The sequence below is a fragment of the Melanostigma gelatinosum genome (assembly GCF_949748355.1).
Source record: "Melanostigma gelatinosum genome assembly, chromosome: 14".
Classification (NCBI taxonomy): Eukaryota; Metazoa; Chordata; class Actinopteri; order Perciformes; family Zoarcidae; genus Melanostigma; species Melanostigma gelatinosum.
In genome coordinates, this window is record NC_136647.1 from 22050332 (window position 1) to 22194510 (window position 144179).

The 144179-nt window shown below is 41.9% G+C and overlaps 7 protein-coding genes across 10 annotated transcripts in view; 6 read left to right on the forward strand and 1 right to left on the reverse strand.

Annotated features, from left to right (window-relative positions):
* Window positions 1-18953: 18953 nt before the first annotated feature.
* Window positions 18954-34945, reverse strand: gdpd5a (glycerophosphodiester phosphodiesterase domain containing 5a; the record flags this gene model as incomplete). Its single annotated transcript, XM_079284219.1, has 15 exons — window positions 34826-34945; window positions 30469-30572; window positions 30213-30306; window positions 30071-30130; window positions 29879-29977; window positions 28874-28967; window positions 27299-27444; window positions 25763-25845; window positions 25299-25449; window positions 24274-24504; window positions 23734-23879; window positions 22042-22189; window positions 21621-21703; window positions 19940-20052; window positions 18954-19045 (listed from the first exon to the last, which is right to left on the reverse strand). Exons 1-15 carry the CDS (start codon window positions 34940-34942, stop codon window positions 18954-18956), a joined length of 1761 nt encoding a protein of 586 aa, XP_079140345.1. The 5' UTR covers window positions 34943-34945.
* A 12528-nt stretch (window positions 34946-47473) lies between these two features.
* LOC306788607 (serpin H1-like) lies at window positions 47474-52121 on the forward strand. Of its 3 annotated transcripts, none has more exons than XM_079284189.1 (5): window positions 47474-47627; window positions 49422-50032; window positions 50114-50212; window positions 50849-51081; window positions 51161-52121. In XM_079284189.1, exons 2-5 carry the CDS (start codon window positions 49435-49437, stop codon window positions 51461-51463), a joined length of 1233 nt encoding a protein of 410 aa, XP_079140315.1. In that variant the 5' UTR covers window positions 47474-47627; window positions 49422-49434; the 3' UTR covers window positions 51464-52121. The 3 variants fall into 3 exon arrangements, with proteins under 3 accessions (XP_079140315.1, XP_079140316.1, XP_079140317.1); XM_079284190.1 differs by having other exon boundaries at window positions 50951-51081; XM_079284191.1 differs by having other exon boundaries at window positions 50965-51081.
* A 2045-nt stretch (window positions 52122-54166) lies between these two features.
* On the forward strand, window positions 54167-63155 carry acer3 (alkaline ceramidase 3; the record flags this gene model as incomplete). Its single annotated transcript, XM_079284075.1, has 11 exons — window positions 54167-54269; window positions 56188-56298; window positions 56475-56527; window positions 56751-56803; window positions 58185-58266; window positions 58375-58410; window positions 60007-60065; window positions 60194-60295; window positions 60655-60759; window positions 61120-61165; window positions 61263-63155. 11 exons carry the CDS (start codon window positions 54167-54169, stop codon window positions 61314-61316), a joined length of 804 nt encoding a protein of 267 aa, XP_079140201.1. The 3' UTR covers window positions 61317-63155.
* Window positions 63156-77602: 14447 nt separating this feature from the next.
* mmp13a (matrix metallopeptidase 13a) lies at window positions 77603-87802 on the forward strand. Its single transcript, XM_079283924.1, has 20 exons — window positions 77603-77704; window positions 77930-78174; window positions 78281-78429; window positions 78638-78766; window positions 78874-79035; window positions 79149-79278; window positions 79877-80010; window positions 80115-80274; window positions 80376-80479; window positions 80571-80677; window positions 83727-83858; window positions 83995-84242; window positions 84349-84497; window positions 85404-85532; window positions 86229-86390; window positions 86542-86671; window positions 86772-86893; window positions 86986-87145; window positions 87228-87331; window positions 87647-87802. Exons 1-20 carry the CDS (start codon window positions 77606-77608, stop codon window positions 87751-87753), a joined length of 2862 nt encoding a protein of 953 aa, XP_079140050.1. The 5' UTR covers window positions 77603-77605; the 3' UTR covers window positions 87754-87802.
* Window positions 87803-89776: 1974 nt separating this feature from the next.
* Window positions 89777-102152, forward strand: mmp30 (matrix metallopeptidase 30; the record flags this gene model as incomplete). Its single annotated transcript, XM_079283925.1, is given in 18 exon segments — window positions 89777-89841; window positions 89843-89882; window positions 98837-99021; window positions 99023-99044; window positions 99048-99079; window positions 99208-99273; window positions 99275-99354; window positions 99425-99550; window positions 99721-99882; window positions 99972-100164; window positions 100338-100456; window positions 100551-100692; window positions 100694-100708; window positions 100798-100817; window positions 100820-100894; window positions 100969-101045; window positions 101048-101066; window positions 102061-102152. Coding segments are annotated over 18 exon segments (1530 nt in total).
* A 1892-nt stretch (window positions 102153-104044) lies between these two features.
* Window positions 104045-115720, forward strand: cfap58 (cilia and flagella associated protein 58; the record flags this gene model as incomplete). Its single annotated transcript, XM_079283550.1, has 17 exons — window positions 104045-104230; window positions 104495-104643; window positions 104721-104871; window positions 105074-105268; window positions 105755-105892; window positions 106876-107035; window positions 107971-108053; window positions 108208-108399; window positions 108539-108700; window positions 109135-109281; window positions 110678-110818; window positions 110917-111140; window positions 111583-111691; window positions 111883-111987; window positions 113243-113362; window positions 114487-114611; window positions 114753-115720. 17 exons carry the CDS (start codon window positions 104045-104047, stop codon window positions 114844-114846), a joined length of 2481 nt encoding a protein of 826 aa, XP_079139676.1. The 3' UTR covers window positions 114847-115720.
* Window positions 115721-142108: 26388 nt separating this feature from the next.
* The window catches only part of fez1 (fasciculation and elongation protein zeta 1 (zygin I)), a gene marked incomplete at its 3' end in the record, with an annotated part of 16805 nt that continues 14734 nt past the window's right edge, over window positions 142109-144179 (forward strand). The window contains exon 1 of one of the 2 annotated variants that reach the window (XM_079283522.1): window positions 142109-142283. The remainder of the gene's footprint in view (window positions 142284-144179) is intronic. The other variant, XM_079283519.1, reaches the window with a different exon arrangement.

Sequence of the window (144179 nt, forward strand, 5' to 3'; positions counted from 1 at the left end):
GTGGTAAGATTGTATGTAGTATATTGTATGTAGTGTATTCTATGTAGTGTATTGTGGTAAGATTGTATGTAGTGTATTCTATGTAGTGTATTGTGGTAAGATTGTATGTAGTGTATTGTATGTAGTGTATTCTATGTAGTGTATTGTGGTAAGATTGTATGTAGTGTATTGTGGTAAGATTGTATGTAGTGTATTGTGGTAAGATTGTATGTAGTATATTGTATGTAGTGTATTGTGGTAAGATTGTATGTAGTGTATTGTATGTAGTGTATTCTATGTAGTGTATTGTGGTAAGATTGTATGTAGTGTATTGTATGTAGTGTATTCTATGTAGTGTATTGTGGTAAGATTGTATGTAGTATATTGTATGTAGTGTATTGTGGTAAGATTGTATGTAGTGTATTGTATGTAGTGTATTGTATGTAGTGTATTGTATGTAGTGTATTGTATGTAGTGTATTGTGGTAACATTGTATGTAGTGTATTGTATGTAGTGTATTCTATGTAGTGTATTGTGGTAAGATTGTATGTGGTGTATTCTATGTAGTGTATTCTATGTAGTGTATTGTGGTAAGATTGTATGTAGTGTATTCTATGTAGTGTATCGTGGTAAGATTGTATGTAGTGTATTGTATGTAGTGTATTGTATGTAGTGTATTGTGGTAAGATTGTATGTAGTGTATTGTGGTAAGATTGTATGTAGTGTATTGTATGTAGTGTATTCTATGTAGTGTATTCTATGTAGTGTATTGTGGTAAGCTTGTATGTAGTGTATTGTATGTAGTGTATTGTATGTAGTGTATTGTGGTAAGATTGTATGTAATGTATTGTATGTAGTGTATTGTATGTAGTGTATTGTGGTAAGAGTGTATGTAGTGTATTGTATGTAGTGTATTGTATGTAGTGTATTGTGGTAAGATTGTATGTAGTGTATTCTATGTAGTGTATTGTGGTAAGATTATATGTAGTGTATTGTGGTAAGATTGTATGTAGTGTATTGTATGTAGTGTATTGTATGTAGTGTATTGTGGTAAGATTGTATGTGGTGTATTCTATGTAGTGTATTCTATGTAGTGTATTGTGGTAAGATTGTATGTAGTGTATTGTATGTAGTGTATTGTATGTAGTGTATTGTGGTAACATTGTATGTAGTGTATTGTATGTAGTGTATTGTATGTAGTGTATTGTATGTAGTGTATTGTGGTAAGATTGTATGTAGTGTATTGTGGTAAGATTGTATGTAGTGTATTGTATGTAGTGTATTGTATGTAGTGTATTGTATGTAGTGTATTGTATGTAGTGTATTGTGGTAACATTGTATGTAGTGTATTGTATGTAGTGTATTGTATGTAGTGTATTGTGGTAAGATTGTATGTAGTGTATTGTATGTAGTGTATTGTATGTAGTGTATTGTGGTAAGATTGTATATAGTGTATTGTGGTAAGATTGTATGTAGTGTATTGTGGTAAGATTGTATGTAGTGTATTGTATGTAGTGTATTCTATGTAGTGTATTGTGGTAAGATTGTATGTGGTGTATTCTATGTAGTGTATTCTATGTAGTGTATTGTGGTAAGATTGTATGTAGTGTATTCTATGTAGTGTATCGTGGTAAGATTGTATGTAGTGTATTGTATGTAGTGTATTGTGGTAAGATTGTATGTAGTATATTGTATGTAGTGTATTGTATGTAGTGTATTGTGGTAAGATTGTATGTAGTGTATTGTATGTAGTGTATTGTGGTAAGATTGTATGTAGTGTATTGTGGTAAGATTGTATGTAGTGTATTGTATGTAGTGTATTGTGGTAAGATTGTATGTAGTGTATTGTATGTAGTGTATTGTGGTAAGATTGTATGTAGTATATTATATGTAGTGTATTCTATGTAGTGTATTGTGGTAAGATTGTATGTAGTGTATTCTATGTAGTGTATTGTGGTAAGATTGTATGTAGTGTATTCTATGTAGTGTATTCTATGTAGTGTATTGTGGTAAGATTGTATGTAGTGTATTGTGGTAAGATTGTATGTAGTGTATTGTGGTAAGATTGTATGTAGTATATTGTATGTAGTGTATTGTGGTAAGATTGTATGTAGTGTATTGTATGTAGTGTATTGTATGTAGTGTATTGTGGTAAGATTGTATGTAGTGTATTGTATGTAGTGTATTCTATGTAGTGTATTGTGGTAAGATTGTATGTAGTATATTGTATGTAGTGTATTGTGGTAAGATTGTATGTAGTGTATTGTATGTAGTGTATTGTATGTAGTGTATTGTATGTAGTGTATTGTATGTAGTGTATTGTGGTAACATTGTATGTAGTGTATTGTATGTAGTGTATTGTATGTAGTGTATTGTGGTAAGATTGTATGTAGTGTATTGTATGTAGTGTATTCTATGTAGTGTATTGTGGTAAGATTGTATGTGGTGTATTCTATGTAGTGTATTCTATGTAGTGTATTGTGGTAAGATTGTATGTAGTGTATTCTATGTAGTGTATCGTGGTAAGATTGTATGTAGTGTATTGTATGTAGTGTATTGTGGTAAGATTGTATGTAGTATATTGTATGTAGTGTATTGTATGTAGTGTATTGTGGTAAGATTGTATGTAGTGTATTCTATGTAGTGTATTGTCGTAAGATTGTATGTAGTGTATTGTGGTAAGATTGTATGTAGTGTATTGTATGTAGTGTATTGTGGTAAGATTGTATGTAGTGTATTGTATGTAGTGTATTGTGGTAAGATTGTATGTAGTATATTGTATGTAGTGTATTCTATGTAGTGTATTGTGGTAAGATTGTATGTAGTGTATTCTATGTAGTGTATTGTGGTAAGATTGTATGTAGTGTATTCTATGTAGTGTATTCTATGTAGTGTATTGTGGTAAGATTGTATGTAGTGTATTGTGGTAAGATTGTATGTAGTGTATTGTGGTAAGATTGTATGTAGTATATTGTATGTAGTGTATTGTGGTAAGATTGTATGTAGTGTATTGTATGTAGTGTATTCTATGTAGTGTATTGTGGTAAGATTGTATGTAGTGTATTGTATGTAGTGTATTGTATGTAGTGTATTGTGGTAAGATTGTATGTAGTATATTGTATGTAGTGTATTGTGGTAAGATTGTATGTAGTGTATTGTATGTAGTGTATTGTATGTAGTGTATTGTATGTAGTGTATTGTGGTAACATTGTATGTAGTGTATTGTATGTAGTGTATTCTATGTAGTGTATTGTGGTAAGATTGTATGTGGTGTATTCTATGTAGTGTATTCTATGTAGTGTATTGTGGTAAGATTGTATGTAGTGTATTCTATGTAGTGTATCGTGGTAAGATTGTATGTAGTGTATTGTATGTAGTGTATTGTGGTAAGATTGTATGTAGTATATTGTATGTAGTGTATTGTATGTAGTGTATTGTGGTAAGATTGTATGTAGTGTATTGTGGTAAGATTGTATGTAGTGTATTGTATGTAGTGTATTGTATGTAGTGTATTGTGGTAAGATTGTATGTGGTGTATTCTATGTAGTGTATTCTATGTAGTGTATTGTGGTAAGATTGTATGTAGTGTATTCTATGTAGTGTATCGTGGTAAGATTGTATGTAGTGTATTGTATGTAGTGTATTGTGGTAAGATTGTATGTAGTATATTGTATGTAGTGTATTGTATGTAGTGTATTGTGGTAAGATTGTATGTAGTGTATTCTATGTAGTGTATTGTGGTAAGATTGTATGTAGTGTATTGTGGTAAGATTGTATGTAGTGTATTGTATGTAGTGTATTGTGGTAAGATTGTATGTAGTGTATTGTATGTAGTGTATTGTGGTAAGATTGTATGTAGTATATTGTATGTAGTGTATTCTATGTAGTGTATTGTGGTAAGATTGTATGTAGTGTATTCTATGTAGTGTATTGTGGTAAGATTGTATGTAGTGTATTCTATGTAGTGTATTCTATGTAGTGTATTGTGGTAAGATTGTATGTAGTGTATTGTGGTAAGATTGTATGTAGTGTATTGTATGTAGTGTATTGTATGTAGTGTATTGTATGTAGTGTATTGTATGTAGTGTATTGTGGTAACATTGTATGTAGTGTATTGTATGTAGTGTATTGTATGTAGTGTATTGTGGTAAGATTGTATGTAGTGTATTGTATGTAGTGTATTGTATGTAGTGTATTGTGGTAAGATTGTATATAGTGTATTGTGGTAAGATTGTATGTAGTGTATTGTGGTAAGATTGTATGTAGTGTATTGTATGTAGTGTATTCTATGTAGTGTATTGTGGTAAGATTGTATGTGGTGTATTCTATGTAGTGTATTCTATGTAGTGTATTGTGGTAAGATTGTATGTAGTGTATTCTATGTAGTGTATCGTGGTAAGATTGTATGTAGTGTATTGTATGTAGTGTATTGTGGTAAGATTGTATGTAGTATATTGTATGTAGTGTATTGTATGTAGTGTATTGTGGTAAGATTGTATGTAGTGTATTGTATGTAGTGTATTGTGGTAAGATTGTATGTAGTGTATTGTGGTAAGATTGTATGTAGTGTATTGTATGTAGTGTATTCTATGTAGTGTATTGTGGTAAGATTGTATGTAGTATATTGTATGTAGTGTATTGTGGTAAGATTGTATGTAGTGTATTGTATGTAGTGTATTGTATGTAGTGTATTGTATGTAGTGTATTGTATGTAGTGTATTGTGGTAACATTGTATGTAGTGTATTGTATGTAGTGTATTGTATGTAGTGTATTGTGGTAAGATTGTATGTAGTGTATTGTATGTAGTGTATTCTATGTAGTGTATTGTGGTAAGATTGTATGTGGTGTATTCTATGTAGTGTATTATATGTAGTGTATTGTGGTAAGATTGTATGTAGTGTATTCTATGTAGTGTATCGTGGTAAGATTGTATGTAGTGTATTGTATGTAGTGTATTGTGGTAAGATTGTATGTAGTATATTGTATGTAGTGTATTGTATGTAGTGTATTGTGGTAAGATTGTATGTAGTGTATTCTATGTAGTGTATTGTCGTAAGATTGTATGTAGTGTATTGTGGTAAGATTGTATGTAGTGTATTGTATGTAGTGTATTGTGGTAAGATTGTATGTAGTGTATTGTATGTAGTGTATTGTGGTAAGATTGTATGTAGTATATTGTATGTAGTGTATTCTATGTAGTGTATTGTGGTAAGATTGTATGTAGTGTATTCTATGTAGTGTATTGTGGTAAGATTGTATGTAGTGTATTCTATGTAGTGTATTCTATGTAGTGTATTGTGGTAAGATTGTATGTAGTGTATTGTGGTAAGATTGTATGTAGTGTATTGTGGTAAGATTGTATGTAGTATATTGTATGTAGTGTATTGTGGTAAGATTGTATGTAGTGTATTGTATGTAGTGTATTCTATGTAGTGTATTGTGGTAAGATTGTATGTAGTGTATTGTATGTAGTGTATTCTATGTAGTGTATTGTGGTAAGATTGTATGTAGTATATTGTATGTAGTGTATTGTGGTAAGATTGTATGTAGTGTATTGTATGTAGTGTATTGTATGTAGTGTATTGTATGTAGTGTATTGTATGTAGTGTATTGTGGTAACATTGTATGTAGTGTATTGTATGTAGTGTATTCTATGTAGTGTATTGTGGTAAGATTGTATGTGGTGTATTCTATGTAGTGTATTCTATGTAGTGTATTGTGGTAAGATTGTATGTAGTGTATTCTATGTAGTGTATCGTGGTAAGATTGTATGTAGTGTATTGTATGTAGTGTATTGTGGTAAGATTGTATGTAGTATATTGTATGTAGTGTATTGTATGTAGTGTATTGTGGTAAGATTGTATGTAGTGTATTGTGGTAAGATTGTATGTAGTGTATTGTATGTAGTGTATTCTATGTAGTGTATTGTGGTAAGATTGTATGTGGTGTATTCTATGTAGTGTATTCTATGTAGTGTATTGTGGTAAGATTGTATGTAGTGTATTCTATGTAGTGTATCGTGGTAAGATTGTATGTAGTGTATTGTATGTAGTGTATTGTGGTAAGATTGTATGTAGTATATTGTATGTAGTGTATTGTATGTAGTGTATTGTGGTAAGATTGTATGTAGTGTATTCTATGTAGTGTATTGTGGTAAGATTGTATGTAGTGTATTGTGGTAAGATTGTATGTAGTGTATTGTATGTAGTGTATTGTGGTAAGATTGTATGTAGTGTATTGTATGTAGTGTATTGTGGTAAGATTGTATGTAGTATATTGTATGTAGTGTATTCTATGTAGTGTATTGTGGTAAGATTGTATGTAGTGTATTCTATGTAGTGTATTGTGGTAAGATTGTATGTAGTGTATTCTATGTAGTGTATTCTATGTAGTGTATTGTGGTAAGATTGTATGTAGTGTATTGTGGTAAGATTGTATGTAGTGTATTGTATGTAGTGTATTGTATGTAGTGTATTGTATGTAGTGTATTGTATGTAGTGTATTGTGGTAACATTGTATGTAGTGTATTGTATGTAGTGTATTGTATGTAGTGTATTGTGGTAAGATTGTATGTAGTGTATTGTATGTAGTGTATTGTATGTAGTGTATTGTGGTAAGATTGTATATAGTGTATTGTGGTAAGATTGTATGTAGTGTATTGTGGTAAGATTGTATGTAGTGTATTGTATGTAGTGTATTCTATGTAGTGTATTGTGGTAAGATTGTATGTGGTGTATTCTATGTAGTGTATTATATGTAGTGTATTGTGGTAAGATTGTATGTAGTGTATTCTATGTAGTGTATCGTGGTAAGATTGTATGTAGTGTATTGTATGTAGTGTATTGTGGTAAGATTGTATGTAGTATATTGTATGTAGTGTATTGTATGTAGTGTATTGTGGTAAGATTGTATGTAGTGTATTCTATGTAGTGTATTGTGGTAAGATTGTATGTAGTGTATTGTGGTAAGATTGTATGTAGTGTATTGTATGTAGTGTATTGTGGTAAGATTGTATGTAGTGTATTGTATGTAGTGTATTGTGGTAAGATTGTATGTAGTATATTGTATGTAGTGTATTCTATGTAGTGTATTGTGGTAAGATTGTATGTAGTGTATTCTATGTAGTGTATTGTGGTAAGATTGTATGTAGTGTATTCTATGTAGTGTATTCTATGTAGTGTATTGTGGTAAGATTGTATGTAGTGTATTGTGGTAAGATTGTATGTAGTGTATTGTGGTAAGATTGTATGTAGTATATTGTATATAGTGTATTGTGGTAAGATTGTATGTAGTATATTGTATGTAGTTTATTCTATGTAGTGTATTGTGGTAAGATTGTATGTAGTGTATTGTATGTAGTGTATTCTATGTAGTGTATTGTGGTAAGATTGTATGTAGTATATTGTATGTAGTGTATTGTGGTAAGATTGTATGTAGTGTATTGTATGTAGTGTATTGTATGTAGTGTATTGTATGTAGTGTATTGTGGTAAGATTGTATGTAGTGTATTGTATGTAGTGTATTGTGGTAAGATTGTATGTAGTGTATTGTATGTAGTGTATTGTATGTAGTGTATTGTGGTAAGATTGTATGTAGTGTATTGTATGTAGTGTATTGTATGTAGTGTATTGTGGTAAGATTGTATGTAGTGTATTTTGGTAAGATTGTATGTAGTGTATTGTGGTAAGATTGTATGTAGTGTATTGTATGTAGTGTATTCTATGTAGTGTATTGTGGTAAGATTGTATGTGGTGTATTCTATGTAGTGTATTCTATGTAGTGTATTGTGGTAAGATTGTATGTAGTGTATTCTATGTAGTGTATCGTGGTAAGATTGTATGTAGTGTATTGTATGTAGTGTATTGTGGTAAGATTGTATGTAGTATATTGTATGTAGTGTATTGTATGTAGTGTATTGTGGTAAGATTGTATGTAGTGTATTGTATGTAGTGTATTGTGGTAAGATTGTATGTAGTGTATTGTGGTAAGATTGTATGTAGTGTATTGTATGTAGTGTATTGTGGTAAGATTGTATGTAGTGTATTGTATGTAGTGTATTGTGGTAAGATTGTATGTAGTATATTGTATGTAGTGTATTGTATGTAGTGTATTGTGGTAAGATTGTATGTAGTGTATTCTATGTAGTGTATTCTATGTAGTGTATTGTGGTAAGATTGTATGTAGTGTATTGTGGTAAGATTGTATGTAGTGTATTGTGGTAAGATTGTATGTAGTATATTGTATGTAGTGTATTGTGGTAAGATTGTATGTAGTGTATTGTATGTAGTGTATTCTATGTAGTGTATTGTGGTAAGATTGTATGTAGTGTATTGTGGTAAGATTGTATGTAGTGTATTGTGGTAAGATTGTATGTAGTATATTGTATGTAGTGTATTGTGGTAAGATTGTATGTAGTGTATTGTATGTAGTGTATTCTATGTAGTGTATTGTGGTAAGATTGTATGTAGTGTATTGTATGTAGTGTATTCTATGTAGTGTATTGTGGTAAGATTGTATGTAGTATATTGTATGTAGTGTATTGTGGTAAGATTGTATGTAGTGTATTGTGGTAAGATTGTATGTAGTATATTGTATGTAGTGTATTGTGGTAAGATTGTATGTAGTGTATTGTATGTAGTGTATTCTATGTAGTGTATTGTGGTAAGATTGTATGTAGTGTATTGTGGTAAGATTGTATGTAGTGTATTGTGGTAAGATTGTATGTAGTATATTGTATGTAGTGTATTGTGGTAAGATTGTATGTAGTGTATTCTATGTAGTGTATTGTGGTAAGATTGTATGTAGTGTATTGTATGTAGTGTATTCTATGTAGTGTATTGTGGTAAGATTGTATGTAGTGTATTCTATGTAGTGTATTGTGGTAAGATTGTATGTAGTATATTGTATGTAGTGTATTGTGGTAAGATTGTATGTAGTGTATGTGTGTAGTGTAGTGTATTTATCTTCTTATTATAATAATTATCACATTATGAGGGAGTTTTGTTCAAGCAGATACATTTTCATTCTCTTTTTAAACATATTAACTCATAATAAAGTCAAGGATTAGTACTTATGCGCGATGAGGCAGAGTTGGAAAGTTGTTACATTGCTGGAAAATGTGTCACGTTGACAGGATTACCATGATATAATAAAGAAACAAATAACAGACATTATATTTACAGTTGTTGGGGCCAGATCGTTCTTGCCCCAAGCTGAATCTATTTGAGGGCGCTGATTGGCTAAATTGTATGTCACTCATTTATATCTTGAATCAGCAATTGGCTAAACTGCTTCATAGCCCCGTCTCTTTTGGGCCAAAACGATTAGGCCCCCCAAGCTGCGCGTTCTCAGAGTGTCTACACACAGACAGAGAGCACGAGCAGAGAGCACACAGGGGGAGAGGACGAGCAGGAAAGGCATATATTTTGCGCAGATATCATATTTTACACACATTACTGGGTACATTCCACAGTTCAAAAACACAAATATTGACAATTAATATAATTTATGATTATTATCATTTTTTTTTTTTTCCTTTTTTTGTTGTGTGGCTCATGGTGGGGCCATGCCCCATGGCCCTCTATTGACCACCCGCCACTGACTAAACTGCATACGTCACCTGCAATTTTCCAAGAAAAGAAAATGCCTAGACGCTCAAGAGAACAACTTACATTTTCTTTTTTGTATGATTGCTTAACGGTACATTTGTTGTACCCTTATGCTGGAAGCAGAGCAACTGAGGAAGACAGGAGCTGTGCAATGAGAAAATAAGCTAATGGGGAAAACAATTATAATACATGTAGTGTATTTATGAAAAATGATTAAATTATAAAATAGCTATAACTTTGTGATTCTGTCTAGGCCAGCAGAGAAGGCCTTGCTGGCCCTGACGGCCCACCACTGATGTAATATAATATAATATGTCAGCTCACTGGCAGTGACTGCTCCATGTGATCAGTGTACATGTGGCTGGTTAAGTAGTCCTCCACAGCGTTGAGGCTCATTTTAGGCAGGTGATACGTGTGCAGTTTAGTCAAGCAAATTATTCCCAGTCCCTATTCGCTTTTGAAGATTCTGCTTGACAATTTCTGAACCCAATCAAATCAGATCATATATTTCATAAGCTGTATGCCTGTGCACTTGAAGTGCAGCCCATCCACAATACCCCACTTCAGAAACCACACATGGATGGTGATGCTGAGGCAAACATGGACCGTCGTGTAAACGTCCCCGTCCAGGACGAGGAAGTTAAAAGCTGAGCGCAGGTAGCTGGGGATTATTCCCGCCACACACTTCCTGTAGGTCTCAGCTATAAGAAGCCAGGCAACCCTTGCAGGATTAAGGTTTTGCTTGCCAGAGGAGCTGCGTGTCCCAGCATAAACCGGGACATTGAGCCGCTCCGTCGCATGAGGAATCAAACACGGCAGCTTTGGGCCCTGACTCAGCTCTCTGGGTGGTTCGCTTTCTCTTTCGTTTGCCTGTAGTGGAAGATAACGGATGGCAGGGAACCCTAACGCATATCAGGCAGGATGAAAAATGTGACTTGTCGTGTTTTATTACTGTGCAGACTGGAAACACACAGAAAGATGGAGCAGAGAAGAGGGGATCTGGTAGGCGACCATTTAGTAAAGGACACGGGCGGTCCAGTAACTCTCTGGAAAGCCTCAACAGTGGACAAAGCTCATCAAGTAAGCACCTTCATGCACACAGCCAAGTGTTCTCTTCACACCACGGCCCGATGAATTATGCAACCTTTGCTTGTTCACTCAGGTGTCCCGTTACTCCCATTTAGATGCACTAATTTGTAGAGCAACACCAACCTCTGACAAATCAAAAAACTAATCTTGCTGACGTGTGGATAGCTCAGTGTGAAAACTAGCTTGTCCTTGACTGTTTGTCTGCTGTTCCCAGGTGGAGTCACCAGTGGGTCAGGCTGCTCCAGTAACAGAGACAGTCTGAGGCTGGAGGACGATCCGTTGTACACAAGACCGCTCTGTGGCAGAGCAAAGGTCCATACAGACTTCGTGCCAAGTCCATATGACACGGAATCCCTCAAACTCGAAGTAAGCAAGTCTGGAAGGTAAATGGAAGTGAAATAAAGTGACTAAGTCCTACAGTTACAGGTTTTAGGATGACAATAAAGGCCAATATCTGTAAGGCAAGTTTATTTGTATAGCACATTTCAACAACAAGGTAATTCAAAGTGCTTCACATAAAACCATTAAAAGCATCAAAACACAAGGCAAAAGAAAAGGAGAGTTCAAAAACAATTAAAAAACAGTGTAAGAAATAAAATACAGCAGTAAAATGCAGAAATGCAGGAAATTGATTAATATATTCATTGAATGTGGTTCAATTAAAGGCAGCAGCAAACAGAAAGGTCTTCAATCTTGATTGAAATGAGCTGAGGGTCTCACCAGACCTGCAACTTTCTGGGACTTTGTTCCAGATATGTGGAGCAGAAAAACTGAACGCTGCTTCTCCATGTTTAGTTCTGACTCTGGGAACAGAAAGTAGACCGGTCCCAGACGACCTGAGGGGTCGGGATGGTTCATAAGGTAGCAGCAGATCAGAGATGTATTTTGGCCCTAAACCATTCAGTGCTTTGTAAACCAACAGCAGGATTTTAAAGTCAATTCTTTGTTGGACAGGAAGCCAGTGCAAAGACATCAGAACTGGAGTGATGTGATCCACCCTCCTGGTCTTAGTGAGGACTCGAGCTGCAGCTTTCTGACGGATTTTTTACAGAGACCAGTAAACACACTGTTACAGTAGTCCAGTCTGCTGAAGATAAATGCGTGGACAAGTTTTTCCAAATCCTGTTGAGACATAAATCCTCTAATCCTTGATATATTCTTCAGGTGATAGTAGGCTGATTTTGTAATTGTCTTGATATGGCTGTTCAGGTTGAGGTCTGAATCCATAACTACACCTAGATTTCTGGCTTGGTTTGTGGGTTTTAACATCAGTGATTGAAGCTGAGCGGTGATTTTCAATTGTTCGTCCTTGGTACCAAAAACAATTACTTCTGTTTTATCTTTGTTTAATTGAAGAAAATTCTGGCACATCCAGTTGTTGATTTGTTCAATGCAGTTACCCCTGGTGACATAGTTATGTAGATTTGTGTGTCTTCTGCATAATTATGATAACACACTTTGTTGTTTTCCATAATCTGAGCTAGTGGAAGCATGTAGATCAGGGGTCTCAAACTCATCTTCACTCCGGGCCACATCAGCACCCTCAAAGGGCCGGTTGTAAATGTAAGACTGTGTAAATGTAACTACTCATAACATATTGGTAAATAACTGTCTCTGCATTTGATTATTGTTGATTCAAGTGTAAAAATATTGTACATGCAGTTATATAAATGTAAAAATATATTTAAGCACATTTCTGTTACAACTTAAATCCTTTTAATTTAGGGTTAAGAAACCCACATTACTCTATCAAAGATCAAACAATTATTGAAAATATCAAAGACAAATATCAAACACAAGTTATTACATGAACTTTGTTCAAAGCTTAAAATCCTTTCAAGGGTGCATTTGCACAATCATGAAGTATTTCATGTGTTTTTAAAGCAACGTTTAAAGTAGTCTTCAATATACTCACAATACATTTCCATGTCAAGTGTCGAGTAACCAGCCAAAGAGCTGCTTCTGTGCCTGTGTTTAAGTATCTCATCATTTTGACTTTCTATCTCAGAATTATGACTTTCTATCATAGTTATGACTTTCTATCTCATAATTTCGACTATGGGGATATTTTTATTATCAAGTCTAACTTTTTGCTGGCGGATTCGCGGGCCGCATAAAATGACGTCGCGGGCCGGATTTGGCCCGCGGGCCGGGAGTTTGAGACCCCTGATGTAAATGTTGAACAGAAGAGGCCCCAGTATTAAACCTTGGGGAACACCACATGCCATTTTAGTCAGCTCTGATGTGTAATCAGCTACAGACACAAAGTATTCTCGGTCCTTCAAGTAGGATTCAAACCAGTTAAGTGCTGTGCCAGAGAGTCCCACCCAGATGTTTAGTCTTTCTAGGAGTATGGCATGGTCGACCATGTCGAATGCAGCACTGAGATCTAGTAACACTAAGACTGAACTTCTGCCATTGTCTATGTTTAAGTGGATGTCGTTGAAAACCTTAACAAGAGCAGTTTCAGTACTGTGGTGCTGTCGAAAACCTGACTGGAAAACATCAAAACAGTTATTTACGGTCAAGAAGTTGGTCAGCTGTTGGAAAACCGCTTTTTCAATTATTTTACTTAAAAATGGGAGGTTTGATATTGGCCTATAATTTGTCATCGTTGCGGAGTCTAAACTAGCCTTCTTTAGGAGCGGTTTAATAACTGCAGTTTTTAGGGCTTGTGGGAAGACACCTGAGAGAAGGGATGTGTTTACAATTTGTAAAAGATCAGTGGTCATGCAGTTTGAAATATTTTTGAAAAAGTGTGTTTGTAGAATATCCAAGCAGCAGGAGGATGACTTCAGATGTTGTATAATGCCTTCTAGGCTTCTACGGTCGATTGAATGAAATTGTGTCATGATATTTGAATGGATGTTATTCAGAGATCGGGACAACACATATCCTGTGGTTGGTGTGGAGGCACTGACTGCTTGTCTAATTTTCTGAATTGTGTCAGTAAAAAAGGAGGCAAATTGATTGCATGCCCAGGTGGATTTCGCCACCTGCGCTCAGCTTTCCGACACTCTCGTTTCTCTATTTTGACCAGCGTAGCATTTCTCCAAGGAGATCTTTGCTTACCCGAGACAACCTTCACTTTAGTGGGTGCAATGGCATCAATAATATTTTTAACTTTAAAATTGAAGCCATCTACAAGCTCATTGACTGAGAGGCAAGAGAGGGCTGGTGTGGAGGAGAACTTCTGAATAAATAGTTCACTGGTGTTTTCAGAGATGTAACGCTTTGTCACAACCTTGGTTTGGACATTTGTGTGCAAGGAGATTGCACTCTCAAAGAAAACACAGAAATGATCAGAGAGTGCAACATCAGTCACAGCAACCTTGGAAATGTTTACACCTTTGGTGATGATTAGGTCCAGAGTGTACCCCCTGTTGTGGGTGGGTCCTGTCACATGCTGAGTCAGATCATAGTTATCAAGGACACCACATAGTTTTATAGACTCTCTGTCCTGGGGATTATCAACATGGATATTAAAATCACCAACAATAACAACACAGTCAAAATCAATACAGATTACAGACAGCAGTTCAGTAAACTCATCAAAGAAGGTTGCACAGTATTTAGGCGGTCTGTAAATGTTTAGGAATAAAGCTTGAGTGGAATTCAGAGCCACATATTCAAAAGAACTAAAATGACCAAAGGACATCTGCTTGCATTGAAGAGAATCATTAAATAAAACAGCAACTCCGGTCTGTAGGATTAGCCATGGCACTGTTGGTCGGTCTGGTTGGGCCATCACTTTAGTCCGGATTTAAATAGACTTAACAGCATGAGATAGATTGGTTAGATATATTTTATACTAAAAAGACTAACTGTGGAGCTTAATTTGTCGAATTAACAGCTGACATCTTCACATTAGCGTCAGATAAACTTTTGGTGATGTTTTGCACGATACGAGCACGATATTTTGTCCCCCATCCCTTACAATGGAAGCATGTTATGAAGGAACACAACTACTTGGTTAAGGTTAGCGAGAAAGATCACGGTTTGTGTTGAAATAATAACGTAATTAAAAGCAAGGTAACAAGTTAGTGTAAATAATTAACAACCACCCTTAGTGGACCTTCTTATGATGCGTTGCGTAACAAGAATAACAGTGTTGCATAACAAGCGGAAAGTCAACGTTTCCTTTGGTTTCTCAAGGGACACCAACATGTACTCCTCCCAACTCTACACACACTGATGCTTGGCGTCTCTTTCTGTCCAACAAACGGTGTTTTTTCATGTGAAGTCAGTAATAATCCAAACAATAATCTAAACAGTAGTTTCCTGTGAAAATGGGAGTTTATTTTGAAAAGGCATGTAACGAGTGGGAATTGAAACACGTTGCTGTCTTTTGAATTAAAACCTATGAAAAAAGGAGTAACCGTTGCATGAGGATACGTTGCATTAAACACGTGGTTAACGTTGAGAATTCAAACCAAAACAGTTGCTTAGGTTTAGGCTTAAAATAACAGTTAGGTTAAAGATAGAGATCATTGTCGGGCTCAAAATAAGAACGTAAAACGTAAATGTAACATAAGTACAGAAAACACGTCTTAAACATCACTAACATAACTTCAGAATGAGTCAACAACACTTCTATGTTATGGATATAATCCACAGTCTTGAACACAGTCTTCTTTGAGGCTGCTAACATAAATATGAAAGCTATGAAGCACTTTGTATTAATTGATTTTTGGCCTTGTATTTGTGTTACTTGTATGAGTAGTAACAGTGTTTGTCTCAGTGAGGGCAGATGGAAAGTAGCTATAGTTCATCTGGAACAAAGCATCTCTTCTCTGTGTGAGATTCATGTGTTCATAACAAGGTCCCAGTCAAATAAATGCAATGACACTAGAACTAAACTTCCATTCAGGTGGGAGATGTGATCGACATAATTGCCAAGCCCTCCATGGGAATATGGACTGGCATGCTGAATGGCAGGACGGGAAACTTCAAGTTCATTTATGTGGACGTGCTAACAGAGAGCCCTCATACGCACATGGAAACACAAACCCGCAGAGTGAGACAGAAATCAACTGTCCAGGAAGGGTTGAAGCGCCTCAGTATGGAGGTACTTTGACTTCAATGCAGCAACAATCATCTTCCATACCAGATTGTGTTCCTTCAGCTTTTGAATGTGGAAGTGTCTTAAAAGCTGCATTCTCTCTAGTGTCCATCAGGGCCCCCCCCCCACATGCTTCCTCAGGAGCATTTCTCCTCTCCACAGCTGAACGGTTACCAAACAGTGGACGACTTGATGAGGCTGAGGGAGCATCACCTGACGGAGCTGAATGTGACTGATCCAGAGCACAGGCGTCGTCTGCTCGCCGCTGTCCACTCCCGGCAGCAACTGCACTGTGAGTAATGGCAAACGCAAGAAAAGGACAGTGTCATCACACACTTTCTGTGACATGATAAAACCGTAAAATGATTCACTGAGACGTTTAGATTCAGAAAGGGAAAGGGACACGTGACACTGCACCTCAAGCAGATAAGACTGGGAGGGTATCCGGGCCACAGCTAGAGAGGTTAAGGACAACAGGATAACCACAATGAGTGTTGCTGAGAATAGAGCGGGACACACAGGAATATTAGCTGAAAAGGATTAATTACTGCTCATCTATTCAACTCTGGGACCGAACATCCAACCAACCGTCTTGTCTGCTTCACAGCTGACAGTCAGTTGGAGAACGAGGGCAATCAGGGGGCCGAGAACGTGAAGGCGGATACGAACAACTGCGCAAGAGACTCCAGCTGCCACATGCCATCTGACAGCCCTGACAACAGCACAGAGGACACAGACCTGCACTTTACCTCTGAGTACCTGCTGCCAGCTGAGACAGCAGCTTCGTGAGAATCATCTCTTTTCTGTTTATTCCTTATGCTGGTTTTAAGACGACTTGTGAATAAAAACCTGTTTTTCTATGACTTGGAACAGCGTAATTTCTCATCCTATACAATAAAACGGCCTCGCTGAGCCTTTAACACTGCTAATCCTCAACTCGCCTGTAAAGATTGAATTGTTTCCTGAAAGTAAAAGATTTATTAATCTTTGTTCTTTTTAGTGTAATTATAATTTACTGCGGTTGATGACAGACTTCAGACAGAAACATGATGAAATGTATAAATGCTGTGTTTGTACTTAACATTAGTTAAGGTGGTCGATTTCACGGACAGCAACAGACCATCCCGTAAAAAGTAGATTATTTTAAGTAGTACAGATTTCTAAGGCTGCAACTAACAGCTACTTTATTATAAATCAATATGCCAATTATGTTCTTGATTTCTTGATTAGTTGTTTGATCTATGCATGTCAGAAAATAATGGGGACAAAAAAATAAAGATTTGCAAGTCACTTCAGTTTTGGCGTTTTTGCTTAAAAAATGACAATTCATTGGCAGCAACTTTGATAATCGATGAATTGTTTCTGTCGACCAATCGTTTCAGATCTACAGCTTTGATCATTTTGATACTAGTGTTTTGATGTAATCTTTTATTGATCCTAATCATTGAAACTGCTTTTACATTCATATGGTTTGAAGCATTTTATGCAATGTACAGTAGAAAGTGTTGAGTAAGACGCCGTATTGAGCAAACATAGCTAATCATAGCAACAAAGTAGTGCATGCCAACTTCCTGTTGTAGCCAGCGCTATACTGTTGTCATTGATAATTATATGAGAATCCCACCACTTTACAGAAAGTAACAAAATAAGATAAAAGTAAAATACAACTGAAGCAGCAGTTGCGTTGTCTCAGTCAGACTAAGAGTCTACAGCCAACAGTGGTGCTTTGAGCTAAATGCTAGTGTCATCATGCTAACATGCTCACGACAATGCTGACCTGCTATTGTGTAGCAGGCATAACATTTACCTTGTTCAGCAACTTAGCGTTGCGTGTTAGCCCGTTAACAGTAGCTAGTCAGCACTGAACTCAACGCTATAGCTGATGGGACTCATTAGCTTCGTAGGTTTGGTCCCACACTAAAGTGATAAGAAGCTAGTAGAAAGCATGGACGAGTAAAGCAGCTCAGCTTTCTGACCCATTGTAGAGGAGTCAAAGACTTTCATCCCAATTTTATATTTCCAGTTTAAAAATATACTTTGCGATTTATTTGTAACAAAAGACAAACCGCACATTTTTCAAAGAATAGATTTGTTGAACAGCCGACATGTCTGCGGCTGCAGAGGTGTCGCTGTAACTACAAATGTGTACCCCTTTTTAACTAAAAGACGACACTAAAACTAAATATTCAACGCTCAACTACAAGTCCATTAATTTAACAAAAAGGCAGTCATGTGAAAGACGTAATAACTAATATGACTATACAGTAAGTCAATCATGGCATGACAAAGAACATTCATCCCCATATACTCACAATACCCCCAAAACCCCCCATCCCATGAAACTGCAAGAAAATACGTTTTTACGTTGTCCCTATTGTCCTTTGCACATAAAAGAGGACATCAGTCCCAATGGTAATACATAACAGAAAATACCAATGTCCAAACCATTGAAAAACAGAATAAAAACATCTCATATTTAAATCAGTTTATAACACAGAACACTACACCTGTTATAAAACAGTGAAATACAACATTACAGCCCGCATTCGCTCAAAGGTCACTCAAGCAAACAGATAGTGGTAGTCGTGGTAGTCAAATGGATTTTGGCCCAATCAACACTCACATCACCAAATGTATCTGGTAATGTTGTTTTAAAATGATTTATTCATGATTGAGAATTGATTAAACATTTTTTTGAGAAACAAATTCCGCGTTTACCTGGTCAACGGATTTAATTCAGGAGGAAATAGCATGTGACTCATCATGAGACATTTGGTCAGCTGACCCCTGAAGTGATGACGACATGGAAACACCAGCCGTGTTGTCCCACTGAAGAATGTTGAACACATTTATAACACTGAAAACAAGAACAGGACTCTTTACAGCCGTGTTAAAGGTAAGTGGTGAACTACTTTCAAAGAAAATGCTGGCAGTCTTAAGGAAAAAAAATACATACAAAATTAAATTACACACATACGTGTGTTACTTAGAACTTGCACATGAACAAGTGAATAATGTGTCATTTTGAAAAACTGATGAATTATAGGCCAGATACTTTAGATACAATTTGGTATCCATGCTGTCATAACTCCTGGTGTAAGTTGGTTAACAGATCGGTTTCCCCATTTGTCCTCCTCCTTCCTTTTGATGACAAAACAACATCCAGTCAGGAGAGGTCTGAAACCAGACGCCCAGCTGTAGCTGTGTGTTTTGTTCAGTGACTGAGCTCTCCATGAGAGTATGTGGCATAACCGTTCTCAGGGTACAGACATAGCTCCTCTGTACTGCTGAGCCCATTGTTGAGTTCTGAAAAAGATGACAGGGAGATGATTGATGATGCCATGGACGTCTCTTTAATGAGCACATTTAACACGTTGATATACTTGATTTAGCTGGGAATATTTAGTTGGATTGCATTAAAAGCTTAAACTGACATTACAGACATCGTATACGGCTCTGGTATCGGCAGCGACCTGTCAATCACAGTAAGCCCGCCCTAAAGCATACTCTCATAACTTACTAAATGAACATCATGTGTATTTTAGAAGACTTGAAACTAGAGATTGAGACCATAAACTCATGTTTCAATGTTTACTGAGGGAATAAATCAAGAGAGAAGTGGAGTCATTCTCTCATAGACTTCTATACAACCAGAGGAGTCGCCCCCTGGTGGACATTAGAGAGAATGCAGCTTTTAAGACACTTGCACATCGGCTTTACTCGGCAGAACGGTAGGTTGCTGCCTGGTTAAACCATTAACGATAACCATTATATCAAAACCATTACTGATATACTGATATCATGTTAATTATAAACATAATGAGATCATATAAATGATCCAGCACCTCCTAAACAGGATTTTGTACAGTTACAGACTCTCTCTCTCCAACCGCCCTACGGACACACTACACATGACTTTCTCTACAAATCTTCCACAGATATCATGATAATATTATCAGTCAGTTATCCTGACGAGTGAAAATCTGATTTCGTGACATCCCAGACAAGTCTGAATGCCCACACAAGTAGCTGAGGCTGCAAGTGTGGGTGGACAGACCTGTCTTTGCACTGCTTAACAATGGCTATATTCAATAAAATATAATGTATGTCTGTTAAGAACCTGAACGTCTCATGGCTGTATTTCAGACAATTTCAACCAGAGGCATTTGTTTCCAGGTGTGAATGTAGTCAAAGCTGCACCTGAGAATATGAGCTTCTCCTTCATGATGTTGACCTCCCGACTGGACCGACGTGCCACAGCGCTCAGCATGATCTGCTCCGGGTTACAGCTCTGCATCCCTCTCATCCTCCACCTGTTACAGCACAACCAGATACTAACTGTCACAGGCATGGAGAGGCAACACGTCCATTAAATCACACAATTCAATAATGATGGTGCCCAGACTGGGCCTTTAAGATACAAATACACAGACACTGAATGGGATGCACATTGATAAACAAGAGGAAGGAAATCGGCCTTGGGGCGTCGGGCAGAAACTGCACAAGTAGGACAGACAAGGAGGCAGAAACAAAGGCCGAGGCAGTCGCAGCAGTTACCTGATCATATGATAGCTGACAGATGGCAGGGGGGCAGCAGAGGAGAGGTTGCATGCAGATCAGGCAGAGCACAGGATGAAGTACAAATGTCAAAGGAGAAAGAGAGGACAGAGAGGAAAAGGTCAGGATAGAGCGTGGAGGAGAAATGTGGAGACAGTCGGAAGACAGAGCACCAATACTGTGTCTGAAGAAAGATTAGAATGAACAGTCAGTGTAGATCACACTCAGAGGCTGTGTTAACACTGTGCGGTCACAGAAAGCCTCTCAACATGTTTCTGATGTGTGGTTGTATGAACTACTTCTCCATAGTCAGTGTAATACTACACTACATGGTGTTTGGAGACACAGACAGGAGAACCAGCACAGGAGCAAAGCATTGTACTGCTGTGGACGTATTTTAGACAGCTACATAAATAATTGTTGGAAGTGTACACTATTTAAAATATTCTATCTATAAATATCTCTGCTCTCTTCAATTCATGAGACTCCGTTGGCAGAAACAATCAGTTTGTGTTATTGTGTTATTGTGGGACTTTGGTAAATCCAAACTCAACCTTTAAAACACCAAAGTAACACTTGAGTAGTGTGTTTCAAACTCATATTGAGTATAGCACACACACTCTGCTACACACACACTACCCTGTCTGTTTCCCCAAACTCCATCTACTGCAGTAAAACGCTGACTATGGAGAAGTACCTCATAGAACCACACTTCCAAACATCAGAACTATCCCTTTCACACAACACTACAGTCAGAGGCGTGCTGCTCCTGTAAACGTTTAGATGATATGTGTTCAGAGAAATACTCAAGTTAAAATAGATAATGAGCTATCGTTTCCTAAAGAAGATCAAAATGTTAAATTATAGTAACAACAATACTCAAGTCATGAAAAAAGAACTAAATGTTTGTCCAGGTTTGGATGTACCCAACACTTCAAACCTGCAGCTCTGAGAACAGGAGCAAACCGTTCAAATGAAAGCAGCCGACTGTGTTCAGTGAACGATTCAGAATGAAAGTGTTTCTAGAAACAACTGGATGTTGAATGTAAAGTTTCAATGGTGCGTGTTCCACAAATGCAATTGCATACGTTGTATTTGGTGAAATCTCAACAAATGAAAGCAAAACTATCTGCATGGGTGTGATACCACTGGAAACATGGTTTGGTTTTCTCTCTTCAATTTCAATTAAGTGCCATAAAGTAAATATCACGTTAGTGCTTTAAACTGAATGCAATGATGCGTGGAAATAAATATGATGTGTTATATTTGACAGAGGGGTGTGTCCGGTAGTACCTCTGTGACCCTCAACGATCGCTGCACTTACTTCTGAAAACTGAAAATCCCGACGACTACGGCGAAGGAGACCAGATCTGAAGTGATCCAGATGAAGTCGTAAGTGTTCCGACTCTGCAAGAGAAAGAAAAACAGAAGAGCAGGTTCCAGTCAACGCCACCGGAGGTCACCGTTAACATGCATAGCATCTGAAGCTGCAAACACAAGGCCCTGAGTGCAGACAGCTGCATTAGAGTTCAGATCTCTGTTCTTGTCTCAGACTCTGTTCCCAGGGTCCTGTTCTCCAACGCCACGCTGAGCTCCCTCATATTCATCTGTGTCCTTGCCCTCGAGTCTTGCTGGGCCCTCGTCAGTCTCTGTCCTCTCTCCTGCTGTCCTCTCTCTGTGTCTCTGTGTGTGTGTGTGTGTGTGTGTGTGTGTGTGTCAGATGAGACACAGGGAGAGCTGTTTACCATGAGCCAGATGGGGTAAGGCACCTTTCGGAGGACTTGGGGGGCATCAGAGGACACAGAAGGCACCCCACTACACCACAGGATGGAGTAGAGCCAGCCCTCATTCACTGGGTAGACAGTCACACTCACATTATTGGCCAGATACTCCCTGGGGAAAGGAAAAAACACATGTCAGCACTGAGAAGAAAAGGTCGTCTCCCTTTCAATCCTCTGATCCTTTCACTGGGTTTTGTGTATCAGAAATTCATGCACCGTGAAACCTACAGTATTTCACCTAAAGACTTTATAAACAGTGTCGAGTCCCTGATGACCCAGAAAACGTATTTGTACCAATCATCTCGTTACCAAAGCTCCATTATCACAGATTGTCGAAGGCACGAATGTTGCGCCGTTACTCGGCGTCACCGTTCAAAGGTTACGTAATCCAGCAGCGGAGATAGTAACAGAGACTGCTGGTGGTCTGTCGCTATGTGGCCCCTATCGAGATGTGCTACTTACTGGTTCTGCACATGCACATAAATCACATTATTTGATGAGGGGCACTGGTCTGTCAAAACACACTACCTGAAACCTTCGGGTTAGGGTAAAGGGGCTGGGGCTATGGTAGCATATTTTTTCTACAAGGCAGCAGAAATAGCCAAAACACCGGCATAGCCGGACGCTGCCTTACACGCCAACGGCAGCACCTGATGATGGCATGAGTATCTAAAATCATACACCGGGGAGCAATTGTCTAGTTCAGTGTAAAAGAGCAAAACCAGCGTAATGGCGGATCTTCTTGACGGCAGTAGAGCAGGATCTCTGTGTAAAACGGGCTTATGAGTAATTCTGCCAAAGTTAGAACAGTGTTGGTTCTTCTCACTATGTTTTCATCATGTGGGCGACTGCGGCTCAGTGGTAGGTTGTCCTTCAATCAGAGGATCGGCGGTTCAATCCCCGCCTCCACTAGGCCATGCCGATGTGTCCTTGAGCAAGACACTTAACCCCAAATTGCTCCCGTAGCTGTGCCTACAGTATATAGGATGTTGTGTGCAGGTAGCACCTTGCATGGTAGCCTGTCATCACGGTATGAATGGATGAATGATGACATGTAGTGTTAAAGAGCTTTGAGTGATCGGACTAGAAAAGACACCATTTTCTCACTTGAGAAAAGGTGATGTTGAACATTTCAATTCACCAATCAGAGTCTGACAATATTTGAATCAAATTCCGTGGATACAGTGTGGGGTCGGGTTTCTTCTTCTATCTTTTTGTGTCTTGTTGGATTCATGACGAACAATTTTGATATTGCCTTTTTTGTTCCACTCATTCTTCTTCCAAACTTAGCACCTGCATTACCCACAATGCAACTTGATCTAATGTCACATCTCTTTTGCTTCGGAGATTTGACTTGAGATTCTTCCCGGACCTTTTCTACATCCACTCAGCCAGCTGCAGCCCAAGTCAACGGGCCACAGCCACGAAAACACATCACTTGTAGAAGGAACAGGCCATTTGATATTAGTCCAGAAATATGACGGAGTTGCATCAGAGTTATTCTTCAATATCAACATTACACTTATGAGGAATAAGTCCAAAGGACAACAACATCCTTTCTTTATCTTTTTTCAGCAACAAACAAAGCTCCCTCTTATCTCCATCATGCTTTATCTGAGCACTTCCTGTTGCCTAGCGGTACAGGCTTGCTCTTACTGAAGGTCTTTGTGGCTGGCCTTGCTGTAGTGGAGGGTCAGGCTCGTTATTCCCCTCTGCCTCATCTCTTCCACTGACAGCTTCTCGTTTGCGGTCTGCGGAAGCCCTCGCACCCTCCCCCTGTCAGTGTCGGGGGTCCACGTCACCTGGCACAAACACAGACCCGGGTCAGACAGAATGCAGTGCGAGATGTTGCACTTTTATGGTATTAAAATAAAGGTGCTACTTGTAGAATTTAAAATATTAACATGGCGAATATTTCTGGCCCCGTTTGGCAGTCAAACTTCAGACTACATCTTATAACCCATTCCTAATCGATGTCTTGGTTGAATAGATGTTTCCTTTGGGCTTTCCATCCTTAAAACAGTTTGCAACCATTTGCAGCTGAAAGAACAGTGCCCTCTGTTTTGTGCCAAAAAGAAATCCTGACAATACCAGCTGCCAATCTCTGTGGCAGTCATTTATGTGCTTAACTCTACAGTACTACAAGCAGCGCCTTTAAGCAATCAAGGGATTTTTATGGCGTGAAAGTGGACCTACAGTCCTCACCCTCTTCTGGGTAATCCCGGCTTTCTGCACAGCCCACAGTGTGTCCATGAACCAGCTCCGGTAGCGCGGGTGCTCTGGCGGGGGCCGGCGGACGTTAAGCAGTGCAGAGCCGTTGGCCCTGGCCGCCAGACGCAGCAGTTCCACCAGACTGCAGACCGTCTGGTTGGCTATTCTGCTGCGGTCCCTCGCTGTGAGGGTTCCTACTGTCCAGTAGGGGTCACTCTGGAAGCAGAGGAAAGCAAATGAGAGGCAGACACAGAGATGCAACATACTTTGCTGTATGGAATATATTCTTCGGTATAGAATTATATAAATTAAGCATGCAGCTTCATTTTATATTTTTATATCTTTTTGAAAAATCATCGGCACCCTTCTCTCCAGTACAAACGTTCGGTCGTGTGTCTGTCCACGGTCAGTCGGACACACTTCAGAACCAATCAGCTTCATATTTGTTGTGCTCATTTATGACTGGATACTCAGGGACCTACAGTGAAAAACTCTTATTTTATACTGTTGTTGACGGCTGACTCCTCCCCCCTCTGAACCGGCCAATAGGGGACGCAAGTAATCAACAACTGCTTCAGTAGCATATCCGGCAATCGGCTGTGCTACCAACAAGCCTGACCTATTCTGTTGCAGGCCACATTCTGGCCTTTGTCCGTAGCACAAAAACTGACAACCATAGAAAAGTTTGGTTTCATTTTGAACCGAAGCATTTGCAGACTGAAAATGTCTGGCTGAAAAGGTTTACAGGGTTCAGTATTGGAGAAGCTTAATCAGTTCTATTAACATCAGCACTTTTAACATCTTTTCATTTTAGAACTGTAGGTTTCATTACATTTTGTAGTCACAGAAATTACTTTATGTTCTTGCATCATATCCTAAATGCAATTTCACCAAAATAGTCCTAAAGGACAGTTCATTGAATATGGTGAATAATGTGGACTCATCGAATTTGATAGATGTGATTGAGTCTGCATGGACAAATCAGTGTGAGCTGAAGTGGATTCCAGTACCTCCAGAAACCACTGGCCTGCATTCAGAGAGCGAATCTCAGTCCAGTTGAAGAAAGAGGCATCATCATACTGCCTGACTGGAAAGACCTTACGGACGTCTGTCGTTCGTTTCAATGTGCGGTCCCGCATAAGGAAGGGAACACCGTCCACACTGGAAGAGACAACATGGTCAGAAAATGTTGTACTATACAACTTCAGTTATGATTTAGAATATACTTTGGTAAAAAGAAATAGAATAATGACATAAGAGCAAAACAGAAGCTCAATAAAAAAAAAACATGAAAAAGCAGAAGTGCAATGTGCTGATAACTAATTCACAAGGCAATATGTATGTGCATCTCCCTCACTACATGTTAATGTTTCTACCAAACAACCTAGATCACAGCTGAGGGAACTATATATGGAACTTCAGTTCATGAAAGATAAATAACCTGGAATTAAAAATGCTATGTGTGGTGAATAACCTGATGGTGACGTCTGCCTCCAGGGAGCTGGTTCCATACTGCAGGGCTCTGTTAAAGGACACCATGGTGTTTTCTGGGGCCAGCTAGAGCAGAGAGGGGAAGTCGGAGAAGGATAAAAGAACATTTCAAAAGGAGCAGTGTGTAGGGTTTACTTTCCTCGAGTAGTGAGGGCGCAGATAGCAAACAACTGAATACCCCTCCGCTCAATCCTCCCCTTCCAACCGTGTCAGCGTCTCACAGACATACAGTGGCCTTTAGGGAATAAAAAGCTGACAGGCCCTCTTTAGAGCCCCTGTGTGGTTTGTCCAGGTTACTGTAGACAGATGGTGGACTCCGTGAAGAAGACTCCCTATGTAGATATGAAGGGCTCATTCGAAGCTCACGAAAACACAACGATTCTTAGTTTCAGGTGATTAGATACAAATGAAAACAGTCATAAATATTACATTACAGCCAATAAATCACCCTACATCCTACACACGGTGTGATTTATTGAAAACATGTATGGATCAAAAGTGAAACCGAAAAGTTACAGTGAGTCATTCTTTACCATGCATATCTAAAATATATGCATTATCAATGGGCTACATTGCTACACCTGCACAGGCAAAATGCAGTAACTATATATAATAACATAGAAATGTAGCCAATAATTTCCATGAAAACAACTAACGTTCAATGTAAGTACAAAACAGAGAGAGAAACAAACTAATATTACTAAAAACAAATAGCTAACTAAAGGAAGAGAGCTACAGCCTACCAAGGGAAAGCTAGCTGATGAGACAGCCATAGCTAGCCTTAGCTTAACTAGTGTATTTGTCATTTAACATGAATAATCCTATCATAATAGAGAAAAATAACTCGCTAAACTCTTGCTAAAGGTAACTAGCTTAGCAGAGTGGCAGTCGCTGACATCTCAGCGACTGAATCCAGAGATTAGGCTACGGTTAAACAAACTTTAAATCACACATTAAGTATGAAATTGTGAATTACTTGATGATATTGACAGTAGAAACAGATACCAGCAAAACAGATTTCATACTGTGAAATGGGAACTGTACAAAATCCAAAGTAGGTTCAGTGTCTTCAACAAACTAAAAGAATCACATGAAACATGCAGCATTTAGCTGAAACTCTGAATAAATCAGATAGAACTGTGTATCCATACAGCTGAGGTACATTGCAGAGCGGTGAGAGCCAGCTGGTTTTGTGTGTACATTCTGTATGTGTGTGTGACAGCTCTGAACGTCTCTGTACATTTGTTTACAGCTCGTCATGTCAAACAGTATTTGCTTGTCCAGCTGTGAAATGACAGTTCAGTGGGGGGTTGCCTCTCATGTACTGTAGCTGGATACCACTCTGCTGTGTGAAATATTAGTGGCATGCACACGTTCAGTCTATGTACTAATGAAGACAAAAACAATATCCAGTGACCCATGAGTAGAATGGTGCATCTATTAAAAAGGCGACACCTGACAGGCGTCTGCAGTGACATGTTCTCTCACAGAACAATGAACTGGCAGAGCACAGACTCACCATCGGAGCTCCCCTTCGACCAATGATGTCTGGTCGCGGTCTGAGGCTGTGCCGGTCCATGATGCAGGGGCAGGTGAACGTGAGCGGAGCCAAATACACAGCCAGCAGGATGACCATGTAGATCAGCAACATCATCACCTGGAAATCTAAGAGGGAGGAGTGAGGGGGTTTGAAACATCGTTCTCGAAAGGGTGAAGGCCTTCCTCAAAAATATTAAATCGTGTAAAAAAAGATCTTCACCAGTGCTCGTAACCTGTATCAGTGTTGTAGTAAAGACCATCTAAACGGAGACCAAGTCATGACCAAGACCAGAGCATATCAAAACCGAGACGAGTGAAGACCAAGACCCGACCAGTGCGAGTCATTACATGACATATAACCATTATTCAGATCAAATGTAGAAAATGCAAACCATATAGGCACTCCTTGTACTTAACTGAAAGATCCATTACCATAAAAACACAGAAAGAAGATTATTCTTTTTCTTTCACTGCCATATATACAGTATAAACATAGCACAAAAATTAAGGCAATGTGTTTGGTAGATTATTTCTTTGTTGTAACAATGCTTCTTGGCAATAGATCTTACACCGTTGGAAAGCCTGTTTATGTCCCTTTTAAAATGGTGCCAAATCTTCTCTGCCAATGCCAACAGAGCGGTTCATCAGAGACGACCTCCAGAATGTGGGAGTGGAGAGGATGGAATGGCCTGCCAGCAGTCCTGACCTCAACCCCATTGAACACTTGTGGGATCAGCTGTCCGTGCCAGAGTGACCAACACAACCACGTTGGCTGACGTGCGACAAATGCTTTTTGAAGAATGGGATGCATCCCACAGCAGTGTGCGAGCAGCCTGGTGACCAGCATGAGGAGGAGCCAGGCTGTTCTGGCTGTGTTTGGTTCTTCCACACACTACTGAGGTTCCTGTTTGTTAAATGAATAAATTGTTAAATTGCCAATATGTCTCGTTTCTTCAGACTTCAATCATCCAATCCACCAAACAACACCATACAAGAGTCAATGGCAGAATAAGCTGTTTGGCATTGGCAGAGAAGATTTGGCAAATTTTTCATTTAAAAAGGGAAATAAACAGGCTTTCTAACGGTATAAGATTTATTGCACAAGAATATATATATAATATATATGACAAAGAAATAATCTACCAAACACAACTTTCCTTACTTTTTGTGCTATGTTTATATGTGTGTATGTATACATGTAGCGTGAGAAATGTCTTGATAAAATGATCAGAAGGCACTGCAGAGGTGGATGTGTGGGGATTGTCTTTTGTTTTCTATAAGCAATCACAGTATTGATGGTAACAAATGAATCAAGCAATGTAGTTGTAATGCAGTTTGGTGATATGCCCCTCAGTTGTGTTCTTGACCCATCTTGAAAAAAATACAGAATCCTCTTTGTCCGAGACCAAGACGAGACAGAGTAAAAATACGGTCCATTCCAAGACAAGACCTTCGAGTACTACAACACTGCCCTCTATAAGCCAAAGAAATCAAAAGCCGGAGTCTGCCTGGCTGATGACATGGACCATTACTTGAAATACAAGTCAACACTTACTGGATCTCTCTCTGCGGACCACATAGCCAGCGACCAACCAGCTGATAGCTGTGACTGTCACCAGGGCTCCAATGTGCAGGAAAGGTGCTGTGGACTGGTAACAAAACACAAATAGAGAACACTGCTGTTAATTGGTGGTCACATATTAGAGAGAGTACAGCAGAGTACAACTTTGAGGACACATATGTCAGAAATAGCTTCTAGTGCGATGAGCAGAGCTCCTTTGTTGTGTTTTGATCATGTATGTTGTTGGTGAGGTTAATTCACTTCCGGTGATTAAATAGCAATTTTCAGGCTGGAAGCGTTATCACAGCAAATACAACACGCAGTAGTCTTTCAGTGTTCAAGAGCCGAAGTTTAGTTTCTGCAAGACGTCCGTTTGGACAGAGAGATTTCGGTAACGTAACAAACTGATCATACATCCGTCTATTAAATAAACTACATGCAGCAGCTGGTTACCTTGGCTTAGTGTAAAAAAGCAGGGGTAAACAGCTAGCCTGGTTCTGAACGAAGGAACAGATGAAAAGTCTGCCAACCAACCCCAGAAATGCTCACTACGCTGTGCTTTACAAGGCGTCATGTGCCAGCACTACTTCTTGGCGGAGAGCAGTCACTTCACTTCTCTATGCTAAGCTAAGCTAACTGGTTTATTCGGTCGGTTTATTATTAATGGACAGACATGAGTGGTATCAAACTTCTCATCTAACTTCTGGCAACAACAAAAATTTTCCCAAAATGTTAAAGTATTCCTTTGAGTTTGTGAGAAAAAACAGAGACAAGTTTGCATAGTAGGTAACAATGAGGAGTAAAACTGTGACGAATGAAACAAAACCGAATAATTACAAGTGCTGACATTTTTACTCTTTTTTTGGTACTATTTTGGAACAAAAATTCCTCCCGTCCCGCTTTAAATCCTTCAAAGGATTCATTGATGTAGAAAGAAGAAGAAAACAACAAAAACAAAACAGTTATTGCACAGTCATGTCCTTCTGATTGTGGACCAACCTGCAGTGAAAGCAGCAGGATGTCCCACTCGTCTCCCCATATGTCATCGACGGAGATGACGCCGGAGACAGTGGTGAGCAACGTAGCCAACACTCCAATCTGTGGAGACGATGATGGGGTCAGATTTAGTTTCATTTCAGAAGACGGTGTGGAGCAAATACATGAAGAAATGTGAGGCGTAAACCACAGCACCTTGTGAAGCCAGTAGAGGTTCAGCTGCTGGCCCAAGGATATATGGAAAAGTGCTAAAATCTGAAAGAGAAGCCGCATTCAGTCAGTTTTATCATAACTGAGCAATAAGCAAGTTTGCTAACATCTCGGGGTGTAACGCTACCAATAGGAATGTGATGTAGCTGAATCCCACGCTGGTGGATGCGAGGATGGGGATCGTCTCGTCCCTCCATTCTCCAGAGCGGTTGTATACCAACCTGTAGTGAACAGGTGAGGTTGGACTGATCAATGCGGATTGTAAAAAGGAATTATTGTCAAAAAGGAGAACTTTGCCTTGACTTTGCCGCCTGGAACCCACTACACAATGGTATTAGTTCTCCTTACAGTTTGCCCTGCTGCCATAAGGTTAACTGACTCACCAGTTAAACTCGTTGAAATCATTCTGAGCCACCAACCAAAAGTAGGCCCAAAAGAGAAGCAGGAGGAAAGAACTGCACAAGATGACGAACCAGGTACACTCCCACTGTGAAGAAAAGCACAAGCTACAGTTATCTCATACATAGACTACGCACCACGCACTCAGCAACAAACAGCCAGCAGACTAACTACAGTTGACATTCAACACTCAGGACAACGCATGGTACAGACCTGTCAATCACTGTGGCCCCGCCCTAAAGCATCCCCTGCTTTATGGTCTGACTCTAAATGGACCATAATGTACTAAATGAACATCATGCTGTGTTGAAGAAGACTTGAAACTAGAGATTGAGACATAAACTCATGTTTACAATGTTTACTGAGCGAATAAATCAAGAGAGAAGTAGAGTCATTTTCTCATAGACTTCTATACAACCAGAGGAGTCGCCCCCTGGTGGACACTAGAGAGAATGCAGCGTTTAGACACTTGGCTTCACTTTTCAGACCTGGATTTTGCCACCAGAGCTTAAGAGGAGAGTGAATATTGGACTTAGTTGTTAACCATAACAACTTAACATGTCAATGTGCTGTTTACAGCTCGTTTCTGTGATACGCCATTTTTTTAGAAGGATGCAGAGTAACTTTTGGATTGGCTGAAAAATTTCCACACAATCAACTTGAATTTTGGACATCATCAATTTTATTCAATTGTTATAATGTCTGTTTCTCAGCCTCTCAAATGAATAAAGGACTACTTTTGCATGTTTTTGGTAAGATCTTAGATGATATGTATGCAATTACATGCGACCATTACTACGGTGTCTTTGCACTGAACTTCCCAGAGATCACGCTTCAATCAGATGTTCTCTTGGATTTTCTCATGTTTGTGGAACTCTGTTCTGTGACTCTTTAGTCATGAGGTCTATATCCTTCCTCGGCCTCAGTGGTGCACCCAGTTCAGTTCTACTATTTTCTCACAGCAATCGTCCAATAATGATTGTAAATCCAGCAAGCCATTAAAAAGAGAAAACCAAAACCAGGTAGCACATAACCTCCGCTAAGGTGTTCGTTTGTCTGCAGGATAATGGAAAAACGACTGGCCTGATTTTCATGACATTTGGTGGAAGTATGAGCAGAGCGAGAAGCCATTGGATTTTGGAGCAGATCCAAATCACTGTGCGGGTACATGCATTTATGGAAACGGCCTTGGTGCAGGTCTGTGCTCTCCGAGTGCCCTTCTAGCTACTTACACATGTTTTCTGTTTACAGGTTTACAGTCTACTGGCATGTCATGTGGAACAAAGGTACAGACGAGAGCTTGTGCAGCACTCAAGGACTTGTGCCTTCAGTAGTTAACAGGATTAGGAGCTAATGCCTTGTGAGGGGAGGTGTAAAGTGTGATAGGCCATCAACAAATCTTGTTGAGCATTGATACCAACAGGTTTTTAACATGCACTAATATCTCAACGCCGACCTGCCCAACGCCACTGGTGTAAAACTCTGAAAAAAACATTTTGACGCAGAGAAGCTAACTTAAGTGTTAAGGTATCGAGCCGTCAAACTCAGCCGAGAACAGCGTCGATGTGGGATTCAGCGCCCCGGTGACTAGGAGTTAACATTATTACGTAGCCACTGGTTTGGCCTGCGTTTTAATAGTAGAGCGGAGTATAAACAAACTACGATGTCCGCCGATGTTAAGACACAAAGTCTACGGCGCACAGCTTGACAACTGTGTTAGTCCTGCCCCCTGGCTCTGATTGGCTCGATTGCTTGTTCAACCAAGAAACTGTTTCGTATCACGAGATGCTGGACGAATCAGTCAAGCCGAACTCGGTGTGTGAATTCGAAGCTCTTGACCGAGACATGGGGGGGACCTACAGAGTAGGCTGAAAAAAACAAGAGGTCTTAAAAGTGACAAAAGCAATATGAATATGAGATACGAGTTTCCAGAAAATTACAATCCCTCCTCAGCATTGTGGAGGTTTATTTATGACGTTTTGCTATTACACCTTCAGTCTATGGTCACATCTATGAGTTACACTCTTTTTGATTCTTCACAGTTCCCTAGCGTTCCGGAGAATAATGCAGCGAACCCACAGAGAGAATAAACGCCTGCGTTCATGCTCGGAGCTCCAGGCTCACCCTACGGCGCCAAGTGCGAGTATAAACTAAGCTTTATTCTCTGAGGGGTTGGTCACTACAAGGACCTCAAATGAAACGGTCATGTGATCAAGTGTTAATACATAAATATAGATTGAGGCAGCTTCAACTGTCATGAAGTAGAAGCAGAGGTTCAGAGTACTGATGAAGTCTAAGAGAACCAAAAGAAGCCCTCACTAATAAAGGACTGTCCTGAATGACTAAATCAGCCACACATCACTGTGTTGCTGTGTAAACAGACAGCTTTTCAGTGCATGAATGCTAACCTCTCTGCTTCAGTGCTAGTACCATGTGTGCGCGACTACATCAATCTCTGTAAATTGAGACAGAGAGGGGAAAGGGGCAGCTGTGCTCTTGGTCAGCACAGTCAGTAAATGGACTAATTTACGGCAGAGCCGCTGGCTCTTTGTGATAAAGACGATATCCAGCAGCAGTGGCTGCCCAGTGGGTGTCCTACACAGCTGGGTGTCTGGCTCTGCTTTACTCACACACACACTGTTTCTGATACTTGCTTCATTGTGAGGTTTGTTTTCCCCAGTTACTAGGGCCTGGTCTGGAAGTCACTTAGGAATTCAGTGAATAAATATATATATATATATATATATATATATATATATAGGGATGACATCAACTTCCAATGGATTAGTCTTGGAAACAACCTTTCATCTCTTATAAGTGTTATCATTTCTAAAATATCTAACGAATTGCTAAAGTGAAGCTCAAATAAAATAAGCTACAAATGCATTAGATACTTTACAAATATGAAAGAAAGATATTTTGACAGATATTTTGACAAATATAATAATGAGTTGACTGTTTAACATTGCCCTACATCTTGTTGTGATCAACACATTTCTAAATCGACAGGCTTTTATTACTTTTAGGGGTACAAAAGGAGCCCCTTACGCCATAATCAAAATGACTGAATGCACATTGGGTTACTGTTTAGTGTTGCCTTTCACAAAGCCTGACTTATTTTCCAGCCTTCAAAACCACAAAATGGAAAACAGCTCATTTATTCCTGAGGTGCGATCAGGTTTCAGCGCAGTGTCAGCAAGATTGTGTGCATTATCTTACTGTACATTATGTACAGTAAGATAATGGCTACACTCAATCTACTTCCCTTACATAAATCTACAAGACCCCTGCATATGTGTAGCATAGGTGGAAATAGAGATAAGGATATCTGTTTTGACATAGACGTATCATAGATGTACAATCTCTGTTACCATGTTTGACCATGTTTCTTGATCTTATTACAACCTAGAGGACTGAAACTTACATTTCCTTCCTGAAGTTGTTCACATTTCTGTTTCAACTCTCCAGAGGTGTGGTGACTGAGATGTAAGCCAGGTCACAACAACAACAGCACTAGCATTTAGCAGATGCACTGTAAACACTGTGGCTTAAGCACCTATGATCATCTTAATAATCACACTTCCATGCCTATAACAGTCCAAGTGTAATAAGCAGTTGAGGGATGACACTGTTTCTTCGTCTAGTTCCTGTATAAAGTCTGAATCACTTTAGGAGTAATCTCTATACACAGATATCTGCATATGACTGCAGAATCTGGAGTCAACGTGTCAAGATCTTGGTATCGGAAGCGTTCCATGGTTTCCGTTTGTAGTCCGAGTGGTATCGACCAACCACGCTGAAGCAAGATTTGGTGGCATGCAGGTAAATAGTCCGCGTGGAGAGCCAAAGAGGCATAAAGCATTGGCCCAAATGCAATCTGGGAACCCATTGGTTATTAGCTTGGCTAATTGGCTACACAAAATACGGACATTGTGTCTCAACCCCAACTCCATTCATGTGTCTCCATTTGCAGATAGGACTGGAAAGAGACCAATAGCTGATGGGTTCTGAGTTAAGGATCAGAATGATCGGGGGCGTGCAATGTGTAACAATTAAGACCTTTGGCTTCTTTTGGTCAATAAAATGGGTTTAGTAGAAAAACACGTTGACCATTCTCAAAGTAAGGTATCGAAATAAGTATTGTATTGGTACTAAAATAGCCTACCCTAACAGTAACCAGCTTTAATCAAAGATCCATGCTTTGATCACCCCTCAGCAGTACAATACAGTGATACAGAAAGGCTGTGACAGTAAAAGAAAGAAATGTATTAGTATACCAAGCAAATCATATTTGAACCTTTATATATCATCATGATACCCATGCGTAATGATCAGTCTTACCCTAGAGCTGTTGTCTTGGGAGCGCTGGTAGCGTTTCCAGCGGCAACCATAGATCCCAGTGACAAAGGACACAAAGACCTGTTTCTCATAGACCTGCAAGGGTTGGTGTTTCACCATGCTCCTTCAGCCTCAACGCACCACCAGTCCGTTAACATCCCACACAGGACCGGGAACCCTGGAGAAGATCAGAGGGTTACTAAACAGAACACGCTTTCAAATCATTAGCTCAGTCTTAGTGCGTACAATGACATCTTCCATCAACAGGCCATGTCACGTCACGTTGCTGTGGCATATTTTCACAAAACACTGTGAACATGTTGACGGTCCTGGCTCTTGTTGGGAGTAACAACACCTGCTGGAGGAAGTCAACACACTTTTCAGTAGCGAGTCATGTCTGGGACTGACATAATAATATGGTATATGGTTTACAGTCACTGAGTCAACCTTTACCATCTTATTTATGACTGGAAATGGGCATCGGTAGGTAGGCAGCATCCATCTATGGGTATGACTTAATCCTTTAACAAGAAGAGTATCAGTAAAAGGGGAAGAGTAAGATGGAGTCATCGTGTTGCCCTCAAACTCAATTCTGCCTCAGAGAAAAGCTTGTTGCCTTGGTGGCAGGTAAAAATGTCTTGGCACAGGTCTTGTTGTTTTCATGGCTCTCTGGAAGACACGGTGCTGTGCCGTGTCTTCTTTTTTTCCGGCAGCCTTATTAGTCTTTTTTTACTTTTCTTTTTTAAGATCATTTCAGAAGCTTATGGAATTGCACAAAAGTAGATCATGTAACCTACAGGACGGGTTATTTGTATCAAGTCTAAAAATAAAGCTGGACACTGGGAACAAGCTGCCAGTCTGAGCAAGCATGTGTGCAATCAGGGCCTTTCTGTTTATAAAGCCTCGGTGACCTGGCTGAGTGACAGTTTCTGAGAAAATGTTGACTTTCAAAGTATCACTGTTTTCTTTCTTTGTTCGATTTTTTTGCAGCATTTTAAACCATTCTGACTTTTCCTCTAGTGCCTACATGACATTGACACATTTGGTTCTAATTTCAATACAGTATCTTGACAACTATTGGATGGAATGCCATGCAATTTCCTACACATACATACCAGCTTCAAGCTAACATTTCAATCTGTCCAAAACTTAGTAAATACCCATCAAAGTTTTGTAAATGCTAGCATGCTAACACGTTTCAGGAGCTTTTTAGCATGACTAAGACTGGTGACTGGAGGTGCAGCTGTTGGTGTACAGGGAACACCAACAGCTGCACCTCCAGTCACCAGTCCGTCAAGCTCCTGAAGTTTGCGGATGACACCACCCTCATTGGACTCATCTCTGGTGGGGATGAGTCCGCCTACAGGTCAGAGACCTGGTGCGGTCTGAACAACCTAGAGCTCAACGCTCTAAAGACAGTGGAGATGGTTGTGGATTTCCAGAAGAACGCAGCCATACCTGCCCCCATCACCCTGGGTGACTTCCCCATCGACGCTGTGGAGTCCTTCCTCAAGTGGGAGCTTAACATCAGCTCCATCACCAAGAAGGCTCAGCAGAGGATGTACTTCCTGAGGCAGCTGAAGAAATTCAACCTGCCAAATACAATGATGGTGCATTTCTACACAGCCATCGTTGAGTCCATCCTCTGCTCCTCCATCACCGTCTGATACGCTGCAGCCACAGCCAAGGACAAGGGCAGACTGCAGCGCATCGTCCGCTCTGCCGAGAGGGTGATGGGTGCAATCTGCCGTCCCTCCATGACTTGTTCGCTTCAAGGACCCTGAAGCGAGCAAGAAAGATTGTAGCCGACCCCTCTCACCCTGGACACAAACAGTTCGAGCCCCTTCCACCTGGCAGGAGGCTGCGGTCCATCAGGACCAAGACCTCACGACACATGAACAGTTTCTTCCCATCCGTAGTCTGGCTCATAAACAGAGCCCAGGTCCCCCACTGACTCTGTCAACCCCAGGACAATTTCCTACTGGCCACTCCCCCGCACATCCCTTCTAGGTTTCTTATTTAAATACACTCAACACTTTTACATTACACTTATCTCTCACTGTTTATAGTCCTGTTATCTGTTCGTTTGTGCACATTATTTCATATTTTACTGTAAATTTGTAATACGTTTCTACTTTTTGCACTGTGTTGATTATTTAATGGTATGCACCACCCGTTATGTCAAATTCCTTGTATGTGCAACATACCTTGGAAATAAACGGTTCTGATTCTGAGCTCAATTAAGATAGTTAACCTGGTAAATATAACCTAGATATCAGTGTGTAAGCATTGCCACAACAAGCATGTTAGCATGCTGTTAGTAGTTGCTAGTAGTTGCAATGGCATGGCACCCAAGTGGTGCCATGCCATTGTTCCGAAGGCCCATTATACCAAAATCCCAATAGTCCAAGAAAAGGTCCCATTGGACTGAAAGTCCACAAACAGTAGCACATGGCTAATTATTAGCAAAATGACATCATCGGACCTTACCCGGCTGCAATATTTTGTTCCTACCATTGCAATAACACGACCCACCCTACTCTGTCTCTGAGTGGTCTTACCGTAAACCTGACTAATCTCACGTCTCATGCCTATAGGCAACAAGTAGGAAAATGCAGAGTGGTGGGTCATGCCTTCACCAGTAGGACAAAAAAAAAACGGTAAGGTCCGATGATGTCATTCTGCATAATAATTAGCCATGTGCTTCTGTTTGAGATTGTTATTTCTGCAATGGGCCTTTGGCACAATGGGCATTTTTGGATAACGGGTTAGTTTGGTAAAGTTTTGAAACATTGAATACATAAAATGACCAAATGACAATATAAATTGAGGCCAACACAAGGGATTAAATTCCTGACAAATCAAGCTACTTCCTTCAATGAATACAAAAATCCTGTAAATCCCATATTGCCCCAACATTGCCCACAACCATATACATAAAGTTGATGAATAATTAGCCATGAGCTTCTCTTGTTGCATTTTCAGAGCAATGGGCCTTTGGAAAAAGGGGCGCTTGTCTGGGAACTGGAAGGTCAATGGTTCGATCCCCGACTGGGACGTGTCGAAGTGTACCTGAGCAATACACTGAACCCCCGGCTCCCCGGGCGCCGATCAATGGCAGCCCACTGCTCCCTATACACAGGGATGGGTCAAATGCAGTAGTCAAATTTCATGTATGTGTAAAATGTATATGACAATAAAAATGGTTTCTTCTTCTTCTTCTTGTTTTGGGGATAACGGGTTGTTGAACAAATAGGCTCCTGGTAACTATTGGGGTATCGGAATAATGGGCCATCGGAACAATGGGTCTTCCTTTCCCAAGTGCAGCCTCACAGAGCTGCTGGCATGGTTGTAGACTTTTAGTCTTGTTAAGTCTTAATTTAGTGAATTATATTTATTGTTGGGTTACATGGCTGACTGACAATATTGCAGAGGAGGCTAAGCAAAGATACTTGATGGTCGTTAAGCCAAATTGCCAGCACATCATGCACATCAGAAAGCCTGCCTAGCCTTGTTACCGAGCGGTGCCATGACCGTCAGCGCCTGGACTCGGTCTGGACACTTTCCAAGCTTCCTAGGCCTCCTCATTCGTTTCAATGAGATCGCTGCTTTGATATAGCACAGGTGACTGCAGAGGGCCCGATGGGGAAATTGATCATCACACTACTTATTAAAACAGAGCCAATTGGTGCAGAGGGTCCCAATGCATTTCACACCATGAGCATGGATAACTGCCCAGACCGGAACATGAGGACAAGGTTTTCTTGACAGAAAACAAATTTGAGGTGAAGACTCAATGTCTAACATTTTATTGTGCATCGTTTTTGATAAAAGGCGGCAATGACCAGCAATGTCCCAGTCAGATAGAGGCAGATAAGGGCGCGTTTCCTGGTCAACAGTCCTGAACAAAACAAACTGCTCCTTTGTCCTTATCGCTGAGCACAGAAATCACTACATGACAAGGGGACCGGGCTGAATCTGGGTCTGGCTGTGTACAGCTAACCCCCTGTTGTCACTTTCCATTTTCAGAGATTCAAAAAGGCAAATAGTGAAACAAACCTGATGCACAAGCAGATTTTTCGGAAAAAAACATCAAGTGCATGAAATATTAGATACAGGTTCCAAGTAGCAAGCTGGGCTTTGTCCTTCATACAGTGCATTCTATTAATGTTCTCAAATTAAATATTTAGTAGCATTACTGTGATACTGTTAGTATTAATGGATTGTTTAAGAACTGAAAATGACTATTCTGACCAATATTTGACCATTATTCTCTCTCCTGTTGGTCGGTGTTGAGGCTTGAGGGCTAGAGTTGGACACTGTGCCAGCAAATCTTAAAGAAAAACATCCAATCGTCTTTAGAGAAAATATAATGTCTTTTTAGAATGGTGTACTTGCACTACTCTCTAAACTGCCTCTTTTTTACTGTCGGACAGAAACTGTTAAAATACAAATAGTGCTTTAAAACATTTCAAAGAATAAGATCTATTCCACCTGGTCCCTCAGTACTATGCACTCCATTAAAACTACAGTACAATTGGGTATTGTGTGTCTCATGCTGTATAGTAGTTGAGCTGTAGTTCTTTTTCAGGTGTTCTCAGGGGATAAATGTGACCTTTTATGTAGGATTCAGTGCCAACCTTCATCTATGCAACGATCTTCAAGGAGGGGGAAACTGTCATCCTTCACTGTTGACTAGTTATTATATGAGAGCTGACGGCCTGAGGGAGCCTTCTCCCAGATTCAGAGGAGTTGGCAGATTCCCAGCATTCACTTCCTGACCCCATCCTCAAAACAAGGGCCAACTGGAGCTGAAATCGTGATCATGAGGTGAACTAGGCCCAGTCGGGGTTGAGACACTTCACTCCTCTATTGCTGGGTGATTTCAAGCTTCTGTACAGAGATAGCTGAACATAACTCCACATAAATGATGTCTGGTACAGGATGCAATTATGAAAAGCTTGGCATCCCATATTCACCTTTCCTTCTCAGTGGTTGAAAACTGGACTAAAGCTGATTTGGTCCCTAATGTGGATTACAGGGAAAGGAAGTACAGCTTGCTGTCTGGCTTCAGGGTTAATGCCATGATAGGTTGATGGTTTTGATTACGGCAGGGGAGTATATTGTGATATGAAACACAACATCTTAGATTGTGTATTTTCCTGGTTTTAAGGGCTGCATTACATTACAGTTATATTATTTGCTTTTACCTACTTTACATTATGTCCACACCACCAATGGTAAACCCCACAATGTCGTCACAGGTATTTGGTCAAACATATTGTGATATCTTATTCTCTCCATATCGCCCCCGCCCTGGTTTCGATGGAGCGAAGCTGTGCAAAGAACAAAGGCAAAGCTCGCTGCAGCGCAAAACATCATAAAGAGATCCAGGACTTCCATGAACACTTGAAAGATATGTGTGCAGCATGAACTAGCTTGCCTTTGAAGGGATGTCTTCCAACATAAGTTCTACTTACAGTGTAAAGAGATATTCATTTTTACTTGTGTTTTCTGTTGTTTCTTTGAGCCTATGTTCTGTGTACAGTATGGCTCTCATTCAGCTGGCTCCAGACCAGGACTTTAGTACTCTCCTCACCTCCCTGTCAAGTGACCCGGTTACTGTCAGCACGCCTCCAAGGCCCCTCGCTGCGCCAAAGCTGTTGGTGGCAGTTCGATTCATGTGCTCATTGAATGATAATGCAATATAATCCGCTAAGTCTCAGCCGACCAATTGGCACAGAGCCTCTGCCATATGAGTCTATTATTAACCTTTTTATCTCGGTCACTGTCGCCTCGTCCCAGGCTTCCATCGTTCACTCACTTCATGAATTGCATATATGAATGCATTAATAGTATCCTTAATATTTCAGTGGATTTTGCCAAAAATAGACTTTCCATTAGTGCAACGCGTTCATTACTCGGGGGGGGGGGGGGGGGGGGGGGGGCAAGGCTGCTGTTGAGTGTATATCAGTACATGCTGGTGAACCTGCATCCATCAAGTCATCATACGACACGGGCCTCAGCTTGTTAAAGCTTGGTCCGTCGGCCGGGCAACACCTGAAGTTCTGACGCGACCTGATTTAAGGTGATATCGGTCTGACACAGGCAGCGAGTGGCGCCGCAGGAAGGCCGGGGGACAGATAGGGAGGGGAATTCAGATACGTCTTCTCCTAATCAGGTTCAGGGAGGACATAAAGGACAGACCAATGGGATTAAAGCTTGATTCATTTGCTTTGCAAAAGATGCTGACATCACCACTTGGTTCTCGAACGACTTTGAGAAACCCACGACAGGTCGATACATTTTTCAGTAAAGAACCTCTACCTCATGAATTCAGTGTTTATTCTCATGATCCAAAAGTTGTATGCATGATGGGGAATGGATGAAGATCAAAATAATCCAGCGCAGTATGTGTTCATGTCACCATTTCTTGTTACAAGGCAAGACAGTAACACCATTTCATCCTGAAGACACCTTTAGAGACAGGAGGTTTGCCAGCTGTCGGTCTGTCTGTGGACAGTTTTTGACACCACGACAGCGTCACAAGCTTTTAAGATGCCCCAAAACTTTACAGGTGTGTAGTTGAGATCAAAATGAAGGTAGAGTTTGGATGGGTGTGGTCCGAGCAACAACGCCGGACACACACACACTTTAGCCCCTGGCCCAGGTTGGAGTCTGGCCTGGTCTCTAGTTTACTGTGTGCTTCCAAACATTGACTTTGCTCGTGTGCTTTGCAGCAGGTCTCACCGAAGCTGCTCAGCAACCAGCAACAGCTTCACAACTATGGACCAACCATTAACACTTTCATATCCATCACACTCACGTGCCATGTCATAACAAATAGAAATAACGTATGAATGCATTCAGTATGTATTTGAAGACAGATCCCTCAGCTGATCACTACAGAGACAAGTGGCAGTAACTCCGATCACAGGAGGATAAAGTGCACAAACACCAACCTTACCTTTCTATCCCGGACAGTGTCGGAAACGTGACCAGCGCTTGGTTAATCGGTTATCTCCGGGGACGTTGACATAATGTCCTCTCTTCACAGTTTACGGATTCACAGAAGTCTGTGGAGTGACTTTGCGCGGCGGCACTCATCAGCCTCCGGTCCAGCCCGACGGAGAACGGTTAACGGGATAACTAGTCACTGTTTGAATGACTCATAGAAGATCGTTTCTTCTGGAGTTAAGGTGTACCTTCAGTGGTCACAGAGGACTTCACAAGGCTGTAATCCCGGCAGACACGTTGTGGGTGGAGCTGTGGCGCACACTGTAAAAAATACTTCAGCCAAGCAAGTTTATAGAGCAGCCACGGGCCACAGCCTGGGTTCTACCGGGACTTCTTACAGCGGGCAGGACGACTCTGTCGCAGGTGAAAGGGCCGGGCACTTAATGACAGTCCATTATACATATACACACCTTTCAGTCTGTATCTTATAATAATTAACAACAGTAAAATGAATACAAGTTGTAACTAATAGCTCATTATTTTTATTAGATGCATCGGGGAAAACTAAAAGCCTGCAAAGCCAGAAAGGACAGACACCAACCCCGATTTCACAATCAACCCAAACTTTATTTATTCCTCTGGGTGATTCATAAAGTATTATTATTTATTAATAATTGACATCTTAAGTTCCAATGCATGCATCTTTTATAAAGGCTACAATCTTTTTTTATAATTTCTTTTTGCTGTTGAAGCTTTTCAATTTAATATTATTGCGTTTCAAATTTCAAAGTTGCAAATGTACTTTTTAACACTTGCTTCAGGAACTCTGTGGAAACAAGAAAGACTTCCTGTCTAACGAGGGGAGTCCTTATATGAAACACTAAATGTGAACGGATCTATTCATTATTATATTTAGTTCAGTATTTACAAAAGATTTTAAGACTCGCTTCCTGGTGAAATGCACAGTTAATGTTTGCAGTCTGAGGAATCATCATTTTAAACATTCGGAGCATCAGACAGTTTGTGTCCTTTCTGCAGACGCTGATAATAATCATCATCATTATTACAGATAATAAAGTTGCAGACGTAGAGGACAGCTGAAACGGAGGAGAAAGATGGAGAGAGGAGGAGGAGGGGAGAAGAGGTTTGTACCTCTTCCTGCCTTTTCTGTTCCATTTTGGACATCACATGCGTCATGTGCTGGAGTTGAGAGGTGTTTTAAGGGTGAAATCAAGTGTGTTGCCAGTTTGAAGTGTGGAGATGTCAGGAGGGAGAGGTCAAAGAGGGATACGAGAGAAATGATGTAATTAAACGTCTCTGCGGGGGTGAAGACGCCATGGAGGGTTGGCATTGTCCCCATCTCTAGGAAATGTTCGTGTTTCCTGGAATGTCCCAGGCAGAGCTACGAGGGCGGAGGTTTGGATGAGTTTTTACTGTGACGGAGAGTTTCCATGGGGGCCGACATGAGGTTAGAAATGTTTTCATTAGCCTATATTCAGACAACGCTCTCAACATACAGGGTTACATACATCTTGAAACCCTAATGGGGCTAGAGCATGACAGTGCTGTACTCCTCTCTTCCGTTTAGTGCCACTAGACCATTTATCTGAGCGGTTGTAGCTGACTGTACAAGAGCCAGTACAACACCTGGCAAAGAGGCAGAGTCGTGTCTTGTAGCCTCAGAGATCTAGTCCAGGCCCAGCAGTCAGAGATTAACCCTTGACCCTGGGATAATTACGTCCCTTTAATCCTAAACAATTAAGCGGTGGCAGTGACGGCCCTTTAACTAGAAGTTCTCTCACAGAAGAGATGCATGCTGGTCCTGTGATGGTGATGGCGTCTCAGTGGAAAAGACACACGTCAGGAGAGGCACGTGATAATAAGTCACTCCAAATAAATGTGTACTTGTTATTGAACTCATCACCATAATGCCATTTGTGTAAATCAAGTATGATGATGATAATCTATTTTATTTTTCATTTGATCTATTATTCAGCCAGGAAGGTCCCATTTAGATACAAGACCTCTTCTTCCAGAGAACACGGGTCAAGACTCGGCAGCTCTAGCTGTTTTTCGCGTTTCTAAAATGAAATTTCAGATGTTAGAACATGAAGGCAACACAAGGGAACATATTAAAAGAAGCTCATGTAAAAAGACAACATCTTTCCTTTGGGGCACTTTGCAGAAGATCTTTAAAATGGCATTGAAAGAAGGGAGTAAGGTATTGATATTTCACAGCTCATTCCCAGCTCTGAGCTCACCCTGGGGGCGTGTAAAAGAATCCAGTGTTGCTGTATGAAAGGAGAAAAGGCTGGAGATTAAAGTAGGTATAGTGTTTCACAATAACAAGAACAGTGTCTTGGTAATAAATAGCAACGTGTGCATTTCTCCTCTGGTCCAGACAGGACCGTCCTAAGGATTCATATAAAATGCAATGGTGAAGACGTGAGCCTGCACCATTTACAAAACTTAATGCAGCATCATTTTATTTCTGGCCTCTTATTCAAATGCATACATTTAAAACATTTTAAACAGAAAAAATACACATTTTGACCTAAGTGTGAAGGTCATATATTCAGTCTTTTTTTAAATGAAGTGTCACTTTTAACAACAGTGATTGAAACAGCTCTGTGGATAATAAAGGTGGTGATGGTGGTGATAGTAACAGTAGCCTAACAGAAGCACGAGTACCAATATTGAGAATGCTGTTTTGTATTCTGCCTTTATTGTTAGCGCTACGCTGCCCTCTAGTGGCCTTACGGAGTACTTCTCCTGCTCAGCTGACAGTGTTTGTCTATTTCAGCCAGCAGAGGACGTCTGTACCCACTGGACTGTTGGTCACTTGTCTCTGTGGCTTCTAAAGTTGAATCACAGACATGATGAGAAATAACTCTGTTAATCTGGGTATTGTGCTTCTTCCATGGGAAGCAATGCACAGATACACAGGACTAAAATAAAGATTTGATTGAATTCAAATGACCTTTTCATTAAAGAGAAAGGGTCTGATGGAAGGCTTAAGTGCAGGCCACATCGGGATGCAGTGAATACATGTGAGAGAATCAATAAGGTGAATAAACACTGCGGGGAAACACTGGACCCTTTGGTCAGTTCATGGAGACATACACCAGAGAGAGGAGCTCATGAGGAAGTATGTGGGCAAAATGATGAATACAAAGTCATAAGGACAAAAACAGCATCTACGTTAAATCAAAGTGTTTAATACCAATCAGAAATCAATACACGCCAAGCTAGGATGTCTCAAACACACATGAAAGCATGCATTCGTCACAGAACACGTTCCTACAGTCGGCAGGTCCGTTCAGTGTTTGAACAATAAAGTACTGTAAACAGATGTACAACATTGTCAGAGACAGTAGGCGGGCTAGAATGGGCATTAAGGACGTAGATTAGTGATTTCAGCCTCTCTAGTGATGATACATGTACTGTAGTTAAAACACAATACAGGATAGGGACATCATATCACTTTAGTGGAATATAAATAGACGAAAAGTGAACAAGAGTAAGAAACAAAATGAAATCTGCAATTAATATCTTTCCCTCTGAACTCTTACATCATATCATATCTGGACGTGCTAACAGCTGCAACAATCTCTAGAGAACAGGGCAGTGTTACAGCGGACATGCATCCGCTCCGACTGTAACTTCCTGCTGCCTCATCCACAGCAACACACGAGGGGGGGGGGGGCACATGACACCAGGAAGAAGAGAAGGAAGCATTCATGGGAAAAAAGTCTTCGGCCGTACTCCCTCCACACATCACATCTATACATGGCCTACTGAACTGACTGGGCTGATTCTTAATGGTTGAATTAAAACACGTTTCTGTCATACTGAATGCATCTGAAACAGTTACTGAACGAGCAGGTTTGCCTTTGGTGCTCTGTTGTTGTTGTTGAGGAGAGCTTGAGTCCAACTATAGGCATAAGAAGACAAGAGGGTTCCTGATAGACCCAGGCCCAAACCCACACCACGTCCTGTCCCACACCACGTCCTGTCCCGCACCACGTCCTGTCCCACACCACGTGATGTCTCACACCACGTCCTGTCTCGCACCACGTCCTGTCTCGCACCACGTCCTGTCCCGCACCACGTCCTGTCCCGCACCACGTCCTGTCTCACACCACGTCCTGTCCCACACCACGTGATGTCTCACACCACGTCCTGTCTGCCTCTCTAGTCTCTCTGCAGGGATTCTCCACTTCCGGGGGCCACTTATGCTAGTTGAGAGAAGGCCAGGGGCCAGTTAATAAACATTATTAGTATTTATCAGATAAAATAAGGCCTTATTTTAAAAATCATTTTCTTTGAAATGAACTGATTTTCTTATTTGGGGCTGAGCCCGGACCCGGATGATTTTTGATGCACCGGGCACCAGTAAGCCGTGTATGAAAGCCTGCTGTTGTCATACTATCAGATACTATGTTGCCACTAAGTTCAATACGTCTGTGTCTGTCGGGTGCTTCATCTGGCAAGACCACTTCTCTGACACCAGCAGCACTGTTTGTTGTGTAACACTGAGGTATCAGACATGTGGCTTGAGGTTTCGTCTCATTCATTTGTGTTGTTGTCAGATGGACTGATGGACTGTATATGTTTATATCCCGCTTGTGATCGAGCTGTGCAGCTATGCGACCTGATTGCCTACACAGATCTTTTGTTTCAATGTCTTCTGTGGCAGCTCACATTTCATCAACAGCAAGTCAAAGAAATGACACAATCAATGGGAAGGGAAGCCACAGCAATGCCAAGAGGCCAAAATACAAATTGAAATAGTTGAAGTTCTTGAGGATTCTGGCTACCTCATGGGCGGATTATGAGAAAATGGGCCCGTGGGCACAGACATGCAAAAGGCCCCACCACCTTTATACACAGGACCATGGCCTCTTTCTGTTTTGTGTCTCTTTGTAGTCGTTATGCATCTCTCTGTGGTGTTTTTTGTTCCTCTTTGTGGTTGTTTTGTGCCCCTTTTCATAGCTGCTTGAGTCTCTTTATGTCTCTTGTGTATCTTTGTAGTCGTTTGATGTGTCTTTGTGGTCATTTTGAGTTTCTCCCTGGTTGGTATGTGTCTCTTTGAGATACATTTAGGCCAAAGGGGGCCCTGGTTTGGGCCCCTGTGCCTTGTAGGCCCGTTCAGTAGGCATCTATGGGCTTAACCCCTGCATTGTCTCAAATCAAGTGGCAGAGTGAGAGAGGGGCAGTTAGAGGGTGGGGGACGGAAAACAAACGGCAGTCAAAGTGGCACAATAAGAATATAGATCATTCATACTGAAAGGTTTAGAAGGAGTAACACTGAGTTTTCTACATTCTTCATAACCTGAAACGTTTGTTGGATGAGTTCAGAAGTGAAGCCAGCATAATGTAAAAGCATGTACACCTTTGTAAGGGTGTAGCTCCATTTAGCATCCAGTACAAATAAGCCCAAACAACAACAGTAATACCATAGTTACTTTGTGTATGACACATATAACTCTCTTGTTCATTTCATTGAAGCAGCTGAGTGAGAGTGAGATCATCAGTAAGCAATGAGGGGACACTTGTTATGGGTCACTGACTGGTAGCCGTCTGAGGGCTCCACCTGGGCAACAGCGTCAGGCTTTAGGACCTGGAGGGGGAGGATTCCTCTGCCCTGAATACTATGGGCGGGACCAGCCCGAGAGGAAGATTTTAATGCTCTGCAAACTGGGCATGGAAACTCCTGCAACTGTCTCACACAACTCTGATTCCAACCATTACATACATTAACTTGACATAGAGCAGATCAGCGCTGGGGGATCTATTTGTAAGCAAGCTTGAGGAGAACGTGCTGAATCATTGAAAAGCTCATAAGGTAAGATAACAAGTACTGGGTGGGAGTAAGAGGGGGGGAAGGGAGACGATGCAGAGCAGTGTTCAACTGGTGGGAAATGCGCAGGCATGCGAGAAGATCTGCAATAAGAGAGGTTTAAGATTCTGTTGCAGATTCAAGCAGAGTGGTTTATCCACGCTGTTCGTTTCTTATTCAAATATAAGAAAACAGTCGAATACAATGTCAAAGTATGTTTCTCAAAGTTAGAAAAGAATGAGTTCAGGATTTAGGGAGTTGTCCGTCTCTTTCAAACTGATTTAATCTGTGTCATTTCTTTTACCTTAGTCTACATATTACACTGAAGTTTTCCAAAAGACATCACTTTGTTGTTGATGACCTTTACATACACAATGTCTCTTGTGCATTGAAACGTCACAAGATAGTTTCTCATCATCCATTTATTAAAGTCTCAAACTGGCATGGATCTACCAAAAGGTTCTGAAGGACGTGAACTAAACTAAATGTACCAATGTCGGTCACAGGGTTATTGCTAGAGTATGATTTCAACAGGCCACATGCAGTGCTGCTTTACTCATGCCATTTAGATCATATCATCAGAATGTGATACATCTATTCATCCTTATTCATCCTGTTCTAACTTGCAACGCAGAGAAGATTCATCTTCAAGTACTGTTTTAAACATACAACTAAAGACAGCATTTTAAGACGAATGTTGACAACGACTCAGTCTTTCAGAAGTCATCTCTTTCATGCACACATCTCAGTCAGACATCTCCCCCATCTTTCTCTGTGAGCCTGTAGAAACATTGGAAGCTGCTGAGAGGAGACTCCTGTGTGTCATTCCTCTCGTTTAAGAGTGCTATCTTTTACGCATTTTATTAAGAGGCTGATACTTGGCCAATCATCTGTCAGGACACAGACTGATTTGTATTGTTCGATAAAACGATAACAATAACTGGCCATTTGCACAAAACCTCCTCTTAAAGCACACATGCTCTCTATATACGTGGACTGGACGAAAAACATTGGTTGAGTGTGCGTCAGCACGTAGTCACTTCTTCCATGCCAAGAGGAACCAATCAGCAGTAAGCACACATATTCCTCTATAGATACTTTTTACAATCTTAAATCTTTAGTGCTGCCAGGACATGAAGGACTCAGCCCAGGCTGGCCGAGATGTTTGTCTGCGTTGCATCCTGCAGCTGCCTGCGTGGCTGTTATGTAAGTCCTGCCTTGAGGTCTACTGGAGGAGATCTTGCTGGAGTGGTACCAGCTAACCCAGCTCCCCTGCTATTATCCGAAAAAACGGCAGAGTTAGCCCTAAATATGTAACAAAATGGGCTCCCCGAGTTTGGAAAAGTGAGGTGAACAAGACATTTCAAATTGAAACAGAACAAACATCACCCCAGACAACAGTCTTCCATCTTCTCAGTAGGCTACGGCAGTATGGCCAACATCGTCTATCACTATATAGATCATTTAATATCGTGATAACGATATTTATCGCATGTTTTATGGTAATTCAGTCAATAGTCTTTATGAAATAACCACATGGTTTGGTAAACTCTTGTGTGAATTATATGCTTGACAAATGAAAATACTGAGTATTTTATCATTTTATCGTTTACTTACTACAATAAATTTGAGCTGGTATGTGCTGATATCTATTTAGACAATTTTCTATCAATTGTTATGTGTGATTTCTTCACGACATTGAAAGAAGATAAATAATCATTTAGAATTATCGCCCAGCCCTACTCCTTAGGTCAGCGCATGACATGAATGGCGGATGTTTGTCTTCATGTCCTCTCACAGGTTTTCTCTCACCATGTGGGTGACTAACCTGGCAGCCCTGGTCCTCCTGGCCTCTTCAGCTACAGCTGCCACCTCGGCCTCACCAGACAAAGTCCTGAGTAACCACGCCACCATCCTGGCTGACAACAGCGCCAAGCTGGCTTTCAGTCTCTACCAAAACATGGCCAAGGAAAAAAGTGTGGAAAACATCATCATATCCCCCGTCGTCGTGGCCTCCTCTCTGGGTCTGGTGGCTCTTGGGGGCAAAGCCTCCACTGCCTCTCAAGTAAAAACCCTTCTGAATGCGGCTAAAGTCAAAGACGAGCAGCTGCACTCCGGTCTGGCAGAGCTCTTGACTGAGGTGAGCGACCCAAAGACCCGCAATCTCACCTGGAAGATTAGCAACCGCCTGTACGGACCCAGCTCCGTCACCTTCATGGAGGATTTTGTCAAGAGCAGCAAAAAGCATTACAACTGTGACCACTCCAAGATAAACTTCAGAGATAAGAAGAGCGCCGTGAGCTCCATCAACGAGTGGGCGGCCAAGTCTACCGACGGCAAACTGCCCCAGGTCACCAAGGATGTAGAGCAGACTGACGGGGCGATGATCGTCAACGCTATGTTTTTCAAACGTGAGTCTACTCCTCTTGTGTATGTGCATGTTACTTCTATAAAAATGCTCTCAGAATGAATACCTTTTATGTTTCTCACAGCTCACTGGGATGAGCAGTTCCATCATCAGATGGTGGACAACCGTGGATTCATGTTGCCCCATAGCTACACTGTTTCAGTGCAGATGATGCACCGCACAGGTAGGTGGAGAAGGTTCAGAAACAACACGTGTGACACTTTATGGAGTAGATCCACATTTTGGGAAAAATGCTGAAGTCTAAAAACAACAATTTGCCTTTTTATGGTGGGTTATAGATACAGTTATGGAGCGCTGGAATGAGTCCTAAAACCAGATGACCTTGTCTCAAAGTCAATGGGTTGTTTGAATGTGTTTTTGGTCAGATGACTGAAAAAAGGTGTAGAGAATTTAACATTTTGTTCTGTCATCTAAAATAGGTCGGTAAATAACCCTCGAGTGAATTTAGAGGCTTTGAAGCTCAATGGTATTTTAATCTAAGACTGTTTTCAGTGGCCTTTAGCAAACATCCTTTCCCTAGAGACCATTGCAGATCCAACATCAGAGATAGACAAATGACTGCCCAAATCCCTACCGTAGAACGAATACACTGCTTTCTGCTAAAAATGCAATCCTGTGCATTTTATATGATAAAATCATAGTTGGGTGACCTCACACCTGTCAGTGATGATGCAGAATGACAATGATTCGCAAGTGTATTAAATCCCATCTTAACCTTCACAATAGTGAATGAGTGAATGTGGGATGATCTACTATAGTCCAACACTGAGCAGATTAGAGATATATTTTGTTTCCTCAGGCCTCTATGGCTTCTACAATGACAAAGCCAACAAGTTAACTCTCCTGAGCATGCCTCTGGCTCATAAGAAGTCCACTATGGTGTTCATCATGCCCCACCAAGTGGAACCTCTGCAGAGAGTGGAGAAGATGCTGACCAAGAAGAAACTGGATACGTGGATGGGCAAGCTGCAGCAGACAGCGGTGGCCGTGTCTCTGCCCAAAGTCAGCATGGAAGTCAGTCACAACCTGCAGGTAGGAGATGCAAAAGAACGGCACCTCGGACTTAATGTCTAGCTTCTTTTACACCATCTGAATATCTGCTCCTGTTCAGAAACACCTTGGGGAGCTGGGCCTGACGGAGGCCGTGAACAAATCCAAAGCCGACTTCTCCAGAATCACCGGGAAGAAGGACCTCTACCTGGCCAGTGTGTTCCACGCCTCTGCCATGGAATGGGACACCGACGGCAACGAAATGGACATGAGCATCGTTGGCACGGACAAGCTGAAAAACCCCAAACTGTTCTACGCCGACCACCCTTTCATCTTCCTGGTGAAGGACCAGAAGACAAACTCCATCCTGTTCATCGGCAGGATGGTCCGGCCGAAGGGCGATAAGATGAGAGATGAGCTGTAACCACATTCACTGTGTGTGTGTGTTTTCTACTGCGGAATGCAGAGAGAAGTGGGAAATGAAAGCGCGTTCCTTCACGTCACATGCCAACAGCATTCCACAATACATGACTGAAGAGATGTGTTTCAACATTTGAACCTGTGTTTTAGTGCACACCCTTCCTTTTTTATCGTGAAGAATATTTGATGTCTTTTCTGTTTGCATTGGCATATCACAATATGGACTGAAGACTTACATTAAGTATGATTTCCCTGATTATTGCTTCAAAATATGTTGAGAAGTCTTAACAATGTAAAAGGTCTACAACAATCGTACTTCTGTAGAGATTTGATGGTGCTTGTTGTTTCATTTAATAGTATATTTCAATTTGTTAGGTGCGGTTGCTTTTAATTTGTTAACTCCGAGGACATTTGCAATTGTTTTGCCCATCCTTTGCACTGCTCTCCAACACAAGCATATAGTTTGAACCAATACGTTGCTGTTTTTCTTATTGGTCCTCCCTGAATGCACTGACCTACACTGGCAAACAAACCAAAGCATGGCAGATTTAATAAAAAATATCGATAATATGCACGTACAATTTCACAATTTCAAAATATGAATAGTTTTAGACGATTACAAATTTCCAGTTTTTGCAATAAAAGCGCGGGAATAAACCACCCCCAACCAAGTGTCGTCTTAATTTGAGATATTTTGTGCTGACATTGTCCGTCGTGAAACAGAAGACTCCGACTCATTCAACCAGTTTGATTTGTCTGCTCGTCTGTTTGCAACAGCAGTTTGGCCTTGGGCAGGTCTGGTGAGCGCAGGCCTCCAGTGGGACCCAGCTGAATAGCATGAGAAAGATTCCAGCGAGGGTGACTGTGTGTCCTGCTGGGACACACAGCCAGCAAGGAATGTGGTGGAGTTGCAACACACTGCATGGTAAACATTGGCTCTTAATCAGTAAACTGTTCATGTTTAGACGAAACGAAATATTTGGGTACGTCAAGATGGGTCCGGCAGCTGCTCCAATGAGCAAGGCACTGGTTAAAAGCCACACCATCAACCTCCCACCTGATTGTTAGCATTAGGCTGACTATAAAAACGTATAGAAAAACAGTTGATAAAGACCAAATGATTCGTTATTGAATGGAAAAGTGGTTCAATAACACGATAGAATAATTAGATTTCCTTGACTAAACAGAAGATTACTCAGAAGATTTGTTCAGTGAACATGAGAGTATCTTATATTGTTGCATTAGTGGACCTTGTTTAGTGTATCACACCACCTAGTGGACATGTGGGTTCACGACAGAACAAAGATGTTTTTCATGTGGTGGACAAATTGCATAATTTATAATCTATCACACGACATTCATTGGAGTATTGCATAAATAATGTGCAAAACTATATTTAACTATACAACTTAAAAGGGGGAACTGCGACAGACATGAAGTGAACAGATTTAGGCCTTTATCTTACTTCAAAAATACTATTCAGATCAACCCTAATCAGGCAAAATGTTCAGCAATAGTTTTTTAATCATGCCTGATGTTTTATTAGAAATGTCTACTATTATGACTTTCAGATAATTGTAAAGTAGGAAATGTCTATCATTCCAGTGAGTGTTGTGTAATAAGGTGTTTCTCTCCCCGAGAAATGTTGCCATTAAGATTACGGCATCATCATCTTAAACATTATGGTGCTTTTACTTGAGCTGCATTACTTGAAGAAAGAATCATTGGACATGTTGATGTAAATACTCTTTAACGAGTCAGCCTGGAGGAATAGAGGAGCTGACTATGCTGATGTACTGTGTAGGCTGCAGTCTTAAACCTAACCTCCTTATAATGAAGTGCTGTATGCTGTTTGTCAGTCACTTGCCATATGGTGGGAGATACAAGTGCATGAAGTGCAGGACTGCTTACCCTAAAGCAATCCTTCATTTTATAATTCAGCAAGCTGACTCCATCTGCTGGTCTTTTTTGTGTATTTTATGCTGTTGTTTAATTGCTGATGTACATCCTGTTTTACTTGTGACGTTGCATTGCGTCTCTTGACTGTATTGCGATGTCGTGCATGCTTGTTGGCCCGTGTTCCTCTTTTGTCTGAGCTGCTTGACAAATTATTGCTGATTTGGCAATAAAGAACTGGAGTGAAACTTATTCATCTATTGGTTGCTATGGCTTTCCATAAACGGTAATATACACAGGAAACAAAACGAATGTAATTAAAAAGACTACTTTAGGGGTGTTTTGTGTAATGCACTTATAATAATCATTATCATATGTCACCAGGAAACACATGCCATAAAGATCACAAACACAAAAGGATATTTCATTCAGGGTTCTTCAAATATCCATTTTACACAATTAGCAGGTTACATACACAAGGTTCATTTTATTTTAGGTTACAACTGAGCATAGGCCTCAGTATCAAATAAAACACTTGGATTTGTTCCAAAGTTGTTTGCTACCCAAAGTCTGCATTTAGAATGATATTGTGTGGAGCTAAATAACACACTGATTTAGTGCTAACGGTAGTAGGTTACAACTTAGAGGCTGCTATCTGTATTTGTGTAACAACAGCCGTACTGGACTTTGTTCTGCCTTCCCATCGCGCGCGAGGAGGAGGAGGGCTCGCGGAGTGCTCGTGCTGTGGTGCTCGTGCTGTGGTGATGGGACTACAAACCCGTTAGCGCCCACAGCCTCCTCCTCTTCCATCATGGCTCCCTCGGCAGACAGGCAAGGATACTGGGGGCGGCCGACCTCAACGTTGGACTGGTGCGAAGAGAATTATGTCGCCTCTTTTTACATCGCGGAATTTTGTAAGTAAAATATCATTTTAATTTTTCCCACTGAAAATGGTGACTTTGTGGTTCGTATAAACGGACTCTCGCGTAGAGCTCCAGGTTACTGTGTACGTACTGTCGCCCCTCCATAACGTACACATGAAATGAGAGCAGCGGCTGTAATCATCATCATGTGTTCATGTTCTCGTGTTATCTCGGCTAATACGAACGGTCGGTTACGTAGTGTAGCCTAAGCTAAGTGTTAGCTAGCTCATACGGCATTTTACCAAGAGCTAACGAGGAAAAAGAAAAGCTGTCCTGTCAACCTGTTTCGCATAGAGCTTTACTGGAGGGTGCAGTGAGTGTGCGCTGACGTTATCACAGACCCGATACACTTTAACATTGCATTATTCCACATTGGCACTCATTTGTATTTCAAGTCGACAAACACTAACGTTACGTGAGCTTGTATTTCTTTCTCACAAGGTGCATGTTAGTTATTCACACTTGAAAACTTGACGAAACATTTCCTCCATGCCATCAGGTTAACTCATTGCTTTGTTCAACGATAAAGAAACGGGTTCCTCAGGAACCATTATGTTAGATACAGTGTCAACTGTTCCAAAAACTGCTATGTCAGCGGGATTTTAAGCAGTCAGTGACACGCTTTCCTTCTGAAGCATTGAGCCAAACTACTGGACACTGGACAGACATTCTCAACTCTGAAATAATACGTTAGAGTCACTCATTATTGTGCAGGGAGATCAAGAGAACTAGGCAACGCATTTAAAAGTCCTCTTTACAGTGTGTGCATGAATTAACTAATAAGTAACGTTCATACAAAACGAAGCCTTTTTCAATTAATGCCTGCCACAATAAATTGGCATTTAGCTAGAAATACTATTCTATTGTGCAGAATGTATATAGATTCACAGAGTCATTGTAGAATTGAAGGTAAACTCTTTTTAGTACAATTTTCACCCTGTTGAGGAACTTGCAGTTGCTGTTCGAGATGCAACAGTTAGTCCAAGGTAAAGTGAAGCCAAGTGGGTCAGAGTTTAGTTTATTGTTGCTCTTCTATCGTCTGTGTATTTTGTCCACGCCTTTAGTGATACGCTTCATTTTATTGTCCTAATACGCTTTACTCAAGGCCACTACTTGTGGTGCACATGTTGTAGGCCTAATCGATCTCCCACAGATTCTCCCACTCATTCACATGTTTGCAGTTGTCATTTAAATGTGAAAACCAAACACTCATATGCTGTAGTATTCTTAGGGTGTGTGCAATTATTATCTGTAACCAAAGTCCACACATTTTAAAATGGACTCTGGCAACGACTCGTTGGCTTGTATCAGACACCTGCAGATAAAGGGTGTGTGTCAATACCAGCAAGCACGGGCACTGTGGCAGTATTCATTTTCAAACTACTCACAGTTTTTTTGCAATTCCCAAGTTTCAACAACTGGTACTTGTTGCAAAGTATAGAAAGCACTAACTCATGCAGTCTGTCTGTTGACCAGCTGTGCTGAACCGTAAGCACGTTTTTATGCTTTACAATAAGTTTGAAATTCTGAAACACAGTTATCTCCATTAGACTCTCCATTCACGTGTGTGTGCTAAAGAAACACCACACTCAATTATCAATCACCTGTACCCATAATGCACCTGTGAAAACACCAATTAGATCACTTAGCACTCAGAGCTTGTGCTCTATAAACAGGATTCAGGTTTGCTCTTTGGTGTGAAGAACAATGTAGAGAGAGTTAGAGGACTGTAAATACAATATACTGTATTTAGTTTACAGTGCAATATAGTGATGTATGCAGATGTTATAATGATCACACCATGTTACCCAGCCTGTCTCACAGAGGTGATCATTCAGAGGCGTTCAAGCCGGTCATGTCATCTGGATGTCGTCTGGCTCTAATTTGTCTCTGTTGTCTTTTTGAACAGGGAACACTGTCAGCAATTTGATTATGATTCTTCCTCCCATTTATGGGGCCATCCAGACGTTCCGAGACGGCCTCGAGTTTCGCTACATCTGCTCTTTCCTCGGACTGGCAGGTTCGTCCGTTGAAACCACACATTTCATGAGCTCTTCTTTACATGTCGTAGTTATTGACGATACAATATGCAATTGTGCCGTATTTGCTGCTGGTGCCGTCAATCGTATTTGGTACACTTGAGACTGTCCTGACTTTAAATGTAATGTTCTGTGTGGTTGTCTGTGCATCGCCCAGCTGTTGGTGTTGGTTCCTGGTGCTTCCACATGACGCTGAAATATGAGATGCAGGTGAGATGCAGTGTTGAATACAAATCGTATTATTTCAGCAAAAAGTGGGAACAGAATCTTTTTTGATCAGTTCCTTGATGAATCACACTCGTTGCCTTGGGAAATATTTGTAATGGATTTATGAGGTCAAACATTTTCTACCGAACGCCATGTCAAGTTATGTAGAAACAATGTAATCCTACAGTGATATTAACATGTGTTCTCTTTGTATTCTCATTTGCAGTTACTGGACGAGTTGCCGATGATTTACAGTACATGCGTCTTTGTCTACTGTCTGTAAGTGGCTCAACCTTTTGGATTTATTGCTGTTGAAGCAGTGACTGACTGTCACTGAGAACAGCATTAGTGTGACTGTGGCTGTAAAATGAACCACTGAATCTCTTTCTGACTTTATCCATTTCAAGAAAGTAGCGTGTCATCTTCTTGTGGCTAGTGATTCTAAACTGGACATAAGTACTTCTTCCATTTTACTACTGGTCAGGTCTGTGTTATACCCGTTAGCATACATGTGTGCATGGTTGGGAGTGAATAGACTGAACCACTGCCTGTGTTTTGGGAAAGCAGAGATGCCCGAGCGGGAACACTAAAACGATGGATGACGGTGGGTTCGACAGGCTGTTCTTCAGGGTGCCTGGTCCAGTATGTGAGGGACTCGGGCGCCACCTTAGGTTCGCAAGACTTTAGAGTTGCATGTAATGATGTTGCATTCTGCACATCATTAGTGTCCCGCTCGGGCTGGACAATATATCTTAGACTTTGGATATCGTAATATCACATAAATGTCTTTTCCTGGTTTTAAAGGCTGCATTGCAGTAAAGTGATGTCATTTTCTGAACTTACCAGACTGTTATAGCTGATCTATTATCTGCCTTTATCCACTTATTCATTATATCCACATTACTGATGATTCTTTATCAGAAATCTCAGAAGTCAACCTTACACTATTGTTTTTGTAAAGAAATCTGGTAGAAAATATTGTGACATTTGATTATATTCATATCGCCCAGCCCGACATCCATGAACAAGGTGCATGGATGCAGTCCTGGGACCCTTGGGAGGTCTTCAAATCCTAAACTATAATAACGACTGGGTGGTGGGGGCTCACTCTGGGAAGGAAGGCTGGAACAATGTGGCCCGGCTCCTGCAGCCCCTAACACCTCGACCTGCATCTCAACAGGAGGAAGAGCAGGCTCCAGTCCTCCCAGTGCTCCCAGTTCAGGCATGTGGTTGGATGCCAGGACAGAAACTTAACTCCCCTTCAGTGTTCCCCAGTGTTTTTGCCGAGCTTAAGCTTGGGCAAACGTTTTCTTTTAAAGATGTTTTTCAAACTTAAATCAGTGTATCGGTTGTGCGCTTAATGTGAGCGAGCATCAGTGTGCGTCCGAGAGATAGAGAAGTTAGCAGTACCGTCGTAGCTGTTTGAGTACAGTTTATTTATCGGTGAATAAATGCAGCAACTCCTAAGCCAAGTCATGCTCGCCACCTGCGAATTAAAGTGTGTTGACTTTTAAGGCGGACCAGCCGTGCCTCTGCGTTTTGCTCAGCACCACCCCTTAGTCACACATTTAACCTTCTGTTATTACTTGCTCTCTATTATTAATGTATTGTTTAAGCTGAACACGTGAAATAAACACATTTATTTCTTTTGTATGTCCAGATATGAGTGTTTCAAACAAGAGAACAGCATCAGTGTGTTTCCTATTGCGCTGCTATTGATCTTCAGTGTCTCAGTCACTGTGGTGAGTACCCACTTCCACTACAGCGGTGATCATTTCCTTTGAACCATGATGATGAAAGCGTGACATCCATCATATGCTCCTGAGTAGTTCCTGTGTTTGTGTCTGCAGGTGTACTTGCAGTGGAAGGAGCCAGTCTTCCACCAGGTAAGGGCTCTGCGTCACGCTCAGCTGCCTCAGGTGGCTCATAGTTTGCTATTAGGGCTCAGCGTGCCTCAAGTCATTTCTTACCTTGTGTAAACATATTGGGCTCGCCAACACAGCATACATCGCTCAGTTTGGTACGTGCAGCACGCTGGCTGTATCACATGAAGTAGCATTTCATACCAAAGCAAATATGCAAAATTATGCAATATTTAATGGTTTTACTGTTTATTAATATGTAGCATTTAAAAGAAACATACTATGTCCCAAACTCAATGCTGAATCCAGTGGGATCAAAACAGTGAACACGACCTCATGAAGGAACATTTGTGTGTTCTTATCTTAGCTTTCTCTTACTTGTTTTCATACGGCGTGCTCGTACCAGTGTGCGAAGTCTGCTTCAGATAACTGCAGATAAACATGATGTGTGTGAATGAGTGCTTTCAGAGCTACGTGTCCTGCCCCATGTGTCTTATATTGAAGTCCTGCTTTCAGAGATCCATAAAGGAATCAAAAGTGTATCATTATAACAGCAGCAGCAGCAGCAGAATGAAGGGACCCGCTACAGGCAAGGAATGGGGGAACATAACTCGTGCTGTTAATGTGACGTCACCAAAGGATCATACTCTTTGAAATAAAGAGCAAATGGTTCATATGAAAAACGTGACAACGAAGCAGGTCCAAGATATTGATATTGTAGTGTAGTAGAAAAGCATCAATAGCCATTATAATTGATGGTAATATGAATGCATTTTGAATTATATCAGCCTATAATTAAAATTGCAGAGTCAAACAGGATAATATCACCTTTATGAATTATGAAGTGTAATTTATAGTTTTCTAACTCAAAATCACTAAAGAGTATTGAAATATACAATCCATAAATGAAAAACATAGACTTGGATAAAAACAGATGTCAGAGGGGAATGTCACATGAGTCCTACGACAGGTCTGGACCACTTGAACATTTTGTTGTCTGAGAAAAAGATGTAAATATGAGAAACGGTGAATCACTCACACTCACTTGAGACCCAATGTGTTCGTATGGGCAGTTGTCTCTTAATCCTGACCATACAACCCTTTAAAGATAGACACGTGTGTTGTATCCTTCAGCCTCACATTGAGTTTGTGTTGCTTTGCAGCACAAAGCTCTCTTTGTTTGCTCTCTGTTGACTGATCACACTGCTCTGTGGTGGTTCATAAGGAGACGCACACTGAATCCACAGTGGTTCAAATCAGTATTTCCTGCTTTTCAATAGAGATCACACTGAAAGCATGTAGCATTTATGTTGGCTTTACTAATGTATGTGTGAACATGAGTTGTCTGCAGCTCAACCTTCACTCATTCATTTTCCGGATTATTGCACCTGAAGATGTAAAAACTCAATAATAAAAGTTGAATAGTTAAAATCATGTATAGCTCAAATAGAGAGCAGTGACTTAATGGTCATTACACTCAAAGAAACAACACTGTTGGATGTAGAACATTTGTTGGAAAGGCTATGCTAGCAGACTGTGTGCATTCATGTGTTCATCTTCTGGAAGTGACCAGAGGTCAAAGTGCAGGTGAACATTGATAATACTTGTGTCTCCTTCTAGGTCATGTATGGTGCTCTAGTAGCTTGCCTAGTGATGCGATCTATCTTCATTGTTACATGGTAAGCTTGGCTAGAGGACCTTTAAAATGAAAACATTAGCATATCAAAGGAATCCTTGTGCATGAAGATTCAATGAAGCAACACGTTGCTCAAGGCTTTAGTCTTTGTTTCTTCTGTTTCAACCTTAGGGTGTACCCATGGCTCCGGCCGCTGTGCTACACCTCCTTAGGAGTCTTTCTGTTGGGGTTCCTGCTGTGGAACATCGACAACATCTTCTGTGACTCACTGAGGTGAGTATTTGAAATTCTCTGCGTCTTGTTATTATGTCTTAACGTGCTTGATTGTGAGATTCATGTGGAAAATGTTCAGTCAGTGACATTAATGTGACATCATAACAATAATGTAGATCATTTATTCATCTCAAGGACAAGTCAGGACACCAAGTAATGTCAGCTCATTTACTGCTGAATACGAAACTCAACTCATTTTAATCTAAAATGCACGTTTAGCTTTTGATTGAAAACATTTGAAGTACAAATGTCTAAAATAAAACCTTTATAAAGACAGGTAGTAAGCATCCTCTTCTGGTCAATCCCATGCTGTTGGAGTGTTCTTTCTTTTTTATTAATTGAAGTTGTTGGGTCTCCAGAACCAGCAGAGAATTGCTTCCCCCTGGTGTTGGAGTAGTGACACAGTTCCATGCCTGGTGGCACATCTTCACAGGCCTCGGGTCCTACCTGCACATACTTCTCAGGTGAGGTCAGCCGCAGTGAGTATTACGCCTCCGCGCCAGCTGTGGAATTGTGTTTCCAGGTCGTTGCATTCTCGTGAGCGTGATATCGCTGTAAGACTGGAGGGAATTTCTTCAAACGTCCACTTGGACTCAAGGATGAATCGACTAGAATTAAAAACAAAACACATTTTTGACCATTGGTGAAGAATCCATATAGTTATTCAGATAAATGTCTAAGAGGATAAAATGATGAAATGATTCATGACAAACATGGATTTACACTGTGACATGACTGGTTGACGGAGGAATACAACTGCGAGGCTGTGATTGTGGTTGTGGTGAGACATGCTCATTGGTTTTAAAATCTAATGCTTCTTTTAGCCTGCAGATCAGGTCAACCTACCTCAAGCACAGACCCAATGTAAAGGTACGTCTAGCCCTGAGACATTCTAAATCGTGCAGCTTTTATGTGAACGCATTCATTCACTTCATTGTCTGCCCTGTCTTATCCTGACTTTGTCCAGTTTCTTTGTGGAGTCTGGCCCACGTTGCACATTGATCCACCGAAGACGAGTTGAAATGAAGGGGTGGGGACCGACTGAAGGACGGTGACTGCCATACCCAGACACCATGGACACAGGCACCTGCCAATGACCACTGCTGGAAACTCAGTTTTAACACAGTGTTGTCCTAACCCGTTTCAAGGAGTGTTGTATTGCTTTTACATGTGATCTCTACAGTTGGGATAGAGAGTGGAAGTGAGACTGTGTTATTGTAGCTCAGCTGTCTAGACTAGAAGACCCTCCTTCATCTTTACATTACTCAAGTTTTACTCCCAAAACATGCCAAGACTGGAACGATCAATTCTCCTTTTCTTTCTTTGCCAAATTTGCTCTGTGATTTGAAACAGTCATGTAACGTGCGAGGCCTTCTCATGCTTTACCTCGTTGTATTGGAGAAAGAGATGCAGTGCTCACAGTTCTGTTCCACGACATTGTCACATATCATTGTATTGTTGTTTAGGACAGGGTTAAGGCTGTCACAGGTACACAAAGCAAGTTGAACCACTTTCTGTGGACAGAAACGCCGTCAGTCTTTAAAGTGATACTGCTCTGTGAGGGACGGCGGTTTTATAGCCTCGCCTCAACCCCACTTGGGCTGTAACAGAATCCCAATGAGCCTCCCTCAGGGTGTGTTATGCTAAGAACCCTCTTTGTTGGGGGGTGCGACCAGCATACGGAGGGTTTGGTCAGGCACGCATAATGCAAACCTGCAGAAACATCAGTGGAGATGCATCAGCTGATGTGTGCAGCTAGCTTGGAGGGTGGACGGAGTTCAATGTTTCAGAGAAAGACTTCCTGTTTTTGATTGTTAATATTGCGTCACAGGACCGGGTGAATGAAGGCAACGTGTTTGAATCATTGCATCCTCATTAGCTGCAGAGGATGAGACTCCTTTACACCTGGGAGGTGTTCGTAAAACAAGTCATGAAGTCAATACGAGACAATACCACCACATTTTATTCATGACACTTATTTATTAGTCCTCTTTTGTTTCATTTATTTACACCGGGGCATGGCGCTGAAGAGTCCAATGGCACATATGCGTCTTGTCGGGGAACAGTTTGTGATACAACCACTAGGTGGCATCAACTTACTTCAGACATTGCCAAACATGCCACTGTGCATTGATGAACTATCTGCCTACTGTAGAACTCTGAGGATCTCTGACTTGGTTTTCCTGTGATGGATCTGTGGTGTGGAACAAAGGTTTTGTTTGTTTTGCTGCTGTGAATACGTGGATATGTAATGGTAACAATAGAACCTGGAGCCTGAAGTAACTGTCTGAAGATGCACATCACATATGTTGTGTGGAGTTGTTTGTATTTGTGGGCCTCTTGAACTGCTGTGTGCTGGATTATCTCCCGAGACAGCAAACAATACATCCATATTTCATTATGCATATGCACGCTTTGTCACTAACTGCTTGGGTGTAACAATCGCGCGAACCCAGAGTTACAAGCGTTCAAAAGTACAGTGCGTGTAAGAAAAAGTATTAACATTGTTCAAATGTCTGTGTGGACCCTTCAATGTGTGTTCCTGTCATTGACATCGCTGCTCCTCAGAGCTGAGCGGCTGTCAGGGAGGGTGCCTTATTGTTATCCTTGCAGTCCAAGTAATCCAAGTTGCCTTCACGTTCGTGGTAAAACAAAACCATTCAACTCTCCCATTCATTTGATGTGTCCAACATCTTCGTTACCGGTCGTTCTGATGAGGTTAATTGTAGCTGTTAGTAAAACATATGTGTTGAGGCCAGAAGAGCAAGCTGTTGAACTCTGGTCATGTGCCAGTCCTTAATGATGTCCTGTATTGTCAAATAAAAGAAAATGTGTTGGACAATTTGTCTTCAGAAAAACATCACTTTGTCCTCGTCCTCTCTTTGCTGTCTTTCACTTCATGAAGAGCAGCCGCTACAACAAATGTAAGTCAATAATAACCATTAGAACACTAACATCCGACTCATGAATTCTTTATCTACACTTATCACATCTTAGCGGTTTGGATTGAGTCATGCAACTCTGAGGTGTGGCGGTCATTTTACATTGACCGGTCATTTGTCGTTTTACAAATTTCCCGTTTTACAAATAAATAAAGTACATATCTATCTATCATTTAGTGTCTGTGACACTGCACACTAAAGGGACTGTTTCAGTTCACTCCCATGGATCAGGTTTGGGTTGCTCTTCTATGTTGGAGCAAGCTGGCAGACTGGATTCAGATATTTTCTCTCAGAGGATTGGTTTACTCTTTAAACAAACTTCAAGGACAAGCCCTAAAACACAAATTTGCCTCAGAGGGCTTTACAATCTGTACACATACGACATCCTCTGACCTTTGACCAGTGCTGGCTGGTGGAACATGTTCTAGGTAGGGCCGTCCTATCAATTTCAGCAAACATCCCAGTATGATTTAATGCAAAAAAAATTTAAGTATCAAACACGCATTATTACTTGGCAGTTAAATATTTAACATGTATTCCAACACGAAAACAATCAGTAAATAACACTTATATAATATAATATAACATGTTTATTTATTGAGATGCCCCTATGGACCTTGTTATAGGAGGTAAAGATCAGGAGAAGTAAACATGAAGTGTAATTATGAATACTGATGTTAAATTAAGCTATGATGAGTTTTCACTGTTAATTTAACATCTCTATTACATGTTGATGTCTCCATGACCAAGTTAAGCAGATGAGACTGAGGACAGCTATGTAGAAGAAAAGATGTTCACTTTGTCTAACATGTAGCTTGACAGAGTTCTCATGTGTGTCCTGGTGTTCTCATGTTTCCTTACCTCCTCATCCCTCACTCCCTACCCTGGTGTTCTCATGTTTCCTTACCTCCTCATCCCTCACTCCCTACCCTGGTGTTCTCATGTTTCATTACCTCCTCATCCCTCACTCCCTACCCTGGTGTTCTCATGTTTCCTTACCTCCTCATCCCTCACTCCCTACCCTGGTGTTCTCATGTTTCCTTACCTCCTCATCCCTCACTCCCTACCCTGGTGTTCTCATGTTTCCTTACCTCCTCATCCCTCACTCCCTACCCTGGTGTTCTCATGTTTCCTTACCTCCTCAACCCTCACTCCCTACCCTGGTGTTCTCATGTTTCCTTACCTCCTCATCCCTCACTCCCTACCCTGGTGTTCTCATGTTTCCTTACCTCCTCATCCCTCACTCCCTACCCTGGTGTTCTCATGTTTCCTTACCTCCTCATCCCCCACTCCCTACCCTGGTGTTCTCATGTTTCCTTACCTCCTCAACCCTCACTCCCTACCCTGGTGTTCTCATGTTTCCTTACCTCCTCATCCCTCACTCCCTACCCTGGTGTTCTCATGTTTCATTACCTCCTCATCCCTCACTCCCTACCCTGGTGTTCTCATGTTTCCTTACCTCCTCATCCCTCACTCCCTACCCTGGTGTTCTCATGTTTCCTTACCTCCTCATCCCTCACTCCCTACCCTGGTGTTCTCATGTCTCCTTACTTCCTTATCCCTCACTCCCTACCCTGGTGTTCTCATGTCTCCTTACTTCCTCATCCCTCACTCCCTACCCTGGTGTTCTCATGTTTCCTTACCTCCTCATCCCTCACTCCCTACCCTGGTGTTCTCATGTTTCCTTACCTCCTCATCCCCCACTCCCTACCCTGGTGTTCTCATGTTTCCTTACCTCCTCATCCCTCACTCCCTACCCTGGTGTTCTCATGTTTCCTTACCTCCTCATCCCTCACTCCCTACCCTGGTGTTCTCATGTCTCCTTACTTCCTCATCCCTCACTCCCTACCCTGGTGTTCTCATGTTTCCTTACCTCCTCATCCCTCACTCCCTACCCTGGTGTTCTCATGTCTCCTTACTTCCTCATCCCTCACTCCCTACCCTGGTGTTCTTATGTTTCCTTACCTCCTCATCCCCCACTCCCTACCCTGGTGTTCTCATGTTTCCTTACCTCCTCATCCCCCACTCCCTACCCTGGTGTTCTCATGTTTCCTTACCTCCTCATCCCCCACTCCCTACCCTGGTGTTCTCATGTTTCCTTACCTCCTCATCCCTCACTCCCTACCCTGGTGTTCTCATGTCTCCTTACTTCCTCATCCCTCACTCCCTACCCTGGTGTTCTCATGTTTCCTTACCTCCTCATCCCTCACTCCCTACCCTGGTGTTCTCATGTTTCCTTACCTCCTCATCCCTCACTCCCTACCCTGGTGTTCTCATGTTTCATTACCTCCTCATCCCTCACTCCCTACCCTGGTGTTCTCATGTTTCCTTACCTCCTCATCCCTCACTCCCTACCCTGGTGTTCTCATGTTTCCTTACCTCCTCATCCCTCACTCCCTACCCTGGTGTTCTCATGTTTCCTTACCTCCTCATCCCTCACTCCCTACCCTGGTGTTCTCATGTTTCCTTACCTCCTCAACCCTCACTCCCTACCCTGGTGTTCTCATGTTTCCTTACCTCCTCATCCCTCACTCCCTACCCTGGTGTTCTCATGTTTCCTTACCTCCTCATCCCTCACTCCCTACCCTGGTGTTCTCATGTTTCCTTACCTCCTCATCCCCCACTCCCTACCCTGGTGTTCTCATGTTTCCTTACCTCCTCAACCCTCACTCCCTACCCTGGTGTTCTCATGTTTCCTTACCTCCTCATCCCTCACTCCCTACCCTGGTGTTCTCATGTTTCATTACCTCCTCATCCCTCACTCCCTACCCTGGTGTTCTCATGTTTCCTTACCTCCTCATCCCTCACTCCCTACCCTGGTGTTCTCATGTTTCCTTACCTCCTCATCCCTCACTCCCTACCCTGGTGTTCTCATGTCTCCTTACTTCCTTATCCCTCACTCCCTACCCTGGTGTTCTCATGTCTCCTTACTTCCTCATCCCTCACTCCCTACCCTGGTGTTCTCATGTTTCCTTACCTCCTCATCCCTCACTCCCTACCCTGGTGTTCTCATGTTTCCTTACCTCCTCATCCCCCACTCCCTACCCTGGTGTTCTCATGTTTCCTTACCTCCTCATCCCTCACTCCCTACCCTGGTGTTCTCATGTTTCCTTACCTCCTCATCCCTCACTCCCTACCCTGGTGTTCTCATGTCTCCTTACTTCCTCATCCCTCACTCCCTACCCTGGTGTTCTCATGTTTCCTTACCTCCTCATCCCTCACTCCCTACCCTGGTGTTCTCATGTCTCCTTACTTCCTCATCCCTCACTCCCTACCCTGGTGTTCTTATGTTTCCTTACCTCCTCATCCCCCACTCCCTACCCTGGTGTTCTCATGTTTCCTTACCTCCTCATCCCCCACTCCCTACCCTGGTGTTCTCATGTTTCCTTACCTCCTCATCCCCCACTCCCTACCCTGGTGTTCTCATGTTTCCTTACCTCCTCATCCCTCACTCCCTACCCTGGTGTTCTCATGTCTCCTTACTTCCTCATCCCTCACTCCCTACCCTGGTGTTCTCATGTTTCCTTACCTCCTCATCCCTCACTCCCTACCCTGGTGTTCTCATGTTTCCTTACCTCCTCATCCCTCACTCCCTACCCTGGTGTTCTCATGTTTCCTTACCTCCTCATCCCTCACTCCTGTAACTGTCCGTGCTGTATCCGTCCCCGTTGTTTTAAAAAGCTAAATAAATGATTAGCATGACGTCATCCAGCTAGCCAAACCTGTCTGGTGTACAGCTAGTAGTGAAGCTTCACATGTACTGCTTCCCTTTCCCGCGAGTCTGCTGTCTGATCGTGAGGTCAGGCTGATCTGATATCAGCTCTTTGGCTGCAGAATCTCCTCAAAGTTCTCCTCTCAAACGGGTCTTGGAGGAGGAGTGCTCGCGCTGGCGCTCGCCTGTAGAGACTTCTCCTGACGAGAACGCGCAGCTGTGGGCCTGATCGTTCTGGCCCCAAGCTGAATCTATTTGAGGGCGCTGATTGGCTAAATTGTATGTCACTCATTTATATCTTGAATCAGCAATTGGCTAAACTGCTTCATAGACCCGCCTCTTTTGGGCCAAAACGATTTGGCCCCCCAAGCTGCGCGTTCTCAGAGTGTGGTGCACACAGACAGAGAGCACGAGCAGAGAGCACACAGGCGGAGAGGACGAGCAGGGAAGGCATATATTTTGCGCAGATATCATATTTTACACACATTACTGGGTACATTCCATAGTTCAAAAACACAAATATTGACAATTTGTATAATTTATGATTATTATAATTTTTTTCTTTTTTGTGTGGCTCATGGTGGGGCCATGCCCCATGGCCCTCTATTGACCAGCCGCCACTGCCTTTGACCCTCACATCAGAACAGGAAAAACTCCCCCACAAACCTTTAACGGGGAGAAAAGAGGAAGAGGGCCGTGGGAGAGCAACAGAGCAGGATCCTCTATCAGGGCGTTAGGTGCAGACACCCACTACTGCTGTCTTTATTGTTATTCGTCTCATTGCTTGCTATTGCCGATACCATTACTGCTTTTGTTATCATTGCTATTCTACTATAGCCACTTCTGCTGTTATTACTAGTAGTCATCATGTTTCCATCATTATTCTGCTTATTACTCTCATTATATGAATCATGTCTGTGATATGCATTGAATGTGTTATAACTCTGTAATGCTGTTCATTCTGTACACATGACATCTGTCACACTTCTGTCCATCCTGATAGAGGATCAGAGGATCTCTCCTCTGTGGATCTCTCTACGGTTTTGTCCTCACCGATATGAGGGTCAAAGGTCAGAGGATGTCGCATGTGTACAGATTGTCACTCCGAGACAAATTTGTGATTTGTGATTTTTGGCAAAACAAAATAAATTGAATTGAATTACTCTTTTGAGAAAAAGTGCAGGAAATGTACTTCAACGTAAACGAAGCCTTCCAAATTCACAGAACCTCGTGTGTCACATTGTGACCAAACGTCACACTTATGACAACACCACCGTGCAACCCACTCCATGCAGAAGTTGAGTAACATCCTGCACCTCGAGGAAGTGTTCTTTTGCATCACCACAGACCATACAAACCACAGCACGCACAGGGCTTGTCTGTCCTGGACACAGCTCAAAATGTGTGTCACCTGGACTTTTCCTTCAAGGTTTCAGTTCCTTATCTGCTCCTTTAGTGACTGGATCCTTAGTCAGTCGCTTGGGTTCGTCACAAGCAAGTGCCCGCAGGTTTCAGAGGTGAAGACGCTGTGTGTGTGTGTGTGTGTGTGTGTGTGTGTGTGTGTGTGTGTGTGTGTGTGTGTGTGTGTGTGTGTGTGTATTCAGCGTTTGTGTTGCCGTAGGCTATGTGCAGTAAAGCATGTTGGTGCAAAGACGGCTCACAAATATGTCACAAGGGCCGAGCATAATGACAGTAATGTGAACACTGAACACTTAAAGCTTTAGGGAGACGAGCATTTCTGTTGATGACATTTGATGATTCATTTAAAATCCATCTGACACTTATATCAGTTTTTTTTAGCATATTTCATATGTGGTGTTGTTCATCTTTTCATATTTATACATGCCATACACCTGTTTAAGATGAGATGTTACATCTTTGGTAACAATGAAAGAGACTATTTAAGTCGGCTCATGTTGTCATTGCTAACAGGGTTCAGTATTTAGTAGCGAGGACTTTGTATGAATGGCAAAACACTGATGGCACCAGACTATTTACAGATGTTGAGAGACCAACATCAGTACTATATAGTAGTCAGCTAAGTCCAAATTCAGTCCAAATGCGTAGATATGGCTCTGTTGGATCTGAATCATTCTCAATGTGAAATAAAATGCAACAGATCAACAGGTTCAAAAACAGGTTCAAAAACAGGTTTAAACACCTTTTAAACACCAAAAGAGGGGTGAATAGACTTTTAATAAACATATGATATGATGAGAAATTCTAATCTACTATCATTTAACCTGCATGTCACAACTTTCACCTACATCTGTTGTGTATAAAGGGTACAGCAGTCTGTGTTGTTTTCATGATTTGTCCCGATTTGGCCTGGACCACTATGGTCAGACATTATGTCAGTTTATATCCTGAGTCATAATTCAGATTTACTCTCTTTCATGTGTTCCTGCATGTCTGTGTTTAATAATTAACTGAATCGGTCATTTTTTTTATCTGGACAAGTGTGTTATGTGTAGGTTGTTTGCTGTGTGGGGGGGGGGGGGGGGGGCTTCTGCTCATTTCTAATGGTTTGCAGTGGTGGAAAGTAACTAAGTACATTTATTCAAGTACTTTTCTCTTGAACCCTATAGGCCCCTGATCGAAAATAAATAAAGTGTTACTCTGCAACTACAGGGTCTATGATACTAATCTTTGTGTCATCATTTGTGAGTTATCAGTATATATGTTACCTGGTCAGAGTAAATGAAGACAGAACACAGCTCTTTGGAATGATGCAGTTGCAAACCATTTCCGAACATCCGAACATCACCTGTGCACAGACTGATGCAAATAAAGTGAAGCAGAGCAAAGTTAGAGCGGTTGTAGTGAAAACCAGGTCCAAATGGTTGTAAGCTTAGCTTTTAGCAGAGCATTCTCCTGTTGTGTGGGTATGCAGGAGGAAGACGTTGCCACGTGTCCTTTTCTGGTGTTTGTTACGAGGTAACGTTACCCTACTTGTACTTTAATGAGTATTATTTCTATTTCATGCTACTTTATAGCCTACTTCCACTACGGGACATAGTGGAGGCAAATATTGTGGTTTTTACTCCTTTTATATGACAGTTTTAGAAACTTTACAGATTCAAACTACAAAATGTAAATCAACCAACAAATGATAATGTATTATTGTACATTAAGCTACCCAGCATGTAAAATAATGAAGATAAGCTCCACCTCAAGCAGCTGTGACATTAAAGTGATACGTCCTCTCATTTAATAATGATTATAATCCAATCATTTAAGATAATATACATTATTCTGAAAGGGGCCAATCTGCATAATGACTGAATTCACTTTTGGTACTTTCATTTTATTTTATATACTTTTTTTTGAATACAAATTACTTTTACTTCAGTAAAACTTTGAATGCAAGACTTTTACTCGTAACCATATTTCTTTACACTGCAGTATTGCTACGAACCTGCCAGCTCACAGAGGACATTCACAAGAGTTTGAACCAAATCCTAATCCTGCTTTCAAAACACCTCACTCACACTAAACATTGTCCTGCGAGGTCCAATGAATGAAAATGAGTGTTGGGCAAAGGGTGATTATAATGTCATCATGATGTGTTCAACTGTAATCTTGTAAAATGTGTTTTTTGGCAAGAAATTTGATTAAATACAGTATATATATATATATATATATATATATATATATATATATATATATATATATGTGTGTGTGTAAAGTATACACACAGTATATCGCGGGGGGAATTATGAACGTTTTTTGTTTTCAACACTGGTATCGGATCAGTACTCTGTCCTCGCCAAGCTTTTCACTGTGAATGAGTCAGTTAAATATGGACACTATGCACCGTATATTCCATGACATCTTTGTACCGTTAGAAGAGCAAGTTTAGACAAAGTACAATTTCAACATCCATACATTCCTCTGCGGGCAACATACATAAACGTGGCTCATGGCAGTTGGTGCTGAACATTCCATAAGTGTGACTGTATGTTCTTGCCATTTACTGTATGAACACAAATGCATCATGTCAACGTGGCTGTGGCTTTTGTTATGAAACAGGCCTGTCACTCATCGACGCTGGTAATGTAGTGTTGGTGTCAGGCTTTGCATAATGGTATAATACACGCACTGTGTCGATCAGAGAGGCTGATGGAGGTCTCCTGAACTTAACAGAGATCACAGACTGTCACACACATTCCACACCTGGAACAGCTTTTTATTGACGTATTTGGCACAACTGTGTTGGTCTACTGAGAAAAGTTGGAAAACACCTCTTCGATGTGGTGACCAATCTGTAAAAACCCTTCTTCCTGCAACCGCCTGACATGCAAACACCTCTTTACTGTTCTTTCTGAACATTTAAGATGTTGATGGAAGACTTTGATGCCATAAAAGTTCAGTTTGAAATAACTTGGCATCCCTCCTTATGTTGACAAAAGGAGGAAATGACAAACTTATTAAATCTTTTTCAAAGGCTTGTTATTTGAATGTCAGTTGGAGCAGTGAGCTGTGTACTTTGCACCATGCTCATGCTGATAAAATATATCTGGGAGAGAGATCTCATCAACCAGACGCTTCAGATTTGATTAAACCAAGTCTGAGCCTGCAGGGACAGAGGGAAGATGACTCAGGCTGTGTGTAATATAGTTCTAGTGAGCCTCATTAGCAGGTTCTTTCCCACCACTTCCTTTGACTCAGTGTCACAGTAGTTGCATTTACTGAAGCTTGGGATCAGATTGTATTCATGCAGTGAGCTTTGGACTCGGTTCAGTTGGGTGCCTGAGCTATAAAACAGGGTTAATCTGGGTGACGACTCGTCAACACTGAGCTGACTCATGTTGGGAATGACGGAGTTGCTGAAGAGGCGGATCAGTTTAACAGCTTCTACGGAAAGACTTCTTTCTTCTTTGTTTTTTGAGGAATGCTGTACATTTCAAGGAAGCTGTAGTTGCTCAATGTATTTTTTGTGTCGTCTTTGTTTTCTATTTTATTTTAGTAATGCAGATTCTTAAGCGAATTGGGATTTCAGTGTTCATCATCCCGTGGTGATGGTCACCTACCAGTCTATTAGGAGAGCTTGTATAAAGAACTTCACATCTGAATGCACATTTCTTGGTGAACTTGTGAAAACTCCAAAACAAGACTAAGTCTACAGCCATAGCAGCTCAGTGCGGCTGTACTTGAGCTGCATTCCAGATAACTCACAATTGTCAGACTTCCAAGTGCTGCAGGTAGAGTTGATCCCATTCCCACTATCAGAAATCCGATCAGCACTGCACATGTGCAAGCTAGTACTACACCACGTGTGGTTACCACTGCACCCTATTTCCTCCCTGTTAATGCTACAATGTAACAACGAATCTGTTGAAATCAGTAGGAGAGTTAACTGTAGCTGTTAGCTGTTAGCTGTTAGCTGTTAGCTGTTAGCTGTTAGCTGTTAGCTTGGCCAAATAACGGAGCTAACAGCTCACGTTAAAGGAGGTTCCATATGATGCCATTTCAGCTTGAAAATCATGCGTTAAAGGTCCAATGAATAAAAATGAGTGTTGGGCAAAGGGTAATTATAATTTGATTGAATACAGTATATATATATGTACTGTACTATATATACACACAGTATATCGCAGGGGGAATTATGAACTTTTTTTGTTTTCAATGCACTGGTGTCGGCTCGGTACTCTGTATTGGCTGAACCGGTATCGGAAAGAAGAAATGGTGTGCAACATCTTTAGTTCTCGATGCCGATCAAAAACTGTGAAAAACTGATGTTACTTTGGCAAGTGTTCACAAAACTGATCTCTCAGCAGTGCAGCCTCCACATTTTGATAACCTTTGTGCAGAGAAGATAACTTCCAGAGATGGTTTTCTGTAACCAGCTCCCGAATAACATCGTGACATTTTTGTGTAGCGTCAGACAACTGCTTCTTTGTGAAGTCTGGGTTCATAGATTTTCCCAGAAGTCCCAAGCAGGAACGCTGACTTAGAGGTTTTCCATTAGACTGTTTGGCGTAGGAGGTCAGACATTTTTCTAGTTCCGCGATTTCTGGAACGCAGCATTGAACACAGTATTATGCTAACATCAGTAAACTAAGGCTCTCATGAAAGTGCTAACATGATGGCGATGTTTAGCAGCTATAATATCATTTATATTCACTAGTTTCATTTGTATTATTCCCTCAGAACATTGCACAAGGAAATGCAGTCTCATCTTTGGCACAGCACCTTCACCTCAGAGTGCTTTCATCATCATCATCGTCATCATCACCATGATTAGCTTTGTCTCCCTTCAGAGCAATGTAATACCCTTCTTTGGATCCAAGTGGTCCATCCTATAAATGCCTCTTCACTCCAAACCACTACAGTGTTTCTGTATTCATCCCTAATATTGTTGTTTTTTATTTGATCACCTGAGAAAGAAAGAAAGAAAGAAAGAAAGAAAGACAAAGGAAGGGATGGAGCCCCAAAAAGCCATATTTTGTTCAGTTTGCAGATGTTTCAGTGAAGGTAAAGACTATAAGTAATGTCTGTGTGGGCGATAACCCAGGATGCCTTTTAACACCTCAAGTATCCACCATCATAAAACGACACTGACGTTCCGTAATATTTCAAACATAATCAAATCCATTGCACCGTTGCATAAGGACATAAAAAAGAGTAAAACACAATAAAAGATACAAATAAACTGCAATAGAATAAGACTGATCAAACCATAGAATAACTTTTACAGATATAAACAAAAAGCCAGTGTAAAGAAGTGAAGTGATCCACTTTCCAGGTCTCAGTGAGGACTCTAGCAGCAGTGCTCTGAATCAGCTGCTGTCTGATCTGAGACCTGTGGAGACAGCATTACAGGAGTCTAGTCGGGTCTACTTTTATAAATGCAGCAGGAACAAAAGTCCTTTAATATTTAATACATTCTTGAATCCATAGTTGGCTGTTTCTAAAATATTGATCGTCAAACTTCACCCCCTGTGACAACCCCTCCCTTCCACCAGGGGTCTGTGTGTGTTTCCTCTCAGGTTGTCTTGCAGGATCTTGATCGGCAGCTAACGAGCCCCACCTGAGCCTGCTGGGTTGGTCCCAGCTATAAAGGCTGCCCCTCTCTTGGCTGGGCCCCTCTCTACGCCTCTCCTCTCTGACTCCTGTGTGGAGGACCTGGCTGCTGCCTTGTTTTGATTGTTTAGTTAGTTGTACTTTAAATAAATGTCTATTTATTACTTTTATCACTCGTCTTGTCTCCCTCATGTTACGAGCCGGGTCGTGACACCCCCTTACATCACTTTCCACCAATCAAACAAGTGGGTTGAACCACAAACAGAGCACATCTGATTCTTCATGTCATGCTCTCCTGACTTCGTTTGAGTCAACAGAACACACGATTCGTTTCCGGGAAATGTTTGGATACAAATAGGGGTGATTGATTACAATTTGTGTGGCGCTTTAATCTCTTAAGAATGTTTTTATGAAACCCAGTGTGTTCAACATAAGTTATATAAACGGTTTACTTGTGAATCCAAGTAAACAGTGAATAACAATCCTAAGATATGTGATGATTTTCTTCAACAACATAAACCTTTTTTTAAGCATCATCAGGTGAACTATTAAATTAAATTCCATGTAATTAATGAGGCATGAACTATAAAAAATAATACCAGTTTTGTGCATACAGTAAACTAGACTGGAGATCACAAAATCTTCTGCTCCTAAATTCAGATCAAACTGATATGCTGGTCAGTGCCCAGCTCAACATAGGTACAAGTTAGATACTGGCTCTTGACATCTGTCTTTTGATGAGCACATTACAGCACTTGCTTAGGTTTTGATGTAATGAAAATGTACACATTTCCTGTGTGAGTAATGGCTTGCTGTCACTGGCTTTGCTGTGTCTCATCCAATATGGGTTTTTGACTTCCATTAGACACCATGTGAGATTGTAACCTACTAGCAGGAAAAGCTCGACCATGTTTTCTTTGTGTATGATATACAGGTACAATGAGCAGCAGATGACGATGGAAGGATCAGCGACACTTATAGAGCAACAATGGCCAGAGATTCCATCTCCTATAGATGCCGCTGTCTTCTATGAGGGTATACATCACCTTCCTCTTCCCCCTTCAGTTTCACGAAGGGTGCTGCACATTAAACAACACGCTTTCATCAAACTCAATGTAAAGAAAACTGCAGTTAATTTCATATAGACAATGGGTGGTTTATTCACCTGCTTCATTATGTTGTGGCACAAAAGAATATCAAGTCAGATGAATGGTGAATGAGTGAATGAAGGCAGACAGGCAGGTAGCTCTAATCCTTTCATTCTGGCTGAATACAACCATTGGACGGGTTTATAACAGTCCTGCAACAGCCACAGATACCAGATCTTTTTTTGTCAGAGAATTTTATTTATTGATTGCTTTGCGGATGTAAAGAGAATTTCATGAAATGTAACAAAATTGTTTTAGAAAATACATAACCCAGCTGAGCTTTAGTTTAAAGGAGACATTTATACATCAACTCGTTAGACTTTTAATAAGATTGTTCTCGACGGTTTACGAAATGTTATTTCACAACATCATGGCTGGAAACAGCATTTCATATGGACGGGCCGGTCTAATACGGCCGGTCTGGCTCATGATCAAATGAAAGAGGTAATTATCTGTGCTGGTAATAGTCCAAATCAGATTGATGGCCATGTGTATTTTGAGCACTGAGCTCAAAGTTGTTAATTTTAGGTATCACAATGATGAACCTTCATTCCCGTCAGGACTTGTTCACTTCTTCAAGGGAAACATCCACTACAAATCTGACCCCAGCTCCAAACACGTTGTGTCCACCACCCCCACTAATGAGCTGCTGGGATGCAAGAAGAGTGACGATGAAATACTGACAGAGAGGAGATAATTGAAGGAAAGGTGCTCCATGAAGCGTGATGACAGTGCTGCTGTGTATCTGCTATGTGTGTAAGCACAAAGTGTTACGAAGCTCCTATGTCAGCCATAACCACAACGTATGTAATACCAAATTGGGAAGTGATGAATGATGCAGGGAAGTGGTTAAATAGTTACATTATCAGTTACAATGTTGTAATAATGACATTAGTACCTTGTATCAAAGTACATTTTGAGTTGTGTTTGATTTTATGGTTGATGTTACAATTGTATATGTTTCAATCTGATGTTGTTGCTGCATGTGTGCGTTTTTAAGATTGATACCTGCATATCTTCTAAAGATACTCACCTACATATGAAATGTATTTCTGTAGTTCTACCTTCGCATCCCTGGGAAAATGATCCATTATACATATCAAAACATGAATTTGTGCTTGTTTATTAATCCTCTGAGTGTCTGCATTCAATGGTGTTGATCAATTTACCTGAGACATCAATTGCAAGTAACACTACTGCCTTTTCTGTGTCCACTATTGGGTAACAGTGACCAACATGTAGCTTTCCACTAACACTGATGTACAAAGTCGTAGATTTTCACAGACACATCTGGATGGAAAATAACCACCTTTAGTTGACTCACGCAGCGCCTCCATGTAGTGCCACGGCCATTAATATGTCAAATAATAAACTGACTTTCATGTTCTCAGTAGGAAAGATGATTAAACCCAGAGTATTGAATTACTTGTTGTACCTCTGGACCTCCCAGAACGTTTCATTTGGAATGTAGGGTGACGGGGCTTGAGTTCATAATGACATGACACAACATGTCAGAAGCAACAACAGCTTGAGGGCCGGAGAAGAGCTTGTAGGTCAAAGCTCCAAGCACAGAAACACCAGCACAAAATGCTCAAACACAGACACATGATGGGAAGCACTACTGTAAACCCTCTCAGAGGAGATACTTGATATGCATTCATGCCTTTGACTTTGAGAAGTAAAACATGTATTGGGGAAAAGTTGTTGGCACCCTAAACATCATTCATTTGACATTTAATGACCTGATATTTAATGTAATTGATAACATGATCATTCAGAGTCATCCTTCTGGTCCCGTATGTTGTTTGTCTATTCTTTCTTTTTTATTTGAACAACTACATTACTGATTTTAATTAAATTTGCTCGAAAATCTTTAGATAACACCATCTTCCCCATCGTGCGCATCTTAATCAATTTGCAAATTCAGACATTTCCTTTTGTCAAGGTCAGCAAAGCGTCATCAACTCCATTTGTTCTGGAGCGTTCACACATATCCAACAAGCTTCTTCAGCAAATGCTATTCTGGCAGTTTTGAAGGATTTGTTAACATTGCTAGATAAGACATTTTTCTGCCCAAATGTAATATGAACTATTACTATTTGAGGCCGATCTGGATTCAGATATAAATTCTAAATGTTTATATCTCCATTTATTTATTTATTTTGCAAAACATATTTACAGTCAATCTTTACAGCTGTTGGAAAACTGATGCAAAATTAAACAAATAATTAAAAGAAAGCATCACAAGATTGTGTGATTATTTAATAAAAATGTCCTCAGGTGTAGGCAAATGTTTTGTTTCGTCATGATTACAGTGTGGGAAACTTTTTAGTTGGGTGTGCAATCCAAGCACAACTTCCTCTCTTGTCCATAAAAGGAGTGTTGAGTCACTGACTGGAGGACGTATTGCTCAACACGCCCTGTTCTCTGCCTATAAATCAGATACCTGCAGCACAGAAACACAAGTTGGAATCGAGGAGACATGAATACTTTCAATCCGTGCATTCTACTAATCCTGGCAGTCACAGTTTACTGTGTGCCAATATCGCAGATTACTGTGCAAGATGAGAATTTCGCAGAGGTATGTATTCTTGCTTTGTCCTTTTCTGCATGCATTCTCACTATTTTGCTTCGTAGTGTATTTGGACACTTTAACGTTCTTGGGATTCTGAATGTTAGGCTGTACAGGAAACACTAGTAGCTCCTGTAAATAGGTGTCTGCATATTAACAGATACCGCATAGATTATATTATGTACATTCTGCAGCTGATGCATTTTTAAGTATGACTCCTGTTCTCTCTCTCAGGGCTACCTGAAGAGATTCTTCAACCTAACAGAGGAGACTGGTCCAACTATCAGACGGGGGGTCAGTCCAATGACCAGGAAGCTGAGTGAGATGCAGAGATTCTTCGGTCTCCAGATCACCGGGACCCTGGATACTGAGACCATGGCGATGATGAAGAAGCCCCGCTGTGGCGTTCCAGATGGCAACATTGCCCGTTTCTCCACGTTCGGAGGTAACAAGTGGGAGAGGAACAGCCTGACCTACAGGTGAGTGATCTGAAGAGAGAGAGTGTGGGACAGATGAACTGTAGATAACAGATGAACTGTAGATAATCTAAGTAATAATATTCTTGACTGTTGTTCCGCCCATCAGAATAGAGAACTACACACCTGACATGTCTGTGTCAGAGGTAGATGACTCCATAGACAAAGCCCTGCAGGTTTGGGCCAAAGTCACTCCTCTGAGATTCACAAGGATCTACAGTGGCACCGCTGACATCATGATCTCCTTTGGACGCCGATGTGAGTACAGAAGAAGTGTTCCACTCTCTACAGTTTATTGATAGTGAGGTTCCATTAAGTGTCTTTGCTTTAACTCCATGTGTTTCTCTGTCCTGAATCACATTGAACAGCTGATCAATACTATTTCAAAGCCAGCTCTGATTTTTACACTAATTCAGTGAATGGATTGTGTTTGCAAAACCTGACATGAGCATGTTCTTGTTAACAGCACATGGTGATTTTTACCCCTTTGATGGCCCTGATGGCACTCTTGCCCATGCCTTTGGCCCAGCACCTGGCCTTGGAGGAGATGCTCATTTTGATGATGACGAGACCTTCACTTTTCGCTCAAACACCGGTCAGTTTTGTCCTCATCTACCGAACTACTGTCGGTGTATGTATTTACAGGGTTAAATCATAGAGTGGAGCTGTTACTAACCTGTAGCTCTGTGTTTTCTGCTGCAGGCTACGTCCTCTTCATGGTGGCTGCCCATGAGTTCGGCCACTCTCTTGGCTTGTCTCACTCTGATGATGCTGGTGCTCTCATGTATCCCGTGTACTCATACAGCAACGCTGACACCTTCGTTCTGCCCCGGGATGATGTCAACGGCATCCAGTCTCTCTATGGTTCGTACCAACTGGTTCAATCATCGATATGCCTGTTTGCACACATAGCACGTGACCATAAAATGTGTTAACACCATCGTTGTAATGTGATTATGATTTTATTTAACCTTCAGGTCCAAACCCTGACACGGATACCTCTGTAGTTGAACCTCAGCCCCCCACCACCCCTGATTCCTGTGATTCCACCCTGGTCTTGGATGCTGTTACCACCCTGCGAGGAGAGATGCTCTTCTTCAAAGACAGGTATTGTAGACGTACAGTAGAATACTCAAAAGTTGGAATGCTGAAGTCCATTAAGGGTGTTTTCTCTTCATGACATCTCCATTACAAAGCACTGAATGGTTTGGGACCAAAATACATCTCTGATCTGCTGCTACCTTATGAACCATCCCGACCCCTCAGGTCGTCTGGGACCGGTTTACTTTCTGTTCCCAGAGTCAGAACTAAACATGGAGAAGCAGCGTTCAGTTTTTCTGCTCCACATATCTGGAACAAAGTCCCAGAAAGCTGCAGGTCTGCTGAGACCCTCAGCTCATTTAAATCAAGATTGAAGAATTTTCTGTTTGCTGCTGCCTTTAATTGAACCACATTCAATTAATATATTAATCAATTTCCTGTATTTCTGCATTTTACTGCTGTATTTTATTTCTTACACTGTTTTTTAATTGTTTTTGAAATCTCCTTTTCTTTTGCCTTATGTTTTGATGCTTTTAATGGTTTTATGTGAAGCACTTTGAATTACCTTGTTGTTGAAATGTGCTGTACAAATAAACTTGCCTTGCCTTGCCTTGCTTTCATAAAGAAGATGACTTATGAATGAAATGTCCTTGTGTGTTCTCAGAATCTTCTGGCGGAGCTACCCTCAGAGCAATACACCTCAGCAAAGTCTCATCACAAACTTCTGGCCCAATGCCCCCACCCACATCGACGCTGCCTTTGAAAGCAGACACTCAGACAGAGTGTTTCTCTTTAAAGGTATGTGATCTCAATATCTGCCTGAGGCTCTAATATGACACCGTTTTCAAGATCGACCTTTACATGCAGATACTAATACGTGTTTTCTGTCAATCTCTGTCCAGGACGGAGAGTGTGGGCTTTCAGTGGCTATAATCTAGTGCGTGGCTATCCGAAATCAATTTCAAGTTTTGGGCTGCCCAAAAGTGTGAAGAAAATCGATGCGGCCCTTGTTGACGTGGAATCCCGAAAGACTCTGTTCTTTGTGGGCAGCGATTACTACAGGTGTGTTCAAATGACTTGATGTGAAATGAATTCAGGCGACCGATGGCGGTTCACAAGATGGTTCACAAATGGTGGTCTAATTCCTGTCCGTGTTTCCTCAGTTATGATGAGGCCAGAAAGACCATGGACCAGGGATTCCCCAAGCAAGTGGATCAGACCTTCTCCGGCCTGACCAGCAAGGTGACTGCAGCCTTCCAGTACAGAGGTGAGAAGCATTCAAAGTTTTCCAAGTCAAGGTTACCGAAACGAGAAACGTTTGTCCAGAAACTAACATTGGGTGAATCTGTGTTCTGCAGGTTTTACTTACATCTACAGTGGACCCCACATGTTTGAGTACAGCCTGCGGACGGGGACGTTGTTCCGTGTGCTGAGGAACAGTTACTTCCTGCGCTGCACCAACTTCTAGAGCAGTTTACGAGCTACATTGTTTTTGTAGCCACTCTGAATGAGAATGAAGGCAACATAGTTAAACTGTCCATAATATGTGATAATATATCTTAAAGTACATAATTCTATTGTTGCACACTTACGGGTATATACTTCCAGCACCTTCTACGTTTTTTTTACATTTTGTTATAGCATTTTTGTGATGTCTGCCATTGTTTTTTAAAGTTAATTTAACTCTATTTTGTCTCAGATTATTTATGTCATATTCATAATTAAATGTTTGCTGTTGTTATTTTTGTTTATGTGTACATTGTTTGTTTAATATAGTTTAATTGTGGAACTTTGGAGCGTGTTGCCAAAATGTATGTAACATTGTTACAATTGCACATCTGCACAGATTTGTACACCACTGTGACAAAACATATGAATGTTTGTTTGCAAATATATAAAACAGAACAAATGTGACACATTTAACAGAAATTGGCACCATGATTAGCAAATAAAAGTTGTTTAAATACATTTCTGAGTAAGTTTTCCTGTTATTTTGCAAAATCAAAGAAAATGTCCTGTTTTCGAAAGTCTAGGCATTTGTTCGTGTATGAAGAAAAGAGTTGCTTCTGGTTGGTGAAATGTATTGGCCATTTAAAATGTTGTGTAGTGCAGTAGTTTAGAGTATTTTTTTCATCGCTAGAAATCTGAAAAAAATGCAGTAATATATATATACATTATATATGCATTGTTAAAACAACACATGCTATACAGAATCACGTACATCCTCTAGTTAAATACTGAGACTTCCATGCTGAGGAAGACATGAATGTTTGCAGCAAATGTCGTGGTAATCTATCCAACAGTTGTTTTACAATAATCCACTCTGAACTACACATGTCAGCCTCATGGTGGCACTAGAGGAAAGGTCAGTATTAAAAAGATAACTTCACTCTGAGTGTGAGGGGACCATGAATATAATGGTAAATGGAAAGCCACCACTCAAAGAGCTTAAACACTACATGTCATCATTCACCCATTCACAGCCCTTCATACACTGATGACAGGAGCTATACCATGCAAGGTGCTACCTGCCCATCAGGACTATATAACATTCATACTAAATTCACACACCGTAGGCACAGCTACAGGAGCAATTAAGTGTCTTGCCCAAGGACACTCTTCTCACATCACTCAGTGTATCTGCTCTTAACCGTCTGCAGGTCATCCAAAACGCTGCCGCTTTTAAACCACGTTTTAGTTTTGTATTTTCTGTGTGTATGTAAATTATTGGCCCTATGGTCACATTGTGTTTTTTTATGCTTGTAATTTCTGCCCTGTTAAGCACTTTGTGACTTTTGTTTGTGAAAAGCACTTTATATTTACTTACTTACATCAATATGGACTAGCAGAGCCGGGATCGAACCGACGGTCCTCTGATTGAAGGACGACCCTGCTCTACCACTGAGCCACATCGCCCCACGGTGCCGTTGAAGTGCAATCCATTCAAGTAGTTGTTGATAATGTTGATAGTAGAGTCTCTGAGGGGCTCTGAGAGTTCCAACAAGAAAGAAGGTTCTCCTACTGTACCACCAACAGTAGTGATTCATGCACATAATCAAACTGTCCTACCGACACAGCATCAGTGATGAATATGTTTTCTGTGAATACTGCAAAATAATTCAGACCTGATAGCATGAAAACAATAGCGTATTTTTCAATCCTGACTAAACCTTACTAACTTATATGATTTGTGATGTAAAATCAGCAACATTGGGTCAATATACAGGATACAGAAATAATAACAATAAAATATGATTTTACTAAACTTTGAAATAGAGTGTTGTACGGAACCAAATATGGTCATTTCTCTTGGATAAGGTTAGTGGCCTGAGAATCCGGTTTGAGTGTGTCACATCCATACCACATCGACCACATTATGTCGAATAATATGCTGCCCACTGATGAATAATTCAGGGAGGGGATTAACAGTGGCAACATCAGCATTTACTGTTGTAATACAGCGTTGTTCTAGGAACATTGTAATGACACATAAAGTACAAAACTCACATTACACATTTTCCTGGAAACGGAATTTATGTTTTAATTAAAGCTTTGTGTTTTCTTTCAATTTGATGAATCACACACACACAGATAGATGGACGGACGGACGGACGGACGGACAGATCACATGCTGCTCTCCTATTGCTACACCTTCATCCTCACCATCTATGATTACTGTGGATTTACCTGAAGCAAAAGTTGCACAACAAACATATGTACTGCTCCTCCCAATGTCCAGTGTTAGGAAACAGCAGCCACAATGTAGTTTCCCACCAACAATAAAGTGCAAATGTTTTATAAATAGATACATACATTTATAATAATTTGATTGTGTGATAAATAAAATAATCTAGTTGACGGAGGGAAACTTCTCTGTCAGTTGAAAAACAATCAGGGCCTTCGGATGCGTTACAGCACCCATAAATATGTGACAGTCTGAACGGACCTCAATATCGTTATAATAAAGACAGAAACATTTATCTATAAACCTGATTGTTACAGTGGTTTAGCTGTTGTGAAGCGGTTGGTGAGTGGATTTGCACAGCATGTGGCATCTACAAATACTCCATTACCTGTCACCTGTCAGGACCCTTGACGTGAAGCAGCATGTCTGTGTAAGAGGAGACAGTCTGCAATTAAAGACCTGTCAATCCATGACAGACTGCCTTCACAATCTGAGGATATCGCTCAGAATACCACCTTAAGAAACAGATTAAGATATCAGCAAACACAATTCCTTGTTCAGCTCCACCTGCTGAACTGGTCAAAAGACAACAATAAGACTCATTTCCATATAACTTACTTTATTCATCCAGTTTGTTCCTAGAATATTTGATTTTAAAATGTGTGGTTTCTCTATGGAAATGTCATGTGTCATGGGGATTTGTTTTGGGGCTGAGCAATCAAAGCCAATCTTCTCCCTCTTATCTATAAATGGAACAGTTGAGTAACTGACTCAGGAAGGTAGTTGCTCAACATACCCGCCCCTCAGCCTTTATAACAGCTGACTCCAGAACAGACAAACAAGACACATTCAACGAGGAAGCATGAGGTCCTGCAGTCTGTACATCATACTGAGCCTGGCAGTCACAGTCCACTGTGTGCCTGCATCACAGGTCACTGTGCAAGATGAAGGTTATGCAGAGGTATGTATGTGTTCATTACTTTGCATTTAAGACGTGTTCCAGATGTGCATTTTGTGGACTTTCGTTTCTCCACAAATTCTGAAGCTCATTACTGATTTACCACTTACCAGTATTACATCCTTGCATTCTTCTACAGAGCTACCTGAAGAGATTCTTCAACCTAACAGAGGAGACTGGTCCAACTATCAGACGGGGGGTCAGCCCGGTGACCAGGAAGCTGAGTGAGATGCAGAGATTCTTTGGTCTCCAGATCACCGGGACCCTGGATACTGAGACCATGGCGATGATGAAGAAGCCCCGCTGTGGCGTTCCAGATGGCAACATTGCCCGTTTCTCCACGTTCGGAGGTAACCCCAAGTGGGAGAGGAACAGCCTGACCTACAGGTGAGTGATCTGAAGAGAGAGAGTGTGTGACAGATGAACTGTAGATAACAGATGAACTGTAGATAATCTAAGTAATAATATTCTTGACTGTTGTTCCGCCCATCAGAATAGAGAACTACACACCTGACATGTCTGTGTCAGAGGTCGATGACTCCATAGACAAAGCCCTGCAGGTTTGGGCCAAAGTCACTCCTCTGAGATTCACAAGGATCTACAGTGGCACCGCTGACATCATGATCTCCTTTGGACGCCGATGTGAGTACAGAAGAAGTTTCAGTGGTGGAAGCAGAACTCAGATCCTTTACTGAAGTAAAATTAGAGATACAATACTCTAAAATACTCCATCACAAGTACAAGTACTGCATTCTTTGAGTTACTTAACTAAAGTACAGAAGTATAATCTAGAATATTTTTTACTATATTATATTATATTATATTGTAAAATTGTTCTGCATCATATTTTACACGCTCATCATATCGAGTCTTGAGCTTTAAAATAAAAAGGTCAGCGCATATAGTTTATCAGCCATTGTTCAGGTTGTGTGTTGAACAAATAAATTATACTTCATGCAAGTTCGCAAGAAATAAAAAAAATGTATTTAAGTACATTATGTGGGTAATGCACTTCCACATCTTTTTGGTATTGTTTGATTTTCTCTCAAGTGTATCTCTTTGTAAACTCGTTAATGTTATTACAACTATAATGTACTACATTTGTTATTCTGATTTAGCTGTGTGAGGTATCTATCTTTCAGCATGTCCTATTCAGCTTGTTGACACCTCTGCAATAGTTGCGTATTTGAGTGGCATGTCCCTTAATTCCTGACAATGGTTGCAGTGTAGTTACATAATATATGTTACCTAACATAACAAAGACACAACAGTCATTCCTCTGGTGGCATGCCAGAGCTTGCAGTCATCTTGGAGGCATCTTTACTATTTTTTAAGGGTTAAGAGACGGTGTTTATTTTAGCTCAGGTTTGTGATCTTGACATCCAACAGAGAAGTTTGTGCTGCGGTACAATAGCAATGAAATGCTTTTGTCTATCCAGTTGTGATTTGATGCTTTTTACAAAGATACAGTAAGTGCAGGAGAAAACAACATTTCACAGCACAAGTTCTAGTTTGCAAAACCTGACATGAGCATGTTCTTGTTAACAGCACATGGTGATTATTACCCCTTTGATGGCCCTGATGGCACTCTTGCCCATGCCTTCGCCCCAGGACCTGGCATTGGAGGAGATGCTCATTTTGATGATGACGAGACCTTCACTCTCGGCTCAAATAGAGGTGAGTTTTTATATTGATGCACAACATAGTGTCTCTTTTACCCACTAACGACTGTCAGTGTGTGTTTTGACATGGTATAATCATGGAGAGAGGCGTAATAAGGCAGCAAGCTCTGAAGTGCCTTAAACTTGCATTCTCTCTAATGTCCACCAGGGGGTGACTCCTCTGGTTGTATAGAAGTCTATAGAAAATGACTCTACTTCTCTCTTGATTTATTCCCTCAGTAAACATTGTAAACATGAGTTTATGGTCTCAATCTCTAGTTTCAAGTCTTCTTCAATACAGCATGATGTTCATTTAGTACATTATGGTCCATTTAGAGTCAGATCGACCATAAAGCAGGGGATGCTTTAGGGCGGGGCTACCTTGTGATTGACAGGTAATTACCACGGTGTTGTCTGGTCTGGGAGTTGTCATGTCGTGTCTTGTTTTCCAACTTTAACCCTTTCACAATGTGTTTTCAGTTCATGAAAGTTGATTATTCACATTTTGGTCGCCTAAAAACCTCTTATTCTATGTTGTACCTAGCTCCGCCCTCTCATGTCATTTCTGGTAGCAAAAGAACAAGATGGCGACCGCCTAAATGCCGAACTCAAGGCTTCAAATCATAGCCCACAAACCAATGGGTTACGTCACAGTGACTTATATCCAGTCTATCGCTGTTACTAACCTGTAGCTCTGTGTTTTCTGCTGCAGGCTTCATCCTCTTCATGGTGGCTGCCCATGAGTTCGGCCACTCTCTTGGCTTGTCTCACTCTGATGATGCTGGTGCTCTCATGTATCCCGTGTACTCATACAGGAACCCTGACACCTTCGTTCTGCCTCGGGATGATGTCAAAGGCATCCAGTCTCTCTATGGTTCGTACCAACTGGCTGGATCACACACATAGCTTGTGATCAAATTCTCTGACAATCTCTTGTACAACCTTTGATGATGCGATTCCACTGTTTGGGATTTGCAATCCAGGGCTTTCTAAATACTTGGGAACTCATTTTGTCTATGTTCCAGGTCCAAACCCTAACACGGATCCCTCTGTAGATAAACCTCAGCCCCCCACCACCCCTGATGCCTGTGATTCCACCCTGGTCTTGGATGCTGTTGCCACCCTGCGAGGAGAGATGCTCTTCTTCAAAGACAGGTATTGTAGACACACCGGAACTTCTGAATCCAGAGCCCTAGGATTGTTTTTCATTGTAAGAGGTGTGGCTCATGTGCAAAATGTTGTCGTGTGTTCTCAGCAAGTTCTGGCGGAGCAAGAAACCTCAGCAAAGTCTCATCACAGACTTCTGGCCCAATGCCCCCACCAACATCGATGCTGCCTATGAAAGCAAACACTCAGACAGACTCTTTCTCTTTAAAGGTACGTGATCTCCTTATCTGATCATTTCAGGTTCATCTCAATTTTCTGCTTTTTTTCTGTTAACTTTCTTATGAAATATTTTCTGCCTGCAGGTCGTAAAGTGTGGGCCTTCACTGGCAACAACCGTGTTCGTGGCTTTCCTAAAAAACTTAAGTGCTTGGGTCTGCCAAAAGCTGTGAGGAACATTGATGCTGCTGTCTATGACGTGGAATCTGGCAAAACTCTGTTCTTTGTGGGCAGCTATTACTTCAGGTGTGTTCAGAGTATGCTGTTTTCAGTATTCTAACTCTTTACCCTTATTGAATGTATCTAATTCCTGTCTGTGTTTCCTCAGTTATGATGAGGCCAGAAAGCGCATGGACCGGGGATTCCCCAAGCGAGTGGATCAGACCTTCTCCGGCCTGACCAGCAAGGTGACTGCAGCTTTCCAGCACAGTGGTGAGAAGCATTACAAAGCTGAACTGAGCTGAAAACAGACATGAGCAGTTTTTCTGACAAATGAAGGAAGAATCCTTAAACATGCAGCAGATTTAGTTACCTTAGATAGCTGTTTTCTTTCTGACCTGCCTTTATGCTAAGCTAAGCTAACCGTCTCATAGATCCAGCCTCATATTTAATGGACAAACATGACAGTGGTATCAATATTTTCATCTAATTTTGTGACGGGAAGAAGGGATTAAGCAGTTTTCCAAAATGTTAAACGTTCCTACAACTAGCACAGAAACTAACATTGGGTGAATCTGTGTTCTGCAGGTTTTACTTACATCTACAGTGGACCCTACATGTTTGAGTACAACCTGAGGAAGGGGAGGTTGTACCGCGTGCTGAGGAACAGCCACTTCCTGCGCTGCACCAACTAGAGCAGTTTACGAGCTACATTGTTAAAGTAGCTGCTCTGAATGTACACCAACTGTGTTAATAAAGTTTTACATTTTAAATATTTATATTTCGCAAAATATTATATTTTTAGCATTTAATTTTATAAAATGTATTTTGAGCAGCAGTTAAATAAAGCAAATAAAATGTAAAACATATTTTTGTATGACACTTTCCGCCATCCTGTAAATCCAATAGAGTCTAATCTGAGGGGCTTCTACTGTTCATGGTGATGCCTCTGGGATGAAACATCTCAAAGAGGGTTCTTCAAGATACCAAGTCCACTTGCATTTGACCTGTTACTGGCGCTGCTGTTCTTTTTACATGTTATCTAATGATATTATAGATGATCTGGAAAGCTCTGGTTATGTGTGTAACCAATGCATTATTACAATATTGTTACTGATACAACAAAAACAGGATCAACAAAGGTCTCCTAATGTTCTTGCAAATTAATGAAATCAATATAAAAATGAACCTTTGTGAAGGCTCTGATGCTTTAATTTTGTGACTGTACTGCCACCTATGCTATTATTCTGGAACGGCTGTGGCTCAGGGGGGAGAGCGGGTCATCCTTTAATCTCAATGTTGGCGATTCGATCCCCGGCTTCCGCTGTCCACATGTCAAAGTGTTATTGAGCGAGACTCTAAACTCCCCGGTTGCTTCAGCAGCTCCTTGCTTTTAAAGTTTAGGATGGATTAAATACAAAGGACAGATGTTATGCATGTACCTGCATATGACGATTTTAATACAGATTTATATTCAGTATCAGATGTTTGTAAATACGTACTGTCAGAAAAGAGGATCAATAAGCTTCCCAGCTAGATGTTGTAGGATTCATTTTTGATGAGCATCCACCACAGATGGGTGGGGATAAAAAAGGCCCAAACAGGCACAGGGTCACACAATATAAAAACAACAGGAATCTCAACACTCATCAACAAAAGTGTTAACAGTAAATCAAAAATATTTAAAAAGTAGAAATACTGTTCTCTGACAATGAGACTGAGGTGCTCGGCCTGTTAGATGGTGTCTGAATGCCATTTGATGCCATTTGAGTCACAAATGTAGCTATTTAGAAGAATGCGAGCTTATAGAGGTCCTACGTAAACCTTCAGTCCTTCCATTTCTAATCCAGAGAATTCTTAATGCTGCCAAAAATGTCAGATTACCCCACATGTACATACATATTATTTTATTTTTGAAATGGTGTCAGGACATCGAGTTCGGTCCAGTAATCTTCACTAAATGTGCTAAATTCCATAGTCCGAGTATTGCTACAGCAGAAGACAACTAGTTCTATGTATCTATGTCTGATATAGTAGAGTAATGGAGAGTAATATCACTCTCCAACTGCATGTGTTTTTATCAGAACTTCTCCTGGCTCTGTTCAGATAACCGGGCCAGCCGTGCGTGCCTTTTAGTGTATGTGAGCGTTTCCCATTGGTTAGTTCATGGCCATGCTCTGCTCTGTGCAGCTGATAACACCATCCCGACCGACAGCGCCATTGCCAGTGTGCGAAATATGCGGGTATGGACGGGACCCCCTGATTGCCAGAGAGAATTTCTCACACTGGTCGTAGCGCCAACCCTCCGGTTCCCCCTCAGGTTAACACTTAGATCTTAGATCCTGATGTTTCCTCTTGTCTGAATCTCAACGATGTGTTGCTTTGGTTCATATCTGATCTACATCATGTTGATGCAGGCCCAGGCTGCTATGAAACTCCTAATGTTGTCCTTATCTTACCTCTTCCTCCCCCTTACTCCCTCTCCCATCACTACACCATTACCTCTCCCCCTGTTGTTCTAATGGGCATGTTCAGACATTTTCAGGAATGTTTTATTGCCCCGTCATGTATCTTTTTCTGCTCTTCACCTCGCAAACAAAACACTGAAATTGATTCGTGCACGAGTCCAACTGTACATTTGAGCAGAGCCTGAGAGGAAGAATAAGTAAAGTACCCGGAGTTGTTCCTTCTTCTCTGCAGTAGACAAAAACAGGAACCATGGAACCTGCACTGGCTGTTAAAACTGTGATGATAGTTGTGATTGTTGCACTCTGTGGAGCTGTGCACCACTTCACCCAGCCACGAAGAGCTCGATAAAGCCCAGGTAATCATGAGGAGTTTGTTGCTGGTATTTCACCTGCCAATACAAGTGAGGGAATCAGTTTTTCTCTATGATTCAGTCAAATCTATTTGATTTGTTTCAAAGCTGTCAAACAATGAACTTACACCCTATTTGAAATTTTGGAACACGAAAGAAAAAATGTGCTTCCCATTTTCGGAAATCTATTTAAAGTCAGCTTTCCAGTATTACAGATTGGTTTGAACAATTTCCCGAGCTGCACTTTGTACTAGACACTGGCTCAGCTTTGAGACGCAGAGAATCTTTAAAGGAACAGAGTGCAGCATGTACGGGGATCTATTGGCAGAAATGGAATATAATATGAATTACCAGTAGTAGGTTTACTTTTGTGTATAATCACATGAAGATAACCTACCCAACCTTTGTCCAGTCTCTGCTGGTACTTGTGCAGCTGCACTAAAACACACACAGAGCAACATTTTAAAAAGAAAAACCATGTCAGGCAGGGCCATAGGTCCAGTTTATGTGACTTTATTATGGAATACATATTCATCCAATAGCCAACAATTAGCTTTGTTGGGCTCTGACCAGATGGCTTCAACATGTGCTGTGGACAAAGGGAATCAGGCCTTCACTTTTTCAAGCAAAAGTCTCATCCTGACTTGTAGTTTGATGAGAGCAAGCCTCCTCTGGGAGGAATTTCACACTCAGGTGTGAATTCCCCCCCCCCAAATAACCATGGTAACCGCGGCAATCTCATTGGCCGAGAGCCAAGAGAACCCAGGTCCCCTGTGGTTCGACCCCTGTTCTATAAAACTATCTGCTTCCCCCAACTCAAGGCTTTTTTCCAACTCTCCCTCCGGGGTTAACAGGAGGCACACACCGCTCTCTTCGCCCGGACCCCCCCCCCCCCCCCCCCGTCCAGGCCACAGAGAATCCAGCTTTTCCAATCGACCTCGGTTGAGTTAGGGAGCACGCAACCGCTCTTCACCCGGACCTTCGTCCTGGACGCATGAAGACACCTCGGCCTCTCCTCCCCCCTCCAGCACGCACGAGGCCACGAGGAAACAACGGCCCTTCTCCCCTCATCAAACCCTGACAAGCCATTTCGCTGGATGAAACAGCCCGCGATCACGAATCTGCTTCAGCGATCCGTTCAGTGCTTCCTGCTCCTTTCCCTTTTTGCGCACACCCCGGCAGGAAGACGTCTAGACCTCTCCTGACCGATGATTACCGGGAGACCTACGGACCACGTCGTCTCAACCGAAGTTAGGTCATCCTCCCTGAAGCGAGGATTGACCACGTCTGCGTTTCGCTCCAGAACGAGCTCACGCCACGACGGGCCGAAACAGCGCCAGCTCAAACGCCGCGCTGAGAAGCCGCCCCCCCCCCTTCCTCTCGAAGAAAAAGGACAGCTTTGCCACGAACACTTCCACGTTGCAACGAAGCATCTACAAGTAAGATTCTTGGCATTTGGGCATAGCTTAGCTTAAATTAACTTAAGTTTAATTCAGGCCATTCATTTATATGTTGATATTCCCGTGTTTTTGTGTGTTAAGTTACTGCCGCGTGATATTGAGGTATTACGCAATCATTACGGCGCAGAGAAGCGCCGCTGTATTCGTGTATTAACTGCTATGACTGTTTCTTTGGGATTATTTTCATTCATTGTCTTCCACTCCGTGTGGAAGTTCTCTTTTCATTAACTCGACTCGGTGAGTGAGCTGAGGTGCGTGGCTTATCACGGCATAAGTTACCGGCAGTTCAAAGACGACAGCGGTATATTTATGCATGATAGAACCAGCAACTCAGGCTCCCTACCACATCGCACGCTGAAGCGTGATTCACTTCGAGTTCTCGCTCCTTTTTCTCTTTCCTCCTCTCACGTAACACGCACAGCTCCTAGCTCTACCCCGGGAAAAACCCCGTTGAAACGATCGCCTCACAACACACGTGCTGCCCAGGCACACGTGATTACGTACAGCAGTCCCATTCTGCCATTTTGGTCCGAGTCACTCGACTCCGCCATCTTTGTAGTTTTTAGCTGTAGTTCTTAAGGCCCCTCCCCTTTGGCCAGCGTCACTCGACGCCGCCATCTTTGTAGTCTTTAGCGTAGCTGTAAGACTCCTTCCTGTTCACCCACAGACCCACACACACACATACACACACAGACATACACCCTCATCCATTTTATTCATTCTTTAGTTTAGGCATATAAAATTGTATGATAACGTTTGTTGGTTGCAATATTAATTGATTTGATCATTTATTATTTTGATTCAATAAACTCTGTTATACTTTCAGGAGCAGTCGTCTGTGATTACTTGTGCATATGTATTTGATAAGACTGTATGTAGTAGCCTGTGCTCAAACTTAAAAATCTTCACTGTCACTGAATGTATAGTCATACGCAGACTATTGACATTATGAGTGACTACTAATTATGAGATTTAGTTTTATCGTTTGGTTATTGGTCCCTGTTCGCAGGGTGGTGCCCCGTTTTTATTAATAATCATTAATAATTGTTACATACATCAATAATTCTATTGATGTCAAGAATTCAGTTTCTTCAATGCTGATAACCCAAACACGCTCCTTTAGATCCCAACATAATGGTGCCCCGTGTGAGGGTACGTTATTCCAGTTTTGTTACAGTATATATGCACAGTAATCCATAATTATTTTTGAATAATTAATTTTCCAAAAAAATATTTTTTTTCGAAAAATTATTTTTTTCCCTCTTTTGAATGATCCAAATTCCTGAAACTTATTTCCCAAAATAGGTAGGCTTTGATCTTCAAAATCTTGTCTTATTGTAATTAAATTTTTGATTTAAAATTTTGATTTTTAATCTTAATCTTTAATTCCCTTCTCGAAATTTTATTTCGTTTCCTTTCCAGGTTTAATAATTCATTTCACTTCTTAAACTAACAGCCAGCTGTGTAGTAGATTTGATCATTTATTTGTAATACCTTGCTTGCTTTCTTAAATCCCTCCAAAGAAGTTACACACAGCTGTCACAGGCCCAAAGTGCTAAACCACATTAGCATCTTCGCACCTCTGGCTGCAAAGCAGTAGTGATACCTCAGAGCAGCAACAGTAGAAACGTAAGTCACAGAGCTAGACATTTCACTGTGCGCCTGCATGAACCGTAACACTAACAGTAATAAACATCTAACAGTAGAAATCCTAAGTTACAGAACTAGACATTTCACTGAGAACCGTAAACACTAACAGTTTCCGTTCTAACACTAGGGAATTAACAACCACTGGGAGTCGTGCTCATTAGAGAGAATGAGTGACGAGAAATCCCCCATTCCTGGAGCTGTAGCTCCAGAAGACACCGCATTACGAGATGCGGTGGCTGATGTCCTCGGACTCACAGCAAAGGAAAGAGAGTACTTTGCAAAATACACTGCTGTCCTATGCGACGAGCAATTAGAGCAGCTGGTGGCTTATGTAAATAACCCAGCAGGTAACAGAGAGCGCCTGATTCAGAACGTAATCGGCGAAATACTGCTCATCTACCATCAGAAAATGCAGCTGCAAGCTGCCCGAACCCGGGCACAGAGCGACGAGCAGCAACGCGAGATCTGGACACTCCGAACAGAGGTTCAGGAGTTGTCACGTGACTGTAGAGCCCTACAGTCAGAAAATAGTAGCCTGCACAGTGACCTCAGAGAGGTCAACCTAGAACTCTCTAAAGCATCAGAGAGTGATGACAAACTGAAAGCGCTTCAAGGTGTTCCAGCAACCCCGGTAGGTACTGCTACCCCCTACCGAGCCTTTCAGCAGAGTCATTTCTTGGTCTCGGCTCCCTCATTCCCCGAGACCCGAACCACCTTGCATTTCGTGAAAGCGACATCCCCAACCAGGAGGAGAGAGGACCAACACCAGGTCCTAGTCGGCCCAGGTGGCTTCAAAACCACCTCAGGCGAACGCAATCCTCCACGCGGTTCACGTGCGCGACAAGAACTGACCCCATCCCCCTCAGGGAGGGAGGATGATAGTCGTTACCACCATCGCGAGTATGGAGACTCAGACGACTCGGACGGCCCAGGCCCCATCAACCTTGGAGGCCTGCGTACTCGACAGATTGAGTCTCTGGTAAAAGACGTAGAGCGCTTTAACCCCGATAATCACGACTCGAGCATCGATGACTACCTTAGGGAGATCGATCGCTGCCTCCTCGACCTATCGCGCCCCTCATCGCGCGAAAAGCTAAAGCTAGTGTGGAAAGCCACTGAGAGAAGCGTCCACGCTTTCATGGAAACGCTCCAGCCGAGCATCCGCGACCGCTATTCATCCCTTTGTCACGCCCTTAGGGAGGAGTACTCCTTGTACAACGACCCAGCTTCTGCCACCCTCTGCGCCTTTGCCATTTCCCAGGAAAGGCTAGAGTCTCCGAGAGACTACTTCAGGCGCTTGAGATCTGCGTACTTCCAAGGACGTAACGCCCCAGGTCTAGAAGAAGACCATGCCTTCAAGTCGCTATTCCTGCACAATCTCCACGACAACGTGAGATACGATGTTACCATGCACTGCAGAACGAGTAACCTCACCATGCCAGAGATTAGGAAGTACGCGCAACTTGCATGGAAGACACGTGGACGGCCGACAAATCGGTACGAAGACACCGCCATAGTCTTAGGCATCCAACAGTCGAGCGACACCGACCTAGCGTCGGAAGACGACGAGAGGACTTGGCCTAGCGAGCCCTGGTCACCCCCGAGGAACAAACGACCCTGGCGGTCGAAAGACCAACGGAACCAGGGGGGTGAAAGACGCCCTCAAGGGCAACACATCAGGTCACGCTGACTCGCAGCTCACCTGACTAAGCCAAGTGACCTTTCCCTCTGCTGCCAAGTCGACGTGGTAGGGGGGGGAAGAGAACTCAGCACACTTCCGGAAACGACCACTCCCATTTCGCACCTCGTTCTTCAACCTTCTTGGGCGACCTTGTTCGCAAAGGCAATGCCCGTTATGTATAAATCTATACATATTCTTCAGTCCTACTGGGGGGTCATAACACTCTTGCTCTACCCGACTCCGGGTCAGAAACGAGCCTCATGTGTTCCCCCACCTTTTCGCATACACCTCTAGGGTGCCACAACCTTAGAGGCCCTTCGAGCACCCTTTCGAGTAGCTCGTAAGATCTTTCGTCAACTAAGCCTTCTTCTCCTGCTCTGTCAGCAGGATCCACCTCCAGCTTGTTCCACGAAGCCACCGCCTTCTTTCAGCCGAGTCATCGGCCGGTTCTGTCAAGTCGCCAGTGCCGTAGGTAACTGAACTTGACCTGTGCGCCGGACCTGTCTCCATCTCTAATTAGGAGGGTGGGGGGAGGGAGATATCACCAGCCCGCCATGACACACTCCAGAGTGAAACTGTTCGCGACATTTCCCTGGGTGCTGACGGTAACGTGGGGATATCCGCCCTCGCCACTTGAACAGCGCGAGGGGGGTGGGATCTCTGACAACAGAAACTTAGAGAGATGCACTTCACAGGAAGTACACTCTAATCTCGCCAGTGCCGAAACCAACCGGCAGAATGGCAGCTTACTATTGACTACTAACGTTTAACTGCATGCTTCAACTCACCCTGTAGACATGCACTAACCGCTAACACATCCAACTTCAACCAGAACAGTTGCATGACCTGACAAACCATTGTGACTGTAAACTGATGCTCCACTCTCATAGAGAACCCTTTGCATGCTTTATGGACTCTACCAGAAGTAACCAAAGAGGACATAACCTCTGCCGTAGCAGTCAGATTTAAACCAGGACCTCATCCGAGAAGGCTCAGCTGTCAACAGCTGGAGCAGCGAGAGACCAGCCTAGCTAGTCACACTAGCCGTGCTAAGAAATCTGTAAATCTGCTACCACTACTGTTATGCAACCCTCACAGGTACCTCTGGCCTATAGTCTTGGCAACGCAACTCCAATATCGATAGATTCTAAAACTTAGACACAGGACTCGCTCTAAATCTACCGATCAGAGAGAGATAGACGCACATATCATGTACCAATAGATCCAGAAGCGACAGACTAACTGGATTCCCTCCTATTCGTAACACCACGTAGCCAACCTACGACTGCTCCGCCGACGGACTCCAGTCCTGTCTAGGAGTTGAACCAGTAACCACTGTTTGCCCCTCACCTGCTTCTTGTCTTTCTATTCTTTCCTTCTCTCTCTTTTGTGTTTTGTTTTGTTTATTTGGGTTGTTACTTTCTTTGACACTGTGCCACAATGCTAGATTATCACAACATCATAATAGCGATTGAATTATTTGGGAATAATGTTTTGCTCACCTATGATTTGAATTGTGTATGATAGTAGATGTAGGTAGAAGTAGTTAAAGTCATCTGCCCAGATGCCACCTTAGTCATCTGCCCAGATGCCAATGAACTCTGAACTTGAACACCATGAACTTGACCACTATGAACCTTGAACTCTATGAACAATGAACACTGCCTGTTTTAACCACTGCTTTTGGTCTCAGGAACACTTGGACTGTCTCACCTCTTCAGGTTTCCCCACCACATGGATGCACATGCCAGCCCTTGGTTTGCTCTAAAGACCGAAGCCAACACCTCGCTCTTCAGAACAAAGGGGGGATGTTGGGCTCTGACCAGATGGCTTCAACATGTGCTGTGGACAAAGGGAATCAGGCCTTCACTTTTTCAAGCAAAGGTCTCATCCTGACTTGTAGTTTGATGAGAGCAAGCCTCCTCTGGGAGGAATTTCACACTCAGGTGTGAATTCCCCCCCCCCCCAAATAACCATGGTAACCGCGGCAATCTCATTGGCCGAGAGCCAAGAGAACCCAGGTCCCCTGTGGTTCGACCCCTGTTCTATAAAACTATCTGCTTCCCCCAACTCAAGGCTTTTTTCCAACTCTCCCTCCGGGGTTAACAGGAGGCACACACCGCTCTCTTCGCCCGGACCCCCCCCCCCCGTCCAGGCCACAGAGAATCCAGCTTTTCCAATCGACCTCGGTTGAGTTAGGGAGCACGCAACCGCTCTTCACCCGGACCTTCGTCCTGGACGCATGAAGACACCTCGGCCTCTCCTCCCCCCTCCAGCACGCACGAGGCCACGAGGAAACAACGGCCCTTCTCCCCTCATCAAACCCTGACAAGCCATTTCGCTGGATGAAACAGCCCGCGATCACGAATCTGCTTCAGCGATCCGTTCAGTGCTTCCTGCTCCTTTCCCTTTTTGCGCACACCCCGGCAGGAAGACGTCTAGACCTCTCCTGACCGATGATTACCGGGAGACCTACGGACCACGTCGTCTCAACCGAAGTTAGGTCATCCTCCCTGAAGCGAGGATTGACCACGTCTGCGTTTCGCTCCAGAACGAGCTCACGCCACGACGGGCCGAAACAGCGCCAGCTCAAACGCCGCGCTGAGAAGCCGCCCCCCCCCCTTCCTCTCGAAGAAAAAGGACAGCTTTGCCACAAACACTTCCACGTTGCAACGAAGCATCTACAAGTAAGATTCTTGGCATTTGGGCATAGCTTAGCTTAAATTAACTTAAGTTTAATTCAGGCCATTCATTTATATGTTGATATTCCCGTGTTTTTGTGTGTTAAGTTACTGCCGCGTGATATTGAGGTATTACGCAATCATTACGGCGCAGAGAAGCGCCGCTGTATTCGTGTATTAACTGCTATGACTGTTTCTTTGGGATTATTTTCATTCATTGTCTTCCACTCCGTCTGGAAGTTCTCTTTTCATTAACTCGACTCGGTGAGTGAGCTGAGGTGCGTGGCTTATCACGGCATAAGTTACCGGCAGTTCAAAGACGACAGCGGTATATTTATGCATGATAGAACCAGCAACTCAGGCTCCCTACCACATCGCACGCTGAAGCGTGATTCACTTCGAGTTCTCGCTCCTTTTTCTCTTTCCTCCTCTCACGTAACACACACAGCTCCTAGCTCTACCCCGGGAAAAACCCCGTTGAAACGATCGCCTCACAACACACGTGCTGCCCAGGCACACGTGATTACGTACAGCAGTCCCATTCTGCCATTTTGGTCCGAGTCACTCGACTCCGCCATCTTTGTAGTTTTTAGCTGTAGTTCTTACGGCCCCTCCCCTTTGGCCAGCGTCACTCGACGCCGCCATCTTTGTAGTCTTTAGCGTAGCTGTAAGACTCCTTCCTGTTCACCCACAGACCCACACACACACATACACACACAGACATACACCCTCATCCATTTTATTCATTCTTTAGTTTAGGCATATAAAATTGTATGATAACGTTTGTTGGTTGCAATATTAATTGATTTGATCATTTATTATTTTGATTCAATAAACTCTGTTATACTTTCAGGAGCAGTCGTCTGTGATTACTTGTGCATATGTATTTGATAAGACTGTATGTAGTAGCCTGTGCTCGAACTTAAAAACCTTCACTGTCACTGAATGTATAGTCATACGCAGACTATTGACATTATGAGTGACTACTAATTATGAGACTTAGTTTTATCGTTTGGTTATTGGTCCCTGTTCGCAGGGTGGTGCCCCGTTTTTATTAATAATCATTAATAATTGTTACATACATCAATAATTCTATTGATGTCAAGAATTCAGTTTCTTCAATGCTGATAACCCAAACACGCTCCTTTAGATCCAGCTTTTATCTGTTAATTCAATCCACTCTGATTGATTTGCTATTTTTTTGTGCAACCCGGTGTTGCAGAATGACAACAAATGATGATTGAATTGAAGTGAGCGCACACTTTTTGGCCAATGCAGAAAAATATACAGACCACAAAAAGTATCAAAAATTGGTTTTAATTTCATGAAAATCTGTAGGATTGTAATTTATAAACAAATATTAAAAAATGTTAATGTATCTTTTCTGCATAATCTGCATTTATAGTTAAATTACTTTTCTGTCAGATGAATCATATACGGAGATCTTTTTGAACATGAGAAGTGTTTCTTCCCATTGTCTTTGTCCAGGACTATCTGTCTCAGTTTTTCTCTGATGTGGGTGTCAGTGCCCCCACCAGTGTTCGCCGCAGCTCTCTGGATTCCTTTCAAGACACTCTCAAAACATTGCAAGAGTATTTTGGCCGAAAGGTTTCTGGGCAGTTGGACTCCGACACCCTGGAGGTGATGTCTCGCCCCTGCTGTGGTTACACAGACCAGATATGGCCACTTTGAAGGTTGACCGAGGTGGGACAAGACTCTGGTCACATACAGGTACGACACAAGATCTCCGTGTCAGGACAGAGAGCAGCAAGTCTGTGCGAGATCTTCATCCAAACACAAAGCACAATAAAGCTGCTGTTGAGAGATTTGTAAACCATTTTCCCAGTCACACCCCGCAGGATAACGGACTACACACCAGACTTGAGTCAAAGTGATGTGGATGCCACCATAGCCAAGGTTGTGAAACTACAGTGACATCATTCCTCTGGATTTCCAGCACATCCACAGCGGTACCGCTGACATGATGATCATGTTCAAGGCTCGAGGTAATGCAGGGCCTTCAGTGTCTTTGAGAACATGTCTGATTTAGTGTTATTTTTCTCCTCTCGAAACCAGACCATGGAGATTTTGCTCCATTCGACGGGGAGGGTGGGGTCTTGGCCCACGCGTTCTCCCCTGTACAGGGCAATGGAGGGGACACCCATTTTGATGAAGATGAGAGCTGGACTCTAACCTCAGCAGGTGCTTACATTCAGAAAGCGTTGTCATTTAGGTGATGTAATGCTACAGCTGATTGTAGCAACGTTCCTGAGCTACAGGGGCAATAATCACATACTTTTGAGAAATAAACCCACATTTTTTTTATGTCTTGGTGATTATGTATCCACAATTACTTTGGTGTGTATCTGCAGGATCCAACCTGTTCTTGGTGGCAGCCCATGAGTTCGGCCATGCACTGGGATTAGCCCACTCTCAGGTTCAGACGGCCTTGATGTATCCCACCTACCAGTATGTGAACACAGAGGGCTACATGCTACCAGATGACGACAGACAGGGAGTACAAGCTATCGACGGTGAGAGCTACTAATTCATATAGACAGATTTTTGGGGGCATCATCTTTCAGAAACATCTTTACCTATGCCATTTCTTTATATTTTATAGGAGTCAGAGCAACATCATCTCAACCGACAATGACAAATCCGCAGCCCACCAAAAAACATGTGCCAACACCACAACCTAGACCTGAACCAGATCCTGAAACTACATCAGAACCTCCTCCAGACAGATGCAACAGGAACCTGATCTTTGATGCTGTAACCTCCATTCAGCGAAGTCTTTACTTCTTCAAAAACGGGTGAGCCATTTATGCACTATTTGTTTTTAATTTAGTCTTTTGAGTTTTACAATAACATCTACTTCATGTATTATTCATGTGTTATCTTAAAATGTAGATGCATAGAGTTGGGTTTCTTTTCACAGTATGGGACCACCGTCAGTTTATCATTGGATTTTGTGTAGCTTTGTCAGACATTTCTGGAAGAGGAGCGGCTCCTGGGACGGCATCAGTACGCACATACAGTCTGTCTGGCCTGGAATCAGCAGAGCTTATGAGTATAAGAAAGGCAATACTGTCATTTTCTTTGAAGGTACAACCTTTAGTAAACTTGGTTAATAATCCACAAGTATCAAATAAACACTGGGACCAGAAAGGAACATAACTCTACCTTATTTGTGTCACAGGGGATCATTGCTGGAGGATCAGAGGAAACGCTGTCCTACCTGGTTATTCCAAACCTCTCAGCGACTTTGGCCTCCCTCCATCTGTCACCAAGGTGGATGCTGCTGTCTATGTGTCAGTCACAGGCAGAACCCTGCTCTTTTTGCAAAAGATACTGGAGGTGAGTAACATGGATAGCCATAAACATCTGGGCTGAATCCCGATACAGATGCCACATGTTTAAGAAGGCCTCCTGTGTTACTCATGCAGCTACAATGAAAGGACGGGCAGAATGGATACCCGAAATCCATTCGCAGAGAGCTCCCTGGGATCGGCTCCAGAGTGGATGCCGCTTTTGAGAACAGCGGTAGGTGACAGTAGCACAGCAGCATTACCACTTCCTGTCCAGGGAGGTACTAATCATGCATCATCCCTTTTCAGGTTACCTGTACTTTTCATATGGACCAAGTCAGAAAAAGTACGACTACCAACGAAGAAGAGCGATTCGCACTCTGTTAAAAACTACGGGTGGATGGATTGCAACCGAAGAAACAGATACCTAAACACACACACACACACACACACCTGTGAGCACACAATAATAGCTAGGTCTACTCCACTAACTAATCCTGGGTAGTTTCAGGGGGCTTTTCTGTACAACTATGCATGGGAATACATCATTAGAATAACCAAATACAATATGAAATACTGTAATAATCCTGTGGGCAATAACTACTTGCTATGTAGTCAATGTGTTTTCTTGGACATACATCAATTAAACATGATTCAATCAATCTTTAAAAGTGGAAACAATCAAGAAGGGCTTGAAATGTATTCGGAATTAGGATAAATTCGAATAAAGGTCCTTTGCTTTGAACCCAGGTGAGGAGGAAACCATTTCTCTTTCAGCAAGACATCAAAAGAGTTGTTGCAAGAGGAAAACTGATGCACATAGTCATGAAAGGGCAACTGCTGTACCCTGAGCACACATAAATACATTGTTTTAATTGCAAGAGCTATAACTGAAAATGTGTTATTTAACATAGTAACTGATTTAATTAAATTAATTTAGAAACACAATATTATGAAAATAAGCTATGAATGAATTTTTGAATATATGATTAAAAACACTAAACTATAAATATATATATATATATATATATATATATATATATATATATATAAATACACTATAAATATATAAACAGGTATATACACTATAAATACATATATATATATATATATATATATATATATATATATATATATATATATATATATATATATATATATATATATATATATATATATATGTATATATATATATATATATATATATATATATATAAATACACTATAAATATATAAACAGGTATATACACTATAAATACATATATATATAAATAATCCTGTTGAGCATGGATTTTAGGCAACGGGAGCAGCAAGAGGGGGGCGGGGCGGGAACAGCTGTTGACGCAAACAGGAAGTCCTCTGTAGCGTAGGCCGTCTCATTTCGGACACCGCACGGTCTAGCCTACGCGGTGCTCAAAGCACGCAGCCCACGTAGGCCGCGAAGGCTGGGTCCTCCGAAGGATGCAGCCCCTGAATTGAGACACAGCTTGTAGAGGAAGCTGCAGAGTGAAAGAGATGACCCGCTCTACCAGTAGATGGCAGTATGAGTGTATTTAAATCAGAGATTTCAATGTTTGCCTGGTTGGCTCTTTGACAGGTTATTGATACATATGCATTTAATGCTGTTCAATCCATTTGGTATTTGATGCTTATGGTACCTAGTTATATACAGCATGTATTGACCTTGTATTTTATATAATGTCAGTACCACACATACCTACATGCATGTGTTTATTGTGTGGCAATAAATAATGATAACTGAGAAATAAAGAGACATTTGGTTTGTTCTTGCTCATCACCCTTACATTCACTGTTGGTTATGTTGTGAATAAGTGGTTTGATCATGACATGGGGAGTAGAAACGCAGTTTGTAGTCACATTTTGAGACAGAAAAAAAACACACATAAAGGGGAGCTATATAATATGGTGGAGGATGACTTTAGGAGTCAACAAACAACATTCTGCTGTAAGTGTTGATACTCTCAAGATGTGTGCGGGCTGAGTGGAGGGCAATGAAGTGAATAATTAGTTGGGTTTTGGAAATGGAATGCAATGGAAATTGGGGGTCTTTGCAAAATATACGAGGCCGTCCATCTTTCACTAAAGTAATCCGACTGAAATATTCACGAAGATCAACTGTGGCCTTTGGGATTAGCATTTTAAAACATGTGTGTGATGACATTGCACAGACAAAGCGCATGACTGCATGGGGTGGAATGAATATAACCCCTGTGCTACTATAAACTCTATCTTTGAATGAATTCATGGCTCCAAAAAATGAATGAAATGATCATTCTCTGGTTAATATCCTTTGTTATAAATAACACTCTATTTTGATCATGTATCAGTGCATGGTGTTCAGTGACACTCTAACCCAGCTCAACAGAGGCTCCTTTTCACGCGAGATTTGCGTTGCTCAGCAACCGATGACAACATCTCCATTGATAACACTAACGCCATTGCAACGCTGGTTGTAAGGGTTCACCGAGTAGACATAGGTTAGCGTTATATTGATTTTTCAATTCTTATAATGGAGGTAAGTGCTATATAGTCCTGAGGCTTTTGTGTCAAACGATTTTACAAGGCAACTTAACGTTGGTGATTATATGTTACATTATACTTGTAACATAACGTTAAAGCGTAGCAAGTTATTGTAAGCAAAATACGCGTTACATTTTGGCGAACCTGGCGTGGAGAGAGAACTGTTAGCATGCAGCTAGCTTAATTACTTATTGTAGGGACTCTGTAGAAGTAACATGGAGACTCATGGCGAGCCTCGTTCAGCTGCAGGTTCAGGGGCCAGAGAGATCCGGAGAAGAGACACACATGTGTTTAACGTTCGTTTCAGCAACCAGCTGCTTCTGTTGTTTTGGGCAGTCTTCAAACCCGGTGTTGTGTCGGATACCGTTTCCCGGTCGATATGTGTTTCCTCCTACGTTAAACTGAACCAACCCGTTCCTAACCGGAACCACTGAACAGAAGGGAAACACTATTCCACATAACACCTGTCGTTAGCCTGAACGCTGGGCTGATACAATTTGCTTCTCCACATAAACTTTAACAGCCGTGTCCTCATTCTCAACTTTAAGTTCCAGGGTCAAATACAATGGCAACATTTGAAAAAGGCCATTAGGTCCAGATTTCAGTGACGTCAAGTAAAGTACCCTCAGGTGTACTCGATAGATAGATAGATAGATATTTAAACTTTATTCATCCCCAGGCTTTCACATATCATGAGCTTACTTTCTCCCACCTTACTTTCATTTGAAGTTGCACTCTGTGGCTCTGCTGTATTTCCCAGGAGACAAGACCAGCAGGAGAGGACATGTGTGAGTCCTTGGAGGAGTTTCATATGATCCTCAATGAGCTGGTAGAGGACAAGAGTATGGACAAGGTCCGGGTGGAGTACGAGAAGCTCATCCATGCACTGAAGAAGTCCAGAGATAATGAGAAGAGACTGATGTCCAAATGCAGGGAGCTGAATGCAGAAGTTGTGTCCACCTCAACTAAAGTAGCAGCGGCCCTGAAACTGTCCCAGGAAGACGAGACAACGATTACTTCACTAAAGAGGGTATATTACCAGAACATGCAAGGCTGTGTACACTAGCACGTGTTCATTGTTTGTTTGTTTATGTCCCTGGTTGCAAATATGGAGGTTATGTCACATGTATTGTGTAAAACAAAGGACCAGGAATGCAAATTGCTGGAGTTTGTACGGTATAGAAGGTTCCATTTAATGAAGTCATGAAGGTTTATAATTGTTCCTCTTCTGGACTTTTCAGATACCATGAACTCAGCAGTGTTGTATTAAAATGTTCCTTTGTTTACACGGTAGGAGCTGGATAAAGGCTGGAAAATGGTTGATGCTGCTCATGATAAAGAGAGGAGGGACAAAGAGACCATCAGGGATTTAAAAGAAGAAGTTGCCAACCGGATGAAAATGTCTGAAGAACAAATCGGCTTCTCTGTGGACCAAGAGCAGAGGTGAGCCATTTGTTCCCGTCCCCATGCTCTTGATCATTTATTGTGTGGATGGAACTAACTGTCATCTGTTTTTTCAGCAATCTACTAAAAACGAATGAGGAGTTGACTATAGAGAGAGACGAACTGCTGTCAACCGTGGAGGGTCTGAGAGAAAAACTAAACAAGGCCATCGCGATCCAGCAGGAGATAGAAGCCCAACGAGACAGTGCCTCAGAGAATATCTCTCAGGTAAACAAGTCTCACATTCTTGTCGGCAAGGCAAGTTTATTTGTGTAGCACATTTCAACAACAAGGCAATTCAAAGTGCTTCACATAAAACCATTAAAAGCATCACTTTTGTATGTCCTAGGAATACAAATTGCTTTGCTGAATGTGAATTTAAATCTGGCTCTGGTGCCATCTTGTTGCTGCTCTGTGCGACTACATCCAGCTCCAGCAGGAGCTCCAGGTACAACAGAATGAGAGTTCGCGAGAGATGAGGTTGAAGGAAAAGCTGGATAAGGAGGTGAAGCAGCTGCACGTCGACATGGAGGCCAAGATGGGGGACATCAAAGCCCTGAGTCTGCACGGCCAAAGGGCCAAAGAGGAGCAGCAGAGACTGGAGCAGCAGCTCAAAGAGTTAAAGGTGAGCAACGTAGTGACGCATACTCTTTACAATCTGTTGTTTCGGAAACCAACTGCTGTTATATTGATATTCAATCTGAGATCTGGTCAATGTATTATGCATTCAATGATTTTCATCATTTTCATCCTCCATAAACCATTTAATAACCTCTCGTGTCCTGTCTGGAGTTTTTGTCTTCATTTGTGAGTGTACATATACAGTGTATATATATATGTATATATATATATATATATATGTGTATATGTTAATTCGATTCAATGTGTAGATCCGTAAGCCATTATATGAAGCTACAAACTCAAATGAACTAAAGGGCACATTGGGAATCTTTTGTATCAAATGTATTATTCGGGATGGTTAACCATAACATTGTAAAACCAATGTACATGTGATTCCATGCTTAATAACATTACATCATGCATACATACATGTATCGATAATAAACATGAGTTTCCGCCCACGCCTGAATCCCTTCCCTGACTTTGACAGATCTTGAATGAGCGATCCACCAGGGAGCTGGAGCAGCTGCAAGTGAAGAACATCAAGCTGCTGCAGGAGTGTGAGCAGCTCTCTTCAGTCAAAGACCATCTGTCCCTGGAACATCAGCAGAACGCAAATGAGCTCAAGGTTCACGTTGCTCCACAGACACACAGACACACACCTGAGCAACAGAGGCCGTAACACATATACATATGCCTGAGTGGTTGTGTGTGTTAGCAGTGGTTGTGTGTGCCTGTGCATGATTTTGATTGTGAATAGCATAGAGAGAGAGGTACAGTAATAGAGCTGACAGAGAGTTCACACTGTAACTCATACAACATGGAGTTATGAGAGTGTAAGCGTGTTCTTTCAGGGCTGTTTTCCACACATGCTTGTATAGGCAGCTAACTTTGGCGAATACCATATTTGGAAAAAAAAGGCTATAGGAATAATATTGTTATTTTTGGGGGCAATAATGAATAATATTTGATATTTTTCCAAATGATACTTTTCTTTTGAAAACCCTTCTCAACTCACTTCAAAAAAACATCCTGAAACCTGCATCAACGTTGTGCCCACTGCAGGATTCCAGAGGTCTGACCGCACCGCTAGTGCTTACTATGATACCACACACGCTTGGAACACGGAGTATCATTCGTGCTTAGTGGAAACCTAAACTTACTAACTCCTCACTGATCTTTTGTAAGCTGCATACAGTAGAAAGTTGGCCAGTCCAGATATTATTTAACATGCAGCGTACAGTGACAGAATCAGACTGATTCTAAATGGAAATCATTGGACTAACTCTGTCCTCAGTACAATTCTCATTTCTACTGTAGCGTAGGATTCCTGGTAATAGGTGATGTGATTCTGTCCTATTGAACCACAAGAGGGCACTACTCCGGGTATATCATTCAGTGAGCCAGTCAGAAACAGGTCCACTCACACTGTATTACCTGCTTAATCTGAAGGACTTTGGAACAGTGTGAGAGGGCTGTGGTCAGAGAGACAGACCACATGTGACTTATAGCCCTCAACTCACAGTAGCATCTGTTCTGCACTCTCCTTTTTCCAAACCCTTTCCACTTCTTTGTAATGCCTCATACAACTCCTCCCCTCCCACCCTACAGATGAGAGAAGAGGAGGTGAATCAGATGCGTCAGGAGATTGCCAAACAAATAAAGATGAGAGAAGCCGTCCAGAAGAAGTTCCACCAGATGGAGGATCAGAAAGCTGACGTGGACGTGCAGAGGGAGACACTGCGAGCTCAGATCGCTGGTCTGGAGAAAGGTACGGGGGCTCGCCATGCTGAATCACAGACACACTTAATGAACATCATCCTCCCTTTGTTCCCACTTTGCATTATTTTGTTTCTCCTTTGTGATTCATAGAATTAGGCTCCTTGATTCTGTACTGCAATGCAATCATTTTCATTCAGATGTAAAACAGTGTTCTTAAGACCTGCTAAATTACTTAAGATGACATATGCTGTGGTTACACTTGTCTCTTGTGTGGCTTTTGTGACGTGTACACACACGTGTATCCACACGTGTCACTTCAAGGCGACCTGCCTGATCGGGTAGCGGTCGGATATATATTTCTTGGTCTAAAGTACGGCTGTAAAATGATGGATGAACACATTTCATTTCCAATGAATTCTATAAAGCCCCCTGTTATTTGGGCTGCTTACTCTTCCTCCCTGTAGCCTTGTTTTAGTGAAGAAAAGCCATCAACAAAGCTCCGCTAATTCAGTAGTAAACATCTTCCCATAAATTCGTCACAATAAAGCTTGTATTTTGAAGCAGCAAAATCAGGAAATGTTTGCAGCGTTTTCATCAACAGGACTCAGACAGCATGTTCCAGCTGTGCCCCTTTCCTCCTCTCCTCCCTCTGCTCCCCTCGGTAGAGGAACTCCCTTGTCGGAGGAAGATGATGGTGACCTCCGTTTGATAAATTGTCTGTTTACACCTCACTGAGATCACAACTGTGAGCCAGGTCACCTCGGCACGTGGTCTGGTTGATCGGATTCCATTGTGAGCCAGATCTTATCTCGGCGCGTACAGACTTGACAGTTATTGTGTGCGGGCATGATCGCATGACAAAAGTCGCATTAGAAAGTGTAACCACGGCTGTTATGGTACACTCATGAAACAGAACGAGTTCATAATCAACACTTTTGGCTTTGACCATCTATACAAACTGGGCCCACCTTTCTCCCCCCACAGATCTTGAATCTTCCCAAAAGCAAGTTGAAACGGACAAGAAAGCTCTAGACGAGCTAATCCGAGAGAGAGACATCTTAAATAAGGTATGCGTTGCAGAGCACCTTAGGGTCTTGCAAACGGAGGTACCTGTGTGATGTACTATAGACGGAGAACAGCAGTGACCCACAGGGTATTTATGCTGCTGTCTACATCATTTACTCATGCTCCTGTATTTGTGTGTATGATCCCATTCAATAGAACATGATCAAAGCCGCCCAGTCTACTGAGAAACAGCAGAACCTTGTGAAGCTCCTGGAGCAGGACAAGAAGACCTTGGAGCACGAGATCAGTGGCTACCGCCAGGAGGCCCAGAAGCAGCGCAAGATCATCCAACAGCTGGAGAAAGAGCGCGACCGCTACATCAACGAGACCAGCAACCTCATGCAGAAGGCAAGTTATGCAGAAGAGAGCTAATTAATTGCATTTCATACCGCTTCACACAATGCTTTTCAGCTATTTATCATCACACGGTTGGGGAACCTGGTGTCAGCGTTTGTGTGTCTGAGGGGAACTCTTCTCCGGTCCACAGGTGCAACAAAAAATGAGTGACGTTGAAGTAAGAGAGACGGAGATATTTGATTGGAGGAAGAAGGTCACTGAGGCGGAGTGCAAGCTCAAACAGCAAGAGAAGCTGCTGGAGTCTGTCGTGTCTGAAAGGAACCTCTACAGCAAAAACCTCATCGAGGCTCAGGTACGAAAACACAGCTGATCACAGGAGGGAGAGCAGGTCGAACATTTATCAAAGGGTTGGTGGTTCGATCCCTGGCTCGTCCTGTACACATGTCGAAGTATGCGTTACACCGAGAGTTACCAGGAAATGGGAAATGTCAAACTGATATTAATACGCCTCCACCCTGGTGAAAGTTGTGGCCAGAGGCAATATGTTTTCAGGTTGTCCATCAGTCGGTTTGTCCTTCCATCATGAACATGATGGAAGTAAATTTCTTCAAATTTGGCACAAACGTTCGCTTGGACTCAAGAATGAACTGATTGGAATTTGCTGGTCAAAGGTCACTGTGACCTTGATATGCTAGTTATGACAATTTTACAGAAATGTCTAATATACTACTAATAATATATACTATTGTCTTTTCCCACCCTTCTTTCACTATCTGTCTCTCTCAGGAAGAGATTGCAGAGATGAAGAGGAAGATGAAGACCATGAACAACCAGGTCACCCGACTGAGAGACGAGATCACTGGACAGGAGCTGGCCCTTACCAAGGGTCAGCAGGAACACAAGCGTCTGGAGAAGGACAATGAGGCCCTCAAGGTATTGCAGCCTGCCTCATTGGTTCATCGTGGGCTGTGCCTTTGAGTTCCTCATCATCATTTTAACAAACAGTGTGTAACATTTGGGGGATTCATTGGCAGAACTTGAATATAAACACACATATAAACATTAGTGTACAATCACTTGAAACTAAAAATCATTATGTTTTTGGTAGCTTAGAAAAAACGTTACTGGTGCTTCATATAGTATATTATAGTACTTTTTAATGTTTAGGTGCCCTTTAATATCACGCAGCGTGCATCTCCTCTGCTCTCTCTGTTGGGCTGTGCTCAAAGCGGAAAGGAGGACAGAGGACAGAGGATAGGAGGACAGGAGGACAGGAGGACAGAGGATAGGAGGACAGGAGGACAGAGGATAGGGGGACAGGAGGACAGAGGATAGGGGGACAGGAGGACAGAGGATAGGGGGACAGGAGGACAGAGGATAGGAGGACAGAGGATAGGGGGACAGGAGGACAGAGGATAGGGGGACAGGAGGACAGAGGATAGGGGGACAGGAGGACAGAGGATAGGAGGACAGAGGATAGGAGGACAGGAGGACAGAGGATAGGAGGACAGGAGGACAGGAGGACAGAGGATAGGAGGACAGAGGATAGGAGGACAGGAGGACAGAGGATAGGAGGACAGGAGGACAGAGGATAGGAGGACAGAGGATAGGGGGACAGGAGGACAGAGGATAGGAGGATAGGAGGACAGGAGGACAGAGGACAGGAGGATAGGAGGACAGAGGATAGGAGGACAGGAGGACAGAGGATAGGAGGACAGAGGATAGGGGGACAGGAGGACAGAGAATAGGAGGACAGGGGATAGGAGGACAGAGAATAGGAGGACAGGAGGACTGAGAACAGGGGGACAGAGGACAGAGGACAGAGGACAGAGGACAGAGGACAGGAGGACAGGAGGACAGAGAACAGGGGAACAGAGAACAGGAGGACAAGAGATCTCATCCTGTTCAGAATGTCTTTGTTTTTTAATAAAAAAGTAGTGTTGATAAAAGTAGCTCCTAGTAGTAATACAATCCTAAAGCCTAACCCCACCTGAAGGTCCAAAGCGCTTGGAAAGGGAGGGTGAGTGGAGGGCTATGTTGTTGCTTGCAATCTATAACCTCACGAATAGAGGCCACTAACTCTCACACAATGCTCCTTTAAAATGCACTTGGACAAAAGCATCTGCCAAATGAATACACGTTAATGTATGAGCATGAACTGTATTTCATCTGTTGAAAGTTGCCTTGTCAAAAGCACTGGCAACCATTGCCCCACTTCTTATCTAAAGATGAACCAGCCATTAACCAGGACTGGTTTTTACTTGTTTAGGGCCTCCTTCATTGCCTAAGTTGTGTGCATGTGTGTCTGTGCATCTGTGTCCTGCTACAGGGGGAGCTGCAGCTGATGAAGCTCCAGCTTGAAGAAACGAAGCAGCGTGTTGACAGTCAGAAAGCAGAGCAGCAAAAACTGCAGAAGATTATAGCCGACGCCGATGCTGAGCAGGTCCAACAGAAGAAACAACTGGACCAGGTAAAGAAAGAGAGGGAGGTAGACTAGAATACGTAGGGACAGAGGATGACAAGTAGAGACTTGTATCTGATTTATTTGTTGGCAAAACGTCTCTCAAGGTGGTCAGGGAGCGAGACAACCTGGGCAAACAGCTGCTGCACCGCAACGATGAGCGTGCGCTGCTCTATGAGAAGATCAGGATCCAGCAGTCGATCCTGAGCAAGGGGGACTTCCACTACAGCCAGCGGATGGATGACATCCGCCTGCTCAAGCTGGAGATCAAGATGCTCCGACGCAAGAAGAGCATCCTGGACAAGACCGTTCACAACACAGAGGACCTGAGGTAAAGAGAGAGGAGGGCCTGGGCAGGATGAAGAGAACAGGAAGTGGAGGAGGTTGAACAGAGACAGTCAGCGGTGAATTGTTGTAAGAGAAGAATTTGGAGTAGAGAAGGAGGACAGGATGGAAAAAGAATTGCAAAGGTTGAATATAAATATTAAATATTTACTCAAATCTAGACTTTTTTAAGACATCTTAGTGAAATCCTCAGGCATGTAAATAGTGCTTTTACCAGTGAATATTTGTGAGAGTCATGTCTGAAAAGCTCTGATCATGTCTTGTTGCAGAAAGTCAGAGGTGCTCCGCAGGGTTAATTAACTCATTTACTGCCAAGCACAATTTGTGCCGGCTTCACTACGGCGAGTACAAACTGAGCTTTAGTGTTTTACTTGTTTGGATAATGTTGTATGTGAGAACCGTGGGAAATAGGATTTGTTGTTTCACAGGCAAGAGCTGTTCCACCTGCAGAGGGAGCTGCTTAGAGAGAGGACGAGGAACAGCGTCCTGGAGGAACAGCTGCAGCCCATAAATATTCACCGATGGAGGCGACTGGAGGTGAAGCACTTGTTGTCTGTGTGGATTAGCTTAGCCAATACAACCCAAGCCTCTGTTTTTCTCTCCTTTTCAGTGACATGAGCATGAGTTTTTTTCTAAAAGACCATTCACACACTTCAAGCACAGTGTCATCATTCAAAGAGGAAAAGATCAGGCCCTTAACAGCTAAAGGACTCTCTCTCTCTCTGCAGGGCAGTGATCCCGGCAAATACGAACTCATCCAGAAGATTCAGGCCTTACAAAAACGACTAATCGCCAAGACCCAAGAGCTGGAGGAACACGAACTCCTATTACAGGTAAACACTTGACACTCTCCTTAATGAACCGTGTACACAAGTACACACACTCAATGTACACACTGAGTTTGATAGTTAGTTGTGTAAGTCCCGTGTTTTTTGATACATCTTCATAACTATATGGCATCAGAAACTAGGGTTGATTTAAGTTATTATTCACTACATGGAATCTGTCATTAGTTCCATATATGATCCATTTTGTCATTAGGCCTTAAAGGGACAGTGTGTTGGATTTAGTGGTGTGATTACAGTTTGCAACCAACTGAATGCCCCTCCACTCAAGTGCAAGACCGTGGTAAAGCTGAGAGGCCATCCTCATCGTAATAACTCTACTTTAGAAGCAACAAATGTCACGTGGCAGCTGGCTTTACCACGGTTTTGTACTTTGTGGCGTTACTACAGTTCACAATGCAACACACTTTAAAGGATGCAGCTGATGATATTCTTAAATTTGATTACTGCCAACAAGTCCCATGAATTGACCCAAACCAACAATACATTTGTCTGTGAAAGTGTGTATATATATATATATATATATATATATATATATATATATATATATATATACTGTATATATATACTGTATATATATATATACTGTATATGCGGGTCACAAATATCTTCTTTCATTTTGAAAAAGGGCACAATAACTTCAGTAAATTAGCTGACCACTGTAGTTGTACCCAAATAAGAATAAATAGTGCATTTGTTGGGGACTATTTTCCTAGGCGGATTAATCCACATTTTCTATCCACATCCACACACATGGCAGGACGGTGTGTGTGGGATTGAGTCAAAGTAAACTACATTGCGTGTTCATGGTGATGAAGGAACATGTCTCCTAGTGCTTCAGTGAGGCTCACATGTGTTTTAATAGAGATATGGAAGAGAGAAAGAATACATAACAGACTCAACCAATACCAGATACTTTAATTGTTAACAATTAGAAAAATGTATCACCCACGTTATGTTGTATGTATTTTGCATTATATTATTATGTTGGTTGTGGCCAAAAACTTTGAAGACTGATGTTTTTCCGTGTTGTCGTGATTCTGTGTTTTAAAGCCTCTATGTGTAGAATTTGATTATGTCTGACTTTAGCACGATTTGGTGGTAGTAGCAAGGAAGACACTGTGACATCGAGCAACACACGCCCCTCCTGGTGACACAGACTGTGAAGAGCATGTAGGCTCACTCACTCATTCTACCTCTCCATCATCTGTTGAATGTCCCTTCCTTTTATTTCCCCACCAAGGAAAAGGAGAAGCTGTATGTGGAGCTGAAGCACATAATGGCCCGGCAGCCGGGTCCAGAGGCAGCTGAGCAGCTCCAGCAGTGCCAGTGGACCATCAGAGAGAGAACTAAAAAGCTCCAGGTCATCACACAACTCCCCTTTTCACGAGTCGCATCATACAGCTTGTTTCATGTTGTGTTTCTTCTTGTGTCTCACACCTTCATGTCTTGTTATTTTTGTATTTGACCCTATCATATTCTGGATTTCTCAAGTCAACTATATCTTCTTTGGTCCCTCACAATCCTATGCAAGCCTTGAGAGGCAATACAGAAAGTCCTGGTGGTGCTGATTTAAATTGTTTTCTCTCCTGTGTTTATGACTTAAGAACAGATGAAAGAAAAAGATTTTGCCAGGATGATCTTTTTAAGTTACTTTTTTCCTCTGTGTGACTAAAGGTTTGTTGTTGTTGCACTCGTTTTGTGCAGCATGTTCTAAATATGACTAAAAGCATTCATGTTTTCATGTTTCTCCATGCTCTCTAAACACAAGCTACACATATAGTATGTTATGTTAAATGAAAACTATCCTGGAAGAAAGAACAACAGTTTTTAGTCCTCTTTAGAACGTGGGGTCATGGTGCACTTCAGCCTCTGGTGACCACATGAGTATTACAGCACCAATCAAAAAGAAATCACCTCTTTTACAGATGGAAAAAAGTAACTTCAAAAAGTTATCCAGGCAAATGTTCTTTCCTCCTGTTCTTAAGTCATGAAATGATTTTGATCAGACTTTCCTGACTGACATGTCAGACCTCTGTGGGCACTGTGTTCATGTAGCATATTCACTTATTCTACCAAATGAAATTCATAAACTTAAAGCCTTAGTCAGAATGAAATCTTCAGTATGTTTCTGTTCGGATGAAGGATTCTCATGAAATGTTTTTAATTATGTAGAACAAGTTGTCTAAATACAGTACGTGCCAAACTCCATCAGATCACTTCAATTTGTTGTCCGATACAAATACATGTGAGTTGATACTGTATCAGACAGTTCATCCATTCACTTTCTTTGTATCAAATGATCTTCACGAATACAGCTCACTGCTTAACTGTCCATGTGTATGTTAAGACATGCCATGTGTATGTTAAGACATGACACTCATCTATATGAGGACAGGTGCAGCACCTGATTGCAGGTCAAAGCTGTACCTGTTTGCTTCTCCACGTTCTAACACACAATGATGTCATCTTTTTCTGATTTCACAGGCGTTGGTAGCAGAGGTGAGATTGCTCGACTCAAAGATGAACGAGTACAAAAGTGAGAATCAAAGATTAGCTAATGAGCTAGCAAACACAAAGAAGAAGTACCTCAGCCAGAAAAAGCTTCACAGGTGAGGTTGATCTTTGTCATTTTAATGAAATAGTATTGATTTGTTCAACATGCACAATTCATTTGATGCAGGGAACAACATGTACCATCGAGTGATAGCTTAGCTCGGTCTGACGCCCTGGATCTCTGTGTGTCTCATCAGCGAGCAGAGGACCAGGACCACGGTGCCCCAGCTGAGCAGCAAACCTTACTTCACTGGAGGAGGCTTCAGGATCGACAACCCTGTGAGACGATAATGGCCTTTATATGACGGGAGATGTGATTCACCTTCAGACATCTTTTACATCATTCGAAATGAGAAAACATTCAGTACCACATAACCTGACATCATCAGCAAGTGACAGGTTTTTAATCATAATGATATTCAGAAGAAGACTTTCACAATGTGGCTGTATATTGGGCGAGAAGATATTTTTTATCAAAATATAAATATTGAGCAACTAATGAAGTTTCCCTTTACCTTGAGGTATAAACTAGAGCTCTGCAGGTTTGGAGGTAGGGTTGTTGTGATATACTGCATTGACATTAACCGTGATATTTAACTATGCACATATGGTGATGTTGTCTAAATAATGCACCGTCTCTTAAGTCAGGCTTTTGTACAGTTGCAGTGTCTCCCTACACTCTTGAGTGTAATTCAATTGCAAAAATATTGACAAAACGCTAAATAAACAAAGTTGAAGGTGAATTTGACAGATTTTCTATAGATATCGAAATAATAACATTATTGTAAATTCTTTTGACCAGCTGATATGACATATTTGGAAGGGACTTTGTAAAGACAGAACCATAGAAGAACATCATTCAGCACATCACTGCTGTAAAATACATATCCAGCTACATGGAATATAATCAGAACAAATATGAACAGGTTCCCTACGGGAGACACTGCTGTATAGACCGTCTTATAACACGTCTACTATATTTATCTAAAGAGAGCGTAAAGACAAGGTTCTGTGCTGCTGTTTGTGATCTATTGTATGTTGAATTGTCCTCTTAGAACAGCAGTCCAAATGCTGAAAGTTCTATTCATTAATGTTTGACACGATATTATAAAGTTTGGACAAGAGGGTCATCTGACCACGACTTGTCCCCTCGGTCAGACCTCTCTCCTTCAGCCTTCAGGGTGGACAGACCGTCACTCCTGTGTTCTTGAGCTGTCTTGTTTGTATTGACCTGTAAAGCACTTGAAGAGTACTGCATAAGAGAGGTGCTCTGTGAATAAACTGCTCTTTACCTTTCAACAATAAGCGTGTTGCCTGATTGCATCAACAATCCGAGAATATAAACTGTTCAGAAACATTTGACTGCAGTATATCTACTCAAGAGATTTGGAAAAGAGATGATGTATATTGGGGAGGTCTGATATTTAATTAAAAGAAGGAAAGACAGCAGAACAGACAGATTGTCTGCACCAGAATGAATCAAAATGTCGCAAAGGAGCCTGTCACAGTCCTACAGTCAGGGACACAGTGAGAGCACCCAGGGGCCCAGGGTCAATGCTTTATTGTCTGTGTCGCCTCTCATTATAGTAGCATATAATATACAATAAGATATTATGTGGCATATTTGAAATCATGCTCTTTTTGTCTTGAGCAGATCACCACGATGTCAGCAAAGTACTGACAAGACAAAACTACATTCCATCTCCTGGCATACTTTTGAAATACATGGAATGAAAATGGTGTTTTTACAATTACATTGCTCTCTAAAAATATTATTTACGGCAATATAGATTTTGTATTACATGTATGTATTTTCAGCATGGGACACCCAATGTAAGGATTTGCATGAGCTGCAGAATCTAATTATAACGTCTCATTCACACAGAGAGTCTATGGGGGTGTGTTCTTTAATCCTCATAGCTTAAGTCCTGTTTTCGTCTCCTTTGACAAGTTATGACTCACAGATGAAGACACAAAAGCTGAAGCTTCTCTCATTCCTGTCGTGCTGTGGCCTTGTTTTGACTTTGAGGACTGGGTATTCCAATCCCTCCAAGTGTTTGATGTGGACCGATGCAGCGGAGGATCCCCCTTAAAGACCGAATGCAGGGCCAACAGTGTTCCTTGGATACCCAACTGATCCATTATTTAGCTCATTAAGAAAGGTTGAAGGTCTGTTAATCAGTCAAATTAGTTGCTGAAGTGTTTGAGTGAACAATCTCTCTCCATTCAATTCTGACAGCTGTCATTGTGACCACATCACTTGTTTAAGATGCTAAGATTTTGTGTCAAAATGTCACCGCAAATATGCAGCTACTCTCTTTCTGCAGTTCAGCTATTTCCATACCAACCGTGCTGGCACACATTACAAATGTAGCCTATATTTAGCTCTTATTAAGCTAAATTCATAAAGAAAATAGGCCACACACTGTGTCCCATCTCCTCAATTAAAAGCAGCACATAAGGCTAACTGGTAGCTTTTACTGCTAGCTACGTATTCCTCTCTGGTGCCTTTGCCAGTGCAATACGGTATAACCATGGCAACCAGCGTCTGTGCCCTGCTGGGCTGTGTGAGCTATGTTGCCGTAGAAAGTGGAGGCCTCTGACAGGCCAGATTTCCTTTCTCTCCTTTTCTCCCCCTTTCTCCCCCTTTCATTCTCCTGTGTGGAGAAGAAGCAGCTGCTTGCAGAGACTAAAGACGCTGGTGTTTGGTCATGATGCGTCACACTAATGATCACGACTGGTGAGACAGCTGACAAGCTTTGTCAGGCAACACAGTGTCTCCTCAACACTTGACGAGCTGACACAATACATGCATTTACAATCTCATTCTGGCCCTTTGTTCCCAACAGAATACGAGTTATTTTACTCCTCAAGTTCAAATTTCTCTCCTGGATCCAAAAAGGCACGTCTGCACCGTGTTGTTGCCTCTCTTAACTTTGACTGCAGCGACAGAAAAGTCATCTTCATAAGCGGTCCCAATATGGCCACAGGTCTGAGACATTGCAGTTGAAGCACTCGGAGGGCTCACAGACTGTTGGGCTTGTTGTGAGGTTGTTCCTTTATCGTGCCGCTCGATATGAAGGACTCCCTTTGGTGACACACTTTGTAGCGCTGACATCGATTTAAGGGTGACAAGCTGGAAGATCGAGGAGACGAGGGGGAAAAAAGGCAGAAAATCAGGAAAAGAGAAAGGCAATGGAAAGAAATGTGTTAGTTTGCGCGATAAGCAGGTAGCAGGGACTGCATGTAAAGTTAGAAAGTGGAGAAGTGAGCGAATGGAGCAATAATGTGGCAGAGGCGATGTCGTATATGACACCAAAGTATAACGCTGCAGTTTAGAAACTCATTTTAGATGGCCGCTGCTCATCACTGCTTTTCAGAAGCTTTGTAATCAAGCAGCAACTGTATAAAACGAATAAATCCAACAATGAATGGCTTCTGTGGTAAGTTATCCATTCATCCATGTTGAAAGGAGTCGTCGTTGTCGTTAGCCTTTAGCTGAAGCCTATCGAGGGATAGATGATGACCCATGATCAGTGGTGTATCCACTTGATGCATCAGGTCAGTGTTGTGAGAAAGGACGCCTGCCTTGTAAACTCCTGTGGGCCTGATTTGAACACAATAGGCAAAGATTTTGCTCAAGATGAATCTGCAATTGGGAGACTGCTACCATCATAACTCCATCTGATCATCCACAACATGACTCAAATATCAAAACATGATCAATACTAAAGCAGCACCGAAAGTAACAACCCAGTCATTACTTGAACCTGAAAAATGTCCTGTTCATCTTCAAAAGACAATTCTATGAGAATGTAAAGAAGTTAAATTGTATTAGAATGTATTCTTTACATTCTAATGGAATGTAAAGAAGTTACATTGTATTAGAATGTAACTTCTTTACATTGTATTAGAATGTAAAGAAGCTACATTGTATTAGAATGTAAAGAAGTTACATTGTATTAGAATGTAACTTCTTTACATTGTATTAGAATGTAAAGAAGCTACATTGTATTAGAATGTAAAGAAGTTACATTGTATTAGAATGTATTCTTTACATTCTAATGGAATGTAAAGAAGCTACATTGTATTAGAATGTAACTTCTTTACATTGTATTAGAATGTAAAGAAGCTACATTGTATTAGAATGTAAAGAAGTTACATTGTATTAGAATGTAACTTCTTTACATTATATTAGAATGTAAAGAAGTTACATTGTATTCGAACATTACATTGTAAGTTACATTGTATCCTCTGCTTGCTTGCCTCTCTGCCTGCCTGCCTCCCTCCCTCCCTCTGCTTGCTTGTCTCCCCCCCACCCTCCCTCTGCTTGTGTGCTTGCTTGCCTGCCTCCCTCCCTCTTCTTGCTTGCTTGCTTGCCTCCCTCCCTCCCTCCCTCTCTCCCTCCCTCTGCTTGCTTGCCTCCCTCCCTGCCTCCCTTTACTTGCTTCCCTCCCTCCCTCTGCTTGCTTGCAACAGGCTCCAGCAGATCTATTACCAGTCTGTATGAACCAGTGCTCTGTTCATTGCTGAGGGGTCGTGGCATCCAGGCTGGTGATGCCAAGGAAGGCCAGCTCCGTGGTCGAGCTGGAACTTTACAGTGTGGAGGCAGTGGCTGATGGACTGATTTATATATTGTTCTGCTACATATAGCTAATATCCTACTCATACTTGTGATAGAGATAGTATCTCTGGGATGCTGGATTGATAGCTCCTTGATACTATGCCAGGCCTAAAATTATATTATAGTGTACTATACTACATTTCAAACGCACTATATCATATTATGTCAGTGATATACTGTTTTAATTCATTATATCTCTAGTCGATTTCCAAAGGCTACTAATGATCATCAATTACTCATATGGCTATTATTATAGGCTGTTAACATTCCTTTCAGAGCCGTCTAATGATTAATCACACACGGTCACTTTGCAATTTTGTCTTGAGGTCTTGTATTCAATTGATCATGTGTAGTTTCTATACTTGCTTCTATTCTATTTTGGCTTTACATATTTTTAAATACTTTTTTCACTTCTATTTATCAGAATTTCCCCAACCATAAAGGCTTAAAGGAGGTAAAGATCAGGAGAAGTAAACATGAAGTGTAATTATGAATACTGATGTTAAATTAAGCTATGATGAGTTTTCACTGTTAATTTACCATCTCTATTACATGTTGATGCCTCCATGACCAAGTTAAGCAGATGAGACTGAGGACAACTATGTAGAAGAAAAGATGTTCACTTTCTCTAATATGTAGCTTGTCAGAGTTCTCATGTGTGGCCTGGTGTTCTCATGTTTCCTTACCTCCTCATCCCTTACTCCCTACCCTGGTGTTCTCATGTTTCCTTACCTCCTCATCCCTCACTCCCGTTACTGTCCGTGCTGGATCCGTCCCCGTTGTTTTAAAAAGCGAAATACGTTATCAGCATGACGTCATCCAGCTAGCCAAACGTGTCTGGTGTACAGCTAGTACAGAAGCTTTGCATGTACTGCTTCCCTTTCCCGCGAGTCTGCTGTCTGATTGTGAGGTCAGGCTGATCTGATATCAGCTCTTTGGCCTGCAGAATCGCCGTCAAAGTTCTGGAGGAGTAGTGCTCGCGCTGGCGCTTGCCTGTAGAGACTTGACTGACGAGAACGCGCAGCTAGGGGGGCCAAATTGTTCTGGCCCCACTCTGAATCTATTTGAGGGCGCTGATTGACTAAATTGTATGTCACTCATTTATATCTTCAATCAGCAATTGGCTAAACTGCTTCATAGACCCGCCTCTTTTGGGCCAAAACGATTTGGCCCCCCTAACCCGCGCGTTCTGAGACGTGTCGTGCACACAGGCAGAGAGCACGAGCAGACGAGCACACAGGCGGAGAGGACGAGTAGGAAAAGCATATATTTTGCGCAGATATCATATTTTACACATATTACTGGGTACATTCCACAGTTCAAAAACACAAATATTGACAATTTGTATAATATATGATTATTATAATTTTTTTTGTTTTTTGTGTGGCTCAAGGTGGGGCCAGGCAGGCCCCATGGTCCTCTATTGACCAGCCTGTAGCTCAGACTGGACTGAGCTACATTATCATTGCTAGATATACTGCTGAAAATTAAAAAATGATCTTGGAGATTACGACAAATTTTGACTTCTATTATTCACATACTGAACCAACACCTTTTTACAGTAAATTAAGGAATTTAAAATTGTAAACACCTCTCTGGTGGACCTCTTTGGCAAAACAACTGATTGCTACATTTGTCCGCCATGAAACATGAGCAATACTCAAATTTAATGTTGTGAAACGACATCAAGATGGAGTCAAAGACACATGATCCAATAGTTTAAATATTTGACCATTCAAACATTAATTTTTAAATTTTGTTTCTGTCGCTGTGCTCCAACACTAAAATAAGCTATAAGTGCGGATAAACACCCAGATTCACCTGAAACAGAAAACTCAGTTCCTCATTATACTCCCACTCTTTCCTCTATAATTGCCTGTGACAGTTTTGTGGTTGTTGTCCATGTGTCATTAGTCCAGGCACCTCTGCTGATAAGCTTCTGAGTGCAGATAGCTAGCAATGTTCCAGCGCCTGTCATAAATAAAGTAGATTAGCACTGCAGCTGCACTGTAATAACCTCCTCTGTGCTGTGTTCCCCTGCTCTCATTGCTCTGCTGACCATGGAGGGGAAGTGGGTTACAGAGTTGTGTATGTGCTTGTGTGCCCTCTTCCTCCTCTTAGAATTTAATTTGTGCAAGCGGGAAGTCAAAAATGGAACATTTCTCTATTTCTTGGTTGTGCTATCGACTACATTCTCATTTTCAAATCAGTTTCCCATTGTCCTTTAATTTGATGTTCAGAGGACGAGTGAAATAGTCATTAAATGTCACATTTATAGAATAATTATTGAAGGTTTACAGCCAATACTGTGCATTTCACTAAAAACCTAATGGTTTGTGTAATTTTATGAAGCAGGGGTGAGTTCACCTTAAACCCTCTTGGTATCTAGTCAAGCTTATACTTTTGTTTTTTTATTTGTTCAGGGTTTGAGATGACCTGGAATTGTGTTTGCACTTGAAAAATTGCATTTGATCACATTAAATGTGCTCACGAATTCAAAAAATAAAAATAATTATAACAAAGCATAATTTCAATGTTGCTTTTAATTATCACCATGCAAATCCCAACACATCATCAGGCAGAGACAAACGTGTTTAGCCACGAGCTAATATTCCCGTAGAGGAAGTGACACAAAATGGATTGAGGTGTCAACAACATAGCGACAGTAAAAGCTCCAAAGTGTGTCGTGATGAAATATGACCATGAATACATTCAATTTGGATTCATAATGACAAGCATTAAATCATTTTTATTTTGGTTATTACAGTTGACAAATGGCATAACACGTATTTCCAGCCCATTTCATTTTTATTCTTTTTGAATAAGGGGTTATTTTGGACACAGCCTTTGAAAGCTCTGGGTGAAACAGTTGAATTTAAGTTTTGCCAAGCAGGGACTTAATGTTTGCCAAGCAAGGACTTACTGTTCGCCAAGTAGGGACTTACTGTTTGCCAAGCAGGGACTTACTGTTCGCCAAGCTCGCCAAGCAGGATACTAACTGTTCGCCAATCAGGGACTTACTGTTTGCCAAGAAGGATACTTACTGTTCGCCAAGAAGGATACTTACTGTTCACCAAGCAGGATACTTACTGTTCTGTTCGCCAAGCTCGCCAAGCAGGATACTTACTGTTCGCAAAGCAGGATACTTCCTGTTCTGTTCGCCAAGCAGGATACTTACTGTTCGCCAAGCTCGCCAAGCAGGATACTTGCTATTCGCCAAGCAGGATAGTTACTGTTCTGTTCGCCAAGTAGGATACTTACTGTTTGCCAAGAAGGATACTTACTGTTCGCAAAGCAGGATACTTCCTGTTCTGTTCGCCAAGCTCGCCAAGCAGGATACTTGCTATTCGCCAAGCAGGATAGTTACTGTTTGCCAAGCAGGATACATACTGTTCGCCAAGCTCGCCAATCAGGATACTTACTGTTCTGTTCGCCAATCAGGATACTTACTGTTTGCAAAGCTGGATACTTACTGTTCACCAAGCAGGGTACTTACTGTTTGCAAAGCTGGATACTTACTGTTTGCCAAGCAGGATACTTACTGTTCACCAAGCAGGATACTTACTGTTCTGTTCGCCAAGCAGGATACTTACTGTTTGCCAAGCAGGATACATACTGTTCGCCAAGCTCGCCAAGCAGGATACTTACTGGTCTGTTCACCAATCAGGATACTTACTGTTTGCAAAGCTGGATACTTACTGTTTGCCAAGCAGGATACTTACTGTTCACCAAGGAGGATACTTACTGTTTGCAAAGCTGGATACTTACTGTTCTGTTCGCCAATCAGGATACTTACTCTTTGCAAAGCTGGATACTTACTGTTTGCCAAGCAGGATACTTACTGTTCACCAAGCAGGATACTTACTGTTCTGTTCGCCAAGCAGGATACATACTGTTCGCTAAGCTCGCCAAGCAGGATACTTACTGTTTGCAAAGCTGGATACTTACTGTTTGCCAAGCAGGATACTTACTGTTTGCCAAGCAGGATACTTACTGTTTGCCAAGCAGGATACTTACTGTTCTGTTCGCCAAGCAGGATACTTACTGTTTGCAAAGCTGCATACTTACTGTTTGCCAAGCAGGATACTTACTGTTTGCCAAGCAGGATACTTACTGTTCTGTTTGCCAAGCAGGATACTTACTGTTCGCCAAGCTCGCCAAGCAGGATACTTACTGTTCTGTTCGCCAATCAGGATACTTACTGTTTGCAAAGCTGGATACTTACTGTTTGCCAAGAAGGATACTTGCTGTTCGCCAAGCAGGATACTTACTGTTCACCAAGCAGGATACTTACTGTTCGCCAAGCTCGCCAAGCAGGATACTTACTGTTCTGTTCGCCAATCAGGATACTTACTGTTTGCAAAGCTGGATACTTACTGTTTGCCAAGAAGGATACTTGCTGTTCGCCAAGCAGGATACTTACTGTTCACCAAGCAGGCTACTTACTGTTCTGTTCGCCAATCAGGATACTTACTGTTTGCAAAGCTGGATACTTACTGTTTGCCAAGCAGGATACTTACTGTTCACCAAGCAGGATACTTACTGTTCGCCAAGCAGGATACTTACTGTTTGCCAAGAAGGATACTTACTGTTTGCCAAGAAGGATACTTACTGTTCACCAAGCAGGATACTTACTGTTCGCCAAGCAGGATACTTACTGTTTGCAAAGCTGGATACTTACTGTTTGCCAAGCAGGATACTTACTGTTTGCCAAGCAGGATACTTACCGTTTGCCAAGCAGGATACTTACTGTTCTTTTCGCCAAGCAGGATACTTACTGTTTGCAAAGCTGGATACTTACTGTTCGCCAATCAGGATACTTACTGTTTGCCAAGAAGGATACTTACTGTTCACCAAGCAGGATACTTACTGTTCGCCAAGCAGGATACTTACTGTTTGCAAAGCTGGATACTTACTGTTTGCCAAGCAGGATACTTACTGTTTGCCAAGCAGGATACTTACCGTTTGCCAAGCAGGATACTTACTGTTCTGTTCGCCAAGCAGGATACTTACTGTTTGCAAAGCTGGATACTTACTGTTTGCCAAGCAGGATACTTACTGTTTGCCAAGCAGGATACTTACTGTTCTGTTTGCCAAGCAGGATACTTACTGTTTGCTAAGCTGGATACTTACTGTTTGCCAAGCAGGATACTTACTGTTCTGTTCGCCAAGCAGGATACTTACTGTTCTGTTCGCCAATCAGGATACTTACTGTTTGCAAAGCTGGATACTTACTGTTTGCCAAGCAGGATACTTACTGTTCGCCGAGCAGGATACTTACTGTTTGCCAAGAAGGATACTTACTGTTCGCCAAGCAGGATACTTACTGTTCTGTTTGCCAAGCAGGATACTTACTGTTTGCTAAGCTGGATACTTACTGTTTGCCAAGCAGGATACTTACTGTTCTGTTTACCAAGCAGGATACTTACTGTTCGCCAAGCTCGCCAAGCAGGATACTTACTGTTCGCCAAGCAGGATACTTACTGTTTGCCAAGCAGGATACTTACTGTTCTGTTCACCAAGCAGGATACTTACTGTTCTGTTCGCCAAGCAGGATACTTACTGTTCGCCAAGCTCGCCAAGCAGGATACTTACTGTTCTGTTCGCCAATCAGGATACTTACTGTTTGCAAAGCTGGATACTTACTGTTTGCCAAGCAGGATACTTACTGTTCGCCAAGCAGGATACTTACTGTTCGCCAAGCAGGATACTTACTGTTCGCCAAGCAGGATACTTACTGTTTGCCAAGAAGGATACTTACTGTTTGCCAAGAAGGATACTTACTGTTCGCCAAGCAGGATACTTACTGTTCGCCAAGCAGGATACTTACTGTTTGCCAAGAAGGATACTTACTGTTCGCTAAGCAGGATACTTACTGTTCACCAAGCAGGATACTTACTGTTCTGTTCGCCAAGCAGGATACTTACTGTTCGCCAAGCAGGATACACACTGTTCGCCAAGCTCGCCAAGCAGGATACTTACTGTTCTGTTCGCCAATCAGGATACTTACTGTTTGCCAAGCAGGATACTTACTGTTCACCAAGCAGGGTACTTACTGTTTGCAAAGCAGGATACTTACTGTTCTGTTCGCCAAGCAGGATACTTACTGTTCTGTTCGCCAAGCAGGATACTTACTGTTCGCCAAGCTCGCCAAGCAGGATACTTACTGTTCTGTTCGCCAATCAGGATACTTACTGTTTGCAAAGCTGGATACTGACTGTTTGCCAAGCAGGATACTTACTGTTCACCAAGCAGGATACTTACTGTTTGCAAAGCTGGATACTTACTGTTCGCCAAGCAGGATACTTACTGTTTGCCAAGAAGGATACTTACTGTTTGCCAAGCAGGATACTTACTGTTCACCAAGCAGGATACTTACTGTTCTGTTCGCCAAGCAGGATACTTACTGTTTGCCAAGCAGGATACATACTGTTCGCCAAGCTCGCCAAGCAGGATACTTACTGTTCTGTTCACCAATCAGGATACTTACTGTTTGCAAAGCTGGATACTTACTGTTTGCCAAGCAGGATACTTACTGTTCACCAAGGAGGATACTTACTGTTTGCAAAGCTGGATACTTACTGTTCTGTTCGCCAATCAGGATACTTACTCTTTGCAAAGCTGGATACTTACTGTTTGCCAATCAGGATACTTACTGTTCACCGAGCAGGATACTTACTGTTCTGTTCGCCAAGCAGGATACATACTGTTCGCTAAGCTCGCCAAGCAGGATACTTACTGTTTGCAAAGCTGGATACTTACTGTTTGCCAAGCAGGATACTTACTGTTTGCCAAGCAGGATACTTACTGTTTGCCAAGCAGGATACTTACTGTTCTGTTCGCCAAGCAGGATACTTACTGTTTGCAAAGCTGGATACTTACTGTTTGCCAAGCAGGATACTTACTGTTTGCCAAGCAGGATACTTACTGTTCTGTTCGCCAAGCAGGATACTTACTGTTTGCTAAGCTGGATACTTACTGTTTGCCAAGCAGGATACTTACTGTTTGCCAAGCAGGATACTTACTGTTCTGTTCGCCAAGCACGATACTTACTGTTTGCTAATCTGGATACTTACTGTTTGCCAAGCAGGATACTTACTGTTCTGTTCGCCAAGCAGGATACTTACTGTTCGCCAAGCTCGCCAAGCATGATACTTACTGTTCTGTTCGCCAATCAGGATACTTACTGTTTGCAAAGCTGGATACTGACTGTTTGCCAAGCAGGATACTTACTGTTCCCCAAGCAGGATACTTACTGTTCGCCAAGCAGGATAGTTACTGTTTGCAAAGCTGGATACTTACTGTTTGCCAACCAGGATACTTACTGTTTGCCAAGCAGGATACTTACTGTTCTGTTCGCCAAGCAGGATACTTACTGTTTGCAAAGCTGGATACTTACTGTTTGCCAAGCAGGATACTTACTGTTTGCCAAGCAGGATACTTACTGTTCTGTTCGCCAAGCAGGATACTTACTGTTCTCCAAGCTCGCCAAGCAGGATACTTACTGTTCGCCAAGCTCGCCAAGCAGGATACTAACTGTTCGCCAAGCAGGATACTTACTGTTCACCAAGCAGGATACTTAATGTTCTGTTCACCAAGCAGGATACTTACTGTTCGCCAAGATCGCCAAGCAGGATACTTCCTGTTCTGTTCGCCAAGCAGGATACTTACTGTTTGCAAAGCTGGATACTTACTGTTTGCCAAGCAGGATACTTACTGTTGCCAAGCAGGATACTTACTGTTCTGTTCGCCAAGCAGGATACTTACTGTTTGCAAAGCTGGATACTTACTGTTTGCCAAGCAGGATACTTACTGTTTGCCAAGCAGGATACTTACTGTTCTGTTCACCAAGCAGGATACTTACTGTTCGCCAAGCTCGCCAAGCAGGATACTTCCTGTTCTGTTCGCCAAGCAGGATACTTACTGTTTGCAAAGCTGGATACTTACTGTTTGCCAAGCAGGATACTTACTGTTTGCCAAGCAGGATACTTACTGTTCAGTTCGCCAAGCAGGATACTTACTGTTTGCAAAGCTGGATACTTACTGTTTGCCAAGCAGGATACTTACTGTTTGCCAAGCAGGATACTTACTGTTCTGTTCACCAAGCAGGATACTTACTGTTCGCCAAGCTCGCCAAGCAGGATACTTACTGTTTGCCAAGAAGGATACTTACTGTTTGCCAAGAAGGATACTTACTGTTCGCCAAGCAGGATACTTACTGTTCGCCAAGCAGGATACTTACTGTTTGCAAAGCTGGATACTTACTGTTTGCCAAGCAGGATACTTACTGTTTGCCAAGCAGGATACTTACTGTTCTGTTCGCCAAGCAGGATACTTACTGTTTGCTAAGCTGGATACTTACTGTTTGCCAAGAAGGATACTTACTGTTTGCCAAGCAGGATACTTACTGTTCTGTTCGCCAAGCAGGATACTTACTGTTCTGTTCGCCAATCAGGATACTTACTGTTTGCAAAGCTGGATACTTACTGTTTGCCCAGCAGGATACTTACTGTTCGCCAAGCAGGATACTTACTATTCGCCAAGCAGGATACTTACTGTTTGCCAAGAAGGATACTTACTGTTTGCCAAGAAGGATACTTACTGTTCGCCAAGCAGGATACTTACTGTTCGACAAGCAGGATACTTACTGTTTGCCAAGCAGGATACTTACTGTTCACCAAGCAGGCTACTTACTGTTCTGTTCGCCAAGCAGGATACATACTGTTCGCTAAGCTCGCCAAGCAGGATACTTACTGTTTGCAAAGCTGGATACTTACTGTTTGCCAAGCAGGATACTTACTGTTTACCAAGCAGGATACTTACTGTTTGCCAAGCAGGATACTTACTGTTCTGTTCGCCAAGCAGGTTACTTACTGTTTGCAAAGCTGGATACTTACTGTTTGCCAAGCAGGATACTTACTGTTTGCCAAGCAGGATACTTACTGTTCTGTTTGCCAAGCAGGATACTTACTGTTTGCTAAGCTGGATACTTACTGTTTGCCAAGCTGGATACTTACTGTTCTGTTCACCAAGCAGGATACTTACTGTTCTGTTCACCAAGCAGGATACTTACTGTTCGCCAAGCTCGCCAAGCAGGATACTTACTGTTCGCCAAGCAGGATACTTACTGTTTGCCAAGCAGGATACTTACTGTTCTGTTCGCCAAGCAGGATACTTACTGTTCTGTTCGCCAAGCAGGATACTTACTGTTCGCCAAGCTCGCCAAGCAGGATACTTACTGTTCTGTTCGCCAATCAGGTTACTTACTGTTTGCAAAGCTGGATACTTACTGTTTGCCAAGAAGGATACTTGCTGTTCGCCAAGCAGGATACTTACTGTTCGCCAAGCAGGATACTTACTGTTTGCAAAGCTGGATACTTACTGTTTGCCAAGAAGGATACTTACTGTTCACCAAGCAGGATACTTACTGTTCTGTTCGCCAAGCAGGATACTTACTGTTTGCAAAGCTGGATACTTACTGTTTGCCAAGCAGGATACTTACTGTTTGCGAAGCAGGATACTTACTGTTCTGTTCGCCAAGCAGGATACTTACTGTTTGCAAAGCTGGATACTTACTGTTTGCCAAGCAGGATACTTACTGTTTGCCAAGCAGGATACTTACTGTTCTGTTCACCAAGCAGGATACTTACTGTTCGCCAAGCTCGCCAAGCAGGATACTTCCTGTTCTGTTCGCCAAGCAGGATACTTACTGTTTGCAAAGCTGGATACTTACTGTTTGCCAAGCAGGATACTTACTGTTTGCCAAGCAGGATACTTACTGTTCTGTTCGCCAAGCAGGATACTTACTGTTTGCAAAGCTGGATACTTACTGTTTGCCAAGCAGGATACTTACTGTTTGCCAAGCAGGATACTTACTGTTCTGTTCACCAAGCAGGATACTTACTGTTCGCCAAGCTCGCCAAGCAGGATACTTACTGTTTGCCAAAAAGGATACTTACTGTTTGCCAAGAAGGATACTTACTGTTCGCGAAGCAGGATACTTACTGTTCGCCAAGCAGGATACTTACTGTTTGCAAAGCTGGATACTTACTGTTTGCCAAGCAGGATACTTACTGTTTGCCAAGCAGGATACTTACTGTTTGCTAAGCTGGATACTTACTGTTTGCCAAGCAGGATACTTACTGTTTGCCAAGCAGGATACTTACTGTTCTCTTCACCAAGCAGGATACTTACTGTTCTGTTCGCCAATCAGGATACTTACTGTTTGCAAAGCTGGATACTTACTGTTTGCCCAGCAGGATACTTACTGTTCGCCAAGCAGGATACTTACTGTTCGGCAAGCAGGATACTTACTGTTTGCCAAGAAGGATACTTACTGTTTGCCAAGAAGGATACTTACTGTTCGCCAAGCAGGATACTTACTGTTCGCCAAGCAGGATACTTACTCTTTGCAAAGCTGGATACTTACTGTTTGCCAAGCAGGATACTTACTGTTCACCAAGCAGGATACTTACTGTTCTGTTCGCCAAGCAGGATACATACTGTTCGCTAAGCTCGCCAAGCAGGATACTTACTGTTTGCAAAGCTGGATACTTACTGTTTGCCAAGCAGGATACTTACTGTTTGCCAAGCAGGATACTTACTGTTTGCCAAGCAGGATACTTACTGTTCTGTTCGCCAAGCAGGATACTTACTGTTTGCAAAGCTGGATACTTACTGTTTGCCAAGCAGGATACTTACTGTTTGCCAAGCAGGATACTTACTGTTCTGTTTGCCAAGCAGGATACTTACTGTTTGCTAAGCTGGATACTTACTGTTTGCCAAGCAGGATACTTACTGTTCTGTTCACCAAGCAGGATACTTACTGTTCGCCAAGCTCGCCAAGCAGGATACTTACTGTTCGCCAAGCAGGATACTTACTGTTTGCCAAGCAGGATACTTACTGTTCTGTTCGCCAAGCAGGATACTTACTGTTCTGTTCGCCAAGCAGGATACTTACTGTTCGCCAAGCTCGCCAAGCAGGATACTTACTGTTCTGTTCGCCAATCAGGTTACTTACTGTTTGCAAAGCTGGATACTTACTGTTTGCCAAGAAGGATACTTGCTGTTCGCCAAGCAGGATACTTACTGTTCACCAAGCAGGCTACTTACTGTTCTGTTTGCCAATCAGGATACTTACTGTTTGCAAAGCTGGATACTTACTGTTTGCCAAGAAGGATACTTACTGTTTGCCAAGAAGGATACTTACTGTTCACCAAGCAGGATACTTACTGTTCGCCAAGCAGGATACTTACTGTTTGCAAAGCTGGATACTTACTGTTTGCCAAGAAGGATACTTACTGTTCACCAAGCAGGATACTTACTGTTCTGTTCGCCAAGCAGGATACTTACTGTTTGCAAAGCTGGATACTTACTGTTTGCCAAGCAGGATACTTACTGTTTGCCAAGCAGGATACTTACTGTTCTGTTTGCCAAGCAGGATACTTACTGTTTGCTAAGCTGGATACTTACTGTTTGCCAAGCAGGATACTTACTGTTCTGTTCGCCAATCAGGATACTTAGTTTGCAAAGCTGGATACTTACTGTTTGCCAAGCAGGATACTTACTGTTCGCCAAGCAGGATACTTACTGTTTGCCAAGCAGGATACTTACTGTTTGCCAAGCAGGATACTTACTGTTTGCCAAGCAGGATACTTACTGTTCTGTTCGCCAAGCAGGATACTTACTGTTTGCAAAGCTGGATACTTACTGTTTGCCAAGCAGGATACTTACTGTTTGCCAAGCAGGATACTTACCGTTTGCCAAGCAGGATACTTACTGTTCTGTTCGCCAAGCAGGATACTTACTGTTTGCAAAGCTGGATACTTACTGTTTGCCAAGCAGGATACTTACTGTTTGCCAAGCAGGATACTTACTGTTCTGTTTGCCAAGCAGGATACTTACTGTTTGCTAAGCTGGATACTTACTGTTTGCCAAGCAGGATACTTACTGTTATGTTCGCCAAGCAGGATACTTACTGTTCTGTTCGCCAATCAGGATACTTACTGTTTGCCAAGAAGGATACTTACTGTTCACCAAGCAGGATACTTACTGTTCGCCAAGCAGGATACTTACTGTTTGCAAAGCTGGATACTTACTGTTTGCCAAGCAGGATACTTACTGTTTGCCAAGCAGGATACTTACCGTTTGCCAAGCAGGATACTTACTGTTCTGTTCGCCAAGCAGGATACTTACTGTTTGCAAAGCTGTATACTTACTGTTTGCCAAGCAGGATACTTACTGTTTGCCAAGCAGGATACTTACTGTTCTGTTTGCCAAGCAGGATACTTACTGTTTGCTAAGCTGGATACTTACTGTTTGCCAAGCAGGATACTTACTGTTCTGTTCGCCAAGCAGGATACTTACTGTTCTGTTCGCCAATCAGGATACTTACTGTTTGCAAAGCTGGATACTTACTGTTTGCCAAGCAGGATACTTACTGTTCGCCGAGCAGGATACTTACTGTTTGCCAAGAAGGATACTTACTGTTTGCAAAGCTGGATACTTACTGTTTGCCAAGCAGGATACTTACTGTTCGCCAAGCAGGATACTTACTGTTCGCCAAGCAGGATACTTACTGTTCGCCAAGCAGGATATTTACTGTTTGCCAAGAAGGATACTTACTGTTTGCCAAGAAGGATACTTACTGTTCGCCAAGCAGGATACTTACTGTTCGCCAAGCAGGATACTTACTGTTTGCAAAGCTGGATACTTACTGTTTACCAAGCAGGATACTTACTGTTTGCCAAGCAGGATACTTACTGTTTGCCAAGCAGGATACTTACTGTTTGCCAAGCAGGATACTTACTGTTCTGTTCGCCAAGCAGGATACTTACTGTTTGCAAAGCTGGATACTTACTGTTTGCCAAGCAGGATACTTACTGTTTGCCAAGCAGGATACTTACTGTTCTGTTCGCCAAGCAGGATACTTACTGTTTGCAAAGCTGGATACTTACTGTTTGCCAAGCAGGATACTTACTGTTTGCCAAGCAGGATACTTACTGTTCTGTTTGCCAAGCAGGATACTTACTGTTTGCTAAGCTGGATACTTACTGTTTGCCAAGCAGGATACTTACTGTTCTGTTCACCAAGCAGGATACTTACTGTTCGCCAAGCTCGCCAAGCAGGATACTTACTGTTCGCCAAGCAGGATACTTACTGTTTGCCAAGCAGGATACTTACTGTTCTGTTCGCCAATCAGGATACTTAGTTTGCAAAGCTGGATACTTACTGTTTGCCAAGCAGGATACTTACTGTTTGCCAAGCAGGATACTTACTGTTTGCCAAGCAGGATACTTACTGTTCTGTTCGCCAAGCAGGATACTTACTGTTTGCAAAGCTGGATACTTACTGTTTGCCAAGCAGGATACTTACTGTTTGCCAAGCAGGATACTTACTGTTCTGTTTGCCAAGCAGGATACTTACTGTTTGCTAAGCTGGATACTTACTGTTTGCCAAGCAGGATACTTACTGTTCTGTTCACCAAGCAGGATACTTACTGTTCGCCAAGCTCGCCAAGCAGGATACTTACTGTTCGCCAAGCAGGATACTTACTGTTTGCCAAGCAGGATACTTACTGTTCTGTTCGCCAAGCAGGATACTTACTGTTCTGTTCGCCAAGCAGGATACTTACTGTTCGCCAAGCTCGCCAAGCAGGATACTTACTGTTCTGTTCGCCAATCAGGTTACTTACTGTTTGCAAAGCTGGATACTTACTGTTTGCCAAGAAGGATACTTGCTGTTCGCCAAGCAGGATACTTACTGTTCACCAAGCAGGCTACTTACTGTTCTGTTTGCCAATCAGGATACTTACTGTTTGCAAAGCTGGATACTTACTGTTTGCCAAGAAGGATACTTACTGTTTGCCAAGAAGGATACTTACTGTTCACCAAGCAGGATACTTACTGTTCGCCAAGCAGGATACTTACTGTTTGCAAAGCTGGATACTTACTGTTTGCCAAGAAGGATACTTACTGTTCACCAAGCAGGATACTTACTGTTCTGTTCGCCAAGCAGGATACTTACTGTTTGCAAAGCTGGATACTTACTGTTTGCCAAGCAGGATACTTACTGTTTGCCAAGCAGGATACTTACTGTTCTGTTTGCCAAGCAGGATACTTACTGTTTGCTAAGCTGGATACTTACTGTTTGCCAAGCAGGATACTTACTGTTCTGTTCGCCAAGCAGGATACTTACTGTTCTGTTCGCCAATCAGGATACTTAGTTTGCAAAGCTGGATACTTACTGTTTGCCAAGCAGGATACTTACTGTTCGCCAAGCAGGATACTTACTGTTTGCCAAGCAGGATACTTACTGTTTGCCAAGCAGGATACTTACTGTTTGCCAAGCAGGATACTTACTGTTCTGTTCGCCAAGCAGGATACTTACTGTTTGCAAAGCTGGATACTTACTGTTTGCCAAGCAGGATACTTACTGTTTGCCAAGCAGGATACTTACCGTTTGCCAAGCAGGATACTTACTGTTCTGTTCGCCAAGCAGGATACTTACTGTTTGCAAAGCTGGATACTTACTGTTTGCCAAGCAGGATACTTACTGTTTGCCAAGCAGGATACTTACTGTTCTGTTTGCCAAGCAGGATACTTACTGTTTGCTAAGCTGGATACTTACTGTTTGCCAAGCAGGATACTTACTGTTATGTTCGCCAAGCAGGATACTTACTGTTCTGTTCGCCAATCAGGATACTTACTGTTTGCCAAGAAGGATACTTACTGTTCACCAAGCAGGATACTTACTGTTCGCCAAGCAGGATACTTACTGTTTGCAAAGCTGGATACTTACTGTTTGCCAAGCAGGATACTTACTGTTTGCCAAGCAGGATACTTACCGTTTGCCAAGCAGGATACTTACTGTTCTGTTCGCCAAGCAGGATACTTACTGTTTGCAAAGCTGTATACTTACTGTTTGCCAAGCAGGATACTTACTGTTTGCCAAGCAGGATACTTACTGTTCTGTTTGCCAAGCAGGATACTTACTGTTTGCTAAGCTGGATACTTACTGTTTGCCAAGCAGGATACTTACTGTTCTGTTCGCCAAGCAGGATACTTACTGTTCTGTTCGCCAATCAGGATACTTACTGTTTGCAAAGCTGGATACTTACTGTTTGCCAAGCAGGATACTTACTGTTCGCCGAGCAGGATACTTACTGTTTGCCAAGAAGGATACTTACTGTTTGCAAAGCTGGATACTTACTGTTTGCCAAGCAGGATACTTACTGTTCGCCAAGCAGGATACTTACTGTTCGCCAAGCAGGATACTTACTGTTCGCCAAGCAGGATACTTACTGTTCGCCAAGCAGGATACTTACTGTTCGCCAAGCAGGATACTTACTGTTTGCAAAGCTGGATACTTACTGTTTACCAAGCAGGATACTTACTGTTTGCCAAGCAGGATACTTACTGTTTGCCAAGCAGGATACTTACTGTTTGCCAAGCAGGATACTTACTGTTCTGTTCGCCAAGCAGGATACTTACTGTTTGCAAAGCTGGATACTTACTGTTTGCCAAGCAGGATACTTACTGTTTGCCAAGCAGGATACTTACTGTTCTGTTCGCCAAGCAGGATACTTACTGTTTGCAAAGCTGGATACTTACTGTTTGCCAAGCAGGATACTTACTGTTTGCCAAGCAGGATACTTACTGTTCTGTTTGCCAAGCAGGATACTTACTGTTTGCTAAGCTGGATACTTACTGTTTGCCAAGCAGGATACTTACTGTTCTGTTCACCAAGCAGGATACTTACTGTTCGCCAAGCTCGCCAAGCAGGATACTTACTGTTCGCCAAGCAGGATACTTACTGTTTGCCAAGCAGGATACTTACTGTTCTGTTCGCCAATCAGGATACTTAGTTTGCAAAGCTGGATACTTACTGTTTGCCAAGCAGGATACTTACTGTTCGCCAAGCAGGATACTTACTGTTTGCCAAGCAGGATACTTACTGTTTGCCAAGCAGGATACTTACTGTTTGCCAAGCAGGATACTTACTGTTCTGTTCGCCAAGCAGGATACTTACTGTTTGCAAAGCTGGATACTTACTGTTTGCCAAGCAGGATACTTACTGTTTGCCAAGCAGGATACTTACCGTTTGCCAAGCAGGATACTTACTGTTCTGTTCGCCAAGCAGGATACTTACTGTTTGCAAAGCTGGATACTTACTGTTTGCCAAGCAGGATACTTACTGTTTGCCAAGCAGGATACTTACTGTTCTGTTTGCCAAGCAGGATACTTACTGTTTGCTAAGCTGGATACTTACTGTTTGCCAAGCAGGATACTTACTGTTCTGTTCGCCAAGCAGGATACTTACTGTTCTGTTCGCCAATCAGGATACTTACTGTTTGCCAAGAAGGATACTTACTGTTCACCAAGCAGGATACTTACTGTTCGCCAAGCAGGATACTTACTGTTTGCAAAGCTGGATACTTACTGTTTGCCAAGCAGGATACTTACTGTTTGCCAAGCAGGATACTTACCGTTTGCCAAGCAGGATACTTACTGTTCTGTTCGCCAAGCAGGATACTTACTGTTTGCAAAGCTGGATACTTACTGTTTGCCAAGCAGGATACTTACTGTTTGCCAAGCAGGATACTTACTGTTCTGTTTGCCAAGCAGGATACTTACTGTTTGCTAAGCTGGATACTTACTGTTTGCCAAGCAGGATACTTACTGTTCTGTTCGCCAAGCAGGATACTTACTGTTCTGTTCGCCAATCAGGATACTTACTGTTTGCAAAGCTGGATACTTACTGTTTGCCAAGCAGGATACTTACTGTTCGCCGAGCAGGATACTTACTGTTTGCCAAGAAGGATACTTACTGTTTGCAAAGCTGGATACTTACTGTTTGCCAAGCAGGATACTTACTGTTCGCCAAGCAGGATACTTACTGTTCGCCAAGCAGGATACTTACTGTTCGCCAAGCAGGATATTTACTGTTTGCCAAGAAGGATACTTACTGTTTGCCAAGAAGGATACTTACTGTTCGCCAAGCAGGATACTTACTGTTCGCCAAGCAGGATACTTACTGTTTGCAAAGCTGGATACTTACTGTTTACCAAGCAGGATACTTACTGTTTGCCAAGCAGGATACTTACTGTTTGCCAAGCAGGATACTTACTGTTTGCCAAGCAGGATACTTACTGTTCTGATCGCCAAGCAGGATACTTACTGTTTGCAAAGCTGGATACTTACTGTTTGCCAAGCAGGATACTTACTGTTTGCCAAGCAGGATACTTACTGTTCTGTTCGCCAAGCAGGATACTTACTGTTCTGTTCGCCAATCAGGATACTTACTGTTTGCAAAGCTGGATACTTACTGTTTGCCAAGCAGGATACTTACTGTTCACTGAGCAGGATACTTACTGTTTGCCAAGAAGGATACTTACTGTTTGCAAAGCTGGATACTTACTGTTTGCCAAGCAGGATACTTACTGTTCGCCAAGCAGGATACTTACTGTTCGCCCAGCAGGATACTTACTGTTCGCCAAGCAGGATATTTACTGTTTGCCAAGAAGGATACTTACTGTTTGCCAAGAAGGATACTTACTGTTCGCCAAGCAGGATACTTACTGTTCGCCAAGCAGGATACTTACTGTTTGCAAAGCTGGATACTTACTGTTTACCAAGCAGGATACTTACTGTTTGCCAAGCAGGATACTTACTGTTTGCCAAGCAGGATACTTACTGTTTGCCAAGCAGGATACTTACTGTTCTGTTCGCCAAGCAGGATACTTACTGTTTGCAAAGCTGGATACTTACTGTTTGCCAAGCAGGATACTTACTGTTTGCCAAGCAGGATACTTACTGTTCTGTTCGCCAAGCAGGATACTTACTGTTTGCTAAGCTGGATACTTACTGTTTGCCAAGCAGGATACTTACTGTTCTGTTCGCCATGCAGGATACTTACTGTTTGCCAAGCTCGCCAAGCAGGATACTTACTGTTCTGTTTGCCAATCAGGATACTTACTGTTTGCAAAGCTGGATACTGACTGTTTGCCAAGCAGGATACTTACTGTTCACCAAGCAGGATACTTACTGTTTGCAAAGCTGGATACTTACTGTTCGCCAAGCAGGATACTTACTGTTTGCCAAGAAGGATACTTACTGTTTGCCAAGGATACTTACACTATAAAACGCAGATCGGAAGAGATCTTTTCCAGACGTGGTTTGTGTGCGAGTAATTGCAGAATTGCGGCAGTGTATGGTTGATTGCGTGCAGCGTAATGTCTCAGGGAGACATCAATTATTGTTTCAATGTATGTTTTAAATCTCCTTTACTTTTTACGACTGAATTTTATTTCTTACACTGTTTCTTTAATTGTTTTTAAATCTCCTTTTCTTTTGCCTTATGTTTTGATGCTTTTAATGGTTTTATGTGAAGCACTTTGAATTACCTTGTTGTTGAAATGTGCTATACAAATAAACTTGCCTTGCCTTGCCTTACTGTTTGCCAAGCAGGATACTTACTGTTCTGTTCGCCAAGCAGGATACTTACTGTTTGCAAAGCTGGATACTTACTGTTTGTCAAGCAGGATACTTACTGTTTGCCAAGCAGGATACTTACTGTTCTGTTCGCCAAGCAGGATACTTACTGTTCGCCAAGCTCGCCAAGCAGGATACATACTGTTCGCCGAGCAGGCACCTCTAAGGCTTTAAAGCCAAAAACAACATAAATGCAAAGAATCCGTGATGTCATCATGACAGCATTCTATCCATGGAATCCTTGATGGCATCGTTACTATGGATACCAGATTGAATGTTTATCTTTAAATTAATGAATGTAATGATTTCTGATGATCCTTAAAATATGGCAAAGAAATTAAACTATATGTAACGATATGTACATATGTATATATATAAATATAAAAAACATAAATCCTCTTCAGATACTGATATAAATGATTGTGTCATGTTTTCAGTTGATTCGATGTAAACTAGAGTCTAACTTCTTACCTTTCTACCTGAATATTGTTTTAATTATTAACTTTAACTCCGGTGAATTAGCCGTGCGCTGCCCTTGGCCAACAGACGACCCGGAAACGTAAATACGTCACCCATCCAGGAACGAAAAAGTTGTGATGGCAAAACTATACTGTTGGTCAGACGTATTCTCGAGTTTATGTCGAAAGAAACTATCTTTGAGAATGAAACTGGATACTAAGTAGTGAAACAGTGTTTAACAATACTGGTGTTATGAATTCTGTGGCTACCTGACGTTAGCTAACGTAACGTTCTATTAGAGCAGGGGTCTCGGGATACTTACTGTTCGCCAAGCAGGATACTTACTGTTTGCCAAGCAGGATACTTACTGTTCTGTTCGCCAAGCAGGATACTTACTGTTCTGTTCGCCAAGCAGGATACTTAGTGTTCGCCAAGCAGGATACTTACTGTTTGCCAAGCAGGATACTTACTGTTCTGTTCGCCAAGCAGGATACTTACTGTTCGCCAAGCAGGATACTTAGTGTTCGCTAAGCAGGATACTTACTGTTTGCCAAGCAGGATACTTACTGTTCTGTTCGCCAAGCAGGATACTTACTGTTCTGTTCGCCAAGCAGGATACTTACTGTTCGCCAAGCAGGATACTTACTGTTTGCCAAGCAGGATACTTACTGTTCTGTTCGCCAAGCAGGATACTTACTGTTCGCCAAGCAGGATACTTACTGTTTGCCAAGCAGGATACTTACCTCCCTCCCTCTCTGCTTGCTTGCTTGTCTGTCTGCCTCCCTCCCTCCCTCTCTGCCTGCCTGCCTCCCTCCCTCCCTCTATTATAATGTAAAGAAGTTACATTGTATTAGAATGTAACTTCTTTACATTCTATTAGAATGTAAAGAAGCTACATTGTATTAGAATGTAGCTTCTTTACATTATATTAGAATGTAAAGAAGTTACAGTGTGATGATTCTATTGAAGTTATTCCTTTTTTAAATGTTTTAGACGAGTCACTTATCACTTTAAAAGAGTGATTATAGTTGATTTAACTTACAGACATGAGATTGATCTTCTCATGTCACTCTCTTTATACAATGATATAAATTCATCCCCGTTTTATTGATATCTTACGAAGTTACTCTTCATTTTTTGTGCTTTTTTTCCTGCAAAAGTCCAGCAACATGAGTCTGTTTTGGCTTGTTACATGCATACTGTCTTTTCAAAATAAACTTCCATCTTCACAGGAAACAAGTAAGGTTTAGGCGATGAAACTACTTAGTTAGGTTTAGGAAAAGATCGTGGTTTGCATTAAAATATCTACGGAAGTGGCGTTGCTTAAGTACGGAAGTCACGTCACAAATAAATCAACATTGGCTTCTCGTTTCACACACGGCACAAACTGCGGCCTCCTGGAGGAAACACAGTGTTAGTTTGACCCATCCACCTCTCCTCATCCCACCCGTCCTGTGTGGAATGCTACTCATGTAGTCGCCCGCTAGCTATAGCATGTAGCATCCTGGCATCACTGGGAATCAAAACACCGCGGCTTTGAGAGCACTTGTTTGCAATTGCGCATTAACGTGATTAACCAATGATTTAACTTGCTGCTAGGACCACTGGTTCACCAAACCTGCTTGCTTGCAGTCTGTGTTCCACCACAGTCCCAGACGCTGCTCTCATGATTCATTTTGTTTCTAAAGATAGATTTGATTTTGTAGCGAGTAACGAAGGTTTCAGGGGAAATGTATCGGAGTCAAAGTATCAGTTTTCTTTGCAAAATGTAGTGACGTAAAAGTAAAAGTCAACAGAACTATAAGTAGTAAAGTAAAGTACAGATATCCAAAAAAACGACTTAAGTACAGTAACGAAGTATTTATACTCCGTTACGATACACCACGCCCATGATGCATTGGGTCGTGTCTGTATCAGAGGATGTGTTGCTGACTGGGTTTGATCTGAGACCACGCACAATGGAATAACATGACATCCATCCTAGTGTCATTCAGATCTGTGCTGTTTGAGCAGCTTCTGAAAAAATATATTCGAAAACATCTTGTGTGTAATAAATAATGTGTGGATTATCCTTTGCACACTAGTATAGTATTGTAAGTTGTGCGTCCAGAACAATCCATGGATACACACAGTTTTATCTCTTCTTTTACACATTCAATGTGACTTCTGTCATGTTAATAGTTTGTCATCTGCAGGCCACAGTGTTTATTATTCCCCCTGATCACCAAGGCATTTAAGAACAACTTTTAAAATCCAAAAGTCTTGTTCACTGTTGTGTTTTATGGGATTTAAATATTCAAATTATTGTAAGAGGAGATACATTTTGAAATCTTGAGCTCCATAACAGAGACATTTCAATTTGTTATTCTAGCTCTAAAAGTACAAAAGCAATAAAAATGCTTTATTTATTCACCTCGCTCAGAGGCCTCCGTACCATAATAACCGTATTTTAACAATGACCAGCTGAAGTCAAACGGCAGCTAGTAGCGCCACAGTTTTACACTCTGGCTCATGTTATCACAGTTTCATAAGCGTGTAGGAGAACTACAGTGGCCTTCAGGTAACGTAACAACAGGAAAGGCTCTCTCTGTGTTTGATTTGTCCGTTCTGGGCTTCTGTAGAAACATGGCGGTGCAACATGATGGACTCTTTGAAAAGGACCTGCTGCCTTTATGAATATGAAGGGCTCATTCTGAGCGAACAAAAAACACACATTCACTAAGGAAAGAATAGTTAGGAATATTATATTCCATTTTTGCTAATCGATCTCCTGCAATGCTACACACTGTAATGTGTGTACTCTGTAAATGTACTCTGTAAATGTACTCTGTAAATGTACTGTAAATGTACTCCCTTAAGGAGTACATTTATTTTACGAAAGTGTCTCTGTGAAAGTCCCACCTCTCACTTTATATTTAAAAAGCTCTCGGCTCTATTTTTTTTTACAATAAATACATATTATAATAGGTACATAAAACATATAATTTCTACCAGTAGAGACACATTTTTCAATCTGAATTACTGTTTAAAATCGGAAAAGTCTGGATCATGAAAAAGTCCTCGCTGACACAAACAGCTTATTTTCTTGATTATACTGAACCCCTCAGGCTGTAAAAAGCCTAGTCTGTCAAATGTGCTCACATCTGAGAGCTGGATGTCCCAGGCCGTAAAGATAGCCATGTTATAATACCTCCCAGTCTGAGTGTGCTCAGTGTGTGTTAATAACATGTGACTGCATGTGTTTGCTCTCGTAGGGCCGAGGCTTTCAGACAGGAGGTGTAAACACCCTCCACAGACTGAAAACAGGGATTATGCAGATTTTGAAGCAAAGGCTGGGAGGGAGGGGTCAGCATCACGTTTGTGATCATTTGGCTTTTTTCATGAGCATCTTTTTTATATGTTGTCTTCTGTTGTTATTTGAAATTAATTTCAAGAGGATCCTATACTGTGGATTTTAAAAGTGTATCTGTTTTTTATATCACCTAATTTTCAAAGCTAGTCTCGAATGCTTCAGAGTGTGATTTTCAATAATTTTTGTCACTGTGCAGTTTTACATACAGGTTCACAACAATGCATTCTGGGTATGTGATTCCACTCTGCTCTGTGGCAGAATGAGCACAGTTGATACAATCAGGATTTAATGTGGAGGTAGACCGATAAACAATGTGCCACCTTACTACACACACATTTCCTTCCCCCAAACCTCCTCCCTCCCACCACCTACTTCTGTCCTCATGAATATTGGGGAATTAATGTATGCCGGGAGGGAGGAGGGAGGAGGCAAGGACAAAGGGAGAACGAGAGGAGAGTGAGGGAAGAAAGGGAGGGGGGGCTAATATCGTCACAGGCCTGGCAGTGCGCAGCCTCAGTGTGAGCTGGGCTGGCTGCCTATTGATTGGAAAGCAACGGGCTGTGGGAGGACACATAAGGGTAGCTGTGGGCTAACGGGTGAGGGGAGGGATACAGACCGAAGCTCACACCACCATCTTCACGTCCCTGATTCTGTTTCTCTGGCGTTCTCCCTGGAATGACTGTGACTGCTGCTGCTCGTCGGTGGGTTTTGCAGCGGAGGGAGGCTTAGGCACAAATTCTCCTCTTCTGAGAAGATCCTGCCGACACACCAAACCAGAACAATAGCGGCACATCTACCGCAGGTAATCTGTTTTCCTGTTCTACATCCTGCTGGTCCTTCTCCCAGCCCTGACCTCCCTGAGGTCCTCCTTGTTGTGCATCATCTTCCCTCCATCCCTGCCTTGTAACCATGGTTTCCTCCATCTCTCCTTCTTCGCTCTTCGCTGCTCTTTTCTCCCTCCCCCACTCTCCTCTTTTCTTTTTTCTCCCTCTGATGAGCTGATGACATGCACTTGCTTGATTTCCATTTCTGCTATGGCGGCCAGAACAATGATTTGAATTGGAATCTGTTCCAGTTATATTTGTGTGGGACAGAATGATTCCACAGGCATTTTCAATACAAATATGATTTTGGTTAAGCAGGGGTCATACTAGATGTGAACAATGATTTCATTTCATATTCATGATACACAGCAGATTGTTTTAAATAGCACTTGTATATGTGTCGGCATTGTTCTTGTACAAATAAGGTTCTTTATTCAGAATTAAAGAAACCAACACGTTTCTTCAACAAGACTTTCTTCATATAACAAGCATGATGGTGTCATCGATGCTTTCCAGATCTGCAGTGGAATCGGTGTTGGATGTATTGTGTGGTCATGTAGTTGTGCTCACCCCTCCCACGGAGTGATGAGTGTGTTGGCTCCATGCATTAAATGACCTCTGATGAACCCTCGTGATTGGCTCTTTTTTAGACCTGCGTTCTTGTGGAGCACCTGCGACCACCACCACCTCTCGCTGTGAAGGTCACATACCCAAAAGAAAAGGTTGACACACATCCCAAACACACACTATTGCAGACATTCGATCCCTGCACATCTCAAACAACATGCTGCTGTCCGCTTTAATGTGGATGCTGTGATTCCACTCCCTCTCTTCATGCTAGAAGAACATATCCCAGAGTCAATGGAGCGAGCAGTAAACAGACAGGATGCAGCATGACTGAGTGCTGTTAGCAAATTCAATTTGTCATTTTTTCACCCTGTCAAATTTTCAAGCAACAGTGCATCAGTGCCAAAAGTCCCAGTGGCAAGGTTAGAGTCTGCCGCTAAGGCTCCTTATTTGAGAGACCAAATAACCTGAATTGGATCTGTTGACGGACAGGATTTATTCAACATGGAGTCACTTTCTCGGCAGAGACATTACAGATAAACTCCAAGACAAAGATGAAGCAGAGGCAATTCAAAAAGGAAACACAGCAGTTTTGAGAGGGCAGAGCTGTAGGGAGAGAGCGGACGAGACTCTCAGCACTTTGCTGAGTGGAGTGATGGGAGGAAGAGGCTGCACAAGCTTATTTTTAAATGGGCTCCTCTGTACTCACCCACTTAGGCCAGGCCACGGTCCAGCAAAGCACCAAGGAGGACGTTTAGGCTTCAGTAGTGTGACGACGCTGCGTCAGACAACCTGACCGAGGTACACGAGGAACTTCTCTAAAATGTCTGACTGCAGCATGTCCTGCACAAGAATGATGCCGCTTCATTTTGCAGGTTTACACCCATTCATGCTGTTTAATAAGATTACATTTCATTTTCAATTACAAATAGCTCAAGTGGCAAAATGGAAAAAGTGTTTCAGGGCATTATTTCATTATATGCACGATCAATATTCTGTTATCATAAAACCATCATTAAAAAAACATCATTAAATTAGATGAACTATCAAAACGTTACAAGCAAAGGAATTGGGAAGTTTGGAAACAAGGAATATCTTTACCAATAACAGACCTCGAGACTTCTTGGCTCCCCATGTGGTGATATGGCCCATAGAAGCATCGGAGCTACTGTGGAGATGGGAACTTGATTTGGTATAAAATCAGAGAGGTGGAACATATTTATAATGATGACCAGAGTGTTTCCTCTACTCCAGTTTATTGAAGTATTAAAGGTAGCAAGTCCATTCTTACCCCAAACATGTTTGTA

What these genes read in the sequence shown, in the direction of transcription:
- LOC306788607 (XM_079284189.1), top strand. Translation starts at nt 49,435, where the DNA reads ATGTGGGTGACTAACCTGGCAGCCCTGGTCCTCCTGGCCTCTTCAGCT. An exon ending in CAACGCTATGTTTTTCAAAC is followed by an intron (nt 50,033 to 50,113) that starts GTGAGTCTACTC and finishes TGTTTCTCACAG; the next exon opens with CTCACTGGGATGAGCAGTTC. An exon ending in GCAGATGATGCACCGCACAG is followed by an intron (nt 50,213 to 50,848) that starts GTAGGTGGAGAA and finishes TTGTTTCCTCAG; the next exon opens with GCCTCTATGGCTTCTACAAT.
- mmp13a (XM_079283924.1), top strand. Translation starts at nt 77,606, where the DNA reads ATGAATACTTTCAATCCGTGCATTCTACTAATCCTGGCAGTCACAGTT. An exon ending in AAGATGAGAATTTCGCAGAG is followed by an intron (nt 77,705 to 77,929) that starts GTATGTATTCTT and finishes TCTCTCTCTCAG; the next exon opens with GGCTACCTGAAGAGATTCTT. An exon ending in AGGAACAGCCTGACCTACAG is followed by an intron (nt 78,175 to 78,280) that starts GTGAGTGATCTG and finishes TCCGCCCATCAG; the next exon opens with AATAGAGAACTACACACCTG.